This window comes from Rutilus rutilus (genome assembly GCF_951802725.1).
Source record: "Rutilus rutilus genome assembly, chromosome: 6".
Lineage (NCBI taxonomy): Eukaryota > Metazoa > Chordata > Actinopteri > Cypriniformes > Leuciscidae > Rutilus > Rutilus rutilus.
Window position 1 is genome coordinate 14097654 of NC_140214.1, and position 141061 is coordinate 14238714.

At 37.5% G+C, this 141061-nt stretch overlaps 13 protein-coding genes and 1 long non-coding RNA gene across 21 annotated transcripts in view; 7 read left to right on the forward strand and 7 right to left on the reverse strand.

Annotated features, from left to right (window-relative positions):
* tep1 (telomerase-associated protein 1) overlaps positions 1-30361 on the reverse strand; it is a 30536-nt gene extending 175 nt beyond the window's left edge. Inside the window, exons 1-55 of the mRNA XM_084412319.1 lie at positions 30258-30361; positions 26589-27125; positions 26050-26232; positions 25554-25703; positions 25286-25450; positions 24981-25118; positions 24534-24605; positions 24306-24427; positions 24030-24187; positions 23826-23935; positions 23661-23739; positions 22765-22957; positions 22442-22661; positions 22169-22321; positions 21654-21734; positions 21425-21546; positions 21179-21256; positions 19385-19531; positions 18892-19183; positions 16854-16975; positions 16546-16659; positions 16344-16461; positions 15480-15665; positions 15183-15367; positions 14956-15097; positions 14126-14305; positions 13933-14025; positions 13691-13823; positions 12896-13055; positions 12681-12814; positions 9654-9742; positions 9454-9568; positions 9314-9358; positions 8953-9160; positions 8564-8684; positions 8344-8468; positions 8149-8248; positions 7911-8066; positions 7612-7824; positions 7474-7530; positions 6744-6885; positions 6303-6533; positions 5851-6008; positions 5650-5757; positions 5450-5554; positions 5233-5362; positions 5042-5127; positions 4374-4509; positions 4037-4167; positions 3805-3926; positions 2058-2195; positions 1814-1913; positions 1359-1728; positions 804-886; positions 1-706 (exon numbers count right to left, since the gene is read on the reverse strand). The exon at positions 1-706 is cut by the window's left edge and continues 175 nt beyond it. Of these exons, the coding sequence (XP_084268445.1) occupies positions 365-706; positions 804-886; positions 1359-1728; positions 1814-1913; positions 2058-2195; positions 3805-3926; positions 4037-4167; positions 4374-4509; positions 5042-5127; positions 5233-5362; positions 5450-5554; positions 5650-5757; positions 5851-6008; positions 6303-6533; positions 6744-6885; positions 7474-7530; positions 7612-7824; positions 7911-8066; positions 8149-8248; positions 8344-8468; positions 8564-8684; positions 8953-9160; positions 9314-9358; positions 9454-9568; positions 9654-9742; positions 12681-12814; positions 12896-13055; positions 13691-13823; positions 13933-14025; positions 14126-14305; positions 14956-15097; positions 15183-15367; positions 15480-15665; positions 16344-16461; positions 16546-16659; positions 16854-16975; positions 18892-19183; positions 19385-19531; positions 21179-21256; positions 21425-21546; positions 21654-21734; positions 22169-22321; positions 22442-22661; positions 22765-22957; positions 23661-23739; positions 23826-23935; positions 24030-24187; positions 24306-24427; positions 24534-24605; positions 24981-25118; positions 25286-25450; positions 25554-25703; positions 26050-26232; positions 26589-27116 (8169 nt within the window). The 5' untranslated portion in view covers positions 27117-27125; positions 30258-30361 and the 3' untranslated portion in view covers positions 1-364. The remainder of the gene's footprint in view (positions 707-803; positions 887-1358; positions 1729-1813; positions 1914-2057; positions 2196-3804; positions 3927-4036; positions 4168-4373; positions 4510-5041; positions 5128-5232; positions 5363-5449; positions 5555-5649; positions 5758-5850; positions 6009-6302; positions 6534-6743; positions 6886-7473; positions 7531-7611; positions 7825-7910; positions 8067-8148; positions 8249-8343; positions 8469-8563; positions 8685-8952; positions 9161-9313; positions 9359-9453; positions 9569-9653; positions 9743-12680; positions 12815-12895; positions 13056-13690; positions 13824-13932; positions 14026-14125; positions 14306-14955; positions 15098-15182; positions 15368-15479; positions 15666-16343; positions 16462-16545; positions 16660-16853; positions 16976-18891; positions 19184-19384; positions 19532-21178; positions 21257-21424; positions 21547-21653; positions 21735-22168; positions 22322-22441; positions 22662-22764; positions 22958-23660; positions 23740-23825; positions 23936-24029; positions 24188-24305; positions 24428-24533; positions 24606-24980; positions 25119-25285; positions 25451-25553; positions 25704-26049; positions 26233-26588; positions 27126-30257) is intronic.
* Positions 30362-35570: 5209 nt separating this feature from the next.
* Positions 35571-38905, forward strand: LOC311292608 (mannose-binding protein A-like). The gene is made up of 4 exons (XM_084412321.1): positions 35571-35732; positions 36782-36986; positions 37081-37167; positions 37365-38905. Exons 1-4 carry the CDS (start codon positions 35730-35732, stop codon positions 37841-37843), a joined length of 774 nt encoding a protein of 257 aa, XP_084268447.1. The 5' UTR covers positions 35571-35729; the 3' UTR covers positions 37844-38905.
* Positions 38906-39673: 768 nt separating this feature from the next.
* On the forward strand, positions 39674-42031 carry hbl4 (hexose-binding lectin 4). 2 transcript variants are annotated; one of them, XM_084412323.1, is made up of 5 exons: positions 39674-40016; positions 40421-40617; positions 40778-40864; positions 41223-41306; positions 41423-42031. In XM_084412323.1, the coding sequence occupies exons 2-5, from the start codon at positions 40431-40433 to the stop codon at positions 41800-41802; spliced, it is 738 nt and encodes a 245-aa protein (XP_084268449.1). In that variant the 5' UTR covers positions 39674-40016; positions 40421-40430; the 3' UTR covers positions 41803-42031. The 2 variants fall into 2 exon arrangements, with proteins under 2 accessions (XP_084268449.1, XP_084268450.1); XM_084412324.1 differs by having other exon boundaries at positions 39736-40016; positions 40778-40855.
* A 102-nt stretch (positions 42032-42133) lies between these two features.
* Positions 42134-43262, reverse strand: cbln13 (cerebellin 13). The gene is made up of 4 exons (XM_084412325.1): positions 43050-43262; positions 42859-42921; positions 42622-42753; positions 42134-42518 (listed from the first exon to the last, which is right to left on the reverse strand). The coding sequence occupies exons 1-4, from the start codon at positions 43231-43233 to the stop codon at positions 42241-42243; spliced, it is 657 nt and encodes a 218-aa protein (XP_084268451.1). The 5' UTR covers positions 43234-43262; the 3' UTR covers positions 42134-42240.
* A 796-nt stretch (positions 43263-44058) lies between these two features.
* LOC311292609 (uncharacterized protein) lies at positions 44059-51735 on the forward strand. The gene is made up of 5 exons (XM_084412322.1): positions 44059-44837; positions 45800-45895; positions 45979-46084; positions 49280-49368; positions 49664-51735. The coding sequence occupies exons 1-4, from the start codon at positions 44333-44335 to the stop codon at positions 49335-49337; spliced, it is 765 nt and encodes a 254-aa protein (XP_084268448.1). The 5' UTR covers positions 44059-44332; the 3' UTR covers positions 49338-49368; positions 49664-51735.
* Positions 51736-52022: 287 nt separating this feature from the next.
* Positions 52023-59188, forward strand: LOC311292607 (protein lifeguard 1). Its single transcript, XM_084412320.1, has 7 exons — positions 52023-52384; positions 53489-53700; positions 53848-53927; positions 54025-54225; positions 56022-56150; positions 56631-56774; positions 56888-59188. Exons 2-7 carry the CDS (start codon positions 53490-53492, stop codon positions 57038-57040), a joined length of 918 nt encoding a protein of 305 aa, XP_084268446.1. The 5' UTR covers positions 52023-52384; position 53489; the 3' UTR covers positions 57041-59188.
* A 1296-nt stretch (positions 59189-60484) lies between these two features.
* On the reverse strand, positions 60485-69208 carry parp2 (poly (ADP-ribose) polymerase 2). Of its 4 annotated transcripts, XR_014627689.1 has the most exons (19): positions 69074-69208; positions 68708-68799; positions 68216-68416; positions 67965-68135; positions 67647-67717; positions 67115-67165; positions 66645-66741; positions 66470-66545; positions 66277-66379; positions 66026-66176; positions 65767-65905; positions 65203-65266; positions 64882-65016; positions 64609-64736; positions 63112-63211; positions 62902-63000; positions 60999-61123; positions 60697-60907; positions 60485-60581 (listed from the first exon to the last, which is right to left on the reverse strand). XR_014627689.1 is itself a non-coding variant. In XM_084411826.1 (18 exons), exons 2-18 carry the CDS (start codon positions 68781-68783, stop codon positions 60748-60750), a joined length of 1947 nt encoding a protein of 648 aa, XP_084267952.1. In that variant the 5' UTR covers positions 68784-68799; positions 69074-69208; the 3' UTR covers positions 60636-60747. The 4 variants fall into 4 exon arrangements, 2 of the variants coding, with proteins under 2 accessions (XP_084267952.1, XP_084267953.1); XR_014627690.1 differs by lacking the exon at positions 69074-69208 and having other exon boundaries at positions 68708-68929; XM_084411826.1 differs by lacking the exon at positions 60485-60581 and having other exon boundaries at positions 60636-60907.
* On the forward strand, positions 69174-74626 carry mettl17 (methyltransferase like 17). The gene is made up of 14 exons (XM_084411828.1): positions 69174-69379; positions 70484-70622; positions 70766-70915; positions 70989-71076; positions 71164-71245; positions 71322-71395; positions 71738-71832; positions 71914-71984; positions 72080-72187; positions 73450-73518; positions 73662-73712; positions 73813-73905; positions 74101-74300; positions 74442-74626. The coding sequence occupies exons 1-14, from the start codon at positions 69302-69304 to the stop codon at positions 74533-74535; spliced, it is 1392 nt and encodes a 463-aa protein (XP_084267954.1). The 5' UTR covers positions 69174-69301; the 3' UTR covers positions 74536-74626.
* A 2415-nt stretch (positions 74627-77041) lies between these two features.
* sdr39u1 (short chain dehydrogenase/reductase family 39U, member 1) lies at positions 77042-79843 on the reverse strand. The gene is made up of 6 exons (XM_084411252.1): positions 79705-79843; positions 79150-79256; positions 78565-78647; positions 78344-78465; positions 77960-78112; positions 77042-77559 (listed from the first exon to the last, which is right to left on the reverse strand). Exons 1-6 carry the CDS (start codon positions 79718-79720, stop codon positions 77132-77134), a joined length of 909 nt encoding a protein of 302 aa, XP_084267378.1. The 5' UTR covers positions 79721-79843; the 3' UTR covers positions 77042-77131.
* Positions 79844-80272: 429 nt separating this feature from the next.
* LOC311292009 lies at positions 80273-84230 on the forward strand. 2 transcript variants are annotated; one of them, XR_014627652.1, is made up of 7 exons: positions 80273-80580; positions 80928-80949; positions 81125-81168; positions 81344-81399; positions 83653-83673; positions 83847-83887; positions 83984-84230. It is a non-coding gene; the product is annotated as an uncharacterized lncRNA (long non-coding RNA). The 2 variants fall into 2 exon arrangements; XR_014627651.1 differs by having other exon boundaries at positions 83847-84230.
* On the reverse strand, positions 83953-88495 carry ltb4r2b (leukotriene B4 receptor 2b). Of its 3 annotated transcripts, none has more exons than XM_084411438.1 (6): positions 87837-88495; positions 87661-87732; positions 86095-86689; positions 85162-85362; positions 85026-85066; positions 83953-84948 (listed from the first exon to the last, which is right to left on the reverse strand). In XM_084411438.1, exons 3-6 carry the CDS (start codon positions 86668-86670, stop codon positions 84744-84746), a joined length of 1023 nt encoding a protein of 340 aa, XP_084267564.1. In that variant the 5' UTR covers positions 86671-86689; positions 87661-87732; positions 87837-88495; the 3' UTR covers positions 83953-84743. The 3 variants fall into 3 exon arrangements, with proteins under 3 accessions (XP_084267564.1, XP_084267562.1, XP_084267563.1); XM_084411436.1 differs by having other exon boundaries at positions 87602-87732; XM_084411437.1 differs by having other exon boundaries at positions 87560-87732.
* A 2028-nt stretch (positions 88496-90523) lies between these two features.
* Positions 90524-103223, forward strand: nfatc4 (nuclear factor of activated T cells 4). Its single transcript, XM_084411435.1, has 13 exons — positions 90524-91128; positions 93318-93478; positions 95046-95552; positions 95721-95896; positions 97173-97335; positions 97629-97729; positions 97819-97920; positions 98007-98194; positions 98509-98649; positions 100050-100105; positions 100206-100332; positions 101146-101832; positions 102888-103223. The coding sequence occupies exons 1-13, from the start codon at positions 90993-90995 to the stop codon at positions 102956-102958; spliced, it is 2616 nt and encodes an 871-aa protein (XP_084267561.1). The 5' UTR covers positions 90524-90992; the 3' UTR covers positions 102959-103223.
* A 9854-nt stretch (positions 103224-113077) lies between these two features.
* ftr66 (finTRIM family, member 66) lies at positions 113078-117467 on the reverse strand (the record flags this gene model as incomplete). Its single annotated transcript, XM_084412463.1, has 5 exons — positions 113078-113821; positions 114298-114357; positions 114972-115437; positions 115662-115757; positions 116892-117467. 5 exons carry the CDS (start codon positions 117465-117467, stop codon positions 113292-113294), a joined length of 1728 nt encoding a protein of 575 aa, XP_084268589.1. The 3' UTR covers positions 113078-113291.
* Positions 117468-120849: 3382 nt separating this feature from the next.
* myadmb (myeloid associated differentiation marker b) lies at positions 120850-125743 on the reverse strand. The gene is made up of 2 exons (XM_084411341.1): positions 125637-125743; positions 120850-122857 (listed from the first exon to the last, which is right to left on the reverse strand). Exon 2 carries the CDS (start codon positions 122770-122772, stop codon positions 121891-121893), a length of 882 nt encoding a protein of 293 aa, XP_084267467.1. The 5' UTR covers positions 122773-122857; positions 125637-125743; the 3' UTR covers positions 120850-121890.
* Between the last annotated feature and the right edge of the window lie 15318 nt (positions 125744-141061).

Genomic DNA, 141061 nt, shown 5'->3' on the forward strand with positions numbered 1-141061 from the left:
AATCTCTATCCTGGCCAATGGATTTTTGACAATGGAGAACACCATCACAGCACATTCAGTGGACATCTGCTTTTCCCCATGTGATCTTGCAGATAGTTTATTCACCCAAAAAGCTTTTCATACATAAAGGATGTACAATCCTTAAAAAAAAATAATAATTTTTACTGAATATAACTAAATATTAAATCAAGTGGTTGTCATTTTCACATAATAAAAACAAAGCAAATATTCTTCATATCATGACTTCGTTTAAGGCAATAGTATCATTAGTGCAAAATGCTCCATGCATGTGAAGTAAATGAAAATTAGCAGAATGCAACATTACAACTGATTAAAGATTACGAACGTACAGACTATGAGGATTTCAACCTTTCCAGGACAGGAAGTACAGTTGACCCTGCGTATCTCCGCAAACAAATTCCTTGGGGTCACGGGGGTTCACCTCCAGCACCTTGACAGGGCCTCCACACACAAACATGCCAACCTGTGAAAGGCAGAAAATGAGTGGGAAACAGAAATTAAATGGAATATACACTGGTGGAAGTGATTGCAAATCCACTCTTTCAATATAAGAAAAAAATAAAAGAAATAATAAAAATACCTGTTTCTTAGTGTGTTTGTCCCATAGTTTGACGGATCTGTCATAAGATGCTGAGATGATGAGGCTCTCTGTAAGCCGCAGTACGCTCACTTTGTCTGTGTGTGCCTATAGAGACCAGTCAACAGCCACCCAATTTATCAGCAACCCATGCCTTCATGACTTATGATCATTATATCTATCAGGAAAGCTAAAGGATACTTGCCGGTTTTCTTTCAGTCCAGGAGGAAATATTAGGAGGCTGGTTGAACCATATGTTCCCTTTATAATCACCACACACAATAAAGTCTGAAAAAAAAAAAACACGATTTGAAAACAACAAAATCAATCATCAAATCATTTATCAGTCATGAACAGTTCACATAATGACCACTAAAAAGGTCAATGGGTCATGGGCATGTAAGATTTTTTTTGTTGTTAAAATACATTCTCTTAACCCAGTTTATTGTTCATTAAGTACTATTTGTATGGCATTCATGGGTTTATTTTCCCCAAAATTGTAAACATTGAGCCTCCCTGGCACTATCAAAAAGATGAGCGCGGTCCGCTCAGATCTGTCAGTCTCTGTCTAGGTTATAATGTTTACTTTGATGTGTCCAGTGTAAACAACCTCAAACTGTTATGAATATGGTTAATAGTCATTTATTCTAACAATAAAAGAGAGAAATGGACTTGAACAGATAGCTCTCTTCACAGTTTACTGACTTTCTGACAAATTGATTCATTTGTGCTATATTTTAAAGTGTAAGAACAAGTGTACCATTTTGCATTGCTGCAGCTGTGATCCAGGAGCTAATCTGCCCAGCCTTCCGGTTTGCAATTCGCAGCTGTTCAATCTGTTCCTTGCTGGGTTTCTCCTGCTGCTGTTCCTCCTCCTGCTGCTGCTTCTCCTGCTGCTGTTCCTCCTCCTGCTGCTGCTTCTCCTGCTGCTGTTCCTCCTCCTGCTGCTGCTTCTCCTGCTGCTGTTCCTCCTCCTGCTGCTGTTCCTCCTCCTGCTCCTGCTGCTGCTGCTCCTCCTGTTGCTCCATACTCTCCCACATATTCTCCTCCTGCTCCAATTCATCAGGCGTCTTACCCACCGCGTCGTAACAAAACTTTAAGTCGTAAAGTCGATTTGGATTTACAGACAACTGAAAGACAGACCGTTTCAGATCATTTAGTTTTAAGACAGTGTTTACAATGTCGGTGTCACATGATAATGATAGATGAACTTACAAGCAATCCAATGTACAGTACACTCTTTTTCTGTCCCAACAGCCAAAAGCTCTTGTTATCATTTGGCACCATGCCAATAGGACGTACATCGTTTATCCAGCTACAACAAAACACGCACTTTTTATTATCCAATGAAGTAATGTTATCATTCACTGTGCATGTGCCACCTTGCACCGAAAAAAGGCTTAACAGAAGAGTGTAGGACATCTTTTCTATGTGTAAAAATGAAGTGGTGTTTATTTACGAATGAGTTTGTTTGGTCGATGAGCTAGTAGAGATCACATCGACGACTGATCCATTCCCACATACTCCAATCAGACTGCCACAGTAGAACAAAGAGCTCACAGGAATCTCCACTTTGTATGAAGACATCTTATCGAGTCTGGAAGAAAATAAAATGTTGGCCATGTGATCCATGTAATCATGTGATTCCTTATAACAAGATGACTCCTGCACTAAGCATTGTTAAATAGGCAATGAGAAAGGACATGTGACCGAAATGTTTGCCACTTTTTTCATTAATCTTGCAATTGTGTTTTAAAAAAAAAAAAAAATTGTTCGAGTGTGCAGGCTTTTTTGCAGTGCTTTCCTATTTACAAAATAAAATCCACACATAAAATTGTGTGAAATTGACAAACATTAATATAGCTACAGACACCCACTCAGGGGTGAAGCAATCATTATATCATCCTTTATAAGAGCTTGGTTTTCTTTAGCCACAGTGTGTTTTATGTTTATTGAACATAAAATGACACTGGCTGATATAATAACCAATAAAATCGCAGAAAATAAAATCTGTACTATTTAATAAATTAAAAACAAAACACTAAAATAGACAATATTATTATGAAATAACAAATATTATTATGCCTGTAATCACACTGCTGAATTCAAGAGCAAATTGCGTTTTTAAAGGGATACTCCACTTTTTTCGGAAATATGCTCATTTTACAACTCCCCCAGAGTTAAACAGTTGAGTTTTACCGTTTTAGAATCCATTCAGCCGAACTCCGGGTCTGACGGTACCACTTTTAGCATAGCTTAGCATAGATCATTGATTCAGACGAGTCCAGTAGCATTTCTTTCAAAATGACCAAAGAGTTTCAATATTTTTCCTATTTAAAACTTGACTCTTCTGTAGTTAAACCGTGTACTAAGTGTACCTCGACGGAAAATGAAAAGTTGCGATTTTCTAAGCCTATATGGCTAGGAACTACTCTCATTCCGGCGTAATAATCAAGGAACTGTGCGGCCGTACCATGGGTGCAGCAGGCGTAGTGATATGACGCAGCGCCTAAAAATAGTCCCCAGCTCGGTAACTTCTTCCAACGTGACCGGGACTAAGTTTGTCTAACCTATTAGACCTATTTTCAGGCGCTGCGTCATATCACTACGCCTGCTGCACCCATGGTACGGCCGCACAGTTCCTTGATTATTACGCCGGAATGAGAGTAGTTCCTAGCCATATAGGCTTAGAAAATCGCAACTTTTCATTTTCCGTCGGTCTTAGTACACGGTTTAACTACAGAAGAGTCAAGTTTTAAATAGGAAAAATATTGAAACTCTTTGGTCATTTTGAAAGAAATGCTACTGGACTCGTCTGAATCAATGATCTGTGCTAAGCTATGCTAAAAGTGGTACCGTCAGACCCGGAGTTCGGCTGAATGGATTCTAAAACGGTAAAACTCAACTGTTTAACTCTGGGGGAGTTGTAAAATGAGCATATTTCCGAAAAAAGTGGAGTATCCCTTTAAGACTGACATGAAGATGTATTTAGAGTAACCAATGCAAAAAATCTTCAGTGGTCTTACGTTGACAAATCTTTTGTCAAATTGTTTACCCTCTTCTCACCACCCCCTTGTAAAAACTGGCTTTGCCTGAATCACGTGATTGACATGTTCTTGGTTCAAAATGGCACATTTCTCTGAAAGGCAACAAGTTTGCAAAACTGAAATTGAAATATGAAAGTGAGGAGGAATAAAAGTTGATACCTCACAAAGCACTTCTTAGTGTCTCTCTCCAGTTTCCAGACAGATACAGAGCAGTCGCTGCAACCCACAGCTAGCTGATCCTCTGGCATACCGGTTACTGCACATAAGCCGCCATCACTGACCTTAGTGCAACACACACACAGCCGTTCATTCAGAAATTTCCAACCGAAAGAAGGTAAAGTTATTTTTACTAACTGATCAACAATAAATTCAGTTCCCAACCCATGATTACCTTCTTCCAGTAAACCACTGAATTCTGATGCCATATCTCCAATCTTCCTGTCTCATAACCACAGACCATGAGGTCATCAGTATCAAGGAAGCACACAGCTCTGACACTGCCTTTCTGGCAAGGAGGAGCGTCTGTGGATGATTGTATATAAAAAAAGTTATGTTATTAATGCCAATCAAATTATATATTTGGATGTACAGCTGTAGTTTTTTTGCAATTGCAATGTTGTTACCGCTTTTCACATCAGTTTAGATTCTGCTTTTGTTCACAAACAAAATGTTCTGAGGATTTGTGTGACAGTTTAGTCGAGTTAATTGGGAATGACCATTTTGCGTACCCATTGCCGTGGTGACACTCCATGACCTGAGGGAACGATCCACAGAGACAGTGAGAAACTCCGGCAGTCCTGCCTCTTTGCACACTAAAGCTTGGATTTCTGCACTATGACCATGCAGAGTATTATGATGATGTACCTATGAAAATGTAATTTTAGTGAATAAATTAGCAATGCACTGATATAAAAATCTGACCGATGCAGATAAGATGGGAGTTATTATCATTTTATGGCCAATAACAACAAATGGCCAATATTAAAATTGTATACCATTTTATCAAAACAAAGTAAAAATAAAACACTAAACTAAAACCAGTTGTTTTAAATACTAGAAGTTAATTTAGGCACCACACCATTATACATAATGAAAATGACTTTTTATTTTGAGATTTGCTAAAGATTACATTTATCATTGTTATTAAATTATTAAATTTGAGCGCTTTTAATAGCTGCAAAGATCTAAATTTACGTAAATATAGGGGAAATGATTTTATAATCAAATATACAGTATCAACTGATCAACAATACGGTAGCGATATATTATGCATTCCTAGAATTAATCTCTGGGAATTATTTAAAATATCTGATTTGCAATTCATTTTATTTAAATAAAATATAAATAAATGATTAATGAAAAATCATTACAGAATACAGAAGTGAGAGTTGGTTACCTGCAGTGGATGCCAGAGTTTAACAGTTCCATCTTCTGATGCTGAAGCTACCAATAAGTCTTCTGGTTTTAAACTCTCTCCCAGATCTGTATGCAACAAATGGTTTTTCTAAGAAGGTTTGCTTAAGCAAGATACACTATTTAGATATCAAGCTTCTGTTTGTGTGTAAATTTGTGTATTAGTCACAGTACCTGGCTGAGAGACAACAGTGCAGTGATTGAGACGGGACTTGTGGGCCTGGATCCTGGTTACTTGTATACCTGATTCCCACTTCCAAACCATCAGCAGTCCATCTGTAGAGCCTGCCATTACATGATCCTCCTAAAGTCATTGAAAATGACATAAATGTCAACAGGTTCCACTTATTGTGTATTTTTGTGACCTTGCTTTAAGGTGCAACTGCCTTACCCAACAGCACAATGTGCTCAAAGATGAACTAGACAGGATCTCTCTCAGCAAACTTCCAGTCTGGATATCCCACATCCGCAGCTTACAGTCACTGGAGCAGCTAAGCTGAGGTGTAAGAGAAGTTTTGCATTTGGTTACAGACACACAGAGTCAGATGTTATTGAAATGAACTAATTGCCCTTTTCAAATGGCTTTCTTACCACTGCAGTTGATGTCCAGGCACATCCCGTAATCCAGTCTCCATGGCAATGGGAAAAAGACTGGGAAAGAACTGGAGGGGAGGAGTTTACATTCCATATCATCAAAGCCTATTGGAAGAGATTATGATAAAATATCTTGTGAGAGAGATAGTGTATTTTCTTCCATTTTTTCCAGTGATAGATGTGGAGTGGACCAAGTACCTGATCTTTCCCTCCTGACAGCAACTCTTTCTCATTAGGACTGAAAGCAAGGCATGTGACCCCTCCATTGTGACCTCTCAGAATACACATCACCTTAGGGTCGATCCAGGGCTTAGAAGTCAATTCACTCTTCAACCACAGAGCAATAGTGAAGTCATCTAAAACAAAATTACATTTTTCAATAAAATAACATTTTAAAACATGAAATAAATAAAATGTAAATGTCTAAAAATGGCAACCTATAATGTGCAGTATGAAATGGATATTCATTCTGAGATTAACTAAAGACTACATTTTAGTGTTATTAAAATTATTAGTGCTTTTAAAGAATAACTTTAAATGAGTGTTAGAAAAGATAATCTAAATGTAAAAATAGGTTGAAACGAGCATGCAAAAATTAAATATCCAGTATGGACCAAAATCAATCGACAAAATGTTTTGTGTTTACTGACCAGATGCAGATGCCACACAAGTGGAGATTTGAGCCAAAGCGAGAATAGCTCCCTTTTGCACGCCAAAAGATCCTACTGACACAAGGCTTTCCGAATTTTCTCCTTGCCTTTCCCAGACTCTGAGACGATGGTCCATGCTCCCAGACAGCAGCAGCTCTGTTCCTCCTCCCTCCATCCACATGAGGCAGAGCATGGACACCTGCAGCTCCTCACTGGCCCAGACCTTCTCTCCTACAGCACAGAGCATTTTGGGATGGGTTCTACTTCTGGTTACTCACAGTCCTCTCCATTATTATTAAGTGTGGATTGTTTTTTGCACTTTATTTCGTTCATGTTATGACTTTTGAGAACAAGTGAGATTGAGAAGCAGTTTGAATATATGAGCTCCAAGTATTTCTGGATAAGTACGTTTGTAAATGCTGGATGCAAATGTTTATGTACCTGACTTCAAATTGAACATTTTGATACCATCTCCATGGTAACCTACAGAAGCGTACCCATTGGCCACAGCCACACACAGAGCATTAGCTTCATCTTCATTTCCACTTCTGGTGCGCTTTTGTTGCTGCTGCAATACTGTTACCTGCAAATGATGATTAATTAATATCATCCTTATAGGCACTCAAAAAAACATTTTCATTTCCTGAAGGAAATATCCATGCTTCCAATGCGGCAAATGAATAGTGTTGATGTTTCAGGAAAGCTTAAGCTCTGGTTCAGCATATATGAAACACATCAGAGCTGCTTCGCTGTGCATGAAAATCAAAGCCTTTGCAGTGTAAAGAGTGCTACAGTTGGTTTATTAGATGTGAAATACATATTATAAGTAGAAAATATAACCCAAAAACATGACATGATTAAGTTGATTACATTCATCAGTATTTGCACACACAAAAAAAATACAAAAAATAAAATAGTGTGATTTAATATTTGAATTATCTTCATAGGCCCCTAAATTAGAATATTAAATTCACACAAAATTAAAAAGTTAAATTAACAGGCCTAAACATCATTTAAACATTCAGGTATGCAAGGGCAGAAAAAGTTTGTTTGGAGTCTGTACATCAAGCAGTTCAGGCTGAATTCATTGCTGAATTTAATACCTATTATACTATTTATACTGCTTACACTACTTATAAGTAGCAATTCTAATTTAAGAACATGAAAGTACCTTTTTCTCTCCCAGTACAGCGACAGATCGCCCAAGACCACCGGACCACACATTAACCTGGACAACAAAAAATACCTCAATATGATGGAGTGTTTTAGGATGCCTGTTAGAGTGCAAAATATAGTCCATAGTCCTCACCACACTGTCATGTCCAGCGCTCAGCAAAAGGTTTCCTCCCTGCAGGAAGTTCAGTGACTGCGTGGAGCCGCGGTGAGCATGATAACTGCCCACACAAGCAGCTGCAGCCACTGACCAGAGCCGCACTTCTCCTGACAGACAGCCTGAGCACAATATGGAGGAGCAGGGAGAGAAAGACAGACTCCGCACTGAACTCTGATGACCTAACAGAGTCTGAAAAAGAGAAAGCATTGGGAGGGAAATTAAGTTAAGTTTTAATATATCAGGCATAGCAACATATCTTTGGAGTCGTTCCTCACCGTAACGTTTTTCTGTTCAAGCCAGTTCCACAAACGAACAGCTCCATCCCAGCAGCCCACTGCCAAGAGCTGGCCCTCAAGGTCAAAGTTCACACAGTTCAGGGGGGAGGGATTCATGAGAGAGGCCACCTCTGTGCTCTTCTGCGCTGACCACACCTGAGTACAGCCAAATAAATAATGATTATTTCAGAATAGTACACCTATTTCAGATTTTAAATGATTTTTTCCTTGGTTTTACCTTCAAGTTTAGGTCTAATGAAACGGTAGCAAAGAGTTTTCTGTCTGGACTGACATCACATCCTGTGATCTTGTTGGAGTGGGCATTCATGTGGGCAGTTCTTAAAGTGACAGCGAAAAAAAATAAACCGAAGATGACAAAGCTGTGCAAAATTTTCTATGTAAATTGTACATTTGAGCCAGAAAAACGAATTACCTGCAACCACTCGCAACATCCCACACCTCCACCTGCCCATCAAACGAGGTTGTTGCCAAAAGCTCCTCCCCAAGGAAAATACATCCAGAGATGCCATCACCACTGCTCATCAATGACTTCACTTCCTGTTTGAAAAAATAATTATAGTATTTTAAATACTTTAAAATTAAAATTTTAAAATTATAGTAGATGTATGTTTAAATACGTTTTGAACTAATACCTGTCCAGTCTCTGTATGCAGAAATTGAAGTGTTCCCTCTACGGTTCCCACTGCCACAAGTTTTCCATCAGGACTCACCACCACACAACTTGGCTCAGAGTGGAAGGTGGAAACCAGCTCACTGAGCAGAAGAAAAAATTAACATACATAGAAAAATTCTAGATAAACAACCTTTGCACATAGTGGTGTCCAGGAAGTCTGAAACAACATTATTAATTGAAATCTAATTCTAAATCTAAATTCTAAACCTGAAAACAAAAAAAAAGGTTTTAGGATTTTCTTGTGTGTATAACACTTATATATAAGTGTATAACTGTGGGTCAGCCAGAATTAATCTGAAATTCTGAATCTGAGAATAATATGCTATTAATCAGACACCATATTATTACCTGACTACTTTTTGTGCTGCATCTGTCAAGTTTAGCCATTTTACAGCATGCACCCCTCCATTTCTTGTCATGCTTTCAGCCCACAAGTGTGCAGAGCTGTCACATGGTTCATTAAGAGCTGTTTGTACGAAGAGAGCGGGCCATTGAGAGAGGAGGAGGCTGTGGCGCTTCAGAAAACTGAGACAGTCTTTAAAATCCTTCAGGTTATCTGAAAAAACACACAAATTTGGTATAGGTTTACCGCGAAAAATATAATTTATAGTTTCAGTACATATTAAGATCATGAATTCATTTTAAGATCTTTTTAAATGTCAGTGTTGTTGGGTTTTCATAAACATACAATAATATAAAAGTTAATTACCTGTTGATTTTTTGGATTGCAGATGATCGGTCCCATATTTTTGGTCTAAATGGATAAAATGAAAAACAATCAATATGAGAACCTGTGAACTAAACAGGAAAAAAGAAAAATACAGTACTGAAAAACATCAGGCACTTTACCGAACAAAATGTAGGTCTCCAGAAGTTGGTGAAGCAGTCCATACCGCACATTAGCATAGAGAAAGTAGTAACTCGATAGCAGAAAACGCAAAGGCTCACATTGATTACCACCCATCTGATCAGAGAGAGAGAATAGACATCTCTTATGAGTTTAGTAACTGAAGCTGAAAGGTTGAAGAAGAGAGTAGAGGGATACTGACCAGGTGGGCAGGGAGATGAGACAGAATATCAGCATCAGAGTGAAGAAATGTGTCCTTCCCCTCGGGATTTGACCGCACCCAAAGGTGAGCTGTGAAAAAAAAAGTTATTTAGAAATAAATATATAAAAACCCATTCACTACGGTTCAAAAGTCTGTTTCTGAAAGAAGTCTCTTATGGTCAACCAAGGCTGCACTTATTTGATCAAAAATACAGTAAAACAATAATATTGTGAAATATTATTACAATTTAAAAGAAATGCATTCTATTTTAATATATTTTAAAATAGCTGCTGTTCTCATTGCTTAACCGTTTCATTCCATGATATGGTTTCATTTTCCACTGTGGGGCTGATACAAAGCTCTTTGGAATGTAATACATAACTGTCATAGAGGATGATCAGATATTTCTTTTAATTGTATTATTAACTTGCATTAAATTCGCTCAAATAGTGTGCTTGCCCAGCTACAGAGAAAATGGCAACAGACAAGTGACCAATCCTGAGTGGCGACGTCACTACACACATTCTACCAGCACGGTTCAGGACGGTTAGCGAACCGTGCTGAGAATTCCAGGCCGAGAACGGTTTGTAATCGTGCCATGCCGAACCAAGCTCAACTGAAAATATAACTGGAACGGTTATAAAAAAAGCTAATGTAAATTATTCCTCTTATGGCAATTACTCCAGTCTTCAGTGTCACATGATCCTTCAGAAAAATCATTCTAATATGCTGATTTAGTGCTCAATTAAGATTTCTTTTTTCATTGCAAAAGTAGAAAACCGTTGTACTGCTCAATATTTTTGTGGAAAACATGATGCTTTATTTTTCATGATTCTTTAATGAATACAAAGTTGAAAAGAACACCATTTATGAAAATATAATCTATAAACAAAACAAAAAATCTTCTGCAACAACACAAGAGTCATTACTGTCACTTTAATTTAATGCATTCTTGCTGCATAAAATAATTAATTTCTTTTCAAAAAAACCTTACTGCTCCCAAACTGTAGTGTACGGTGGCCAAGAGAGCTCAACGTGCTGCAACTAAAGAAAACACATGCAAATAGAAAAACACCCGCAAATTAAGAAAACATCTTCACAACACATGTGTGCTTCAAATACTCACAACACAACCAAATACAGAAACGCACTGCAAATAGCACAGAACACAACAGAAATGTTTCCAGGGGACCCCGATAAGTGACGAACCCGTCTGGGACATGCATTCCTATGCCCTACTCCCTTCAAAGGGCAAAGCTCTTGAAATGGGGACTTTGGAGTGAGCAGGACACTTGTGTGCCATTATGTAGCCGTTTAGAACCCACTTGGTGAAGTGAAGTAACGAAAGACAACGTAATTACCTTATTATTTCCACCTGGGATGTTCCCATGACAACGCAGCACGGGTGTCCGTCAGCTGAATAGCTGTTATTATCAGAAATATCTTATTATTGCTGTTAACATAACTGTTGCAAATAAATATACATTTTATACAAAAAAAGGTTTTAAAATATGCGTTATACATCTGTGTGTGAGTGTCTCAACTTTAAAACATGCCTTCTCATCTTTGGACCCTGCATTACCTAACATTTCTTATGAAACATAAAATGTGTACAATGTAGCTGATGTATAGATTAATATCTTACCCTCGTGTTCTTTTTCTCTTTTTTTTCAACTCATTGTTAAAGCTGCATTCAGTAACTTTTTTGGGTTAAAAATGATCCCAAATAAATTTTTGAGCAAGTACATAACCAGCCAGTGTTCAAAACTATCGCTTGCCATAGCTCGATTCAAAGCGGTAAGCTTGTAATAATGTTTTTAATTCGGGTGGAACTGGTGGATTTCCATGGGAAATTCAAGCATGTCTTTGCGTCATTACGTCACATCTGTACACATAAAGAAGGAGCCTCGGCTAGTAGGCTATATTGCGAGTGAGGATGTTGGAGGCAGAGATTTATAGCCTTTTCTCACAGCACTTAATTAAACTTATTAATTTGATGGCAGATCCAGAAAGGTTCAAACGACAATCACCAGTGACAACTGGAGATTCACCCGTTGTAAAACGCGAAAGACTTCGGATTTCGGAGTGGCTACAGAAAAAAAGAGACTGCAACCGGGCCCATGCGAAAACAAGGATAAATATTGGAAGGGCATTAAATGTAGTCACGCAATGCTGATGTTGTTAACATTAACAATTTGAGAACAAAGTATAATTTGCACGATTTGCCATGATATGATAAGCGATCGTTAGATTTAATCAGCGCAATTTACTGCAATGCTTTTTTTCCCTTAGTTGGTCAGAACAAAAGTGGATGTTACTTGTTCAGACGACATTTTCCGGTGAAAATTCTTATGTTGGTCATACTTCCAAAAAGTAGAATCTGTGATTCCGAATGCCAGTATCCACACCGGCATTGTGACTGACAGCCGCACATTCTCCTCAAAACATTGGATTCATCCGTGCTGTGCCGTGCCGAGGCACAACCCACGTAAAGTTGATAATTCCGCGAATAACTGCAATTGCAAATTTCGAACGGAGATGGCGACAAAGAGGAAAAACTATGGACTGCAGCTTTAACTATTTTCTCATTTGTATTCTGATGACACTGAACATATTAATACATTTTGTAAATTGTATACAAAGTTATGTGTCATAAACATGTCATCTCTGTGTGTTTTGCAAAAAAAAATAAAAAAAAATAAAAAGTAGCCTTTGAGCTAGAAGCATGTCCCAGCCGGGTTCACCACTTATTGGGGTCCCCTGGAAACATGGTCTGTGCTATTTGCAGTGCGTTTCTGTATTTGGTTTTGTTGTGAACTTTTGCAGCGCATTTCTGTATTTGGTTGTGTTGTGAGTATTTGGAGCACACATGTGTTGTAAAACTAATGAAGAAGTTTTCTTAATTTTCGGGTGTTTTTTCTTTTTGCATGCGTTTTCTTCAGTTGCAGCGCATTGAGCTCTCTCGGCCACCGTAGTAGTATATAAAACACATCAAATGTATCACAATTTGCATGCATCCTGTTTTACCTGCAATTATCAGATGACTTCTGGTTCTACTCTCCTCAGTAGACAGGTACAGATGTTCAAATGCTGACCTCACCTCTGGATGGGTCAAAGTCAGGAGGTCATCTGACCCCTGACCGTGAGACTGTCCAATTATACTGGCGATACAACAAGAATAAATCATTCATTGTATAAAACAGAAGCTATTTCCTATGTCCACACATTTCACTGTGCTGTACCTGTGCAAAGATTGTGCCAGCTGAGAGAATATTGCCATGGGCACACGGCTCTGTGGATGCCTTGCTATATGGAGAATTTCCTGCCATGACACCAGCCCTCCTCTGGAGTTTAAGTCATTGCACATGTTCAGTATAGTGTAAAGATCACTCTCACGCATCCCTGTGGAAAAAAACAGATTAGTGATGAGAAATACTTATTTTCGATATATCTACATAAAAATGATAATGTTATTTAAATCATTAAACTATTTAAATTAATTAAAAAAAGAAACAACATACAATAAAACTTCTAACAACATTACAATAAAAACTATATAAGATCTTAATATGGGATACAGTTTAAAATTAAGCTTTAGCCTAATGTTTAATTTTTAATAGAATCTCTAAAATTGTGTGGTGCAATTTTAAAAAGGTGCAACCAATGACATTTTTTAATAAAACTGATACACGTCCAATTTGTGATATCAATTGGGCCACAGATCTTTGTTTGGAATAAAACAATAAGTAAAACCAGTACCATGGTATGACCCTGAATTTTTGGACAAGGCAATATCATGCTTTCTAGATATGTACCATGCAATGAGATATGAATCATTCAATGCCATATTAATATTACGATTTGATACTAATCACTGTACCATGTACAAGGGCTGGACAATTTAATTTGAGCTTGTCCCCTGTGGAGACAACCTTAAAGAAATAAAAATGTGTAAAACAAGGTTAAATTAAGATAACGTATAACAGTTCTTGCAGAAGTGCACTTCACTAAGTCAGCAATAAATAAATGTCTTGTACCGGTGGAGCTGACGGCAAGAGTGGCTAATGCCCATCCCAGTCCTGCTCTGCAATATTCAGTCTCCAGCCTCAGCAGACTGTGCTGCACCAGCTCACCAAGGGACTGAGGAAGAGACTGGAGGCTGTCCTTCATCTAAATGACAAATTTCATCATCAACATTACATTCAACTTTACATTTCTTAAGCGAAATAACATTATGTGGATCACTATAAAAATAAAAAATTTTTTTACAATAATTCACCTTCTCAAAGGAGGCATAATTCCTGAGCTCCTCACAGGCCAAATGGAGGTAGAGTGGACTCACAGACCCTTTCTTCATCAGCAGTGTCTGAAGCTACAGGGGGACACAACAATAAAGTCACTAGTTAAGCAAAAACAGTTCTCAATATTTCCTTATAGTACTCCAACAGCCAGAGAGCAAAAGGGAAGTTCACCTGGTTATTGAAAGCAGAATCGCTCAGTTTCTTTCCAAATCCAACAAGCTGCTTCTGCACAATCTCCTTCCTGTCAGGTAAAGATAACTGCCCCAGTGGAAATGACACGGCACCTTTCCTTTTGCTAATAGTGTTTTGTAGGGATGATTCTGAAGTAACACTCAGGACCAAACAGACACCCTGAGAGGACAGTGAACACAGTAATTGGTTGATGAGAAGGTTCCATCATTTTTTTTTAAATACACTTATTTAAAGTGTTAGTTCCCCCCAAAATCAAAATTCGGTTTTCATTTACTCACCCTCATGTTGTTCCAAACCCCTAAGACTTTTGTTCATCTTCGAGACACGAATGAAGATATTTTTAATGAAATCTGAGAGATTTCTCTCCCTCCACTGAAAGTCCATTCAGTCTAAAGAATTCTTTGAAATTCTCCATTCTTTGAAAGTTTATTCACATATAAACATTGACTGGCAAGCATGCTTGAGCTTCCGTTTATCATATTTGCGTGCTCTATGTACATCCGCTGATCAATGTTTATATGTGAATAAAAGCCTAAATTAAATGTTCATCATATAAAGCAATTGTGTGTTTTTGAAGACATGGATTAAACTGCTCGATTTATACGGACTTGTTTTATGATCTCTTTATTATCGTTTTAAAGCATCAGAGTTTTGGGTGAACAAACTTTCAATGGAGGGACAGAAATCTCTCAGATTTCATAAAAAATATCTTCACCTTTGTTTTGAAGATGAACGAAAGTCTTATAGGTTTGGAACAACATTTTTTGGGGCAAACTACCCCTTCAAGTGTGAACGTTTCTCTCTCTTACCTTAGGGATGTGTTGCGGTATCCATTCTGACACCCTTTGACCACGACCGTCATGGACACGGTCCGCCCCATCAACAAGCAAGGCCAGTGGCTTCTCTTTGTTCAGGTCCTTCAAGTTCAACTGGAACTCAGACAACAAGTCCCTGTAATGCAACGAGAGAATAATTATGAAATGAGTTTGCTTGTGTTTGCATATAACAATGCATGTTACATCAGATCCTTCCTTACTTATAAGATGTGTTTGGAGGCAACTCCACATCATCTTTTCTTTTCCTCAGCCACTGAACAAGACAGCGCAGAAGCTGCTCAACACTGCAAGCAGACTGGCTAGCATCTGTGGAGTAGGATATGACATCACAAAGAGGGGCTTTCTTGTTTTTGACAGAGGTTTTGAGCGCCTGGGCCAGGGCAGCCTTAATAAAACAGAAGATACAGAGAGATATTCAGATGTAGTTCTAGTAATTCATCATACATTGGGCATTAATACATGAAGATTCAGATGTATTATTGTACAAATGTAGTTACCATAAACACAGTTTTGCCCTCTCCAGGTTTTCCCTCAACCATCAGAACTCCTCCTTTTTGCTGACATTCTTGAACTTTCTCTGTTGCCATAGAAATAAGCTTTGCCCTGCCGTGAAACTGCCGCTGTTGGGAATCCTGATGGACTTCCTGTTCTTTAATCTCTGAGATCAAATCTTCATCTGTCTCCTACAAAAAAAAAAAGGAGATAAAAAAAATTCCTGAAAATCACTCCACTAATTAATAAATGTAAAATAAGCACTGGGATGTACTGGGATTGATATGTCAAGAAAAAAAAAAAATAATCAAATAAATTATGAAATGTGTAAACAAAAATATAGAGATATGAATAGAATGATCAATTTGATAATACAAAAATAATCTAATAAAAACATTGATAAATAATCAAATAGAAAATAAATTTTACCAAATTGATATTATAGAAATAATGACATGTGACTATGAGGTGATTGTTAATTGAATATTTGCATTTTCTAATATCTACTATTATCAAAGAGGTTGGGACCTAATAAACAAATTTTGGCAATTCTATTCATTAGCAAATAATGTAGATAACCCCAATATGTAGACTGCCGAATATCCCAATCCCAATATTTATATATATACAAGTAGAATACACTAAATATAGGTGAGTACTGAATTAAAATGAATATTGCATTTTCAATTTACTCATCTAAGATTAAATTATTTTAGTGATCATTGCAGACTTGTATCTATTTATCCTCAACATCCTTATTCATCGTTTAATTGATTTATCTTTCAATTGTTGTTTCAAACTGTGAGTGGCTCTCATAAAGTAGAGCATATGAAAACAATTCTTTTAATTCATTTTAATGAGACTCTGACCTCCACAAAGAGCTGCTGCACTGCTTCCCAGATATCCTCCAGCGCTGCTCTCCCAAAGTCCTCCAGTCCTTTCACATAGGGCTTTCCATCCACCACCCCACCCCATTCACAGGGATAACTAAGAGAATATGAAGCAGGGCACAAATAATAAATGCAATGTCATTCCTCATTGTGCAAGGCAAAACAAATGTACAGAACTCACTTTTCTGTCACTTTAAACTCATTGGTCTGGATCCATGTTTTTAGGCTGTTCATTTTAGCTTCAGCTTCTTTGGATTCTGCCACAAAGTCTGTTCTCCATGCCACTGGCACTGAACTAAACATACAAACACACAAAATGTAGATGATATGACATACTGTACTTAAATCACATAGCCTCAGAAACATTAGCTGGCAGCTGTAATTGTTTTTCATCCATTATTTCATTTCATTACATCAAAACTGACAGAGAACAGCCTGCAGAAACAAAAATGAATCAGATCAGCTGACAAATGATAAATGAATGTATACCTGGTGAGATGGGGTGATCTGAAGTAGAAGAACATGCGGCTCTGGGCAGAGTCTGGATACAGCGCTTGAAACTGTCGAATCTCCATTTCAGTAATGGATAACCCATCAGGCGCAGAGTTCAGCTGACAGAGTGAAGCATGAAAGCAATTCATGAAACTTCAGGACAAGGGGCCCAAACCAGTATACAATGTCGTTTTATATTGCTTTGGCTACATATTAGTAATTTAGGGATGAACCAATATTAAAATTCTGATTGATACCCAATAATGTTATGGGTGATAATGTTATGGCTAATAACCAATAAATGGCGATACTAAAATCTATGCTTTGTCTAAATAAATTAAATTCTATACTATTGTGTCAAAATAAATTTTAAAGTAAAAGTTAAATATAAAAAACTAAAATCATTTTTTAAAACTACAAGAGAATTTAGGCATCACAGCATTATAATGTACAGTAAAAAAATTATATTCATTTTGAGATTTGCTAAACATTACATTAAACGGTGTTATTAAATTATATATATATATTTTTTTTTTTGATTTTCTTTAAGTGAGCGTTAGATTACGGCAAAAGTAATATACATGATTTAATTCTCTTCTGCATTTATTTGATCAAAAATACAGTAAAAACTGTAATATTACAATTTAACATAGGCTATCTGTTTGCTATGTCATACTAAACTGTAATTTATTCAAGTGATCAAAGCTGAATTTTCGGCATCATTACTCCAGTCATGATGATAATTCATTTTAATATGCTGATTTACAGCTCAGGAAACATTTCTTATTATTATCAATGTTGAAAACAGTTTCATATTTTTTGTGGAAACCATGATACATTTTATGCAGAATTATTTGATGAACAAAGTAGAAAGAACAGCATTTATATGTAGATATAAGTAGATTTTTAACAGTGAAAAACCCTTGACTGTCACTTTTGATCAATTTAATGCATCGATCCTTGTTGAATAAAAAATATTAATTTCATTAAAAAAATCTTACTGATGTCAACATTTTGAACCGTTATATACACTTTTGTTTTGTTTATTGCAAAATAACTCCTGATTGTTTCTCTGTCATCTAAGCATTGTAAGCAAGGCTTCGTTTCCCAAACGCACTGGGCCTGTGAGCTCAGCGAAGCACCAGCATCGAACTGTGATTGATTGGTTTCGTCTTGTATCCAGATGACTAGGAGAAAAAGTTCTATCCTACACAATTATCTGCTAACATTCGCTTATTTTTCCACTTAGAAGCTTATTTTACGCACTGAATTGCGTGCTAAATTAATAAAAATTACTGGTAAAAAAAACCTCACACATTTGGATCGATATTTTTATGTGAGGATCGACCCTTTTCGATACACGTCAGTATCGATAGTATCGATACTTCAGGATCGATCCGCCCACCTCTAGTGGATGTCTCTGTCATAGCTGAAGCAAAGAAAAATAAATCTTCACAAAAAATAAAGTGAAGATGATGAACGAATGACAAGGAAGAGCAATAAATTAACATAGTACACAGGAGTATATACACAAGCAAAAGTTCATTGTTAGTTGCTAGCAGCACACTAGCGCCAGACAACAATGACACACAAAACTGTCCTGTTACTATAGGTAACATTACAGAAGCAGCATAACCAACGTCACTCACATATGGAGCAGAAACAATGCAACCTTGGCGTCCGTTTTCAAGCCTTCTCACTTAGGTCTCTCTAGCACTAGTGTATTCATATTCCTATGACCCTTTCTCTTTTGTAATGTCTCTCAGTCATCTCTCTTACTATAGTCTTTCTTCAAATCTCCCTCTTGCTCACTCTCTCTCCTCCCCCATCATGAGTGTATAAATCCCCTACTGCTGAATGGCTACAAGTGTGTTGTGATGCTCGGTCCAATCCACTTTGAACAGAATTTCTCAGAAATCGCTTACTGCACATTTAAACTTGAAGTTGTACACTTTTAGAAGTGCAGCACATGACTAATCACCTGTATCACAATTTTGATAAAAGTATCTATCAGATAAATAAATGAAATTATTACCCAGTTGTTTTGAGGAAGTTCATGTAGTGTGGGGTGGGGCGGCACTAGGCCATATCTCTCCCCCAGAATCCCCAGCAGCAGCTGGCTGCGACAGACCTCCGATAGACAGAGCTCCACAGCACGGTTAGACTCCTCCTCCGTAACGCCCCAACGCAGCTCCACTTCCTGCAGGTACAGATAGTGTGCCGCTGCCCGCCTTCTGAGCTCTGGAAACACACTACGCACAAGAACATCCCTCTCTGCATGCATGTCCCTGAACGTAGAAGAGATGAACACTCGCACACCTTTCCATCTATAAATAATGAAAAGAAAATTGACAAGGACAAAATTTTGTTTAGCATTTCATTTCCAATGTACGTATATCTAGTGTGGTCTACATTGCAATATATTCTGGACCACAACCACCCAATTTAGACTTAAAGTGATTGACATACATTTTGTTTAATACAAGGAATTTATGGATATTTGAGCTTTGGTGGTTACTGGAACTTACCTGAACTTTGGTGTTGCTGGAAGTGCGATGACATCGGCAGCTCTCTCAGGTTCAGTTTTGCGCCCCTGTGGTGGAGGGATTTTATAGACTCTGTCCATGTGCTCCACGTGCTGCAGCATCCTTGAGGAGCCTCTCTCGGAGACAAACCTACGATCACAAAACAGATCTGAATGAACATCTGAAACTACTCCATTATCGCCATTATCTCTGATAATAGATTCAAGAGTTGTAGAATGCTTAATGCAAAAAGCAAAATACATTGTTGTTTACAAATCAAACACAAGTAAGAATGTTTATAACTTCTATTTATATGCAAACAGTCAAAATGTGAGATGGGGGCTTCTATAAACATTTTTGTGAATATGGCAGAGTTTAAAACGATTAATTGAAACGGATAGTTTGAATTTAATTGAACTTACAAACTCTAATGTTTAAGCACCTGAAGTTTAAAATAATTACACAACCTTTAAGAGACAAATAAACAAAAAACATATTAAGATCACTGCAATATTCAAAAGTTTGGGGTCAGTACGTTTTTTTAATTATTTTTTTTATGAAATGAACGCTTATATAGCAAGTATGCATTAAACTGATCAAAAGTGTGTTACGACCTGCACTACTTGTATTTTTGTTGTTGCGCTGGGTTCTTTCTCTCTAGCGCTTTTCTTTCTTGTTCTGTCTTTGATTTCTGATAGATTGTCTGAGGATGGGTACAACAGTCATTGGCTGGTCTTTATAAGGACGCTGCTGGTACTCGACGGAGAGCTCATTTCTGGTTGTGATCGTGATCGGGTTGAGAGCTCCTGGATCCCTCCCCCAGCCGATGATCAAACTCGTGAAGTTCACTCTGATTCACACACGTGGATCATGTTCAATTATGTTAAAAATATGTTAAAAGATCTCAGAGCGTATGAGGTGTCCTGCCTCTTTTTTTTAACCTGTTTGTGCTTTGTTTTTTATATGGATTTAGGTAAGCCAACTGTATTTTATTTTGCTATTTGATTAGGTTATTTAATTTTTTTTGTGTGAAGAAGAAGAAGAAGATTTCTGAAGGATCATGTGACACTGAAGACTGGAGTAATGGCTGCTGAAAATTCAGCTTTGCATCCCAGGAATAAATTAAATGAAAATGAATAAATTATTTTAAGTTTTTTAATTGTTTTGACTGTATTTAAAAAAAATAAAAATAAATGCAGCCTTTGTAAACAAAGACTTCTTTCAAAAGCATAAAAAACTTTTGAACAGTAGTGTATATTGTTGTTACATCCCTGCCCTTGTTTTTTTTTTTCTCTTATCTTTTGTGAGTTCTAGGTTTGACTCCTCCTTGGTGGGCGGGGTTGCTCTAATGAAGACCAGCTGCACCTGTGGCAAACTATTTAAGGAGCTCCTGGATTTTGCCTAGCTCTCTCTCATTTGTTTTGTGACTTTGTTTGAAGAGTGGGTTCTTGAGTTTGTGTTCCCATATGATTTCCACAACTCTACCAACCTCATTTCCAACTGTTTATTGATTTGATTTTGTGTTGATATTTACTATAATTATCTTGTGTTTGAACCCTAGACATTATTTGGTTTAACCTTAAATAAATTTACAATTTCTTTATTTGAATTCATCTTGTCAGTTGTCCTCTTTATGTTATGACTTTGAGCCGGGTCGTAACAATTGTGAATATTAGATCCTACACTAGCTCTTACTGCCAATTACATTTTTTGTTTTTCAAAAGAAAATCATCTTAAATCTTTTCACAAGAGAGAATATATATTGAGTACAACATAGAAATGAACTAAAGATCTTACTTCAGGATCTGCTCGCTAAACCCACAAAGTTGTACTGTGCTGGATTCATGTCTGTATTGAATATCATCTAGTGGAGACCTGTTAAAAAACAAACAATACAAGATTTATTTGTAGCTATTTTTGTAAGCATTTATGATCCAAACAGCAGATGCTTCAAGGAAACATAAGCAGTTGCTCTTATAAAAGTAACATATCAGACTCAATTTCAATTTTGGAAATTGGAGATAGAAGTTTCACAAAACGTACGTTTTTCGGAGCAGCACCTCTATCACAACAGCATCAGGGTTAGTATCTTGCCGATAGTTATTGATATCTGCCATTAAACCCCAGTTGGAGTAGCAACTTTCAAACACAACTATACGATCCAGCTGTGGGGAGAGAGGTTTTAACAGACATGCCACTTATTTTAACCCATGTGCAGAAATTTGTGCAAAACGCACCCTGGTATAACCATAAATTAAAAAGGGACTCACACCTTTGTCTTTTCTTCAGTCAGCTTTGCAAAGAATCTAGACGAAGTTATGAATTCAGATTCTACGTTGCAATCATTCATATCCTAAGAGAGAGAGGGAAAGAGAGACGAAGAGGATAAAACACAACAAAGGTATGACACAATCCAAAAATATTATTAAAAGTTTTTGTTATTATACAATATTAGATATTTAATTGTGCATGCTTATCAACTGTTTTTACATTTAAAAACACTAATAATTTAATAACGCCGTTAAAAGTCATCTTCAGCCAATCTCAAATTGAATATCCATTTTTCAAACTGTACATTATAATGTTGTAATGCCCAACTTCACTTAGAGCATTTAAAATAAGTGATTTTATTTTCTAATGTTTTATTTATGTAAATAAATCGCATCCATTTTTTTTTATTTTTTTTTTTATCTTATTTCAGTGTTTTGTTTTTATTTAAATGTTATTTAAAGCAGGAGCCTGTTTGATTCTAAAGTTATATACACAATAAAAGGGAACATTCCTTACATTCAATTGCTTCATTGCTTGTCTCACATTATCCAGAAGGACGTCAGACTTCAACTTTAACTCCTGGCAGTCTTGGAATCCATGCAGTAGGACTTGGGAATCTTCACTGCAGTAGTTAATCATCATGCATAAAAGCAGCGCAGCTTCCTGCACCTGCAGAAGCAAAAGAAATATACTTCACAATACGTTTCATTTTGACACAACAAACTATAGTAGGCTAATCATTTATAACACAAAAATATAAATCCACAGTCACAGATGTTCATATCTGACCGATGCTGAGAGTTTATCGCTGTCAATGTTATCGGTGCTTTCAGGGGGCAAGCAGAAATCATCAGCGTCTCTCCAGTCTTGATCGTCTGAAGAATAAGAAGTACAGATCACAAGAGTGCGTCCAGGGAGAGGGGGGATGTTGTACTTGCAGGAGATCTGCACAGCTTTCTCCAAAGCACAGCAGTACTTCTTCAGAAGCTCCTGAGTGTACAGTCTCTGACTAACAAATTAAAACAAACAACAACGTCAGTTTAGGCGTAAAAAAAAACCTCGATCATACAACTTATACAATGTAATAGTTTTCTTTAATAATAAATACACACTTTGCTTTTCTCAGGAGATTGCGTTTGACGTTGAATATGCGGTATACGAAGGGCACTCGCATTGTAACTCTCAGTCTCTTGCGCGCTGTTGTGTCCCAGTTGTGTCGGTGGAATCGTTTGCTCTTCGGCAATTTCTTCAGAATGTCTCGTAGGATCACCTTGGAGCTTGGCACCTCGACCGCAGGCCCACCAGCTGAAAGGGGAGAACATGTCACTTAAACTTCCTCAAGAACACGTCAATAAAAGACATTTGCATTATTAATTTGTGATTCTTTTCTTGATGAAATTGTTTTTGAAAAACTTGGTTTGTAGATTTAAACACTACAAATCCCTAAAGCACCATAAACAAATTTTTGATAATGACTGAATTAGCTATACACTACTGTTCAAAAGTTTGCATTCGGTAAGATTTTACGGTTATTGGGAACATTTTAATTAATGAGCATTATGAAATTAATGAATGATGAATGAATTCTGATCCTTCAGAAATCAGTGTAACATGCTGATTTTCTATGAATATTGAAAACTGCTGCTTAATATTTTTGAAGAAACCGTGATACATATTTTTCAGGATTCTTTGATGAATACAAAGATTAAAAGAACAGCATAAATTTAAAATAGAAAAGTTTTGTAACATTATAATTGTCTATACTGTCCCTTTTGACCAATTTCATATATATAAAATTGTTGTTACATAAAAGTAATCATTTTAACAATTGTGCCGAGCAGGACCAGTTTTTGGATCAGTATATTTTCCTTGATAAACAAAAACTAAATTTTAATAACCTCTAAAATCAGATGGAAATGATAGCTTGAGAATGTTTCTGAAGCCCCAACATCAGCTGAAAACCTAACCCTAAAATCAGGAACACAATCACACTGCTACTCCAACTTACCAAATTTACAGAGCTCCAAAACAACTTTATAAGCAGACAGGAAACGGAAGGGAAACTGTCTGCTCTTGATTACAGCGTTCTGTAAGATTAATTTAAATCTGTTAACGAATTGATCATCTTATATACGTTCCAGTAAGCGAAAATCTGAATTTAAGAAATGCTCACCTTCGAGGTCAGTCTGTCGAGGATCACAGAATGATGTTTCTCACTGATACCCGTAGAAATCATATTCCTCAGGTTCCTCAGCATTGCCATAAAAGGAAGAGACTTCCCATCTGAAATCACAAAACAACATATACTTAAGTATGAGAAGATGTTCAAGAATTAAGTACATTATGGACCCAGTGCATCTTGGACCCTAATTCACACCGATGAGTTTCTCCCATGTGGCAGCTTTGTTTCCCTCCTGACTTAGTTTGCACTCCCATGTGTCGGGTTGCTTAAGTTTCATCCGTTTTCCAGCTCGCTCTCTCTCCCAGACCCCACTAAGACCACTGCGAGAGAAGGCCTTCAGATCACTCGGGTATCTGCAAGCAAAAACAGGTAACAAACAGTCACTCATGGCTGAAAGTTACACTGGACTAAGCAATCAGTTCACCAACATTAAACAGATTTGATTAAAACATGCCAGTTTGTAGGACTAACTTCTTTCCCAGAATGGCCATGACATGTTCTGCAGGATCTTTGATGTGAAGGCGCTTTATCATCTTCTTGAAGTTGAATTCACTCTGTTTTTTATCCTTTGTAACACGATTCTGGCTCTCCAACTATATAATAACATACAGAACTGAATTAAAAGATGTTCAGAAGACATTTTGATGTGCAATAATCATGCGCAATCAAACAGATGAAACTAAATATGGCAAAGTTTACATATTGTTTGAGAATTGAATCGTCCACTCTGATGAGGTCACCCCACATTTTAAACTGTGCAGCAGAGATTTTCTGAAAGAAGAGGGTAGAAAACAAAAGCATTTTAAAAGTTATGTAGAAAGAAAAAATCTGAAAGAAATAATGTGTTCATTATTGTATGTTGGTAGAATGTGTGCTTTTCTAAAGATGTAAGATACAAACGTATTAGACAACATTTAAAAAATAAAGGATTCAAAATATCTTTTAAAAAAATGAAACCTGGAAATAAACATAAATTAAAGACTTTAAAACTATATTAAAACAATAAATGGAACAATTACATTTTTTTATTATTTAAAAAAATTAAATAAAATAAAAACATTTTCAAAGAACCATGTTCAGTGAACCCCACTGTATGTGTTTTGATCTGTAATATAAAATATTAAGTGTTTTTTTTGGACATATTACCTCTCCTTTCTTTCGTTTCTTATTGTGTTTGCAGCGATGCTTCCGTGTATTGTATTTGGCCAGCTGATATTCAGTGAACTGCTTAAATTTATCCACTAGAGCTTTTTTCAGGCAGGAGGGTAAAGATTTACTGAAACACTGCACAAAAACATTTTAAAAAGCATGAAAAAAACAAGAATTATAGGAATAATACAGTAAATCCTTATTTGTACATCCACCATAATATTCTTTATAGTACAATATAAAGGTATATGAATATGGTGATAAATTTAGGACAGCAAGATATTTACTATATTAACACTTACCATGCTATAGATTCTTGTCAACTCCAGCCAATCAGATGGAAGCTGCACAGCAGCACAAAAGTACCTTCTCAAGTGTGGCTTAGAAGCAGGCAGATGGGCCGCCAGCGCTAGCAAGAAGTTGGCTGTGATTCGAATGTTTAGTTCCTGCCTAGTATAGACTGCAACCTAAAACCAACGCAAATATGCAAAACCACACACGTTGACAACATAACCACCTGACAACATAACCCACATGCACTCACAGTCTCACACATGCAAAATCACCAACCTTAAGGAGAAACTCTGGGTCTTCTGTGGTAATCTCTGTGGCCAGGTTCTTAATAATGCTCCACACACTCGTCTTCTTATCCCAGTCCTTCTGGCCCGGGGTACAGCTCTTATTAACCAGGGAGCAGCACACCATATTCAGCAGGTTGTTCTGAAGGACAAACAAAAGAACTGTTGACGTAGAAATGTTGTTTGACTTCACATTCACCACTCTGTAAATCCATTATGTGGTGTAAGAATGATTACAAATAAGTTTGGTCAGTAAGATTTTTATGAATGATCATGTAACACTGAATAGCTGCTGAAAATTCAGCTTACCCATCACAGGAATAAATTACATTTTAAAATATATTATAAATATGTGATATGTAAAGCGCATTCATATTAAAATAGAAAACAGAAATAGGATTATTGTTTTCACTATAGTAGTTTTGATCAAATAAATGCAACCTTGGTGATCATTATTCAAACCCCAGAACTGTGACCATTTGGCTCACCTTTCGGACCCTCAGTTCCACAAGTTTTTCATCCTCACTTGCTTCAATCTCCCCAAATTCCTCATGAGGAGCAAAAGTCTGCTCCCCCTCTCTATCTATATCCATATCCAAAACAGGGATCTCAGAGGACAGCATCTGGTCTTCCTCTTCTAAGCTTTCCTTGGAAGGCATCCTGATGGCATCCTGTTAAGATACAATATAAAAGACAATATAATTAACTACATTTGTATTTCCTGAAGAAAATACCAGTCAGATATCTGTACGTTTAAGCAGAACCAAAGAGAAGTCTTTGTTCTTCAGAGTTGCCTTACCCGTAATGTGCTTTCTTAATGTTTTTCAAAGTGGTTATAGTTGGATAAACAGATGTACGACCTACAGATGCTATGCTTAGTGGTTGAGTTGAATTAGTAGCAATGATTGTGTTATTTTAATTAAATATGAATACAAATTTGTGGAGAATTAAAGAATACAAAAAATAATTATGCTACATTAATTCACATGCAATTTTACAAAGCATTACAGAGGAAATCACTCTATACCTGTCTGGGCTCCTCACTATATCCCAGCAGGCCTTCAGGTGAGAAAAGCATGTCTTCCACTTCTCTCTTTTCATTTGTGCCCGCTTTATTCTCCTTTGAAGGTGACAGATAGGGGCAGAGTGTTGGGATGGCACTGGCAGTGGAATTTTGGGAGCAAGAGAGTAAAGGATTATGGGAATAGGTGTAGGTTAGAGAGGATGAGACTGGAGGGTGGAGTGGAGGCTCCATTAGGAGGGTATTCCTGGTGCTCAGCAGAGAGGAATTAGAGGAGATTGAGCTCATCATTGTGGATGACAGAAGAGATGAGGTGGCCATGGTGGAGGACAGGCTGGTTGGCTGGAGTGCTGGACATGATGAGAAGGTGGAGGTCTGATTGACCCAGGATGGAGATGTGTACTGACGGTGAGACAATGCTGAGGGCGCTTGAGCCAGAAACCGGTTTTCCAGCCTTGGAGTGCTATAGTTTAGCTGTAGTCTGGCATCCATATTCACCTTCAGATCAGACTGAAGAGGAACCGGAGCCTTCATGTCTGCTTGCTTGAAGAAAGGAGAAACATAAATTGTGTTTTTGTCCAAAGACATTGCAAATGCTAAAAATACAATTCTAATCACTAATTCTTGAGATATTGAACAAAATATGCAACACAACTTTACCTGCAAATTAGATTTTAAATAAGAAACTTGAATCAGAGATGATCACAATAAAGTTCTCTTACAGTTTTTTACGATTGCTATGACAGATTTTTCAATACATTTAACAATTTTCCAAAACTCTTAACACAGTTAGCACTACATCCGCCTGCGTAAGCTATACTATTAACACATTTCTTGTTGCTTTAACACAAAATGCATACAATTAACACACATTTAAAATGCTTGAACTTCTTTTACACACAAGCTCAAACAAGAACAAAACAATGGATTTTTACTGCCAAATTTACCAATGCTTTAACACTGTATGTCAGAACAGATAACACCATGTTCTAAACCTAACCTTACAGGCTAAAGTCAAGGTAAACCGCTGTTTATATTGTGAACTGAAACACAAATATATCCCCTGTATTTTATTCTATTCTTACTGAGAAACAGCTGATTGAATTATGCAAATAATTAGAAGATCTTTTTTTTTTTTTTTTTTTATTCTTCTGGTGCTTTTTCTGTTCGTATATTTTGTATTTTCACATTATTCCATTGCTAGTGAGAAACAGCTGATTGAAGTTATGCAAATATGGGACAATGTGGCATTCCACCATTCCCGTGCAGTCACAGCCTGGTTTGACGCCCATCAGAGGATGATGTCCATTTTCCTTGCCCCTTACTCCCCTTTCCTCAACCCCATTGAGGAGTTTTCTCAGCCTGGAGATGAAAGGTTTTTGACCATAGTCCACAGGACCAAATGTCCCTCCTGTATGCAAAAGATGCTGTATACAAGACATCACAGCTGAACACTGCCAGGGGTGGATAAGGCATTTTACTGTAAAAGATTCTTCCCAAGATGCCTTGCCAGGGAAGATATCAGGTGTGATGTGGATGAGAACATGTGGACAAATGCAGAAGACCGGGCAGATTAGAAGATGGCCTTTTCTGTTTGTATATTTTGTATTTTCACATACAGTAATACTGTAAATGGCAGCTATAAATGTCCTGTTGCAAATAAAGCCGTTACAGCAGTAATTCTGTCTCTGTCTTCTTTTTTCATAAACCATACATTCTATAAAGCTACTCTAAGAAGGGTCATTTATTTTGTTGTATTGAATTTCTGCTGCAAAAAAAACAACAACAAAAAGGCATTTACATTACAAACAAAACAAAAATGTAGAGAGACTTCAAAAGAAACTGCAGTGCAAAACACAATCTATGATCAATACAATGTCTATAGATATAATAGATATAGTATAATATATCTATAGAATAATATGTCTGTTGTATAAGGGCAGACCTGACACATATAAAAATAATGCAGTTTCTGTAATTCCATCTGATGTTAGTGTTTTTTATGACATTGTGCTATGATTGACTAAATGTTCCTGTTGGAAGAGAACATGTGTTAATGTTTTGGTAGACATGGTGTACTGTGTTAGTGTATTATTGTATTTTGAAAATTAGTTTTGCAGTTTAGTTTACAATGTGTGATTTTGAGCATGAAATTAACCGTTTTGCCAATTGTGTGTTTTAGGTGTGTTGGTGCGTTAAGAGTTTAGGAAACTTGTTAAATGTATTGAAAAATCTGTCATAGCGATTGTAAAAAACTGTAACATAAAAGGATTTAAAAAAATAAAAATAAAAAACATTGCCAAAGTCAGTCTTAATCCTCTTAATCCTAAAAGTCCTCTCTCCATATTTTTATGAGTTCAACAAGACCATGCAGGCTCTGGTGAGTATTATGTTTCTGTAGATAATCTTAAAGGGATAGTTCACCCAAAAAATGAAAATTCTGTCACTATTTACTAACCCTCAAGTTGTTCCAAACCTGTGTGAATTTCTTTCTTTTGCTGAACACAGACGATGATATTTTGAATAATATGGGTAACCAAACAGTTGATGGACCCCATTGACATCCATAGCATGGGGTGGAAAGAATATGGTCAAAATAGCTTATTTTGTGTTTTGCAGAAGAAATTCATACAGGTTTGAAACAACTTGAGGGTGGTGAGTAATTTTATTTAAATTTTTGGGTGAATTATCCCTTTTTAGTAATTGTACTACTAACTGTCACTGCTATATGGAGAGGGGACACAATTTTTCAATGCCAGCTGCCCTGCCATGGAAAGATGTCACCTCTATTGGCTATATGTAACCCTGTCACAAATTGTAAAGAAATAGGTTGTTATTTTAAATCATTTGCCTCATTATAACTAGGCTCTAGTAGCTATAAGGCAAAAAAAAAAAAAAAAGGTGATAATAGCCCTAATAATAATAATAATATGGTTATTTTGTCAACCATAAACTTATAGAGATTTTCTGTCTGAAGGTAATGCGATTCAGAATCACTAGCATTGGCAAGCATGGGTGTGTCTTATGCAAACAACAAACGTAATGTAGACACACCAGAAAAACCAAACAATAGCTTTCTCCACTCCTTTTCACCCTTTCACCTTGTTTATTTAAACTTAAAGCACTAGCAAGTAGCTATATTTCCTTATACACTGCATATGAAATAATGTGATATTCCCTTATTCATGCTGATACTGCTGTTAGCTGTGTCTTTCGAACTGGACATGTACAGGTACAGCTACGCTCCCGTCGGATTAGAAACGCTCTTCAAGATTTCGGAATACGCTATAAAGTCCAATTCGCAGGGCACTTACTGTCGATTGGAGTGCGGGTCAAAGAGCATCCTCTATCTCAAGCTGATAACGAATGAACAACAATAAAAATGTGTTTTCTCAATGTCGATTCCTTATTGACACGCAAAGACGACAAATTCATCACCACTCCCTCACTTAATGTTTCACGTGCATTTAAAAAAAAAAACTTCTAAATCTTGGTAAACGACATACACACATGAGCAGTAGGCTATGTCTGACACTGACTGCAGTCATTATAGACATGAAAGTTGACGAGACAGCCGAGTAGCACTAACCCTGTTGTAAACAAACTCATGCACTATATTTGGATTATTACGTGCGACACGGTTTGCTCAGTTGTGTCACTAAAAAATAAACTCACCCTCTAATGCTTCGTTACCAAGTGTTGGTGTAAAATGAAGTAAACCGGTGAGCTGCAGTGAAACTTGTTAACTTCCTCACCTGTCATGTCATGACTATGTCACTACCGTAATGAACCAAATAGATGCATTATAAAAGATGGGTGGAGGCGTCTCTCCATCTCCAGTCACATGTGATTTTAGTTTTGAAAGCTGTCGACATTTCAACAAGGCTCCTCCATTAAACTGGTATGTAAGTGAACGTTGTTTAAAAATAACAGTTGATGCAATGTATTTTAAAAGGAAACCAGGAACTATAGTAGCCTAGCCTATTCAATTTTTTTAGTAGGCTATTCAAATCCAGTGATCCACTTGTGCATAGATAGAGACATTACATATTTGCATTCAATGCTTACATTTTTACATTTTAATAGCTATATTTTAAAGGGGTCATGACATGAACTGTATTGTTTTATAATGTTTCCTGGGTTGAACTTAATAATGTTAGTATGATTTTTACATAAAAAATGGTCATAATTTAGAAATAAAAGGTGATTTTGCTACCCATTTTAGCCCTCTGATTTGAATGCTTTGGCTGCATCCAAAAAAAAAAAAAATGCTGCCTTCAGAGGACGCATTCCGAGTTATAAGGCACCTAGGATCATCTGAATCCAAAGTTAGCTTCCTGTCTCATGAGATGCGTTCATCATCTCATCGATTTTTGAAGGCAGCATAGATGTATCCTTCGCTGCCTTTGATATCCCACAATCCTGTGCTTTCCATTCTGTGACAGCTGAGCTAAAAAAGGAAGATGGCGTCTGAAAGTTGCGTCTGGTAGTTTGTGTGTAAACCACCAAAGCTCACGCTATTTTGCTGTAGATCATTAAACGCTGCCTGAGAGGTCTGTCCGAAATCAGTTTTGTGAGGTAAGTTACCTTCGTGCGCAAACACTAGACTTGTAGTCAAGACCGCCTAAACCGAGACCAAGACACTACCAAGACCAGAGGGTATCGAGACCAAGACAAGACCAAGACTAAGACCAAGACAGACCAAATCAAGACCAAGACCAAGTCGAGACCAAGACCGAGACCAAGTCGAGACCGGAGGGAAAAAAAACAGACTAGTGTTTAGGGGTGTAACGATACACAAAACTGACGGTTCGGTACGTCCCACGGTTTTGACGTCTCGGTTCGGTTCGGTTCATTTAGGTGGAGTGGGGAGTTTAGAAAGCTAAAATTGCTTGTTTTTTGTTAAACAGTGCTTTAATGAACAAATTGTGTCCTTCTCTTTAAATTAATTCAATTACAAGTAAATGTTTCGCAAGGATAAAAAAATAATCTGCTAATGCTGAACTATATAGGAGCCCTTACTTGCACATTACTATAACATTAAAGCTTAACAACAGAGCCTAGACTTTTAGCCTAAATTCAGTTGCTATTTATTTTTAGATATAATAATAATAATCAACACTCAAGTAACAAATTGTATGAAAACATGTAAACTGCACATAAGGCAGTTTTTACATTAACATTTGTACTCTAATTTATTATTGAAATATAATAATTTACACAGTTGCTGTCATTTTCATGACAGATATTTTAAACATACATTAAATAATCAAGATGTCATTAACAGGTTAAGTAAAATATAATATATAGGCTAATATAGTGCATTTATTTAGTGAAAGAGTTCATTTCCTTAGCAAACCAACAAGCTGTGGACACTGAATGACTTGCCTGAGGTAAAGAAAGCTATGTGAAAAACTAAGCGTTTTATTGACGTATTTCCGCTGTTGAAACACTGACTGAGCGATTACACGAGTTATGATGCCTTTCAGTAAGTACTGTATCTTTCAACATACCTTCAGGTGTCCATTCATGTTTATTCTGTAGCAACTGAGGAAGAGAATCGCGTTTACTCGCGCCCCGCGCTGCCCCTTTAAATGAGGAGTCACGCCACATCAAAGAGCGCCAAAACGACATTTAATGTTTGAATTTCGTGATCAAATAGACAGAATTTGAAAGATTACACCTGGCTTATTATCGAATGTAACAAAACACTGAGCTTATTGCGATTAAATGTGGTTAATGGTGGTTAGGCAACGCTGTATTCGTTGTGTACACATAAGACATCACAGCAGGGGGCGGGGCGGGCGTGTTCGGTACGCCATGAGAGTATCTCGATTCGTATCGTGGGTGGTGTATCGCGGTTTTTCGGTTCGGTTCGAATATCGTTACACCCCTACTAGTGTTGAAGCTAAGCAATAACTTGTATGAATTCAAGAACAGCAGCATACTAGGGTTCAGCCGCAGTTTACATTCAATACATATTAGACGGTACTTACTTACTTAAACTACACAGGCAGAACAATACAGAGACAGACCATGTCATGTGTGTGACTGTGAGCTCACTGTAAATGTTTTTGCAGACTGTCTAAAGAATGAGAAATATGTAACCAATTGAAATTATACTTAATGTGTAGATGAAATCGTAACATCAAATTAAAGATACACAATTATAAACTTGGATTAGGCCTAACGTTTAGTCAACACAACGGAGATATGCAGATGATATTTAAAAGACCATTTATTTAGTCTAACACCATCTTAAATACAATACTGTAATCAAACAACACACACACACACACACACAGATATCAAAGACACAAATTCATCTAAGCAAATGCCTGCCTATCTCTGCCGATTTCGGAGTCTCCAAATGAATCCATTCTGCAACTTTTAAATACATAATTAAATTTTTAAAAACGAAATTAAAGGCTTAAGTGCAGGATCCGAAAGTTGGTTGTTTTGTCGCTATGGTTACACACACACACACACACACACACACACACCGTTGGCGGTGCGCTCAAAGTCATCTGTCAGTTGTGCAGTTACCCAAAATCTCCTGAATGAAGTTAAAACCTATCATGTCACTGATATGCGTTTTTTAAATCAAGTGATCAAAGTGCTCATTGCCGCTGCGATCAGTGGCGCGGATAAAGTGTTTTCTCGTGTGGCTCGCGCACATGCCGCACTGTCTTCACTCGGACGCGCGCTTCAATCCGTTCCATTGCGGATAATAATGTTGCATTATCGAACGTTGTGTCGTCGTGGATATTGTAGTATTGTATTTCTAAATCCCCCGACCACTATGTCGGTCTAAGACAGCGAGACCTTGACAAGACTGAGAGGTCCGAGACCAAAACAAGACCAAGACCAAAGAACGTCAAGGCCGTGACAAGACCGAGACCACGTAAAAGTCCGGTCTTGACCGGTCTCGAGACATACATCACTAGCAAACACTGCTAGCAGTCATTGCCGTAATTACACAACAGTTTCACACGTGTTGGCCCTTTTGGCCTTCCATAGGGAACAAGTCAGCTGCCTACGTTTTCAGATGCAGCCGCTCTGTTTGAAGTCTCACTGCGTGTCTGCTGTGAGACTTCAGTGTAAACATCCACTGCTGTGATTTGCTAACTCGCAGTTAGCTTGCTAATTAAGCTTAATAGCTTAATTTCATCAGTCAAAATGTCTCTATCTGCATGTATCTTATATGTGGAACTCTCTCAAAAACTTTTTGCACGTTTTTACTATTACAGCTCTCAAGATTTAGATTGTGGCATCGTCTGGCATGAAAGGTTGCAGCGATGAGCATTGTAGCCGATCACACATGTTGAGCGCATGAATGCAATGATCTCCTCATTGCAACATGATTTCTGCACCTCATGAATGCTTTCATCATAACTAACAGTTCAAACACAATGTAAACAAGAGATTTGTTGATTATAACCAAAGTCTATAGATAAAAGGGACTTTGTTATAAAGGGAGTTTTGGTGATAGTCCCGTCACTATGATAAACTTGGCTGTTTGATTGACAGCTCCAGCAATTGTAAAGGGAGCGTTCTTTGATCGCTTTCTGTATATAATTTAATCAGTTTAAATAACAACTCTTGGTTATGGATGGATGAAACATGGATAATTGAACATCATCAGACAAATAATACAATATGATAGTTTTTAAGCATTTATTTTTTGATGGACAAACATTTCCTTAGCACATTAGGCAAAAAAGTAGCAGGATTGTTTTATTTAAAATTAATTTATACTCCTTAATATCAAGTTTGACAACTCTATGTCACTGACCTTTGGGTGGTCTTCACACAAGTTGCTACCTTTTTGATGATTGCTCCACCCTCATATATGATTGGACATTTCAGAGGTCATGTGATTTTGATCACATGACACCATAGCTTTGGCTAACCCATAGTTTTACTGGCATTCATGTATTTGTGGGGGACCTACAAGCACTAGACCTTAGGTGTCCCACATTAGGCCGTTCACCCTACGTTTACGCAACAACGATATGCTTAGTTGGTGGAACAATGGTTTTGCCAAAAACTGCTGCAGAAAACCAAGCATTATTGAAATTAGTATTATCCAGTGGTTCAAGGGGTAAGAAACCACATATAGGCGTCACAGACAGAGAAACAGAGGGACGGTTTGTGGACACTGAGGGAAAGCATTTGACTTTTACAAACTGGGGTCCTGGTCAGCCTGATGACTATAAGGGAGTACAAGACTGTGGTCTTATAGAGGACTCTGGCCTTTGGGATGATGTTGGTTGTAATGAAGTACACCCTGTTATATGTGAAATAGATAATGATATAATTCAATATTCCAGTATTCTATTAATTCAATTTTCAATTCACATTTATTTGTATAGCGCTTTTCACAATAGCCTACATATTGTTTAAAAGCAGCTTTACAGAAAATCCATGTCATTACAATTTAGAGTGATCTGTTATCAGAGGTGACAATGTCCAAGTAATGTATTTCAGAAATGTACATATACAAATTATGCAGTTGAGTTAGCTAACATAACGTATTAATTTTAGGCAGAAACAATGAGATCACTGAAGTCATTAATACAAGTTGTGAACATGATACATTTTATAGAAAATTTAGCATTGGTGCATGTTGATTCAGAGTTTGCATCATCTGAAGTCCTCACAGGAGTTGGAGTCATCGCATTAACAAAATATGTGATATTATGTGTATAAAATCCAGTTTAAATTTGATTGTGAAGCATTTTTTTTCCATATGTAACATGTTACATTATATTTAATATACACAAACAAATAATAAATCCATTCAAATTTGTATCCCAACAACAATGCATATAATTCATAATTGAAATATATACACTTAAATTCAATCATTTAGCATATGATTTTGAAGCAATAGTACAACACAACCAGTTTAGCAGGGTGCCAATTCATGAGAGATTAGGAGGGGCAAATCTCTCTAAAAGCACATTGCACATGCGCAGCATATCTAGAGAGGAAGAGCTGTATTTCAGAATATGAGATTTACAACAACAAGCCCCTCAGATTTAAAGCAAGAAGACCTTCCTCTCTTCAGTCACTTGTGCGATTTTAGTCTTGCGGACTTGTTGGGCAACAGACATTGGTTGTCACCTGGACTCTTCCATTAAAATGGTAAGTACCTGGATGTTATTTTAATATGAGAACCATTGCAGTAAGTTAATAAAAGAAAGAAAACACAGGAACTGTGAACCAAAAAAGTGGCTTGAACTTATCTAGTAAAGAGACATTAAATGGATGGCGATAACACAGTATGCTATTTTATTTGTTAGTGCAATAATAACTTCACATTTATCCAGATGACCCATGAATAAACTTTTAGAAATTAATGATAAATAATTATTTTAAATGATTGTGCGTTGTATAGTTATACAAGTGAATTAAATTAATTGATATCAAGATTTACAAACTGATCAGGGCAATTTTGTCTCAAAATCTCATTTGGGCAAGCTTTAAAATGTTGCTAATGAAAAGACTTTGTATGGGAACTTGTGTCTGTCCACCTGAAGCAAATATTTCCTGTTTACTCCGTACAAATCCTTTCCTCTATATTCTCACGAGACTTGGATTTGGATTTAAAGGATGTGTTTCTGTTTCCATGCTGACTTAGGGGGAAAATTGTGGGATCGAGTCACACATATAAGAAAAGTATGCAGCTTTTCAACATAACTGCATAGAGTCTGCTGTGGTTCATCGATGTTCATTCACAACATTTTGTAACTTTATCCTGCCACACAATTAAATATAGACTAATTTTCCTCCTATCTCATAAAAATGAATAAATTATAGATCTAAGTTAATAGTCTTCAGATTAAGATGCAATTCAGAATGCTCTCTGCTAATTATTAAGGGCTTTATGCAAACACAAATAATGACTTTTTAAAAAAGAAACATGGAATTCAATTCCAAAACCCAAATAAAATCCCAATACACATAACTCAAGATATATAATAATATACGCCTGTAAGTGATACATTTTCTAATGTATTTGATGAGTCATTACAAGGCAAATTGTAAAGAAAAATGCTATTCACTGCTAAATACTTGGAGCTTTTGTTTTGTTTTTGTTTTATTTCTGTAGGTTTAAGGCAAGACACTACAGGCAGAACTAAACAAATGTAATTCACAGTTTTCTCTGAAGGTTTCCCATTGTGTTCCACCAGATGGCGCTGTTGAGGATGTTCCTCAGGGCTTTTCTGCTCCTTCAGTTTGCAATGCAGCTTTTGGATGGAGTTGATCCTCAGAACCTGAACTGCCCTACTTATGGTGGCGTTCCAGGCACTCCTGGACACAACGGCCTGCCTGGGAGAGATGGGAGAGATGCCAAAGATGGAGCAATTGGACCCAAAGGAGAGAAAGGAGAGCCAGGTTTGTGTTTGTCTGTGAGAGAGTAAGTCAGTGGTTCACCTCCTTGTGTAAGGAAAAGAGATGTGGTTATGTTTTTCATACTTTACTGTCTCAGGAGTGAATGTGCAGGGAACGCCAGGTAAAGCAGGACCGTCTGGCCCGACTGGAGCCAAGGGTGAAAGGGGACCCCCAGGTCCACCAGGTATGAAACATTAAACCTTTTTATAAGTAATTTTGATATTTCAAAATTCCTCATGGTGAAATTACGTGTGTAAGTGTGGAAATGTTGATTTTTCTACCTCAGAAAAGTATTTTTTTGGTCCTGTTATTATTTATATTTAACACCCCAGGAGATTTCAACCCTGTACCTAATATCTAAGTGTATTATTCTGTTTTCAGGCTTGCCTGGACGTGAAAACACGGCTGACTCCCTGAAATCTGAGATCCAGCATCTTAATGCCAAGATTTCTATGATTGAGAAAGCTGTGAGTTTTAGTACATTCAGAAAAGTTGGACAGAAATACTACGTCACTGATGGTATTGAGGTCGCTTTTGATAATGGGATGCGGTACTGCAAGGACTTTGGTGGAGTAATAGTTTTGCCAAGTACTGCTTTAGAAAACCAGGCACTATTGAAAGTATTAGTATCCAGTGGTTTAAGTAATAAGAAGCCATATATTAGCACCACAGATAGAGAAACCGAGGGACAGTTTGTGGACACTGAGGGAAAACAGTTGACTTTTACAAACTGGAGTCCTGGTCAGCCTGATGACTATAAGGGAGTACAAGACTGTGGAACTATCACAGACTCTGGCCTTTGGGATGATGTCGGTTGTGGTGGTCACCATCCCATTATATGTGAAATAGAAATAAGATAGAATTTACACTATAAAACGACGAACCTATAGTCGACTCAATACAAACCAATTTGGGTCATTTCAACCCAAAGGCTGGGTAAATACAGAACACATGTTGGTTATTTTACCCAGCATACTGGGTTGATTCATTACTATAGTACTTTTTTCTTTTAATTCAGTCATGAATTAATGTTTAAGGATTTACTTAAATCCTCTAAACTTTTTTTTTTTTTTTAAATACACCTCACAACCATTGGTTTGCATTATAATTCCTTTATTTTCAATCATATTTTACAGCATAGCATATTTTTGAATACATATTGCAGACATTTAAGCTCGTTTAACAAATATTAGAACTAAAAATTCAACATTTAGAAGATAACGGCGCTGGATCTCATTTGAGTAATCTGAACTCTTGGTTATTATTTACTTTTATAATAGCTGTGACTAGCATATATTTGCAATGAATAAATAAGTACTTGTCACTGTACTGTAATTAGTACAGTTAAAGCTCATTGAGTGTAATCAACTTAATTCATGTAGCAACCCACAAGCACAAGCTCTACTCTTCAGCACAATGAAAACCTCAAAAACTTCAATATAACAGAAGCATAACGGAACATTAAACACTAACAGGTCTTTCCTTTTACTCAAAAACGTATAGCACCTAATTTCAACATTAACTCTCCTGATCCAACATACAAAGTATGCTGGGAACTAAAAATCCATAGCCAATTTTAATTTTTACTGCTTCAAAACGTATTCAGGTAGTTCCAACTCAAATAAAATTAAATAAACTTCAGTTTATTTATCAAAGTATTTTGGGCACAATTTAATTATGTTCAGTGACTGTGTTACTTTGTGTGTTACTTTGTGTAACTTTTAATGAAGTAAATTTAACAAGCAGCAAAAATAATTGTTTACAGTGATACAATATTAAGAAATATACAAATCTGTTAACAATGTCTTTAATATGCTCACAGCAGGCCTACATATGAAAGAATTTTATGAAATGTATGAAATAATAAATACAAATAGCCTAATATTGTTTCAAATGAATGAATAAAATATTTCTTATGATTATTTGTCATGTGTCATGTTTTTTTCCATTGCAAATCTGACATGAATTGTGTGTCTAACAAAACTTCAAACTAAAACTAATGAAATGTATTGGCTAGCATGCTGATTTTTGCACATAAAGCTGTTCATATCATTACAGGCACACTAAGTAAGTACTGTCTAGGAAAAAAACAAACTATATATAACATCCTGTCTACACCAGACATGAGCACTTTATTAATTGGTAGTAAAAAAATGCTCTGGTTCTGATGACTAACAGTCATAAGTTTAGCCTTTGCACTTCTGAATGAAATAAGCAAACCCATGACTTCAGTGCTGATTATCCTAAGAAAATTAATCATTAATATTTACACAAGAGTTGGATCTTGTTGTTTTATATAAAACTTAAAGCAGTGTCAAGTATTTGCTGTGTTATTTGGATTCATCAATGTAAACCTCTACTTTATGGTGCACATATTTTTCACAAACCAAGACAACAAGTGAGGCTATTGATCCAGCGATTTCTCAGCAGTTACATAATTATAGCCTAAATGTGGTATTTGAATGTCTAGTGGATAAAAAAACACAGACATTTTAGTAACTTTAAATAAGTAACCAATAGGCCTAATCAATAGCATTCAATCAGTCAGAAGTGAGTCCTAAGATTTACTTTAAGTGTGTACACCGAAAGTGACTATTTATGCAATTGTAACAGATAAATAGGTTAATGAGAAAAGTTTATCTTTGGAACTCAAGCATTTGATGTCCTAATGTTCTTTCAACTGTTCAAACACAGTGCATTTGCATTAGACAAACACTGAGCACCTATCGGGAAGCAAAACCTTGTTTCATCTGTTTATCCGTTTCAAGACTGAGTGACCTTGATCGTTTAGTCATAAATCACAGTGTCGCTTTTCATTACATTTCGCATATAGACTAAATTTACGGGAAAGAAAAACATAAGACTGATAGAACTATACAGATCTGACACCGGTATTTAAATAAACCTAACTTTTTTTATCTCTTTTTGTTTTGTCATCGAACGAACTCTGATCTAACTACGTCACTGAAATTTGGTGAAGGGTCTGCAAGCAGTTGTTCACATTTAGTGCGGATCGCCAGGCCTATTCTGTTGGTAAGATATAGCCTAGGCTCTTTTTTAGTAGCCTAAAAATGTCAGTAATGTGTATTGTTGTCCAGTTTTCGGTGAAAAGGATTTTATGATCACTGTTGGGCAAAATCGCTTTTAACATTCAATAGAGAACTGAAAAAAATATGAGACAAAAAGGACGTGTATTTCTCTAAATTTAGGCCTAGGCTACGTTCTTTTTACTTTAACCAAGTAAACTTGTTTGAAATCACTAAATATAGGCTACCTATATTAGCTATATCAAACCTACCTCGCTGTTATTAAATATCATTATATTGAGAGAGGAATGACATCTTTATAAAAATGGAAATTTGGAAAAGTGGAAATAATTGTATTATTTGACGGATGAACACAGCATTGCAGAAACCGAAATCTTGCCATTTCTACAGTGAACAGCAGATGGCGCTGTTAAAGCATCTCCTCGTTGCTGCGCTGTTCCTGGTGGAGTTTATGCTTCTACTTGCTGCATCTGAAAGTAACTGTCCAGCTTATGGTGGGGTGCCGGGCACACCTGGACACAACGGCAGCCCTGGCAGAGATGGAAGAGACGGGTTTCCTGGACCGAAAGGGGAAAAAGGAGATCCAGGTTCATGCCTTTTTTTCCCCCGGTTGTTGGTTTTATTGTGTTCAAAATTGATAAGTGGTAGAACCATTGTTCTAATGCTGAAAGATAAGGTGATGAAATGAGAGAAATGATCAGATCAGAGAAATTAGATTTAATCATCACACACTCTCTCTCTCTGCAGGAGTTGGTGCACAGGGACCCCCAGGGAAAATAGGACCCTTGGGTGTTGTTGGCTCTAAAGGAGACAAAGGAAATCCAGGTCTGTCAGGTAAAGTTAAAACACAGTAATGTTTGTGTGTGTGTGTGTGTGTGTGTGTGTGTGTGTGTGTGTGTGTGTGTGTGTGTGTGTGTAGTTAATGTAATTTTTTTTTATAAAACAGAAAAACTACATTAATTGAAACAAGTAAGGTGTCAATCTTTTTCTTGTCTGAAAACAGAATACAAAAGTCAGTCAATCAATCAAAAAATGAATGACGCTGAATGAAGATCTAGACTGTGATCAAGTATTTTTCTTCTAACCATATCTTAATTGAGTTTATAGTTACATAAAGTACAAGACAAAATCTGTAAAATATTCTTCTTCCACATACTCTGCTTCTGATTTTCACTCTGGTATTCTTTTACAGGTACTAGTGTTCAAAGTGCATTAGTACTACAACTTCAATCAGATGTCAAAGACCTAACTGGCAGACTCACTGCAGTAGAGAAAGGTAGAATACTCCTACATAAATAATGTTTACACCACATCTTTTGTTTATTCATGTAACAATATTTTTAAAAGATAATAGTACAATTCCTTTTTAGAAGGTGTTTTTTTTTTTTTTAGTCCTAGGATTTCAAATGTTCAGGAGAGTGGGACAGAAATATTATGTGTCCGATGGGCTAAAGGGAACTTTTGAAAAGGCACAGAAGTTCTGCTCTGACGCTGGCGCTAAAATTGTCCTGCCAAGAAGTGAAGATGAGAACAAAGTTCTAACATCATTGCAAGATGCCCTCAAGTCTACTTGCGTATATGTTGGTGCAACAGACAGAGAGAAAGAAGGGCATTTTGTAGATATGAATGGCCAACCTTTAAGTTTCACCAAATGGAAAACAAATGAGCCGAACGATCATAATGGGGCAGAGGACTGTACAGTTACTGACAAAACTGGTGTATGGAATGATATTAACTGTAATTCCGAGTGGCATGTGGTGTGCGAACTGTAAAACAGATTATGAATTGTTATTGCTCTGATGTTTGAATGATAAAGGAAAAAAGAAAATCATAAACATTCAGGTGATTATTTGCAGTCACATCTGGATTTGTATGATAAACGTATTTATACCATAATCAAGACTAGTAAAATAATGACACATTGACTGGCTTTTTGTGTGGTTGTTAAAAATACATACATTAATACATTAAAAAGGGCTGAAGAAAACTTGTCAACAAAAAGAATAAAGATACAATTTCTAAAATGTTTTCAAGTTTGATGTCATTAGAGAAGCTAATGATTATTTTTTTTTATGTTAAAAATTCAAGAGGAGTTCAGGATCATACAATGTTCTCTTCCTTTAATGTAAATATCACACTAATATGATTATTATGACACTAGTAAAAAAAAGAAAAAAAAAGGTCACATTCAATTCTGAATTAAGTGACACTCACAAAGGGAACAGCAGAAAACCGCTGAAACTGGTATAGCTGTTTTCATCATCATAAACCCAGCTGTTCTCCCACAGCTGTGTGTTCACTTTATCACCCTTTTCCAGTGAGAGAACAACAGCATTGCTGCCATTAGCATTGGTCTCAGGCTTCAGAAAAAACACAGAGCACTGGATTTGATCATTTTTATGGAGACTGACTGCCACTTGGTTAAAAGGGTGACCATGAGCATAAAATCTGAAGAAATAGATTCCTTTCACTGGTGCTGTGAAAGTACCTGTGAAACACATACACATATGAATTCAGAAATGGAAAAGAAATGCCTTTAAGTTGAATCCGCTATACTTTACAGCTAACAGAAATGTGAACAGGACAGGTACCAGTGTTGGAGTCATACGCATTTCCAGTGTTAATGAACATTTTTTGGTAGACCAGGGGTTTCCGAATATCAAAGGGTCCAGTTTGTTGGCCTCCAGATGACAAAAGTCCAGCTGAAAAGGCAACCCTTTTGGCTGTGAAAAGATAAGTGGACTTGGTTAGTTTTTTTGTTTTGTTTTGTCATATTCATTTACACTTGGTTTTAAATATAACATCATATAATAATTATTTCCATTTACCTTTATTCTCTGCCTGGATAGATTCAAGTGTATCACTTGAGGCTTTTGTGAAAATCCTTAAAGCTGTTCAGAATGAACATTTCATAATTTGGTTATAATGCCACATTGGTTTTTATAATGTGTTGAGCTGGAAATGATTCAGCAAATCAATTTGTCTTGAAAATAATAGATTTAGATAAAAAGCTTCATACCTTCATTCTCTCTCTTTAGTTCTTTCAGTGTTTCCTCTGTGGCTCGCAGCCTTTCCTCAATGTCCTTTAGCTGTGCTGATGTAGTTAAATCGTGTGCCAGTGAGACACCAACACAAAGCAATAAAAGCACATTTTGAGCTGCCAACATCTTCATAGCTTTGTATGGCCGATTTCTATGTTGCATGTTGAATTTTGCACAGTTTTGGGTTCATACCGAACCACATGATGCTGTAAAAGTAAACATGAACCTTGTATTGTTTGGACTTGCAACGCTGACTCAGAAAAGCTTTAGTTTAATGTGTATTTAAGTGAGAACGTCAAATGTCACAAATAATAACTTTTGCAGCAATACCTCAACTCTGCACACTATTCAGTTTTCTTTTGGGTATATTCTTTATAGGAAAATGCCTCAATGTATAATCCTGTGCAATGTGATGTGAGAGATTCCCAGCTTGAAATCAGTGGTTTGTTCAGAGACAAGAGATTTTTATTTTATTTCAATAGTTATTAATTAGTTTAGTATTGTATTAGTAATGTTTATAGTAGCCTATCGTTTATAAAACTATAATATAGCCTAAGTGATATGAATCTGAGCAGTACAAATATATTAAATGTAGGATATAAGTGTTCACTGCTGTCTCCCAAGATGGTATGAACATTAATTTAAAAAGTTAAATGTTAAGTCGTTTCTCACTTCACGTCAAATGTGACGTCCATGCTCTCTTTTTTTTTCAATGCCAAGGTAGCACAAAAAAACAAAAACAAAATGTGCATAGGCCTACTTATAGCTAAAATCATCAATAATAAAAATAAATGAATAAATAATATCTCAGGCTATGAAAAAGCAGCACAAATTTGTGACGTCGCGTAAAATAACTTGTTGCGGTTGACATCTAGCATAATATTTAATTCTCAATGTCTCACGAAATAATTCACACAGCCTACTTTTCAAACATTCATGCGCCTGCTCCTCTATTGGATAAAAAGTTAATTTAGAGCGTGAGGTCACACTGTCGGTTGAACGAAGAAGGAAAGAGGCCAACTTCCGGTATGGTGCGTTGCTGCCGTTGAACAGGGACCCCAGGACATAACTGCCAGGAAAATGCGGTAGGCAGTTGTCATAACTGAAAGCGAAATGAAACACTGCACATCTTAGTGTTATCATTACGACTTTAAAATAAATGTGGCAATTGGTTATATGGCCTAAGGGCTTTGAGACGAAAGCAATCGGGTTAGCTGATCAGTCATCGATCGATCGGTATTAGGGAGAGCGCGAGCTGAACATGGGGACGAGATCGAGCCGTTTACATGAGGAAGCTGCTTCGACACCTTTCGATAAAGATGGCATCAAGAGAGAATCCTGCCGACGAATCCGAAGCACCAGGCCCACTAGCCTCATGGTGGAGTTCTCCGGGAGTTTTGATCATGACTCCGAGACGAACCGCAGCCGGTCGGAGGAGGGTAGCGACTCGGATACCGGGCAGCAGGCGAGCAGCGAAGGCAGTCCCGCCGACCGCCACACATCCCCGTCGCTGAGCAGCCAGGCCTCGCCGACGGACGAGAACGGAGCCGACGAGAAACGCGAGGAAGACGACAGTCCTGGAGGCCCTGTGGGCGGAGAGGAAATAGGCCGTGCACCGCAGCGCACTTTCTCGGAGCGTTTGCCCAGCGGTCGCCATTCTTCCACCGGCGGCGTCACGGCGAGGTCCGCCCGGCTGAGAGGGACCCACGCACGGCCAGTCTCCGAGGCGTGGATCGGCCTCTACAGGCTCAACAACCGCCACGGTGGTAAGTTAAAGAGCAGATCGTTCGTTCCTTCGACAGTCATTTCAAACGTTATACCCATTTAAACCTGCACTGTTTACAGTGAGTGATATACAGTAAACACGGTTTGACCGGAGCTCAACATGTTAATATATTATGTATTAAACAAAATAAGCCTATATGTACTATAATGTACGTGTTACTCAAAAAGGATAGTTAACCCCAAAAAAATAAAAATAAATTGTCATTACTCATCTTACTCATGTTGTTTAAGATCTATTTTACTTAAAATATTGTAGGCAGAATGACAGCCCCAGTCACCGTTCATTTTCATTGAAAGAAAGTGACTGACTGCAGTTGCCAGTCTCTAATGTTCATCTAATTTTGTTTTTAACTAGTTAGCTAAATGAAAGTTTGGTGACACTTTGCATTTAAGGTTCCATTTGTTAGCATTACTCAACGGGAACTACCAATGAGTAATACTTATAAATCATTAATAAGTTAATGCTTTAATTTAAAGGACCTTATTGTAAAGTGTTACTGAAAGTTTATGTACATGATAAAATAGACAACAATCCCAGGTTGACTGGTATTTAAATTATTTTAATCTGTTTTAAAGCATAAAAAAAATATGGAAGGTGATTAAAATAGATTAATGTTTCTGCACGAGACAAATGAGCTTGTGGTGGAATTAGGCTTTGGGGACATTATAGACATTTCAGACATTCCTGACAGGATGATCCGTGATGGATTGAAACGAAAAGGCCAAAGGTAAATCCAGTTTACTAATGATGTCTGTGTAATTCCTTTTTTTTTTTTTTTACACTATATTGGTCAGATGGCCATTGTCCAGCCAGAGGGTTCAGAAAAGTGGGCCACATGGGTGGCAAACTCACCCGTCTATTACTCTGACAGGCCTGCTTGTCATGAAACGCTTTCTGTATCCATTTTGCATTGCTTAGTTTTAGTTTTTCTCTCCTTACCAGCTATTCGCTGCCCCTTCTGCACCAAGCCGTTCCCTGGAGGGCGGATCGAAGAACACCTTTTAAGTTGTCTAACTTCTCCACCTCTCCCTTATAACAGTAAGCATGCAATTAGTTTTTATCACCGGTTTTCTTTCATCTGCTAATATCTTAGTAATTGTTGTATCTTATTTGTCCAACAGCGGATGTGCTAGCTAAGGACAGTGGAGAGTGCTCTATCTGTCTCGAAGACCTTCTACAGGGAGAAACCATTGCTCGGCTGGCTTGCCTGTGCGTCTACCATAAGAGGTAATTGTAAATTACAATAAATAGGGATGTCAATTTACATACATTTCCATAATTGATCGTTGTTTAAATGAACAATCGATTAATTGTTAACCAACCTTAAGTCCGAAGCGGGTGGCGCTACTAAGTTATCACGTTACTTAACTGCTTGCTTAACCAACACAAAATAGGTGTCAATTTAAAGGGCACCTATTATGCCCCTTTTCACAAGATGTAAAATAGGTCTCTGATGTCCCCAGAGTGTGTATGTTAAGTTTTAGCTCAAAATACCCAACCGATCATTTTTTACAGCATGTTTCAATTGGCATTTTTTAGGGCTCAGAAAAACGCACCGTTTTAGTGTATCCCTTTAAATGCAAATTAACTGCTGCTGCACGGTCCAGGGGGCGGAGCCTCACGAGCTCACGCTCAGAGCCAGGACAATCTCATCTGATAATATCAAAACCGAAACTCTCAGTAGTGGTGTTCATTTCGACTCGGAGTCGGACAATAATGCCCACATAGCCAGAGAATATATGCTGTATGGAGATAGAACAGGAATAGTTTAGTTTAATTACGGTTGTCATCTGCTTTTATCCACTATTAATACAAGCCTGCTATAGCAGACCCCGTCCGAATGATGACCAAAATATACTGATGAGTTCAATTAAGTTTATTGTACCTCACACAAAAGATGAAGCCTTAGTTTTACTCCAGAAAATCACTGTAAGAGCCGAATAAACACAGTATATAAGTGCGCATTAAAGTCTTATCCATAAACTCGCTCTCTCCCTTTCATTATCATGGAACATACACAGCGAAATACACAAAACACTCGTTAGAACTAACAGTAAACAAATATATACACACCTTTTCAGTGAGTGCTTAATCAACTGGTAAACTGTATATCCACGACTGGATGAGCTGTCATAAAGTGCGCGCTCTCACTTTCATTTCTGCCGTGGTCAGTAACGTTAGACCTGTCGCTCCGGAGACTGTAAGCTGAATCAGGAACAGTACAGATCCATCCTCGAGTAACAACCAGAGTAAATGAAGACTGCGAAGTTCATTCTTACATCCAACAACAAAACACCTCAATCGCTTAGGAGACATTCTTGTCTGCAGTTGCTCCAGCGTGGAAACAATGGCGGACTGTGTCCAGCTCACTCAGGGCGGGTCTATGCTCAAACTGCAGTGTCAATCAACAGTCGTGGGAGGGGCCTGTGCAAAGTGACGTCACATTGCCCCGAATCTGAGAACAGCGCTTATGATTTATGGGCATTTTCAAAAAAGCACTTGGTGGATTTTTATCATTATAGGGTGGTTGTGTACACACACTGCCAACACACATTTATGTTCAAACACCATGTAAAAGTGAATTTTGCATAATAGGTGCCCTTTAAAGCCTAGAAGCTGAATATAGGGAATATGACCATCACTTAAAACGCTTTTAAATTTGCTGGCATATTAGAAGTGCTCTATTTTCATACTGTGAAAAAGTAGCTGGTTTACATGAAAATGTGATCTGTCAAATCATTGTACATAACAGATAAACTTGTCATAAAAATGTTCAATGGCCTCAACTAGCAGAATACAAGCATATTTGTCTTAGTTTGAGACCAAAATATACTAAGTATTTGTATAAAAAGCGCCGCTGACACACATGTAAATGTTATACACATGATGAGATGTGTTTTTGTTTGTAACTTGGCGAAACAATAGTAAACCATAGTGGTGGTGGTGGTCTCGAATGAGCCCAAAAACAACATCACGGAGTGACACGGCGTGCTGCTTGGCTAAAGCTATAGGATTTCCGGGATATTATCGCATCGCAATCATGACGTAGTGTCTTCCAGCGTCATTTTAAAGTTCAACTAACTGGATCTTGGGTTTTGTGGGTAGGGATGATGTGTATAGATCAATCGGACACCGTTTTACAGCTTGAGCGTGCTTGGATTGGTTTGATTGCTCAGATTGACAGGTCTTGATTTACCATGCACCATAGAATAGGAGCGCACAGCTGAAACAGTGCTAGAAGATCACTCATCCACCAGGATATTATTACTTGTTTATTCTTGGTACTTTTATTGTTGCGTTTACACAAGTAGTTCTTATGTTCGGTAAAATCACTTGTTTTGATTTATTTTGTTTGGACCCTTGGTTAATTATGTTTCGAAATAACCTAATCCATTGCATGAAGACATTAGATGTTTTCGATAGAGCCCGACTGATTTTTTTGGCTGATATGAGCCTGTCGCAGATATGGTGCCTATATGAAGTTGTTTTTTTTGTTTTTTTTTTACAGAACATATAACGCGGATAAAATACTTGTAAATTGTGTAACTACGTAGTTTGTCCTGCAGACTTATTTGAAATAGTATTTAAGTATAAGTACTGTACATATGTAATTAAACATGTTTTCACTTTTACTTTTACTTTATTAAAAAGATCTGAGTACTACCTCCACTGGTAGAAACTAGAGGAATTAAGACTAATAGTAGAAGATAAGGTTTTGCCAGTGACACTTTTGATATATTTATTGATATATTTATTGATACAAGTCGTTTTTTATATAACGTGAGTTACGTGACTAAATAAAAAAAGTAATTAGTGAAGATTATGAAACTATATTTAGAATATAATACAGAAATGAACATGCAATGCAAACTAGTTTGGTTACAGCTCAAATGTATCATTCTCATTCTATCATTCACCCTGCCTCCATTACATATCTTTGTCACACAAGTGTTTGATCACCACATTTGAGTGATTATTGCAACAAAAAAAAGTATATATTCTGTTTATGTATACTGTATTTTATATAAAGTACCAGTCAAAAGTTTGTACACACAAATGGGAAAGTGTGTCCAAACTTTTGACTGGTACTGTACTATAATATACACATGAATAATATCGGCATCGGCCCCCAAAAATCCATATCGGTCGGGCTCTAGTTTTTTTTTTCACTTTTAAGTTCCGCAGTGCAGGCCGATCGGTGTATGACATCAAAGTACCGTGAGAGTGAAAAGAGAGCAGACGGCATAACGATGCACTCCAGTGATGACCTTGCTTAATCGAACATCAATCATTTTTATTTATTAAATCATTATCAACAATTAATCGATTGTTAATTAATTCTTTTAAAAGAATTAAAAATCATAATTTTGCTGTACAAATGAATGCTTTCAAATATGTAATGGTGGATATTTCTCTAAATAGCTGCATTGACACTTGGAGCAAAGTGAAGCCATGCTGCCCTGAGCATCCTTTTGATTGATTCATGTTCACGTGCAATGACAATGACTCAGGTGAGCTTTTTTTTTGTTCAAGTAGATTTCTTTTTTAAAAAATGTATTAGTAAAATCCTTTCAAAATGTCATGATTTACTCTCCTTCATGTTGTTCAAGACATGTATGACTTTCCTCTGCATATATAAAGATATTTTCAGTAATCAGCATTAGACCTCAATGTTTGATTGTATGGACCACAATTGTGCAAAATATCTATTTTGTGTTCCAGAAAAAAATGTGTGAGTGAACTTAAACTTGATTTCATTTTTGTTTTTATCTTTCTTCTAACTTTTTATTTTTTGCTTCCTTTTAGGAGACTATACCCCCCTAGCAGGTGCATATATTTTCTGATGAGATGATTGAGAGAAAGACACAAAGAAACAAAAAACAAATAACAAGCATCAACACTTGTGGTCAGCTTAATCAGTCTGGCCTTGAGTGAGCCTGGCTTTAACTATCTGATGTGACTCTTGAGACTTGGCTTTTCTCTGCTCTACGGCACCTGTGCGAACGCCGGGTTTGCTCTGCTTGCCTTTTTATATTTAGCTCTTTAACTTTAAAACTCAAGAGTGAAACTGGTAAACTGAAAAGAACTTTGAAAAAGAATCGTATGTAAATATGGAGAGAAAAGTTACACATGGACCGCCTCTCGGCGTGGACGTGGGGTGGCGTTTGGGTTCTTTTACCATGGAAACTGGCGATCTGTCATTTATGCTGGGCTTAGCATTTGGTTTTGTGCAGCCTGCTGGGGTTGCTTTGGCTTGAATGAACTACTTGAGTCTGTTGGGCAGATCCCGAATGAACGCAAATGAGTTGTACATGCGTAAATATTGCACAGGATTACCTAAGAGGCATGACGTTTTATATTTCGAATGATACAAAATGTTTTTGGTATTAATCTATTTTGTTTACCCGTTTCCCTTTTTGTTACTATAGGAAAATTTCAGAGGCAGAGTGAAATTTCCAATAGATCAATTTGATTGAAACTACCATGAATAGTGACTTTTTTCCATCATTGAGGCGAAACTCTCTCGTTCCCACATTAAGCTCTTTAAAACCTCTTGATCTGATTGATTTAACTCAATTGAACTGTACATTTGTTAACAGATCAGAGCAATACTTCCACTAGATAGATTAATGGACGTGTTATTGGTTGCGGTGAAGTGTGCGTGTGTGTTTAAGTGTGTACTCAAATGCAGAAGATTTTGACTGATGACCTGACTGCGTGTACTACTCTTGGAGGGAAAGTTGTGCGCAGGAGCTTTTCTGCGTCTCGGACGTGGCCTGCCAAAGAAATCCAGTCACTTTACGCTCTTTACACCAGGCCTTCTCTGCATTGAATGAGGCCATCTGTGGTGTTGGAGATGTATGTCAGGCGCAGTAATGCCATATGGCGCATGCTTTGCCTGAAGACGGTGATTGAGAACAGATGAGGGGTAATTATTACGATGTCATCGACCTCCTTGGAATGAACAATGGAAAGGTAATTTCTTTGAACAGCCCTTCACAGAGATGCTTGTTAAATATTTTGAGGATTTTTCTTTTTCATGTTTTGAGGTTTATGGGGGTTATTTGATTGTGGATGGGTGTTATGTTCATTATTCTATTGTGTCTTGTAGCGGTCAGTTGGTCTGTTACCTTTTTGCCTTAGCTCAAGGATTCATATTTTGAGTGGTAAGACCTTTGAATGGTGTTTTCCTTGCCTCATAAGAGAGGTGACATCTTCTACCTTTGAAAGTATTGCAATTTGTTTCCCTTACATGACAGTCTAACGGTTCTTTCCAATTGAAAACACAAGAAATGCCAAGTGTGTCGGTGTGGGTCAAAGGCAAGAGTCATTTTTACAGTTAAACTTATGTTTTGTGTTGGTGTAGTGCATTGTGGAGTGGAGGAAGGTATTGTCAGAATATTCTGACAATCTTTTAAGCTCTTATGTGGTGCCATACCTCAATATCCATATTTACTAAACTAACCTGGGGCGTAGCTAACTCCAAAGGTGGTTTGATTCTTTTTCTTGAAATATTATATATATAAAAATATATACACCGTATAAATGCTATAGAAAGTTCTGTAATTATTCAGTGCTAAGGGTCTTTACCCACTTGATCCTGTGTTTTGACAGTTGTCGGTCAAATATGAATGAGTTGGGAATGTTCTTTTGGTCAATATGATTTGCAAATATTCTCATCCCCAAACACGGACAATCTGCCTTCATTCTGCTAAAGAACAATTGAGTATTTATTTATTAAAGTGTAAATACGTATCGCATTTCAAAATGGCTTTGTCTTTTGTTTGTCCATGATGCTGTTTCTATGCCTAAATCTTTTGTATGTCTGAAAATTTGTTTTTATATGTATTTTTTACAATAAATATGCTTAAGTGTGATTGTTGTTCTTTGGATCATCTTTTCTTATGTTTCCATGCTTCCTTTTTTTTTTTTCTTTTTTTTTTGATTGTAGACTCTAAATGGATTTTTTTATGCAGTTGCACATTCATTGCATCTTAGTTTTTATAGTAAACATTTTGAATTCTGTTAAAAAGGAAGATCTTGTGCTTGAGTTATGAAGTGTCAAAATCTTGAATAACCCACGTTTCAACAGCTCTTGTTGCACTTGCATTTTTGTGGTTGAATTTGTGAAACTAGTTAACCCTGTTCTGACACCCCCCACCACCACACACACAGACAAACAAACATCTACTTTACTTTTAATATACTTGTGTGTTAAAAAAAAAAATACAACTGCTAAAAGATTGCACATAAGAATTATTGTCATTTAACGGTGTACTCATAAAAATGAACAGAATGTGCTGAGAAAGGAAGCCAATGCAATGGTTTGAACTTTTATACATTAGCAACGTTTGGCCGATTGTGCGCAATCAACTTCTTCACAGCAGATTTTCCACACAGGGTTTTTTGTAAATGATGTAAGCAGAGGATGTGGAACCCACTTCAGCCCGTGTGAAAAAGGTGAAGCATTAAACCTCTGAGAGCTCGGAGTGCTTAGACCTCAAACAAGGCAACACCAAGGAGAAGGTAAGCTTTTTCCCCGTTTTTTCTAATATAATAATATAAAATATTTGAATTAGTTCATGTCCATGCAGAAATTGATTGTTCTAAAGAGAAAAAATAAATTTCTTATATGTAAAGTAAACCTGATCTAATTATAATCAGTAGACTCTTTAAAATAAAGTGATAACAACTAATACAAATGAGAACAAAAGCCAGCTTTTAACACTGAATATGCACTCAATGGCTCAAATGTCTCTAATCAACTTGTAGACAACAAATTGAGGATTTGGCCCATTTGTATCCACTCAGCATTTCCAATTCAAATGAACTGCAATACTACTGATTTAGGTGAAATCAGCATGCTAGAGTGATACAATGCAGTCTAAAGCATTCTCTGTGCAATCACGTAATGAAAAGGTTTTCGGAAAAAAACCCGGAATGAAGTGATTTTTTTTTTTAAAAAAATTCTTTCCTTAACTAAAAGAATTTAAAGAATATTAAAGAATAATTATATTAGTTTTTAGTGGAAATGCTAATATAGGCTATCATTTTGAAATTGTATAAGATTTATTACCGTATTTGTGCTGTGTGATTTTATTTTTCAACAGCTAAAAAAAAAAAAAAAAGTATAGTCTTTCTCAATATAAATATATTAATGATACATTTACTTTTTTTATAAAAGTATACTATTATTTATACTTTTTGGCAGACACAGGTTCTCAACTCTTGCCCTTCAATTTTCTAGTGTGCTAACAAATTTGGTGTAAAATTGTTGTAGTTAGTTGTGAAGGAAGTTATAAAAAAATTACTATTTCCTCTGTGTCCCCGATCTAAAAATAAAAGTGCCAAATTTCACATCTTATTCTATCTGTATACTTCTACACTGAAAAATAACCTGAGTCAATGTATTTCTAAATCTGCTGTTGGAATATCAAATAGAACTATAACGAACCACATAACAACAAACAGACACTGCAGACGCCACTATTTCCTGTACACTGATGCTTTTTCTTATCCCTCTATGGTTGCACGTAGACACTTCAAATTCACTTCAACCCCAATGTTAAAAACTCATTTCCTGTTTTGACAATCTGACAATACAATCCCATCTGACCACATCTTGTTTAGGATGACGGACGTAGAGAGCCAAAAAATTCAGAGTGACCCTAGCTGTGCAACGACAGCACCAATGTATCCTCCCCCTCCATACATGCCCCCTCCTTATCCCCCGGGCCCTGTCATGTACCCCCAACCTGGTCCTGCACAAATTGGCTTTATCCCACCTGATCTGCCACCGGAAGAGGCAGGCGTCAGCAAACCAGAAGACCCAAAACCAGCAGGTACTCCACTGTTTGCAATATTTAACATTTACTTTATTAAGACAAAATCAAACAATCTGAGCAACGTTTGAGATATTTTAGAGGACGATAGCCATCTAATGGCATGGAAGGTATCACAAGAATAATGTTTTTTCTTCTTTAATACAGATGTATTTCCAGCTGAGGAAAGTCAGCTGGTCTTGTCATCATTTGATAATGACACCATTCGGAAAGCGTTTATTAGAAAGGTGAGAATCTTGTCGTTTGCCAGCTACAATAAATGTAATGATTGCTCTGAACAGTGGTCCTCATTGTCATTTCCAATCTCTCTTTCCACCCACACAGGTGTTCAGTGTGGTAACGATTCAGTTACTAGTCACGTTCACTGTAGTCTGTGTGTTCACCTTCTCAAAAACAGTCAAGACTGCAGTTCAGGCAAACCTCTGGGTGTACCTCAGTTCATACATTATCTTTGCAGTGGTGGCCATATGTCTTTCCGTGTGCTCCACATTCAGTCGCACGCATCCCTGGAACCTGTTGGGACTGGTGAGTGTCTGTGTGTCGGTTGCACTTTATTTTACAGTACGTGTACTTACAGTGTACTTACCTAAGAAAGTACTGGGTAATATAAGGTAACTACATGGGTTAAGGTTAGGTTCAGGGTTAGAACCTAGTTATTACCCAGTGATTGCAATTACTCTAAGTACATATTGGGGAACAGGACTGTAAAATAAAGTGCTACCAATATGTCTTTATGCTTTGCATTACATGTAGAACATTACTGCAACCCAGAAAAGTAACCTACAGTTAAAAGATGAAGAACGGCATCAGAATAGAGTGCAACAGTCAGGTTCTGGAAGTAAAAATGGAAGTAAAAATTGATTTGGAACGGTAACTTGTAGACAGATCTACTGTGAGCAGTGACGTAGAGACAGTTTTATTTTGCAATAAATCTCAAATATATTGTTTCTATATAGCCTAATCAACATCTTCAAATCAATAGTTTAATATTTCTACAGTATTTTTAATTAAATTATGCCATTCTCAATGCTTCATGGGATTGTACTGTCTACCTTTGTTTTTTTGCCCGAGACTTTTTTGCTTCAAATCAAAGTTTGTAATGTTGTGATTCACCTTGTTCCTGGTTGGTTTGGTTCATGGCTTAAAACTATTAAATTATGTTTATTTTAAATTCCCTTTCCAGAACCAAGGAAGCTAAAAAAAAGTGAACAGGCACTGTTGCACTCCACGCTTCTTGATTCTTCTCCATATTCTGTGTGAAGGATTAGTTTGAAAACTGGCTGTGGATTTGAACTCTCTTTGAAAGGCAGCATTTCAGTTAACTATTAACTAAGTTGGTTCCTCCTCTTGGTTCCTCTTGGATCTTCCCCAGAATTAAGTAGGCTACTTAATAACATTCTATAATATAGGTTTGCCCAGGACAAAACCACCTTCCCTCAAGTCAACCATTAGTTATTTTCACTCTGACAAAATGGTACAGCCTGTGCAACTTCCTCTGTATCAAGTTCAGTAGGCTACATTTAGGCTATAAAAAGTTTATGTGAGCAATGAGCAGTTATGTAGTAATGCCAGTCATTCTCAAAATAAACGGTGAAGAGGGTTATTTTTGTTATAATGGCAGAGTGTACATTATCTTGCTTATTACACCTGCTTGCCAAATGAACATACATGGATATCATGTATATTTCCGCCAGATTCACAACAGTTGTATTTGCTCTCACTTTCGTTCTAATTGATCCGGTTAATACATCACGATTATTGTAAATGAGAGAGCGCGTAGTATGCTTAAACACTCGTATATCATGTCCAATTGGCCATGTAAGGACTTTCTTAAAAGTTATTCCTTCTCGCGCGATTTCTCGCCCACGCGCTTGCCCTTGAGCGCATGCGCAACAAAATATTCAAACAAAAAAATCAAGTGCGCCATTCTCAAAAAATCACACACACACACACACACACACACACACACACACACACACACACACACACACACACAACGTTTTTAAATGACCCATTTAAATCCCCATGTTTAAAATCGTGTTTCGCACCTCTAATTTATGCAAAGACCTATACAGGCTACATTTTTGCCATGACATCATTTTTAATTGGTAGCCTACTTAGTTTTTCGTGTGGTTTCAGTTGGTTGTGCAATGTGCAATGTGTAATAAACAATAAATTAATAAAGAAAATAAATTAAAGAATAAATGAGACCCATTGGCCTCCCTTCAATATAGTCATTATACACATGGTTCTTGAACAGAAATCAGAGTGCAGTCAATACTTTAATAATTTCACCTTATTCATCCTTGTATTGCCTGCAGTCAGTGGTCACTCTGAGTCTGTCCTACATGGTGGGAACTGTAGCCTCATTTCACAACACAGAAGCTGTGGTGATCGCTTTAGGATCAACTCTGGTCATCTCATTCGCCATCATCATCTTTTCTGCCCAGGTATGTTCAGTTTCTCTATAAATCAGGGGTTTTCAAACTGGGGTCCTCAAGGGGGTCCGTTGAAAAGTTTAATGAAAAACATGTCAAGAATGTAAATGCATAAATGATTACATATATATATACATATATATATACATATATATACATATATATATATATATATATATATATTTATATATATTTATTTATTTATTTATTTATTTATTTAAATGATTTGAGTAAATGAATATGTACTAATGTAACAATAGAAACTAAATCAAAAAAGTATCTTTTCACTAAATAAATTGTCTTTATGAAAATATAGTTGCCTTTTAAATTTTAGAATTATTATTTTTTGGGTATTATATTTTGAGTTTATAGAAAACCCTGTAAAAAACGAGTCTAATTCAGAAAAGCTTGACCTGAGCTTATATAGTTGCTCTGCCAGTTCTTTTCTTCATTTGCTGCTGATGTCATTCTGATTTGCTGTGATTCTTTCAGACTCGTTTGGACTTCACCATTTGTAACGGCATTCTGCTTATACTGGCCGTCAACTTCCTCATGTTTGGATTCTTCTGCATCTTTTTCTACTCCCGTGTTCTGCAAGTTCTCTACGGATGTCTGGGAGCCCTTCTTTACGCTGCGGTAAAGCATAATCAATATTCCGTAATACTAATAACAAATCTAAAACTACATGTAAGTGCTTAAGAATGACATAATTTCCTTCTTACTGTTGTTTCTCTTTCCCTCTCCTGTAGTTCCTGGCAGTGGACTGTCAGTTGGTGATGGGGAGGCAAAAATACAGCCTTAATCCTGAAGAGTATGTCTTCGCTGCCTTAATTATCTACCTGGATATCATTATGATATTCCTCTACATACTTATAATTTTGGGCGGGGGCTCCAAAAATTAAACCCACACATGCACAGCTTGTGGCACTCTAAGTCTGCAAATGCCTGGATGATATTCAACCTTTCGACCTCAAATATTCTCACGTCACATGTCCGCTTTGCCCCCTTTACTGTTCGTTGATCTTGCTGCTTGTATCTGGTTGTTTCTATTTGTTCTTTTTTAGCAGATAATCGTGTTGTTTCCATTTGTTGATCACAATAACATTTTTTAAGTCTGCTAAATAACTTGAATCTTAAAGACTTCTACTATGGTGACAAATACCCTAATGATGTGAATCATGAAATGTATATACATTTATACGCCCCTGTAATACTGCTTACTTATGTATACTTTTAATGAAATCAATAAAGTGTGTTTTGTCAAAAAAAAAAAAGTTTAACATGCAGGTTTAAAGGACAATATACCCAATTTTTTTAGCCTACACGTTGCATATAAATCGAATACATGTTCATTTGATTATCAATAATAATATACTAGGCCTATTCCTCTTACATTAACAGACAGTCGAAATAAATGAACAATTTCACAAATTTTTTCTAATCAGTCTAATGAATTTAAAAGCTACATTTACACTGTCTGCGTATGAAATCACATACTCTCGAGTAGGTATTTTGAATAAGTAATTACTTCACAACCGCTAAAAAAATATGTACTACATTCACCATGCTGTCATTATCATGTGACCTACCAGCGTCAGTTACGTTGCAGCACTGCCATTCCCAGATCCTCTTCTGTGGCCTCATGGGATAGTAAAGTGTCCATTGTATGCACGCTTAAGAATCTCGACGGAAGTAGTAGGTCATCCGGGTACTTTTGCCCACTCTTTTATGAGTACTCTGAATTCAGACATACTTCTTTGGTCACATACTGTTTTTTGCCGACTATATAGTAGTGAAGTATGCGATTTCTGATGCAGCCACTGATGATCCAAAACGTTATGACCAGTCACAGGTGAAGAGAAGGTCTCCTGACAAGGTCATACATTAAGGTCTGGGTAAATTAGATGGTAAGCAAACAATCATTTCTCATAATGTTGAAATCAGGAGAAATGGGCAGGAATAAAGATCTGAGCGACTTTGACAAGGGCCAAATTGTTATGGCAAGGTATCTCTGATACGGCAATGCGATTGGGTTGCTCCCGGTCAGCAGTGGTCCGAGGAGGGACAAACCCCAAACTGGCGACAGTTAGTTGGACAAGCCGGTGGAGGGAGTGTGATGCTCTGCGTCCGGCCATTCATGTGGACGTAAATTTGACATCTACCACCTACCTAATCATTGTTGCAGACCCAGGTACACCCCTTCATGACAATGGTGTTCCCTGGTGGAAGTGGCCTCTTTCAGCAGGATAATGCACTCTGCCTCACTGCACACATTGTTCAGGTATGGTTTGAGGAACATCTTGAAGAGTTCAATGTGTTGCCCTGCCCTCCAGAATCCCCAGATCTCAATCCAGTTGAGCATCTGTGGGATGTGCTGGACCAACTAGTTCAATCCACGGCAACTCCACCTCGCAAACTGCAGGATTCGAAGCATCTGCTGCTAATGTCTGGGTGCCAGATACCACGGGACACCTTCAGCGTTCTTGTAGAGTCCATGCACTGTTTTGGCAGCACGTAGAGGACCAACAGCATTTTAGGATGGTCATAATGTTTTGGCTCATCTGTGTATGTATTAAGTCCTTGACATACACGAACTGTATCTTTGTTTTACATTCAAAACCATTCATGAGTTGAATGTAAAGAATTAGACTCTCTGCCTTGCCATAGTGTGAAGAAGATAACATGAAACTAAGAAGTGGTTTTGCATTAAGAAGTGCAACGTGTCTTTGCTGTTGCGGGCCCTAAACTCTAGAACAGGTTACCAGTTCACAATAAATTTGCTCCTACATTACAGATTTTTAAATCTTTGCTTAAAACTCATCATTTTCCCATTGCTTTTAATGTTCCTTGATTGATTATTTTTGTATTTGACTTCTGTTAGTATTTTGATTTTCTTTTGCAATTTAGTTTGAAAATTGTCTCTGATTTGATTTGTGAAATTAGTTTTCTACTGCTTTTGCTTGTATTTCTTTTATCCGATGTTGTAAAGCACATTGGGCAGCTGCTGCTGTTTTAATGGTGCTATATAAATAAACCAAACTTGAAACTTGGTTGGGCAGGTTAGACATGCTATTCATTGTAGTAGAGGGTGTAGCCACCTTTTCCTCATGTCATTCAAAATCTTTCTGCTTTTATTTCTTCCACGGAACACAAAAGAAAGATTCTAAAGAATCTTCACACGATCTGCCATACAGTGACAGTTTGCAGTTCCATGTGTGTCAAGTTCCAAACAAGACAACAGAGAAGGGAAGATAGGGAGATTTTCAGCAAAATAACTTAAATTTTAGTCTGTTCCTCACAAAAAGCCGTCATATGACTTGAAATTTAGCGCACAAATCAGATGGACTAATACTTCCATGGTGATTTTATGGTGTTTTTGTCCTTTTTGGAGCTTGAAAGAGGAGTTGTATAAAAAAAAATTGCTTCTAAACAAGTCTACTACACCTGGAGAAAGTTATAAGTTAGCATTATCATTCATTTCAATGTCCAGCTCAGTCAGATATGAAACTACCGGTATCTAAAGCCTGTGTAAAACAAAGGTGAGGCTTTAAACATTAATACATTAAAAATATTTAGATGTGTTCACTTGTTCATCTAATAATTAATCAGTGAACGCTATAAACACTGTGATAACCCTCATCTGCAATATTAATGGACCGCATTAATGGTTTCCGCAGTTATCAACATCGCAAATCTAGTTGTTTTTTATATATATATTTTTTTTTTTTTGCACGCTATATACTTTGTTTTATATTAACTTGCCAGTTAAAATGAACACTGCCGCAAGAGTGTTTCTAATACAGTGGCGAATGGAGTAATGGCAAATTTCACAAAATTCTCTTTTCTGGCTGCTGTAATCAATCTCACGATATTTTTCTCTCTTTTGGAATGTCGTGAAAACATTATCATCTATTTTTTCTTTTGCTATTGTAGCAAATGGGAACTTCTGCTTCTGAGAACCCTGGAAATGTGATAAGGGTCCATTAGACCAAGAGCCAGTTTTTCCACATTAAACATTGCATTCTGGTGCTAAAATGTCCAAGCAACAAATTCTTGACATTTGCTTCATTGTAATAATTTCTAGTTAAATAAATACTGCTCTTTTCTAATCATCTGACTCTCTATTCAAAAAATCCTGTGTCAATTGCTCATACAACCATTCTTATGTGATATTTACATAAGAAATATCAGTTTACAGATTCAGTACCCATGAAGGAGGCCCACTCAACGCCATTTCAAATCTGCACACACAAAGCATGATATTTAAAGACTTACAATGTAAATACTACATTTATGATAATCTTTCTTTTCTTACACTAATCAAAAATAAAATCACAATACTATATCAGTAGAAAATATATTTAATTATTATTTATTTCGATTAATAATTGCAATATTCCATTTATGTTAATAGAAATGACCCATATCAGCTTCAGGTTGCAACTGGAGATAAAACAGACATTAACAGAACAATATGCCATTTTTTCAAAAAAAAAATTCTATTCAAATTCATGAAACATGAGCTACATACTGTATAACTATAGGGTAACTCCCTCACCTCAGACTGTAAAGAATGTCAGTGTGCTTAATGTAAAGAATTCCCTCCGCCTCACCACAGTGAAGAGAAGTTAAACTGAACTCGGAGGAGGTACCTCATCTGTACCTGAGCAGGGTTATAAACAATGTACTCATTATAAAGGAGAGAGTAACCTCCTTTCTGCCCCACCCCAGTCTTCACTGAGGGCCCCATGGGTACGCTCACACCATCCCTGAGAGAGAACGAGAAAAAAAATATTCAGTACAGCAATTATGACTCAAACATTTAAAATATAAAATGGAAAAATTGAAATGTCATCTCACAATGCAACATAGTTATTTGGGTCGGGTGCAGTCTGCCCCAGGCCTTTTATGCTATGTTTCCCAGAAAGCAGTTGGTCAGCACTGTAATCTGCATCCAAAAGTTCTTTACTATCCCCAAGGGCAACCTGTGGTGGGGAAAAGTGAACAAAATAATGTATCTCTGAAATTAATTAATCATTTTTAGCTTTTACATCTTTAAAAAAATTGTAAATAATCACTTTTTTTAAACTAGTATTACTTACTCAAATAAACATCCCAAATAAATGCTGTTCTTTTCTATTCATGAAGCACCACAACACACTGACTCAAACACATTTCCGATATTTCAATATACATTACAACGTTTACATGCAACCAAATAATCTGTTGTTAGTAATCGGATTGACGGCTCAATCAGAATGAAAAGCCTTCATGCAAACACTGTGTGTCGATCCGATTGAGCTCGGTCTGAATTAAATTTCGATCGGATTGAAAGGGGTGTGCACAGTGAGGCTCTGTGACTAGGGACTCTTATTTTGTAAAATGACTCTTATTATGACACTGGACTGAGAACATACATGCATGCATACACTTTTCATTCTAACATCATAACACATTATCTGTTTTGCACAAATTTTAACACCAGTTAACACAGATATGTGTGTATCCCTGATTGTGTATAGTTTAAAGTTGTTCACCATGTCCTTTTTCTTTAGTTTAACATTTAGTGAGTCATTAATTTCACTATGTTGATTTATATATTGTGATGTGTTAAGAAGTCAAACAAGACCGGTAACCATGTTAAATGTTTATTGTTTTCAGTTAATCACTTACATAATATAAATAGTCATACTTAAAGGTGCTCCAAGCGATGTTGGGTGACGTCACTTCTTGTTAACGTTCAAAGTATTGTCAAACAAAACGGATACTTTTTACTGCGTGATGAATATAAGCATATATTTTTTTAACATCTATGCTTGTGACATAAACGTGCAACCTGATCACTTGTTTAATGTTCATGTGAACACTACATTCAGATTCCGATTGAAACAAAAGTTGTGCATGTAAACTTAGCCACAGTGTCACTGCCCCAGCAACATGTGTTTATGTTGTTGATCACCTATTTTTCCTGTTATCTGCAGGAACTCAGCACTTTTCATATTCTTTATCCTGGCCGAAGCACTTTTGTTTCAATCTATAAGAATAATATAATTAGCCAATGTTACAGTTTCAAGTTATAGAAATTAATATTAATACGTTGAGAGTCTTATGTTTATTTGACAATGATTTTACATTTCTTGTTTGGATGAAGGCTAAATACAAATAAAAGGTGAACATTAATTTACTTGTACCGTTTTTATTTCTAAAATATATTATTTTATAGGAGGAGGTTTCATTGACTTGGCAAATACATTTTTCAGAAGTTTCTAAGTACAGACATCTGTTGTGGGCGTTCTTGGCAGTTTTTCTGAGGCTTTTATATTGTTCATATCGATATCGGAATTATATCGAATCGACTGAAATTAAGAAATATATTGTGATATGACTTTTGGCAACGTTTAGAAATTGCACATGGTCACATTGCGATTTCTGTTAAGCGCACAGCCATAGTCTGGAGCTGGTGCGCTGCTGGCGACTAACAACAAATATATATGTATAAACTCTTGTGTACTGTATGTTAATTTTTTGTTCTTCCTTGTCGTTCGCCATCTTCGCAGTATTTTGCTTTGCTTCATCTATGATAAAGAGCCATCCACTCTTGCATTGCGTGTTTGTGCGTTTTGGGGTCGGAGCAATGAAGGGAGGGGTGTGTTTGTTTGGGTTGATTTCAAATATCAGCAGTGTTTCTTAGAAATCACTTACTTCACCTTTAAGCAAATGGGAGCAGATTTTTTTTAATGTTTAGATACAAAAAAAAACCAACCTCGCTCAGCAACAAGAGTCCCTGGTTGTTCTTCTGATTGGCAAAGCAGTAATTGGCACTTTTAGATGACATGTCAGCAAAATAGATCCCCTTACCAAACTAGAAGAGGAGGAAAAGTAAAAAAGAAAAGAAAAATAGATTGGTTACAGAGACTGATTTAGAATTCTTCTATTGATAATATTTGTGTGATTCAGTATCTGTTCGTCTCACCATGTATCCGGTCACAGGAGCCTCTGGAGGGGCCACTCGCAGCCCCTGACTCAGGATCCCCACCCAGTTCGTCAGACGAGAGCCATGCCACAGGAGCATCCTGTATCCACACACAAAAACAACTTCTACTATCTGAAACACAAGGTAAAATTGCCTTAATCTATTCAAACGGGATGAGGCACACACTAGACCAGAATCTAAGGGACCGCTTGTTTACATATGGCACTTTTCCACTGCATGGTACGGTACGGCTCGGTTCGTTACGGCTCACTTATGGCGCATTTCCACTGCATGGTACGGTACGGCTCGCTTTAAAGGGTTAGTTCACCCAAAAATGAAAATTCTGTCAGTAATTACTCACCCTCATGTTGTTCCAACCCCGTAAGACCTTCGTTCATCTTCGTAACACAAATTAGGATATTTTTTATGAAATCTGAGCGCTGGATCACTCCTCCATAGGCTTCTAGGAGACCGAAACTTGCTGGCCCAGAAAAGTTATTAAAGAGATCGTTAATATAGTCCAAGTGACTACAGTGGCTCAATCTTAAGTATAAAAGTGCGCAAAAAACAACAAAAATAACGACTTTATTCCACTATTCATTTCCTTCTCTCTGGACCTCGAGTGAGTTCACGTAGTGTTTTTGCGCAGCGCGTGTTTGTTTTTGCGCACAAAAAGTATTCTCGTCGCTTGATATACTTAAGATTGAGCCACTGTAGTCACTTGGACTATATTAACGATCTCTTTAATACATTTTCTGGGTCAGCAAGTTTCGGTCTCCTAGAAGCCTATGGAGGAGTGATCCAGCGCTCAGATTTCATAAAAAGTATCTTAATTTGTGTTCCGAAGATGAACGAAGGTCTTACGGGGTTGGAACAACATGAGGGTGAGTAATTACTGACAGAATTTTCATTTTTGGGTGAACTAACCCTTTAAATGGTACCACCTCTGTTGAGGTTCCAAGAGTACCGTACCGATACTAAAATGTGACGTGAAAACACTGCAGATCACTGATTGGTGTCGTCAAACCGAGTGATGTCGTCATCTGCGCTTCGTTGTAAGAGTTCCCAGACTCTTTTGTTATTTTTTTAGCAGTATTTTGTTTTGCTGCCATCAGCCTCATTTTAAACACATTTCTCCGCCTTGCAGTTAAAAACATCCACATGCCGAGAATCAAGAACACCATCCCCTCGATAGGCTCCATTGTTCCTGTGTTGTGCGTTTGAAATGTGCCGCGTTTACGATGATGTCATGGCAGTAGAGGCGGCAACTATAACGATCAGTCCCACCCACTTTGAAGCGGTACTAACTGCAGTGGAAAAGCAACCGAGCTAAAGCGAACTGCACCGTGCGGCCGAGTGGAGTCGTACCACGCAGTGGAAAAGCAAAGCGAGCCGAACCGTTCCGAGTCGAGTCGAACCGTACCGAGCCGTACCATGCAGCGGAAAAGCGCCAATAGAGCATTACATAAGTGATAATTGAGGAAGGTGGTTTGGTACTTGTTTTCCAGCTCAGAGTTGAAGTTGTCCTTCTCGCCCTCTCTCTCCACAGCAAAAACGTCCAGAATAGTCATTGTGTAGTCAGTATGGGTGGATGCATGAGTGGACTGAAGATACTTCTCTATAACCTACACAAAGACAGACAGTTTGTGTTTTGGGATGTGCAAAATTACATATTTTAAAATCAACTAGACAAGTTAACATCCACCATGCAATATATTACTATTAAGACTCTATTTTAACCATAAAAGTGGTAAGTCCCATGTACTGTACCTTGTATTCATTGCAGTGAGAATCCAGTGGCTCCAGACGACACTGTAGAGAGCGATAATGTCTGTCCAAAGGATGCTCATCAGTCTGAACACTAGACTGAACCATTTTCACTGCTATCTGAATGTCACTTAGAGCCTAAAAGACAGAAAACAATGACACATTTTTTTTGTTGTGTGTGAATTATTCCTTATTGTCTGTAAAATTTGACTATAAACAGAATTATATGAGAATGCAGTGAAATCTAAATTGTCAAATCACTTCTACCCATTCAGCATCAACAATGCTTTCCCTATAAGGTGAGCGGCGATTACAATGTCACACCTCAAGCAAAGTGATTTTCTCCTTTAACTCATCCTCTGTGCGTATTATGGGTGGTGTCTTCAACCTAAATGAGGATCGAGCAGACACACACACACACACACACACACACACACACACACACACACACAGGTAAATGTAAAATCTGAGTCATTAAAGCCATGTAATTATTTATTTATTTTAATTAGTCTCGTATGCTCACCAAGGCTGCATTTATTTGATTAAAAATACAGCAAACAGTAAAACTGTGGAATATTAGTACAATTTAAAAGAACTGTTTTCTATATTTTAAATGTATTCCTATGATGGCAAAGCTGAATTAATATTTGTGGAAATCGTGATAAAAAAGAAAAGAAAAAAAAAGTCAGGATTCTCAGAATAGAAAGTTCAAAAGAACAGCATTTTTCAGCATTTTTTTCTCTTTTGTATCTGAAATAGAAAACTCTTGTAACATTATAAAGTACTTGCTGTCACTTTTGATCAAATTAATGCATCCTTGCTGAATAAAAGTATTAACAAAATTTGTAATCGTACTGACCCCAAACTTTTGAACGTAGTGAAACTTACCCAAAGTCATGAGGGATACGAGTGTAAAACTGGTTGCATGCGTCCAAGAGTTCTTTATTACTCTTCTTCCTCTTTAAACATTCTTCAATTTTCTTCAAGGAGGCGTAGCCAGCTCTTATTTGCTCTGTAGTTAGTTTTCCTTTAGGGAAAATTAAAAACAATTATTTAATTTGTTTCATTTGCAATCTTCATCATGAAGAATGTGCTAAATTATTTTCATCAGTTTGGTACACAAATGCACACACACACACACACACACCAAGCGGGGCTTTTTTGGTGTCAAACTTCATCTCAAGCACATACTCCTCCATGGCTTTGAGGTCACATATAAGCTCTAGTAGAGACTGGACCTTGCTGTTCAGTTGGCAGGGCTTTTGAAGTGGGGAGGATACCACAGCCTTGTCCTTCTCCTGGTGAAAGGAAAAATTAGGTCTTAATATGACTATAAAAAAAGAATGAAACATAAATGCAATGTAGAAAAATGGATTGGGCACAAAATTGTCTTTTTACCTTGTCTTCAGTGCTGTAGTCTACAAACAGCATGTCATATTTTCCTGCAACTTTCTCAAAATGTGCTCGATGCTCCCACTCATTTTTGGTCTTGTCAAAGAATCTGAATATAAGCAGATAATATGCCGATGCATCCACTCATATCGTATATGAGGAAATAACATTGATGATATAAAGTAAAAGATAAACTTACTTCTTTTTGAAGGTGTCTTTGGCCTGAGCTAGATTCCCCCTACAGTTAACTAAGCTGTTCTGTCCTACTTTACCAACTGAAGAGAAAAACAACAAGAACATGGATAATAATAATAAAACATCATGATAACAAAGGTCAGCCTGGTAAAGACCATCTGAGGTGTTTCTGCACATACCTCGTCCCCACCGCATCCAAACACTGTAGGCTTTTGCACTGTCATCCTGAAGAAGCTGGATCAGGTAATATTTGTTATTGTTGAACTGAAGATTAGTCTGTAACGCAAGAGTAAAATTAAAATATGTCATACAATGTAAAAAAAAATATATATATATCATGGTTCCCACAAAAATATTAAGTAGAACAACTTTTTTCCAAAACAGCATATTAGAATGATTTCTGGAGGACACTGAAGATTAAAGTAATGATGCTGAAAATTCAGCTTTGCAGGAACAGGAATAAATTACATTTTAAAATATATCAAAATAGAAAGCAGTTCTTTTAAATTGTAATAATATTTCATAATATTACAGTTTTTACTGTATTTTTGATTAAATAAATGTAGCCTTGGTTAGTATAAGAGACTTCTTTCAAAAACACTAAAAAATCTAAACTTTTGAACAGTAATGTAACGTCTTCAATATTCACCTGATTCAGCATGACGTCATATACATCGGCGCCCTCGTTGTAGACGTGGGCCTGTGAATAACCAAAGAAAAGAAATCTAATCAGAAGAATGCATGCAGGAAAAGGGAAGATTTTAAAGGCGATTACGCAACAGTTTGTCAAATACTATACAGCAATTTCATTTTGCGTGACCCTACAGATCTTATGCGCCAGAGAAACAAGTGCGCAGCCATATTTAGAATTATTTGATTGAACTTTCGTCTTTGCGGTAGCGCTGTATATTTCTTTGGCGTCGCTGTCTAAGAGTAATTAGCTGGTGAAGTGAATTTACTTATTGTAGAGTTAACTAAAGTTATCATGAGCATTCATTGTAATGTTTAAAGCAGATGTCATAACAAATGTCAGTAGCCCGGGAAGATTTTAAAACGATTGGTTCATTCATTCCGTAAGATCTTACCTTCATGCTATGAAAATACAAACCGGAAGCCAGAACACAACGAGCGCAGCGCTGAAAAGGGGCTACATAAGGTCTCTTACAATATAAGGAAATTACCGTTCCAATTTTAGCCTTGCATTCCGGATCAACTGGGGCTTTTCCCTTCATAACCACCGTCTTTACAACCTCTTAAAAACAGGAGGGGAAAAAACAACAGTTAAAATCAATCTGAAAAGTCAATTATGTAACATAATGTGATGCATTTGTGTGAATTTTTTTTTTTTAGGACAGGACATATTTTATTTTAATTGAAAGAGCTGTGGAGGGTGTCTTAATTTGAAAGGAGACTGAAGGATAGTGGTTGAAAATAAATGAGAGGAACTCGGGTATCATCAGACAAAGTCGAGGGAAGTTCATTTATTAGGGAAGCATCACCTTCACATTCCTCTTTTACAACAGGCTTGGCTTTGTTCACCCTTTGACTCCTCCCTTCTTTGCGTCTCTTGGAAACGGGTTGCTCCTCTTCCTCCTCTTTCTCTTCTTTAATCGGAAGAACAGCTGCAGCTCCATCATTACCATTCAAAGCATCCCCTTCATTCAGATCTTCTGCAATACAACAAATACTGCTATTAGTTTTCTGTGCCAGACACTGATGCATAATCAGATGCTAATACACACAGGCGTACCTGACTTCACTTTCTGAAGGCGTATTTTTCGTTTGTACTTAGTGACAGTGTTAGTTTGAGTCATTTTCACAAGATCCACTTCATAACCAGGTCCAAGTGCCAGTGACACCGACTTTTCTCCAGCCTGCTTTGCTGTATCCAGCTGGACACAGACAGCTGGAGGATACGGTTCCCACTCATCGTCCCCCTTCCACTGCCAAACTGGAAAGAATAAAAACTTGTATTCAGATAATCACTCTTATGTGAAATATGAAAATATAAACCTAAACCAGCGTCACACCTATACAGATAAAGTCATTTATAGATTAATGTGATTAATTTCAATCAAATTGGTGCGGCTATGCTACGTACTTTTATACATTTATTTAGAAAAGCATTTAGTGTGAATGGGCAATGTTTGTTACTTCAGTGCGTGACTCACTGACTTTAACTGCTGCTTGTGAAACTTTGAGCTGTTTTAGCATGTTCACTGAAAGTGAAATCATAACTTACCTGTCTTCTTCGTCTCTGACGCTTCACTGCCTGAATCGGCCACAGACTTGCCCCGGCTACTCCTTGTTCGTCGCATGCTTTTAATAAAACTGCTAAAATGAAAGAACCCGTTTCTCGTAAATGTCAGCAATGGTTCACGTATCAGTATGAGGTAAACTCAATCATTCAGATAGCCAGGAGGTGGTGTAATATATGAGTCTGTAATGTATTCACTCCCTTGTCATCTACGTTAACGTTACATGGGACACGACACAGCCATGGATATGGCGCCAAAACAAACGTTTGAACAAAACATACGTTAAAGTCACAATTTTCTCTTGCTAAAATGTAAATAATCACAAGATTTAAATGGTTTTCAACACCAACCTGAGAGCTTTTGATTGCCGCCAAAAGTATTATACCTCGGACCTGTTGTCTAGGAACGAATTGTTCACAGTTTCTTTCTACACGGATTTATTTTGAAGTCGTGTTGCAGACGACCACATGAGCACGCGACCGTACACACTGACCGATGTTAACACACAGTGACTGTAAACGGCGTAAAATTAATGCAGTATCTAATTTGTTGTTAAGTGTAGTAATTGTGAATAAAACATGTTTTTACTGGGCAGCCGAATGTATGTTAAATGTTCAAGATGCCATTTTGCTTTATGTTTGAGGGAAGCGCAACGGGTGAGTTAATCCGTCATAGATCTTAATGATGAATACATACAGAATTATTAAGAATAAAATATATTAATCAGCAAAAGAGCGGAGAGAGAGTAGTCTGAGTTGAGTTGAGTTCTTTGCTGTAATTTGCGCATATATCAATGTCTCGTGCGAGAATACCGCGCCGTGACCCGTATTTTCTGTGCGCTCGCTCATCCATTAAGATGATGTCCTGCGAGGACAGTGTTTGGCTCTTGTCTCAGACCTTCCCCGAGGTGATTGGACGAGGGACGAGTGACGAGCACTCCGCATGTAACTTCTACAGCGAGCTTCCTGCCGCTGCGATTTTAAAGGCTATGTGTGTGCTCCCATATATATCATCCGACTATAGCTATTCGTTTTCTCAAGCTCGGTCCTGGAGGGCCACTCTCCTGCACAGTTTAGCTCCAACCCTAATCAAACACACCTAGCTGTGAGTTTCTAGTGATCCTGAAGACATTGATTAGCTTGCTCAGGTGTGTTTGATCAGGGTTGGAGCTAAACTGTGCAGGGTAGTGGCCCTCCAGGACCGAGTTTGAGAAACCCTGGTTTAAATAATGGTAAGGGGTGTCATCATTTTAAAATAATTTTTTCTTGTCTAAAATAGTTTCTTGAGAAAAGTTATTTTTTGTTGGCGAAAAGTTTAGTTTGAATAAGTAAATCTCAGTAAAAGAATAAAAGATTGAGAATATGTTAATTGCTGCGCAGTGATTGGTTAAACTTGTGAGTGGTCCTGAAAGTGCCTTGGAGTATTTCATCTTTATAATTTGATGTTTACCTCCAGTTTATCCAGTGAGCACCAGTGGCTATGTAAAGACACCCTTGTAGCACTCTCTGTTTTTGTTGTTTCGTAAAAACGCAAAAGTATTTTATTACAGCAAGTTTCATTTTCATCATTTTCATTTAGTTTAACTCAATGTACTAAAAATTACTAAAACTGAAACTATATGGACATTTAGGAATTCTGTAGAAAAAAAAAAAAAAAACGAATAGTATCTCAGTGATACCAAAATACTGCCTTCCCCTCCAACCAGCTGCTATGTACTTGTATGTCCATAGCATTTACATTCTTTATTCCTTTTTTTTAAGTGTCAGTGTTCTGCAGCACCTCTGGAACAGGCCGACTTCTTGAAAGGTGCTCCTCATCGAAAGCACCCCGGTGTGACAAACCTCAAAACAGTGCGCCTACCGGAGCAACTGCAGGTAGCAGCACAATCCGTCTTACAAAGTAAGTAAGCATTGATCTACCAGTCTATATTTTTTAGCATCTTGAGCATTCAAATCAGTCTGTGTTCTGAAATGCACATATCAATCACATGTCGCTAGAGTTGTGTGTGTAATTGCTCTTATATGCCTTTATTTGATATTTAGAGGCAGATGTAAAAAGTCTGACTGAAAGGGCACATAAGCTGTCCAACTTCCTTTGGAGCAGGAAGCGAGCGATAGAAACCTCACAACTCAGGGAGAAAGCCACCCTTCTTGAGAAGACATTTTTGGAGCAAGAGGGGGATATCCATAAAGGTGAGTTATAGATGTGATAGACCGTACACTGAAGACTGTAAATAAAACTGTTATTATTAAATATTTCCTTCAGATGGCGATGACCACAAACTAGCGGCTCGAATAAAAAACAGAGTATTATCTGAACTGAGAAGAACAACATACCACAGGACTCCCCTAAGGTACAAATACATAACCTGTATTAAACATTTGTCATGGGACTGTGAGGTTCTGTTTGTTTTATTGGATAACTCTGGATTTATTTCAAGGTACAATGAAGATCTTGGGTTGGTGTATATGGCTGCTAGACTAGCAGGTGGTTATGCTGCTGTCCTCAGAGCATTAAATGAGGTATTTAATGCACATTGTAACAGTATGTCCATTGCATTTTTTCTGTCATAAACAGTCTTTCTGATATACATCTTAGATAAAGAAGAGAGAGCCTTTATTTGTACCATATTCTCTAATGGACTTTGGATCAGGACTCGGAACAGGTACATGGTGAGTATGATTTATATATTAATATTTTAATATTCTAAAGTGAAAAGAACATTGGGGGCATATAAGTAGGATTGATTTATTGTGGTATTTATTAACTTGCTTTGAAAGATGCATTTTTTTAGTTGTGTATCAATTAGTGAATTGATATAATATTTTATTCGGTAGATACTATGTACATGTAAATACTATGTCTTTATTATAGCAATTACAATAACTGGTTTATAATTAGGTATTAACCCTGAACCTACCCCTTAAATTAACCTTAACCCATGTAGTTACATTATTTTACCAGTAAGTACACATACTGTAAAATAAAGTGTAACTTTTTATTCTTTCACTTAGGGCATCACACTCACTCTGGGGAGACTCTCTGAAGGAGTATGTTTGTGTAGACAGCTCTGGAGACATGAACACCTTGGCAGAACAACTTCTTAGAGGTAAGGTCATTCATTCAAACTTTTAAGCACAGTGTTATATAAACAGATCTACAGAAAAAAGTGTTGGTTTGTACCAAACAGGGGGCAGTGAGATGGATAACCCAGTAATCCAGCAAGTATATTTCCGCCAGTTCCTCCCTGTTTCTCCTAAGGTATCTTCAGCTGACATCCTTAATTGAATTTATTTGCTCAAATGATACATTGCTTTTACACAACTGAATAAAACGAATGTATTTCCTTTCCACAGGTGCAGTTTGATCTTGTGGTAGCCGCTTTCTCTTTGTCAGAACTGGCCAATCTGAATGAGCGACTAAATGTTATTTTCACACTTTGGAGAAAAACCAACTCCTACCTTGTGAGTGATGATGCTTGAGTTATTCTTATTGATTAAACTAATTTAATAAATTATGGAACTGTGAATTTTTTTTTTTTTTTTTTTTTTTTTAAACTGTCTTGCAGTGTTGTTACTAAAACTACTAAAAATATTTTTGTTAATCGAAATAAAGTTGAAATCAAATCAAATAATACAATTTGGAAGTGTAGTTTAAGTTGAAGAACTGAAATGACTGAAACTAAAACTGAAATAAAAATAAATCAAAGCTAGATAAAAAAAATGACAAAAACACTTAACAAAATTTACATACGGAAGAGGATTAGGGCCAAGCAATAATAAAAAACTAAGTCGAAATACAATCTTGAGAATAAACTCATAAAATATCGAGAATAAAGTCGTTGTGTTTCGAGAAAAAAATCGTTAAATTTCAAGAAAAAAGTCGAAATACAATCTTGAGAATAAACTCATTACATTTCGAGAATAAAGTCGTTGTTTCGAGAAAAAACTCGTTACATTTCGAGAAAAAACACTCGAAATACAAGCTTGAGAATAAACTCGTTAAATTTCGAGAAAAAAGTCAAAATAATTGTGAGAATAAACTCATTCAATTTCGAGAATATAGTCTGTGTTTCGAGAGAAAAAGTCGAAATGAAATGTAGAGAATAACGCATTCGATCAGTGTTCATTGCATAGCTACGGAAGAGGATTAGGGCCAAGCAATAATAAAAAAATAAAACCATCTCGAGATTAAAGTCACTATAATGCGAGATTAAACTCGTTAAATTTCGAGAAAAAAGTCTAAATACAATCTTGAGAATAAACTCATTACATTTCGAGAATAAAGTCGTTGTGTTTCGAGAAAAAAATCGTAAAATTTCGAGAAAAAAGTCGAAATACAATCTTGAGAATAAACTCATTACATTTCGAGAATAAAGTCGTTGTGTTTCGAGACAAAACTCGTTAAATTTCGAGAGAAAAAATCTCGAAATACAATCTTGAGAATAAACTCATTACATTTCGAGAATAGAGTCGTTGTGTTTTGAGAAAAAAAAGTCTAAATGAAATGTAGAGAATAACGCATTCGATCAGTGTTCATTGCATTTTTTATTATTGCTTGGCCCTAATCCTCTTCCGTAAAAATTACTAGAATTAAAATGAAAACTGAAAATATAAAAATAAGAGCTAATTCAAAATATTAATAAATACTTTAAATAAATATTGCTAAAATAACACTGCTAACCAGAATTACGTTTCCCTAATGCAGTTCTTGATACTTTGTACAGGTATTGGTGGAGAATGGAACCAAGGATGGCCATCAAATCTTAATGGAGGCCAGAGACGCTTTACTTAACGTATGATCTAAGTTTTTTGCTGTATGTCAAATTGCTAAAATATGTCTTTCTGTTTGAAGTGGTGGTGATAGAACTGCATCTTTCAGAAATCTTCAGAAAGTGTCTGATGTAATTTCTCTCAAACTTTTGCTGTATAACTATAGACAGAAGAGGAGGTACAGCTTGACTTGAGGAGACCATCTATATTTGCTCCTGTAGGTTGAAATATCATTGAAACCATCATTATTTGTTCCATTAATATGATATACTGATATGTGGCTGACAAAATCTACTGCTGGGTTTCATTTTGAACAGTGCACTCATGAGCTGCCTTGTCCCAAGATGATCAAGCGACCTGTAGTACCTTGTAACTTCACTCAGTTCTACTATTCTCTGCCCTTATCTCGGGTAAGTTCAAAACTTGTGTTCGAGCAGTTGACTTTCGAATTGTGACATTCGTCTTGAATAACTGAATTTTTGTTCTGTAGGTTTCATAAGATGTCAACATTTTGGCTATTTATAAAGTAGTTATGGATGATTGTATAATCCAATATATTATATATTTTTTCTCCCCCATCTCTCTATATGAATCAATCATTACAGAGCCAAGAGAGGCAGCAGGAGAAGTTCAGTTTCCTGATTATATCCAGGTCCGATGGAGAGAAGGCTCAGGAGACTGAGCACTGGGACATGGCCAGACTGATCGCACAAGTCCGTCGCCGACCCAGACATGTTCAGTGTCAGCTGTGCTGCGCCAATGGAGAACTCAAACAACTCGCTGTTACGGCCCGTCATCATGGAAAGTATGTTATGCTTTCATTTAATAGATCTCTTCTTGCATTTTCAGTGAATGACCTCCTCCTATAATACTACCTCTATTATGTTATGCAGGTGGAGATCATACAGGTTGTTTTAACAATGATTTTTGTTGTCCATTTTAACAGGGACATGTACAGATGTGCTCGTAGCAGTGACTGGGGAGATCTGCTGCCAATATTTCATGCAGAAGATTCCACTGAAAATGACGAGACTCAATGAGGCTACTACGATAATATGTTAATGCAGTGTTTGTGGATTACAGTTGGATTTTTGTAATGTTTCTTTCCAAATACACTAGTTGATCAATGCATCCTGATTGTGATTTGCTAATGCACGGAACCCAATGCTCACTATTCACCAGTATCAAAGCCCAAAATCCAAATTAAAGTCATCATAATTGAAGCTGCAATAGTTCTTCCCTACTGTGACATATATTGGAGTTAAACAGCTTCTGAACAAGAAGGGCGGGACTTGGTTTTGTCCATCGGGAATTGAATTGATGGTTGCGTTTGCTAATGCGGTGATCTCATGACAGGTTGTCCCGCCCTCGCACCAGTAAACACGTCATCAGAGAAAATAAAAATTATGAGGGCACATAAATGAAATATATAAAAAATTATCTGCATATTGTGCTCGGATAAATCATTTATAACAAATACTGCAATATTCCATAAAAATGAAGAAGATGTCCATTTTGATTTCATGATCGATAAAGTTATACATAATAATGCATAATCCCCTCAAGGCAGCACTAATAGCAGTATAATATAGTTCTAAATATGAATTGTTTTTATTATTTAATAATAAGGACACTTAATAAACCCTGGTTTCACAGACAGGGCTTGGATTAAACCAGGATTAGGCCTTAGTTGAATTAGGACATTTATGTAGCTTTTATAAACATGCCTTAGGGAAAAAACATTACTGGTGTGCATTCTGAGACAAAATAATGTCACTGACATATTTTAAGATATGTCAGTGCAAGTTGCTTAAACATGCATTTTTTTACGGGGCTAGTCTATGAAACCGGGAAATAATGAATAATGCATAATCATTTCTAAAAGAGCGGAGGGAGAGTAGTCTGAATTAGGTTCTAGCAGCGTGTGCTAGCTCACACATTGAACTCATTCGCTAGCCGCGAGTGTTTCCAAGTCAGCGGGGAATCGCATCAGTTGATGTGCTGTAATTTGCGCATATATCAACATCTCGTGCGAGAATACCGCGCCGTGACCCGTATTTTCTGTGCGCTCGCTCATCCATTCAGATGATGTCCTGCGAGGACAGCGTTTGGCTCTTGTCTCAGACCTTCCCCGAGGTGATTGGACGAGTGACGAGCACTCAGTATGTAACCTCTACAGTGAGCTTCCTTCCGCTCTGAATCATGACGTAGATTGCGAGACGCTTTATAAGCTCGCTACTGAACAATACTTTACATAGATGGTGAGTCATTTACGTAATAGGAAGTAACACATTTATAAAACGTATATAAACAAAAGTTATAAAACATTTCAGTTACTCATTTTCCCAGATAAGTGTCATTTCGTTTGTTATAATATAGTACACGAAACTCGGTAGAACATTCAAGGTGGTGTTTATGTAAATTGTTTCGCAGTGATTGGGTAGTTGAGGCATGACGTATCCTTAGACCTTTTTCATATATATTTTTGGAATGTAAAAAGTAATACATAATGTAATTGTGTATTTTATTAGGAAAATAACATTTACACAAACCAAATTTCTTACATTTTACATATTTTAAATTATTCATAAACCTTTTGGAACCAATACATTCAAAACCTGTAATGTTTTAAAAGCATTAAAATAAAAGCAACTGATTTTTTTTTTTTCAGGCTGCAATTGTAAATAATTTGACTGCTGTAATACCTCTTGTTCTCGTGGCACTGAATAAAAACATTATTGGATAAGGGAAGTAGTATATTTAAAATTTCACAATTTTTGCCTTTGCTAGTCTTTATTTTAAATTTCTGCATGCTTAATAAAATAAAAAAAAGTGAAATTCTGTTTAAAATAGTTTTGCATGGAGTATACCAAGATACAACACTAGAAATGTCAACTTCTAAAAATATTTAATGAGTATTTTCATATGTGCAATTTTGGATAGTTAAGGTAGCCTACCTAAACTTTCCACTATCAGTTCCACAAAATTTTACCTTCGTACTGTATCTCAACATAATTCATCTTGAGGTTAACAAGTTTTTATTATTACTATTGGTCGTATTTTTAGTTTTATAGGAAGCAGTAACATGATAAATTCCTTAGAAGCATGTTGTGCTCATCTAAGTGAACCTAAGATTAAAAGCTGGTGTATGTTAATTGTGTCCACATAGATCTTTTTGTTGATGTGCTTTTGTTCCAATGGAAGTTTTTGAAGAAAAATATGTAAACGGTCCATCTATTCTAGAGGATGACCTTATGGATCAGACAGATCAAATATAGCCACTCAAAGTCATGAGAGACATAACATCTGCTATTATCATCTAATGATGGAATATACTCAGAGATACCACAGCTGGACTCAAAACATTTCATGTAGACATTTATTTACAAATGCAGTGCTCATTTTGTACACAGACAACTATAACTTCTTACAAGTGACAGACAATCAAAAGAAAGTTAAACCATTGTTTCTCTCAGAGTATCTACATTAAATCAAATTATTTAAATGTATTTGTCATTTTTGTACAAGCAAGCTTTATTTTGTATATGCATAATTCAATTCAAAAAATGTATCTTATAACTGCACTAGTATGCATAAAAGAATCTCTTCATGTCTCTTCTCTGTTTCAACTGATCACTAAGATCCAACAATTTCTTTTATAGCAGAAGTAAGATCTGGGTATTGAAACTCAAAGCCTGATTCAAGAGTTCTCTTGGGCACTACTTTCTGGCCTTGTGTGAGGATAACAGCTCTTTCAGAACCGAGGACGACATCCAAGAAAAAGCCAGGCACAGGGAAGATGGTAGGTCTTTTTAGAGCACTGCCCAACTCTTTAGTGAATTCAAAATTTGTATTCAATGCAGGCGCAACTCCGTTAAATACATCTGGCTCTGTGGATGGTGGTTCTTCATGGGGCTCCAAGGTATGGGCAATGATGCCAGCCAGGTCTGAAACATGGATCCAAGGGAAGGGCTGACGTCCCGAGCCAAGCGTCCCACCAAGGCCAAGCCAAAAGGGAATCATCATCTGTTTCATGGCGCCACCGTCACGCCCTAACACTGCACCTGAAAGTGAGTGGAAGAAAGTACATAATTGCACTACCATTCAGAAGTTAAGATTCAGCAAGACTTGTTTTTGATGCTTACCAAGGCTGCATTTATTTCAGCAAAAATACTGTCAAAACAGTAATATTGTAAAAAAAATCTTACTATTAAAAACCACTGTGTTCTATTTTGATATATTTTCAAATGTATGATGGTGAAGCTGAATTTTACTCCAGTCTTCAGTGTCACATGATCCTTCAGAAATCATTCTAATATGCTGATTTGCTGAAAACAGTTGAGCTGCTTAATATTTTTGTGGAAACCATGATATATTCAGAATTATTTAATGGATAGAAACTTCAAAAGAACAGCATTTATTTGAAATAGAAAACTTTTATGTTATGAATGTCTTTGCATTCACCTGGTCTGATGATCACTTGTCTTGTTTTCTTAGCACAGTTTTCAGGAAGTTGTCCTGCCCCCTCCCACTCTTTCACCAGGCGAGACAGGAAGTCAAACGGTGTCCAGTTGTTCTCTTCAGTGTACTGGTTTTGAAGACTAGGTTTATAACACGCTGAAGACAAAATCAGAGAAAAAATGCAAAAAAGTCTACTTTATAAAATTACAATTCATTCACAATTAAAAAGAACAACATTATTCTGACTTTTTAATCCTTTAAATGATCAAATCAGTATAGAGGAGACAAGACTATAGACGAACAGAGAAGTGAATGAGATTATTCTGTCAAGTTATTCTGTATTATTTGATAAAAAAAAGTCATATTTTGTCTAGCTTGCTTATTTACCTACTCCTGTAACAAGCACCCATGAATGTGGTGGAGTAGGTGATGCAGCAATAGCTTGGGCAAGGATTTTGGTTGTGTTTATTCGGCTGGAGAACAGATCATTTTTGTAATTTTCATTCCACCTAGAGTGTCAAAAACAACACATATTAAAAATAATATTACAAAACCATATTAAAGGGAAGATAATTATTTATATACACTGAGAGGAAAAAAGTCCTCACCATCTCATAGGGTTCATAATATTCTCCCCTGCTAGATTCACAGCGCCCTCACATGGCGGGAGGCCCCCTGATTCTACATCAGCCTGTGAGAAGTAAACATAGGTCAGGGACTCAGGAGTCCAAAACTCATTTCCTGGAGGGCCACAGACATGCAGTGTTTAGTTCCAACCCTGCTCCAACACACATACCTGAAGTTTTCAAATAGTCCCGAAGGACTTGATTAGCTGGATCAGTTGCATTTAATTAGGGTTGAAGCTAAACTCTGCAGGGCTGTGGCCCTTCAGTTACTGAGTTTTGCACCCCTGACATAGGTCAAAGTGGCCTCATCATCAACATTTACATGTAACTCTACATTTAAGAGGTATTTACGCATCACACATTTAGTGAAAAACTCTGAACTGAGCCAGGCCTTACAAGGAAATTCATTATTATTTCTATGATACTGAATAATATCATAGCATGCCTGGTATTACTTTTGGTTTGTAAAGTTATTCACCACTGACATATTTACAGATACCAAAAATCACAAGTAAAGGTGGATTTTGATGCATATCAATATAGTCTTTAATGTAAGTTACATCATACCCATGTTATTTGTCCTGGACCAGGCTGCCTGGATATGATTGTGATTTCATGGCCTTTGGTTTTTAGCAAACGTATCAGCTCACGACCCACAAACCCTGAGCCTCCGCCTGATGAGAGTGGAAAAAAGTGAGAAAGCTAAAGCTTTATACATTTTACAATCAAATAGAGAATATAAGGTACAACAATTTATCCGTATAAAATAAGATTATATATATATATATATATATAGCATTTGACATTTGCAGCCCAATAATAATAGTAGCCATCTCGCGCACGTGTACACGCGCATGCGCTGTTACAGCACTTACGAAACACATCACCTTAAGAAAAATCAACTGTCATTTAAATATCCAGTGACTGATAAATGAACCTAGCCATATCATAATAACACAATCAAATACAATCAAAGAAGGTTCCAGGATATTTTAATACATTAATAAGTTTGAATGTTTCTATCAAAAATAGCTCTCAGCGTTACAAATCAGTACACACAATGAGCTATTTTTGTTACGCTATCATGCACGGATAACGAAAAAACTGATAAATGTGATATACCTATTACAACTCTCATTATGCTTGTAAAGTAGAGTCCGTTTATCCTGACAACTTGCAGAAATCCACTTCTTTCACATCTTTCTGCCTGCTACTACTGTGCCTAAATGCCTACGAAGGTCGTATGAACCACGTGATCCACACAAATTGGAGCGAAACTGCAGCCATGTTGATAAGGACAGTTTACCTTCCTTTAACTGAAAACTATCAACATTGTACTTAACTATGCAACAATGATATCCCATACCAATATGTAATGTGATATTTAAAATATGTTATTATAAATAATAGTTAGTTTTAGTAAAACTAATCTTTGGAATTGTTGTGCATTCTCAATGATGCCCACAACTTCTGTTTTAAATGCATCATACTATGTCTGCTGATAATTCCTATAACATAAAAATTAATCAACGCTTTTCAATACATAAGTCACGTCATGTTGGGCCGCCTGAATTTAATGATATTACTCTGATATTAATATTAATCCAGTTTATAATTAATGGGGGTGGGGTGCCGACCGCAACCGGAAGTGCTTTTTTTCTGTAAACACGTGGTTGGTTAGGAGATAAATTCGGCCTCATGCCATAGTAACATCCTTTCTGCTTGTAATTCTCAATGGTGTTGTAACGATTGTGTGCAGTCATCGAAATATTTGTTTTGAATTCCAGTTTAGTTGTATTAATACCTAGCACCAGTTTTGTTGCTGTTTATATTGTTTTTATATAAAATATATATTTTATTTATTTTTGGCTTTAGACGAAAAGTGGATCGTTCTCGGTCTACATGCTCTGACCGTTTTAGGAAATATACATAACTACAGGTCAAAAGGATGCGTTTTCATAACCATACCGGTGTAATGGACCCATTGGAGCGTATTCTGTGAGTTTAACCTTTGATTCATATTTTAGAGCAATACTGAAAGCCAACAAGTCACGTGTTTTCAATGACAAGTTTTGTTGGTTGCTGAATGGCAGGTGCATCTGCTTTAACTACATCCAGATGCCGCATGTTAAACCCGGCTGTATCATTGCTGTAATGTTCTTTTGCCTGAACCAAGTGCGCAGCTTCTCAACCCAGACATGATGATCTTGCAGTCCGTGTTTCACCTGAATCTAATGATTACAAACCTACTGCACTGACTGGTTAAAGCTGCGGAATAAAGCTATGAGATGTTATGGTTTCCCTCAGAATACATTCTAATGTGCGATCATTTGTTTATTTTACAGGGACCCGCCTTAAATGGAAATGGTGAGTCCAAACCTCATGTTTCTCATGCTAATGTGTTGCACAAAGTTGATGAACTGCATGCGTCCGTGTTTATGAAATTCAGTGATTTATTGACATGCTCTGAAAAAGTGCTCCTTGGTGAAAACGAATTTAAGTTTAGTCTGAATGCTCTAACATCATACCTAATATTCTGCAGGAACCTCAACTTATAAAACCGTAAGCAGGGAGGTGTTCAAAAAGGTAGGTTTTTCTTTCATTCTGACATTTGAGTAAATGCGTCTTTAAAGATTAGTCTGAGATGTCAATATAGTCTTCAATGTAAGTTGCATAATATTCATGCCATGTTGTTGTTTTTTCTAGACCAGGCTGCCTGTGCCTGGATATGATTGTGATTTTCTTTGCCTTTGCTTTTCAGCGAACGCTTCAGCTCACGACCCACAAACCCTGAGCCTCTGCCTGAGAAGAAAAAAAGTGAGATTTTAAATTTTACAATCAAACAGAAAAAGAAAACTCAACATAATTGGGGGGTGGGGTGGGGATATTTATCCGTATGAAAGTAGATTATATTTATAGTATGACATTCACATGTTTGCAGCCAATTAATAACAATAATAGCCATCCTGCGCGTGTACGCACATGCGCTGTTACGGCACTTACAAAACAATCACCTCAAGAAAAATCTAAATAATTTTTCCAGTGATTGGTAAATGATCCCAGCCGTGTCATAACGCGGTCACATACAAAGAAGGTTTCAAGATATTTTAGGACATAAGTTTAATATAGCAGAGCAATGTTTCTATCCAAAGATGCTCTGTGTTGCAAACAGCAAACAAAATGTGCAATTTGTTGCGCTATCATGCAGTGATAATGCAAAAATGGATATAGGTGACTTCTCTGTTACAACTCATGCTAGTAGAGTCAGTTTCTGACAACTTGCAGAAATCCACTTTCCTATCTTTCGCCTACGAAGGCTGTATGTTTACCACTTGATCCACGCAAATTTGCAACGTAACTGCAGCCACGTTAAGGGCAGCAAGTTAGCTTTTAACTGAACTACTACCAGCATTGTGCAGTACTGAACCATGTGACAATATTTCATGCCAATTAGTAATGATATTTTTAATATTAAGTAAAATACAATAATAGCACACCGTACCAATTCCCTTTTAGTATAACAGATTTATTCATTATGCCTACAACTATGGTTTTTAATGTATGAATTGTCAGCAGACATAATGATACAACACAAATTAATCAAAGGTATCTTATACAAGTCACAAGTCGGCCTGCCTGAATTTAATGAGTTTTCTCTGGGGAATTTACAGTCAAAGAACCAAGGACTAGATATAATGAATGAAGACCCGGAGTCAGAAGTGCAGTCAATTGAAAATTTTTACTGAAGAATAGTTTGCAGTTTCATGAGCAGAAATCCGCTTCAATACTCACAAGGACTTTGCAGGCTGCTCTCCCATACATTCACATTTTCACAGCAATAATACCTTATACAAGTCTCTAAACTACGTCATTACTGCAGGTTGAATGGTTCTGATTGGCTAAGACATGGATAAACTTAGGAAAGAGCCGTATAATTGGAGATGTGCTTCTGCCTATCAGTCCATGTGTGGATGATACCAGGACCCTGGTTTTAGGCACTAGGTGACCTTCCTAGGTCACAAATATACGTTTCTGGGCGCCAGCTTCTCAAGAACCAGTCGTATATATCTCCCCAGGGTGCCAGTTGTTCACCTCACCAATACTGATCTGTAACAAAGAATACCTACACGGATACACCGCTTCAAGGCTGAAATTGGTTGAGCTCTGGCTCTAACAGGATACTTGCCCAAAACATGCTAATGACATGTTTTTCTCACAGTTAGAGGTACAAACACTCTAGTGATTGAATTTAGAAAAGGAAATGCTTTAAGAATTCGTCATGTAAGTGACAGGATGAAGTTACCTCAGATGTTTTGGTCCGCTAGAAGATTAAATTGCTTAGAACGTATGCCTCTCTCAAAAATATGGACAGGGCACAATCCAGTAAACAAACAGCTAATTATATGATTAAGTATAATCTCATAAGCTTGAAACGGATATTAAAATCATTTAATGTAGAAGGATCAATATTGATTTAATACCTTGCTTTTAAATCACTGATTCGATATACATTGTAGCAGCAGTGGCTTCGGAGTCCAACCCTTGAACTAGGATTCAGTTCATAATTTGTGGGGGTGGCGCAACCAAAAGGTGTTTTTTTTTTTTTTCTTCTCTGTAGAAACTTGGTTGGTTAGGAAATAAATTCGGCCTCATGCCATAGTAACATCTTTCTGCTGGCAATTCTCAATGGTGTTGTAACGTTTGTGTGCAGGCTGTCATCAATGTTTTGAAATCCGTTTTAGTTGTATTTGTACCTTAGCACTAATTTTGTTGCTTTTTATATATGGGTTTAAGAGATGTTAGACTAAAAGGAAGTGGACCGTTCTCTATGGCCTACATACTCTGACCGTTCTAGAAGGGATAGATATTTATTTATTTATTTATTTATTGCCTGAACCAAGTGCGCAGCTTCTCAACCCAGACATGATGATCTTGCAGTCCGTGTTTCACCTGAATCTAATGATTACAAACCTACTGCACTGACTGGTTAAAGCTGCGGAATAAAGCTATGAGATGTTATGGTTTCCCTCAGAATACATTCTAATGTGCGATCATTTGTTTATTTTACAGGGACCCGCCTTAATGGAAATGGTGAGTCCAAACCTCATGTTTCTCATGCTAATGTGTTGCACAAAGTTGATGAACTGCATGCGTCCGTGTTTATGAAATTCAGTGATTTATTGACATGCTCTGAAAAAGTGCTCCTTGGTGAAAACGAATCTGTTTAGTCTGAATGCTGTAACATCATTGCTAATATTCTGCAGGAACCTCAATTTATAATGCAAGCAGGGAGGTGTTCAATAAGGTAGGTTTTTCTTTCATTCTGACATTAAGTGCATCCTTAAAGAACAGTGAGATCTTTTTATTCTAAGTCTGTGTATTTAGTTTTTTCTTTGTTTAGGTATTTACTTCATGTGACCTGGCTTTCTACGATGGAGTTGATTGAGGTTTAATTTCTCTTTACATAGGCCTGCTAGAGACAAAAACAATTATATGCTACCTAACATAAGAATATATAACTGTGACTTGTAGATTTGTTCTTTTTGAGTTGGATGCCGTCTTATTTTGAAAGGTGACCGCAATGTATGCTGTCAGTGATGTAAAGACTTGAAACTGCTACAATAAATTCTCATTTATATCTGGCTTAATTCATGGTGTGAATTTAATGCATATTCCTATGAAATTGGGTTTCAAACTATTTGTCTTTGACCATTCAAACCGAGTCCTGAAGAGTTTGCTTTCTGCAGCTGAGTTTGTACTAAGCACAAAGCACAAAGTATAATTCTAAAGTGCATGTTCTCATGATCATGTTATTTCATAATCCCACTCCTGTAAACGTACACACTGGTGTGAGTATAAGTACTCTTTAATGTGTATTATTTGCATGGGAATACAAGTTTTTTTTTTTTTGTAATTTATGCAAAACCACTCCAAGTTTACCAGGATTGTTCCAGTGTATAACAGCATTGCAACAATGTAAACTGCTTGAAAACTTGAACGGGAATTTAATATGAAGGTGAATTGGCTCACTTATATCAATGGAGTTAAATAAATGCATTTTAAAAGGCTGCTTTATGAATTTGTCCTGGTGATTATTCCCTCCAGTGTCAATAAAATGTACTGTCCTAGATTCTTTTATATGGTTCTCCACTCCATGAGGTTTAAAGTCTGATAACCTCTTTGGCTTGGCTTCTTCGGGCACCATAGTCCAGGACTGTGCCCTCAAAGAGTCGGGCCATGAATGCCAGGCCGTCGGCTTTGATGTAGGAGCGTCCAGCAAAAGCGTAGAGGATGGGATTGGCACAACTACTGATAAAAGCCAGAGCGGATGTAACCGCACGGCTGGACTGCCAGATGTTATCCAATCTGGGGATAGACAGAGAAGGTGGTGGTTGACTTTTGATGAAATATCTGTACTTTAAAATCTTTAGCACACCACTTACCTTTTTTGTGTTGGTCCCTTTTGTATAAGTGCTGCCACCACCTGACCAGAAGACAAATGATAATTCATTCATACACTTGTTACAATAATTCCTAGGATTTGAGAAGATTAACAGATTTAAATAAAAAAATACTTACTTGCACTACATTAATAATGTGATAAGGAAGCCAAAAAATGCAGAACGTCACAATGATGGCTTGAATAAGATTCTCGCATCGTATCCTTCTCTTGAACTTGGTCTGTCTGAGGCGGCGAAGGATACACACATAACTGCTGACTATGATCACATACGGTACCAGGAAGCCCACCACCGTCTCAAGTGTGTACTGCAATACCACCTGTTCATAATGACATTTATGGATTACATTTTGTAAGGATAATGCACAGTCTGCAGATCATTATTGAAAAATAAACATGGATCACCCGGAGTAGTTTATATTATATTAATTCTACCGTATATTATAGTACAGTAATATTAAATACTGACGTTTTCTGAGGTAAGTTTCAATATGATTAATAACTGAAATAAAAGATTGCACCAGTTGTATTTATATCAGTGGATCTCAACCTTTTTGACTGGAAGGCCCCCAATTGTCCAACAAAATGTTCAAAGGCTCATCATAAATTACAATCATTTCTCTGGTATACATTTATCTGGTATTACACTTATTTATACATTAAGCAGCTTGTTTTCAAATACATATAAATGTATTCAGAAGTTTCTAGAACTGTATTTTCTTTAATAATTCTTTTAAGAACTTTTCAAATAAATATTTTAAAATATATATTGTTTACACCTTGATGTGTTTTTTATTATTATTATATTATTGCAGTTTAATTTAACTTAATTTAAATAATATGAATTAATCCCAGAGCCCTGTTAGAAGTTAGACGCCCTGGGCCCATTGGTTGAGAATCACTAATATGAAACGAGAGCAAGTCTGCAGCGTGATATGAGAGACATGAAATACAATACTAAGCAGTTTGATATACAGCATTGCTATGGACGATGGATAGACCAATCATAATCAAGTATTCAAGCATCACTGGAGCAAAGAGAAACCACTCACATTTTGTGAATGGTGGTGATGAGTTGCACATATTACGCGTTTCTTTCCATGGTTATTCGTTGTTTTTTCTTCTCTGAATATTAAAGCAGGAAGTGCCAAAAGAAATACAACAATCCACATGCCCCCGAGCACAAGTAATACCATCCGCCTACGAGTACAAGCAGTCAAGTATGTGGGCCACACCACTGCCACTAGTCTGTGTAGACTCATCAGCGTAATGATCATAATAGAAGCGTACATGTTTGTATTGCACAAGTAGAAAAGCAGCTTGCACATGGCACCTCCAAATATCCACTTCTGCTTGGCTAGGTAAATGATAAAGAAAAGCGTCAGACACATCAGGCAACCGTCTGCACACGCCAGGTTGAGGATGAACAGGGTAGTGACGGAGCGTTTGCGGGCACGTGCCAGGATGCTCCAGATAATGAAGAGGTTTCCAGGAACACCCAGGAGGAAGACGATGCTGAGGATGAAGGCCCCAAAGGTAACAGAAATATTGTTACCCACAGTGTCCTCACTCTCAGAATCGTTTGTTGTCGTGTTATCCATGGAGGTGGTCCCATTTTCTGATCCCATTAGGAAGGCGTCAGAAGAACTGATGGAATCAGAAAGCAATGTTATTTGAAGCTGGAAATTGTTTCATTACCATATAAACCTGCTAAAAATGTTTTTAAAAAAGTGTTTAAAATCCCTGTAAAATTCAACAGACTATCCTGACAACAAGACCAGCAAACTATAGATATATTGTTTATGTATTTACTTATTTGTCAGCTGTTGTACTTTTTTATAAACCGAAAAAATGGTGTAGGATTTACTTTCAAACTGTTTTCACTTTGCTTGTAAATTTCACAAATAGTTAATAAGAAATGACAAGTAACACATTGAACCAAACATGACATTTTGATGTAGCCTATGCGAAATTGTAACATACTTCACTAATCTTGAAAAATATTTGAAAAAAATAACTAAACTTAACATTGGTCTTTTATTTTCTAGACTAACTTGAAATTATTATTAGCACATAATCAGATGGGGTAAAAAACAAACAAATTTTGACCATGTTATCTAATTCAGATTATGAATTATTGAGTATTTTTTTCTTTACTAATGTTGGGGTATGAGTCAGCATCAAGGATGGGCTCTCACCAACCATGTAATTATTGAAATTCAGCCAGTAATCTCCCAGCAATGGAAAAAAAAATGCATGGAAACAACATGCTAAAACTTGCTGTGATCTTGCGCTCAACTAAAGCCACTCAGATGCTGTATTATCTGTTGATCAGAGGATCAGGTTCTCACCCTCATCCCAAAAGTTCTCTTCCGCTATCTAAAAGTACTAATGTCTTCTTCTTTTTTTTTTTTTTTTACAGCAATTGTCAAGAAAAGAATACCTCATTTAAAGTCAAGTTAAAAGAACACAGGTAAAGCAAGGCATTTAAAGAAAAAGCATTGGGAGGATATTCACAAATTGAACTGTGGTGAACCCATTCAGTATTGTAATCCCTACAGTGTGAAAAGATACGATTGTCCAGTCGGCAATGTCATCAGTCGGTTCTGATTACGCACGTTGTTGACCTCAGAACGGCGAAGATGAGTGAAATTGAGAAATTGGACAGAGTTGCGTCAACAGAAAGTGGCCTGAAAGGACAAAGATGGAGATGGAAAAATACAGGCAGATTATGAATAATAAGACTGTAATGTATTTCCACTTTGAAAATCAAATAAGGTTTCTTGTAACTCACCAATACACTTGATTAGATCCGAATGGCTGAAATGTATTTTCCCTGAAGTGACCAGATGGACCTGGTTAGGTTGTGTGGTCTCTGAGTTGGTCTCTCTATTTCTTTCCCCTGTCTCTCAGATAAACTTTCACATCTTATTCTAAATTTCTTAACTTTATATTGTTTTTCAGTGATCTCACTCGATCAAATTTTAAATAAGCTATTTAATAATCAAGCACACTTATACTTATTAATGCCCTACTGCTTCTTTCTGTTACTAAACTGCTAGTCTTCTGATATATCGTGTTCAAATTTACTCCGCCCCACCATCCTCTTTCTCCTCCCTATGTTTCAACACACCAATTTCCATGTCTTTTTTTTTTTTTTTTTAATGAAAGTACAATGTTCTAACCTGCAGGCAACAGCATTCCAGAAGAATGTGAAAAGGAGTAAATGAGGTGTATCACACAGTTACATGCATTGGCATGTTTCTTCTACCTGTTCTTACCTGCTTTGACTTTTCTGATAGTTCTTTACCACTTTTTTCCTGACACATAAATATCTTGATTTTAAATCCACAACCCACCCAATATTCACCAAATATGAATACTGGCATCAAGCACTCACCATCATGTTTCATACTGTCTATCTTTTCTCTGTGGAACACAAAAGGAGACATTGTGAAGAGTGGCCACTCATTCTAATGAAAATCACTAGAGAAAGGTGATGTTGAGCTCCGAAAAAAAGAAGACGAAGAAGCATAAAATATCATAAAAGTGGTTCATACAACTCATCTTCTATATTCAAATGTCTTTTGAAGCCATACTTATTAGCAAGGTATTATTACTCAGAAGAGTATTATAGAAGAGCAGAGAAGAACACAAGAAAATGTGTGCCATATAGCACTTTTAGCACTTGGTAAAAATTGGCAACTCTCTACACCCTTAAAAATAAAAGTTTTGGCATTATAGTTCAATGAAGAACATTCTTCACACTTTTAAAGTCAACAGAAGTGACAACTTCAATATTGTGAAATAAGTGAAACAGTTTCTCGAACAAGATTTTTTTTTTGGCCAGGACTTGATTTTGTCCATCAGGAATTGATTGGATGGTTGCATGATTTGCTATTGCTGTGATCTTTGGGAAACCCAAAATGATTCTTTTTACAAGAAAAAGGATGTCAGTGAATAGGGAATTGGTTTTTCACACACACACACACACACACACACACACACACACACACACACACACACACACACACACACACACACACACACACACACACACACACACACACACTCACTGCATGAGGTATTCAGTGACTATTATTGAAAATATGGCACTGCATTCCCTAAACGGGAAACTACTAATATATGTGAGAAATGTGTGTGTGTGTGTGTAAGAGAGAGAGAGAGAGAGAGAGGGAGAACTTAGCGAGAAAATACACTTCCTTATTTCTGACCTCTGGGTCATTATTCAGTGACCTGTTTCCCATGAGTAACATAAGCTTCTCCAAACTCTCATGGGTTCAGTGGAGCACCGAAGTGAGCAGCTTAATCATTGCTTTGCTTGAAGTTTACAGTTACTCAAATTTGCATATATGTCATTGTGACGTGATTGGAGGCTGTGTGGGAACTAAACATAATAGCTATCTTTGTTGTCCACATGATGGCAACATTCTCCCATAAAAATGCTTTTGGTCTAGTGGTGGATGGTATATATAGTTGAAGCCAGCACAGATTGCTGCTGATGAGAAGCTCATGCATAACTCTGATATTTATATAACTAGATGAAATGGGCCACCTCACAATCAAGCCCTGTGCTTAAGACCATAGGATCCCATTTCAAAAAAGGCTTTATATGCTCTATTCTCTCCCAGAATTATGGCTGTTCCCATCACTAAATTAAGTGGGAATGTAATTCCAGTACTGATGAATCCCAGCCAGATGCCTCTGTACATCAACTTATCAAGCAACAGATGCCATGGAAAGCTCACTCCTAAGCATCGAACTTGAGACAAGCTTTAAAATAAGACAAAAGATAATTATTGTGAGAATTGTCAGAAAGCAGAAAGAGGGAGAGAGAGAACATGTTTATTTAAGTTTTTCATCTCCCGTCTCAGACAGAGTGCAGACTACAGAGGATAATGAGAAACAGATCTTACAGGGGGAGGGAAAGGAGGGAGAACTGGGATAAAGAGTTGGGGAAAAGGAAGGGGAGGGACATTGAAGGGGGAAAGTATGGGGGGGAGAGAGAGAGAGAGAGAGAGAGAGAGAATGACTGTAGTTATGGCGTCATAGATGGACAAACTTTCAGCATCAGGATCTTGTCTAAAACAAAAATAGCCACTATGTTTAAGCATGTGGAAAAGGAATATGAAATATGTTTGTCTCAGAACCTGTTTGCCAGAAAAGACTTTCGCTGGTGTCTGTCCAGGGAATTCTCTATTAGACAATGTGTTTCTGCTTTTAAAAATGTGTGTTGGAATAGATTCTTGTGGGTATCATAAAGTTATACTTCATAGTTCACCCTAAAATATGTAGTTGTACTCACTGACCAATCAACACACTATGCAGCAAAAGCGGGCATGTAAAGTTAAGGTCTGTTGATTGACAGGTCAAATAGCCAATTGGGAGAGAGTAACGGTACCGAAGAACCCGCCCAAAGGCAATTAAGGGTAAAGAACGAAAAAGAACTACATATAACTTTTTTGTTCTATGCTGGCGGAGGAGTGATGGTATGAATGTAAATTCTTCGGATATTTGTTATTGAACGTGAACGTATGTGGGACTTGAGGCTGTGAATATGGACTGTTCTGGACGATGGAAGTTCGTGAGATGAAGTTATAATAACCGACTGTCACGGAAATCGCAAGCGAATCTACAGGGAAGAAAAAGTTAGATAAAGAGATGTGCAACTGTTAAACAGCATGAGCGATGCGGAAATAAGAAAATGGTCAATGCAAATGTGATACTTCAACTTGAGGATAACTTTTAATTCTTTAATGTAGCCTAATACAAGGAAGGCGCACGAAGGAGAAAGTGGATCGCGCACAGTGACTTTCTGGAAAAGCTGTATGGCTCCCATTAGTTTTAGACGGAGCCGATATTGAGAAGTGAGAGAGGGTCAGTGATTTCTCTGTCGCCGGTCTCGGTCGTACTTTTCTCGGAGTCAGAGATGGGGGCCGCGCCGGGCTCGGGATGGGAGGAGGGAGAGTTCGAGTTCAAGCTCGTGTTCGAGGAGGATCCGCCGCGCCAGAGCCGCTGCGGCCCAGAGGAGACCGAGAGCGGCCAGACGCATCATGAGCCAGCCGGTATGTGTGAAAGATGGAAGGGTGGCGAACCAATATTGGGATGGTGCATATGAGTGGTTATAGATCTGGGCTGGTAACCGATGTTTTAGGTGCAAAAACCGTAAATCATAATCTAGTATATAAAATGACAACTGTTGTCCCCTTAAACAGTCAATACATTTATAATAGGTTGCTTTAAGTGCGGCGTATTTACAAGTAGCTTTGGATAAAATATACTGTTTCAGTCATTATATCAGAATCCTACAGAATATGCACAATATATATATATATATATATATATATATATATATTATGGCTGTTCCCATCACTAAATTAAATGGGAATGTAATTCCAGTACTGATGAATCCCAGCCAGATGCCTCTGTACATCAATCAAGCAACAGATGCCATGGAAAGCTCACTTCTAAGCATCAAACTTGAGACAAGCTCCCCCTAATGAACCTAATGGCCTAATGAACATATTTTTATTTTCTGAATTAAAAGTATTTCTGTTATAGTTGTCAAAAATGTCTTGGTGTTGTAACTGGCCGAACAACTCATAATACCTCAAAAAACCATCCACCCATAAAAAGTAGTTTTACTCATTATTATTATTATTATTATTATTAGTTAAATGTGCTGTGAAACGATTTTGCATTAAAATATTATGAACATTTTGAAGAAGAAAAAAAAGTTTATCTGGCAATTCATTTTGTTGTCAGGTGACAAGAAAATCATAAACAGCGAAGACCTTCATGGTTGTGTCTTGTGTCCAAAACAATTTTTCACCTTTTATGAAAGGGAACACTTAGTTCAGGTCATAATATAGAATCAAGGCTCAAACATTTATATGTATACAATATTTTTTTGCACTGACATGTTTAAAACGTTTTAAAAAATAACGATAAGTTGTGGACACTAGTTAATTATAGGTGGAAGGAAAATATGAGTTTTTTACATGATGATGGTTAGACCAGTTGACATTTTTATATATAGTCATTACTTCAATATGTTTTGTGGAAAAATGTTTAATATTTTTTAAAATACATGAACTTGATTCTTATTTGTCATTGACCCATTGGCAGTACACTTTTTGTGCATATTTTAGGAGACTTTTTGAATGTCTTGACTTTAAAACATGGAAACATTTCTCTAAAGAATTCTTATATGTTCATGTAGTCTGACTCACTGCCCATGTAACTAAGTTTTATCCGCTGAAGTGTGCGTGTGTTTATGGGTAAGTGTGGAGCACAGCGCAATGTGTTTTTAATCAGCTGTGCGTGTGAGCAGAGTTAACAGCTGCCATCTGGACCCGAACCCTCAATCTCTGTTTACTGAGCATGCATTTAGATACCTCCCTCCAATATTCCCTCCTTTTCTCTGCCCTGTTTCCCCCTCCTGGCACACATTCTGTTGTACACCCATCCTCCGCCTTCATATTGGCATGAAGTCGTAGAAACATGCACCTCAGGTTTCCGTCCGCACACACCGCATCACTTTGCTGCCTTTTACCGCAAGTGCTTTCTTCAGATGTTTACTATGTTCTTAAGCGTTGCCTTGCCATATATAATTATTTATTTACTTGTGCCCTACATCATATTAACAACTTTAAGGATTAGAACTTGCTGAGTAGGTTCTAAATTTTGTACTTTAGAATTGCCCCTACAAACATTTAATTTGTTAATCATAGTTTACCACAACAATAGAGCAGTGACTGCAAATGAGGGCTTTTACGAGTGCGATAAGTTGATTTTAAAGTAGCTTTTATAATATCTGAAACATTCTATCAGACAAATGTGTTTTAAGTGTTAATTTAAGCTAAATTAACCTAAATTATTAAGCTGAATTATTGTGAAGCACAAGGGTGGGAACAAAAAAGCACCCTTAAGACAAAGAAACTAAAGAAACTGTGGCATTTTTGTGTAAACTGTCATTGCTATGCTAATGATTTGGTGTGGCAGATTGTAGTTTTGAGAGTTGAGAGATTTCAGAAATCACCCCATTTGGAAAACCTTATGGATGTGTTCTGAGGTAAACAAGTCTGTGTGTACTTGTGGAAATAATAAATGACGTTTCCACAAAGGCTTCCCTGTGTTTGTTATGATTTTCTATTGAGTGGCCTCGTGTCTCATGTTTCAGCAATTGTTTATCCCATATGCACATACTTGTGGCTCAAAAAGCTATACAATAATCTTTTTTTTTTGCCACCAGATACCCACTTGACTTCCACACAGGCTGGCCAGCCCATGGGTATCCCCTTGCCTCCGCAGTCAGCCGGCCGCAGAGCTGGGATGCATTCGCCACCCCCCAGGCGGGCATTAGTCAGGGAGTTCAGTGGCACTTACGAGAGTCTGCCAGCAAGATCTATACAGGTGGGAAGCACATTTGCCTGAATTGTAGATTTCTAGAACATCCTGATACTAGGGTAATGTTACACGATTAATTATGGCAAAATAAATCCAGATGTCTGGTTTTAATTTCAGGAGTTCATTTTTGTTGCCCAGTAATGTTTATTGTGAACAGAATCAGTTGCCAGGACCTGACCTGCATTTTTTTTATTTTGGCACATAAGGTCTGTAGATAAATGTCAGAGTTCATTGTAGCATTTAAAATCAACACAAAACCAGAATCGACCCTACATGTTTCTGGCCATATTGTATGTCATTCATCTGCAAATTATTATCCAAAACAAAACATGTTTGTCTTTGTAATCTTGTTCTGATGGATAAAATCAAGACCTTTTTCTTTGAAACTCAAAAACATGTAATAAACAGGGTTGCAAATAGGATGTAGAGTAAAAAAAAACCTGGTCACGCTTCTGATTTCTCATAACAATTCTGCTTCCTTAATAGTTCCATTAATGATTCTTTTAGTACTTTTTCTGGAAAAAAAGACATTTAGAAAAAGGAAAAAAAATGCAATTCCATTGTCAAATTATGAGAAAAGTTATAATTATTATTTATTTATTTTATCTTATTTGTCCAGATAATAAGTACATTTAAAAACAGTTATTGCAAAAGATGTGTGACTTTTTAATTGACTTGGCATAAATGCAGTTCCATATTAGCCTTTTACTATACAACAATATTAAACAAACAATCAGGTAACACATTTTATTCAATAATATTTCATTTAAAAATTAAAAACTTCATAATGGGTGAAAACACATTATCATATTAACATTGCTGTTATTGTTAACTAAAACTTGGAACTAATTGAAATAAAGCTGAAAGAAAACAAAATATAAATATTAGATGAAAAGTTTAAACTTTAACTTTAAAAAACTTTAACCAGAAGCACCAGCGATTTCAAAGCGTGTTTTAGAGACTGTGTTTGGTTCACTGCAGTTTTAAGGAGAAAATACTCAGCAATGGTGTTGACTTATGAATTTACACATGGTTTGTCTTAAAACATTAAAAACACCACGTAGATAAGCAATATTAAAAGCTTGATTTTCACCGCAGGGAGACTTTAAGAAAAGAAAGAAAGAAAATTTGTTGTCTGGGCCATTTACTGAAGCTGAAGTACTAAAAATAATTTTTTTGAAAAATGAATGGAAAGGACAACACAATTATTCAAATTTAAACTAAAACTAAAATGAACTAAATAATATTTAAATAAAAGCTAGTTCCAAAAAATAATAAATGCTATAATGGTATATAAATAATACAAAATAACACTGCATAGTCAGTAACTACACTGATTTAAAACTAGGTAGTTGTGAACTGTATGTGTTTGATTTACTAAAAGTAACATGCATAAAAGTCACATAGTTCGGGAATCCGAACACTCATTGTGCTGTATGTTTTTGATTCACTAAAAAGAACTGCATTCATTCATTAAAAGGACAACATTGCTGTCTGTTTTGGTCATGCTGTAGATTCATCAGTTGTGTTGCAGCGCTGTTGTGGTAGTTCAATAATATCACAATTATTTTAGGTATCAGATTCTAGAGTGCTTGAGTGCCCTAGTATCCAGATCACCACTATCTCCCCTGAAGATGACTCAGGCCCAGCGGGGGGAAATTACTGGGACAGTGGGGGTGGCTGGGACAGGGAGCGTCTATACCTGCCCCTGCTGGATTCCTACCGTGATGTCATGACAGGGGCAGGTTCCCTCAGCCCCAGCCCCAGCCCTGCTTCCAGTTCCTCATCTCGTGGATGGCTGAGTCCAGCTTCCAGCTGTGATTCTCTCCTGGTGGAGGAGGAGGAGCTGAGTGAAGCTGCTGCCCACTTCTGCCTGTCGCCCTCCTCGCGCCCTACGTCTCCTGGGGGCAAAAAGCGCAGGAACTCCCCAATGGCCTCCCCCAGCACCTCCCGCAGAAGCAGCTACTCTGAGGATCTCTCTTCCTTCCCAGACGCGGGAGAAACCTCGGCTCAGTCTCAGGCTCCAGCGAGCTGTGAGCTCAGCATCCCACAGAAGACCAGGAAAACCTCCCTGGAACAGGTGATCCTCTTGAAATCCTTAAACTCACTGATGGTCCATTCTTGTGGTCATTCACTGATGGTCCATTCTAATCAAACAAAGAAATTAGTGTGTTATTTGAAGAATTATCTCTGTCACATGACCATCTTGGTGTGTTTCTGGGTGTTCACAATATGTGTGCCAATCCAGGTGTCATCAAGAGATATCGAACCAGAGCTGACCCCCATTCAGAACTCTACCTGCCCCCTCCCAGAGGTCACTCAGCTGAGAAGGGATGCCCCCACACTAGGGATGGACTACCTGTCTGTGCCTCCTGCTCTGGGCTGGGGCAGAACCAGGGCCTGCGCTCACAGTCCTCTCTTTAGGTTAGCACACATCTCTTATGTTTCATTTTCAATTTTTATGTTAAGGAGTTGTTTAGAACAGAATACTGCCTAATATTTTAAATAGTATTTGTAACAGTATGCAAACATTTCAACTGCAGTACGCTACATTGATATGATATCACATGACCTCATCAGGTTGTATTTTCAAATTAAAGTTTAAAGATAGGGCAGGGTAGGCAGTTTTTGGTAACACTTTACAATAAGGTTTCATTTGTTTACATTAGTTAATGTATTAACTAACATGATCTAACCATGAGCAATAGATTTGTTACGGTAGTTGTTCATCTTAGTTAATGTTAGTTAATAAAATTCCAGCTGTTCATTGTTTGTTCATGTTATTTCACAGTGCATTAACTAATGTTAACAAATACAACTTTTGATTTAATAATGTATTTGTAAATGTTGAAATTAACATTAACAACGATTAATAAATGCTGTAGAAGTGCAGTTAACTAATGAAACCTTATTGTAAAGTGTTAAACAATTATTTTTCTATTTTTTATTCTATTTTCTATTTTTCTATAATTTTTCTTATTTTTCGTTCCGAATGCAATCATACGATGTCCTACCTGCCTGTCAACATATGTATGTCCATAAACCCTGCTCGCGCAGACATCACACGTCATCAGCCTTAATGCTATGCAGAGTCTCCTATCTATCTATCTATCTATCTATCTATCTATCTATCTATCTATCTATCTATCTATCTATCTATCTATCTATCTATCTATCTATCTATCTATCTATCTATCATCTATAAATTGATTATTTAAAAAAAAATCATTTTAGGATTCCATGCAATAAGCTCTTTTGTATACTGAGCATTCTGCCAAATGTAGTAGGTCATTCGGGTATTCAGTGAATACAGAATTTTATGCACAGTAGTATACATATTGTATACTGCAGAAATGCTAAAAGTAAAAAAAAAAAAGTACATTGGAATACTGTAGAATATTGTATCCCACAATGTAATGCACACAATTTGACATTTCATTTCCAGTGTGATGGATAAAATAGAAGCAATATCAATGATGTTATGATCCACTTTCTTAATTGATTATTTAATCAGTTATGACATTTTTACACAAAATTGCCAAGATTATAAAGTTATACAATTTTCTGAATTAAACTGATAAATTGATAAAAATGTAGCATACTAAACCTACTGTTTTGCTCACTACTTTAGATTTACATTCTGATAGAAATCAGAATAATGTCTTAGGTAATCAACTCTGCTTCCTTATTACTTCCACAGGTCTAATGCACTGCCGCCACTTGACTGGCCACTTCCTTCACAGTTTGACCAGTATGAACTGCGTATAGAGGTACAACCCAGACCACACCATCGCGCTCATTATGAAACTGAAGGAAGTCGAGGAGCAGTAAAGGCATCACCTGGAGGCCATCCAGTGGTGAAGGTTAGTAACGCTCATAAGCTATAATTAATGTACAATCCTGTACAGTATGTACCGTTACTTCATAGGTGTGTGACTTGCTTAGTAAGTGTGTGGCATTTTACTATTCAAGAAAGAAAAACTATTGTATTTCAGTATTATTAACAAAGTGTTATTGTGTGTATATATATGTGTGTGTACTTTTCTGTTGCATTACTGTACTTAGATAATAGATAATTAGATATAGAGTATAGATAATTTATTCGAAATAATTGAATTTATATAAATTTTTTTGCTCTTTTCTCTCTGGCATCCAGCTCGTAGGTTACACTGAGAGACAGCCGCTCTCCTTACAGGTGTTTGTAGGAACTGCCGATGACAGATCAATACGTCCTCATCCTTTTTATCAAATACATAGGTAAAACTCTATGATATTGCACAGTATTGAACAAAAGTGTTTTTGGTTGATCCATGGCTTGACATGTGATATACTTGTCTCTCACACAGAGTAACAGGGAAGATGGTAGGCACAGCTAGTCAGGAGAGTGTCCAGGCTGGCACCAAACTCCTGGACATCCCACTCAACCCGGAGAACAACATGACTGCCCTGTGAGAAAGAGACATTTGACCTCTGATTAAATGTCATAAACACCTCAGTAAGTGCTCATACATGAATTCCTGTGATTGCCTCTCAGCATTGACTGTGCAGGTATTCTAAAGCTGAGGAACTCCGACATTGAACTCCGGAAGGGAGAGACGGATGTAGGAAGAAAGAACACTCGAGTGCGCTTGGTGTTCCGCACACACCTCCCGCTGTCTCCGCCCATCGTCCCCCCAGGACGAGTCTTAGCCCTTCAGGTCGCCTCTTTACCCATTGAATGCTGTGAGTGAAGCAAATCACAATTATGCATGTTTAACTGCAACTCCTATGCGTAAGTTACCTCTTTCACTTTTTAATTTTGTCCTATACACTTTTTAAAAGTGCATTTTGATGAGCATACATAATACTGTTTCAAACATCAAGTCAATTAAATGCTTTGTATCTTTTTCTTTTTTTTATTAAACGTCTTTTTATAAATTAAGCACAATTTTCTCTAAATACCAGCATCATTTAGTCACTCTTTGTACACACTGAACAATCTTCATTTGATGTTCACTCAAATTTAAGCTTAAATGTATGCTTGTTCCTGCCTGCAGCACAGCGCTCTGCACAGGAGCTTCCTGTAGTGGAGTCTGTCAGTCTTACTTCCTGTTCAACAGAGGGAGGGGAGGAACTGCTTCTTGGTGGGACTAACTTTCTACCCACCTCCAGAGTCTTCTTTATGGAGAGAGGATCAGGTATTCGAGTAGCCCAACAATAATGCACATTTTCATGCAGAAAAAAAAATGAAAGCTGTTTTTCTTTACACCTACTTTACACTTACTTTACACCTACTACACCTTTTTATACTAAAACCGGAATATTTTTCAATTACACGACAACAGCAGTTTGGGGGATGAAAACGCAAACTTTTGAAAACGAGTTTCAAGTTTTTGTCATCACAAGCCACCGCACTATTTCACCGCAGGAACTATGAACTTTGGGGTGGTACTCCAGGGTCTAAATTAAGTTCCGGGTAAATATTTCCCCCTCCGAAAGTCCCTGCTCGCGAGGTAGTACTTTTTCAAAGTTCAGGAACTTTCAGGGGTGGGACTTGGGTGCTGAACATGCTGATTGGTTGAGTTCATGCCGCATTTTGATTGGTTGACTCCACGCAGCATTTTATTCAACCACCATCTGTTGCGGTGCGTGCAGTAACAGCCGTCTGCTATTCGAATCAACAATGAGAGTTTAAAAAATACGACCGATGGACTGACGACGAGGTTCAGGCTTTATTAAGCTTAATTTCAGAGGATGAAATCCAGTAGGAACTGTAAAGTTCCAGTCCTACGTCACCGGACTATTTGCCTAATCTTCACGGTACTTTAGACCGCGGTGGAAACGCGGCTAGCAACAGGTCTACGGTTCTAGGTCTAGTAAAAAAGTTCCTGGGACAAATTGTTCCGAGTAATTTCAGTGGAAACGCAGCTATGTAAACTACAAAAACGAGAATTTGTGAAATGGTGACGTCATGTGCATGGGTATTACGTGTTCAGTCAATGTGACATCGCCAACTACTGGCCTGGCATGCATAATACAGCGTTTGTATTCGTTTTCGCGGATCCGTGTGAACGGGGATCATTTTAACAACTTTGTCTTCTGTAGTCTGTTTTTTTTGTAATCCATTTTTATTACATTGTCGTTTAAATGTACCCTAATACTTTTTTTTAGCCAGGATGTATTAAATTTAAGAGTGACACTTAAGACTTTTACATTGTTACAAAAAATTATATTTCAAATAGTTGCTGTTCTTTTGAACTTTCTGTTCTCAAAAGAATCCTGAATACATATATTATGGTTTCCACAAAATTAAGCAGTGCAACTAATTAATAATAAAACAAATTTAGCACCAAATCAGCATATTAGAATGATTTCTGAAGGATCATGTGACTCTAAAGACTGGAGTAAATGTATATTTTTCTTCACAGGAATAAATTACTTTACATTTTAAAATGTATTAAAATAGAAAAGCATAAGAGACCCCAAACTTTTTAACGATAGGGTACATTATAGCTTACATGAGCGCATAAGGAAGAAAACACCACAATATCATAAAATCAATGATGTTGTTGTATTTATTTTTATTATTTATTTCTAGATGGCAAAGTCCAGTGGGAGGAGGAGGCACATGTGGACAGGGACAAAAGCAATGAGGTACATCGACCATATACTTAACTATGACTCTGTGAGTTAGACTCTGTGTAGAACTTGAAAGGAATTGGACTAATTCTGTCTATATTTACTTATGGTCCAGAATTTGCTGTGTGTACGAGTGCCAGCCTATAATGATCTTTCACTGAACCACCCAGTATCTGTCTGCCTGTACGTGTCCAATGGGAAGAGGAAGAGGAGCAGCACACACTGCTTTAAATATCTGCCCAGTGAGTGTTACACAGGCAGCAGTTAGCTGTGTTTTTACATGGTAGAATCCCTCTGCGCATGGTATTAATCGGTGCTGTTGACAAGAAATGCAAAATATGTCTTTTGCATGCCATGTGTAATAAAGAACCTGTTCTCTTTCATAATCTAAAAGCATGTTCAACTCAAGTGCTGCTTTGATCTCCAATAAAGTGTTCCAGATAGCATCACAGAAGAGCAATATTAATGTCTTTCTCTAATTTTTTTTAAGAAATTTATATTTCAAATAATACTTTTTTTTCCAGTAAGGATGCATTAAATTGATCAAAAGTGATAGTAAAACATTTCTAATGTTACAGAAGGTTTCAGCTGTTCTAAAATACACTTTGTTCATTAAAGAATCCTGAAAAAAATGTATCACAAAAATCGACAAAAATATTTAAAAAACTAAAAACTGTTTTTAGCATTGATAATAAGTGTTTCCTGAGCACCACATCAGCATATTAGAATGATTTCTGAAGGATCATGTGACACTGAAGACTGGAGTAATGATGGTGAAAACTCAGCTTTGCCATCACAGGAATAAATTACATTATTTAATATTACATATCAAATTTGCTGAATGTCATGGTACATCTTTAATGTTGTGTTATACAACTCTATGTAAATAGATAAACAAAATATATTTTCTAATGCAAAACCAGCTGAACCAATGTTGTGAATTCGGGGGAGGGGAAATATGTTTGGCTGACCAATGGTAGATGGCGAGTGCACAGGAAAGTCACTAAATGTCATAATATGTCCATCTTGACTTGTGTGTTTTCCTCATTTTCTAGTCATGTTTAAAGAGGAGGATCCACTCCTATCCCGTCCCTCCATCTTGCCCCTGGAAGGGGTGACGCTTTGCCCTATGGAGAGCGGCAGTTCTGTCGACATGAGGTCAGACCTATCCGTAGATGACAGAAGCATGTCTTTCCACCTCCCTCCATATCCCAGTGAGTACTCTTACTCCTTGCACGGCTACCAGGAGGACTACTGCCGGAAACCAGAGGTTATCGAGGATGGTGGAGGTCGCGGTGCCCTGACCGAAAGACATCCTAGCTTTGAGAGCCTGGAGCTGGGTTTCACAGAGCTTCTTCCTCCTATGTACCCAAGAGCCTCACAACCTCTTTCCCCCTCCCCGTCTCCGTGGCTCGACTCTCCCTATCTATCCTCTTCACCTTCTCCCTCACACTCTTGTTCTCTGAGCCCGTTCCCTGCCAGCAGTCCGATCTCCACCTCGCCTCTTCCTCCGCTCTCTCACTCCCCATACCCACACTGTCCTTGCCCCCAAGAGATGTGCTCCTCGCCTCCGTCAAATACTAGCCACTATCAGGACCTGTGTCCACCTCCATACGGCCAATACGAGAGCTGGGAGCACCAGATGCGTCCCGCTGAAAGAGACACCGCTTCTAGCCTGAAGTTGGAGGGACCCCCGGACTTTACGGGCCCTTCACCGATGCAACATATCACATTAGAGGAAGGTGGGTATGATTGATTTTATGTGTGATGCTAGGGATGCACTGATATTAAAATTCAGACTGATACTGATTAGCCAATAATTATTTTAATGTTATGGTCAATAACCAGTAAATGGCTCGTATTCAAATTATATACTAATATTTATTTGTACCTAAAAAAAATTAAAAGATGCTTCTTCGCAAACATCATGTGCTGCTCTGACCTCTAATAAAGTGTTGCAGATAGTATCACAGAAGAGTTTTTTCTCTTATTTCTTTAAAGAAATACATTTTTTATTCTGCAAGAACGCTTATACATTCAAATAAATGCTGTTCTTTTTAACTTTTAAAACAAATCTTGAAAAAAAGTTTCACTGTTTTAATTAAATTATTAAGCAACACAACTGTTTTCAACATTGATAATAATAAGAAATGTTTCTTGAGCACCAAATCAGCATATTTGAATAATTTCTGAAGTGTCATGTGACACTGAGTAATGATGCTGAAAATTCAGATTCGCCATCACAGGAATAAATAACATTTTCAAATATATTCAGATAGAAAACAGTTATTTTAAACTGTAACAATATTTCACAATATTACTGTTTTACAGTATTTTTGATTATATACATATATACATATACATTATATACATCCAAACTTTTGAATGGTAGTGTAATCATATAAAATAATAATGTATTATTCTATAATTATGTAGATAATGGTAAATTATTTTGTATTAAACATTTTTGAATGTAAAACATTTTATTATTGTAATATATAATGATACTGAATGTCATGATGTAGATACCAGTAAGCCAATAGTTATATTTCATGTTATGACCAATAACCAATAAAAGGCTTATATTAAAATTCTATGCTGTTTTGTCAAAAAAGGTTTTTGAAATAAAACACTAAAAACTAAATTCAGTCATTTGAAATGCTACAAGTGAATTTAGGCATCACAACATTGTTATTTACAGTTTGAAATATGAGATTTGCTAAGTAGAACCAGAGTCTCATGATAGATCTGTATCAATCAATTAAATGATTTCTACCATAATTTCTCATCCCTGCAGTGACTGAATTCATCGGAGAGGATATCAGATCCTTTCAGATGGAGTCACACATGGACAGTCGACCTGGATGACAACATCCTCTCAGCTGTAGTTCAATGATAATCAGTGTATAGATAATATCATATCAACATTTTCTGTATAATTTTTTTTATGGTATATTGCTAAAATATGGCAATAATAATAAAGACTGCGTTACTTCAGTGGGGAATCTGTGGTAAAACAGAAGGCAGGCATACAGTTGTAAGTATGTAACTGTTACTGCTTCCTGACTGCATATTTGAATGGAACTAATGTTTTTAATCTGTATGCAAAATAAATTATCATTATATTATTATGTTTTGATCCTCTAAAAGGTCCATTTATGGGGGTAATTAATTTAACGATCAGGTAATGTAAAACAAAACCTTAATATGTTCCCCATTCCCTTTTTTTTTATCTGGGAAACTGCCTTCATTTTTGCTGTCTATTTGTGGGATCACTGAACTTGTCCTTTGTACACAGTGTCTTGGTAGTTTAAATGTGACTTCTTCACCCCTGCCCCCACACAGGAAATATTACAACCCTCAAACATCTAAATATTTGTAAAGGGAGAATATCAAATGTATAATCATTGAATTCATAGTCACTGAATTGTAAGATGACAATGTGTACTTGTGATTTGTGACTAGTGTCTGTCATGGTTGACAGTATAAATGAAGTGGAATATTTGTCTATTTGGACGACAAGAGGGACTCTGCCCCCTAGTGGAAGTCTGTCTATGTTTTCGCGTAACATTTTTAAATTCATATTTTTGATTCATAAATGACAACAACAATACTTATTAGATGGTGCTTGTTCCATTTAAACTATTCAAAAAAGTATCCTACCGTGGAAGCACGGTGAACATGATTTCTCGTGCAGCATCTGATTCCTTACAACCAGGATTAGGTTAGGGTTTAATCTATTTCCTTGATTTTAGGGATAACTTATGGTATAGGCAGGGCCGGCTCTAGCCCTTTGGTTGCCCTAGGCAAGATTGAGTTTTTGCGCCCCCCCCCCCCCCCCCCCCCCCCTACAAAAAAATGCTACAAAGAATGTTCATTGATGAACAAACAAAAATGCTCTAATAGTCACTCCAACACTTCAACAAGCAAATTATGACTTGAAGAATCAACTGTAAATTGTTTATACACAAATTCTACAAAGAATGATCAAGGATATTTACCAAATTGGATTAATTTAAGCAAATTATGACCATTAAACTGGTTTAACTATACCTTCTACAAACAAATGTGCTATTATGGATAATGTATGTACCACTACAAAATTTAAATATTTAAGTTCTTTTAGTTCTATCTCAAATAATAAAATATTAACAGTTGTTTCTGCCATTTCTATTCACCTTCAAAGTAACTATAGCTAGCAAACTATAGCTTAGTGACAGCAAACGTCCAATATTAGGTGATGTAGGCTACAATACTAAGTAAATTTATTTCATTGGACACCTTAATAGCTAAGATGAGAAGACTTACTCTATACTGAGCTTTATTTTTTATCTTCTTCCTTTCTCCGTTTTCGTCCCTGTGCACCAGAGGTTTAGACCGCTTCATTTTCGATCAACGCGCCAGCAGCTGAGCACTTCCCTAACGTAACGTAACGCAACCCTCCCGCCCCCCGCCAATCCAGAAATGGTCGACAAAAATCATAAATTCAATCTAATAATCAGGTTGACAAGTAATTAAACGTGTGGTTGAGGGGGCGCCCTTTGCCCTTTGATCATGTTTAATAAACATGTTTTATTTCTCGTTTCGTTCTAATTTTATGATTAATATGGGAAGTAGATAGGGCGACACTAGAGTGCGTCCGCGCCCCCAACACATTTGTCGCCCTAGGCAACCGCCTAGTTCGCCTATAGCAATCGCCGGCCCTGGGTATAGGGTTAGGTTTACATTTTCGGACAGGAACGTTGTTCCAGGATCAAAAAAATGTGTTGATCCAGGAACATGCCTTACTTGGCAAAATCACGGTGACCGCGGAAGCACCATGATACAATGATTGAGGGGGTAAGTACAAGAATGTTCTCGAAATTTAGCATATGATTGTCATATTTAGGCCCAGGACATCTTATTACGCAATTTAGATGTGTCCCAATTTTAGTTTGAATGTTTCAGTAATAGATGGCAATGGGTGAAAGGGTAAAGCAGGAACACTAGAAATGTCAGTAGTTCTGAAGACCATGGCGTTCATTCAGCTTCAGAGCTTCAGTAAAACGAGCTTCGCACAGTCCAGATGACAGAGATAAACAAAAGATTTTAGCTAAAATAAGGCATTTAATGCAATATGACCTTTAAAAATGCTGGATTTAATATAACCTGAAGTTGTAGAGCTGATAAGCGAATAGTTTAATCTCAGTTGTAAATCAGTGTAATTAATCTGAATCACCTCAGTAAATATGTGAAAATCTGTCTTGTGGGAATGTTGTGTTGTTCCAAAATAAGCAGGGCTGCATCTTGGTGGACTGCCAAATAGCAGCATATTTTCAGCCCGAAACTGGCGCTGGTAAACTATCATGGTCTGAAACCACATCGGTGAGGTTGTGAATGGGCCCGGATCTATTCCTCAGTTCCTTACACTTGTATATTCCAAACATCATTCAGCCAGTCTGTCAGTGCACTCACATGAGCTGAGATAAACTAGCAGGCTACATTACATTTACATGTTCACTGTAAATAATTTATTACCAAAGCACTTATTATCACTATAAACCCGCAACTTTGGATTTCCAAAGTAGACTTCACCCTCATCCAGACTTCTATCGAGTCGATCTCTGAGAAATGTTGCCTATGTTCTTGGCACTCTAACGCAAAATGATAGTGAATGTATTATAGTCATTTTAAAGTCTAGTTTATAGTTCACAAATAATTTTTTTAATAATCTGATACTTAAATACGTTTTTCTCTAGTAGTTTTTCACGTGCTTTTCCTCTGAAGGCTTGGTTTTAACCCATTTGGCCACCAGATGTCGTTGTTTCTGTTGTTTTGTCTATAAAGCTTTGGTTGCTGTTCAAGTGTTGTGCTCCAATGGCAAGCGCAAGCCGTTTTTACATTTTATATTTAATACGTGCAGTATCTATTTTCATGCTACTTATTTTTTAGCTACTAGTATCTATTTCATTAAGTAAGTACTTATTCAGTAGCCACTAGCGCTTATTCTTTAGGTAGGCCTACTAATGCTATACGTATTCATAGGCTACTAGCCTGTTACATTGGGACTAGTAGCCTAGTTATTTATTAGATAGTAGCCTACTTATTCATTAGATACTGGTACATATAAATATATACTACGTATTAGATAGTATACTAGTACTTATTCCAATAGCGACTAGTAACTATCTATTGTTACTAGAAATACAGTTTTGCCATTGACTTCTGTCATTCAGATATAGGGTTGCCAACCGTTCCGTATAATACGGAATCGTTCCGTATTTGACACATAAAAGTCTTGTTCCGTATTGAACTGATACGGAACGCACTTTGTTCCGTATTTTTGAGAATCAATTCAGTGCAAATCCATGACAGACACATATAGCTTCTAATATATGTCAGACTATGAACGAAGACATTTGTAGGCTATGATAAGAAAAAAAAAAAAAAACCCGACGGTGCGGTAGATACTAATTTCTCCCCCTGTTTGTCTATGATCAGCGTGGCGTTTTTAACATCTTGGAACATCATCAGAGAATGCCCTTTTAATTGGTCGTTTCAGTCATTGTGAGTCACGTATCGTAGCAACGATGACGACAAGTAACAACAGCGGGAAATGTAAAAATGACTACCTCCGAGCAGCCGGCGAAAAAGAAAAGAGCACAAAAATATAGAATTGAATGGGAAAATGACTACCAACTATGCTACCAACCCGTGGTTGGAATGCGTGAGGGACAGTGAATACACGGCCGAGCGATGTCAAGGTTCCTTGTCCGTCAGACGCATACTGTCTATGGTCAGACGTCTCCAGAGGCTGATATGGTAGCCTATGTAATCATGTGGATTTTTAAAACTCAAATATAGTTCATAAGAAAGTGATTATATTAAAAGAGATAGTAACTTACAGGTTTAGCCTAACATTGTAAAGAAATCAAAAAAAGTACACATGGAAAAAATAGCTGCACAATGTGCTTAGTCTGGAGGTTTATTTATTTCTGTGAGATTTTCCATGTGCATACAGGTGTTGTATTGCTTGAATGCAGTATTTGAGTGCAATATTTTAGATTTTCTTTATTAGCTGTTTTTTTTTATTTATGTTTTTTATATTATTGTTTTGCACTGGAAAGAAAGTTAACTATATTGGAAGAAGTATAATTATATAAATATATTTGCACTACACCTCCTTAAAATGTTGTCTAATTAAATTAAAAATATATTTTTTTGCACTGGAAAGAACATTCTAGAAGTCTAATTCTATTGAATAAGTTTGCACAAGGCTACAGAAAACTGTTGTTTATTTTTCTTCAAATGCAGTCTAAGCCGATAAGTTTTGAATGTTATATGTTGTAGCCTATTTGTTTAAGTTAAAAATCAAACGTATTATAAACTAAACAAATCCATGGTTCATTGTTGGCAAAATGATCATGATAGGCTTTATATTTCACATCTAACTTATGTGGTTCAGTCTTGTATATTGATTAGGCCTACTTTGCTATTCTATAAATATAGGCCTAATAAGTTGTATTATAATATGCTACAATGTATTAAATATATTAAATATATTTATCTAAATATATCAATTAGTTTCCACAATATTCACCAGAAGTCATCATTTCAGGAGTTATTTTTCATTTTTTTTTTTTAAATTTTCTTCCTTTGGGGGGCGTGTCACACCCCTGATATATATTCAGATATATATTTAAACTGGCTATTATTAAACCGCTTGTAAAAAAAAAAAAAAAAACTTGATCCTACAGAATTAGTCAATTACAGGCCGATCTCGAATCTACCTTTTCTGTCAAAGATACTAGAAAAGGCAGTATCCTCACAACTATGTTCATTTTTTAGAAAGAAATGATATCTGTGAGGATTTTCAGTCAGGATTTAGACTGTACCATATTACTGAGACAGCTCTCATATGATTTGCACTTATCATCCAATCATGGTTGCATCTTTCTATTAGTGTTACTCGATCTTAGTGCTGCATTTGATACTATTGACCACAGCATTCTTTTAAATAGACTCGAAAATTATGTTGGCATTAGTGGAATTACATTAGCATGGTTTAAATCATACTTATCTGACCGTTATCAGTTTGTAGCAGTAAATAAAGAGATGTCTTATCGATCAAAAGTTCAGTATGGCGTACCACAAGGCTCAGTGCTAGGACTTTTACTGTTCACTCTGTACATGCTACCCTTAGGAGATATCATTAGGAAGCATGGCATTAGTATTCACTGTTATACTGATGATACTCAGCTCTATATTTCTTTGCGCCCCGACAAAACGCACCAATTCACAAAATTAACGGAATGCATAGCTGATATAAAAAACTGGATGACTAGTAATTTCTTACTACTTAATTCTGAAAAAAACAAAGATTTTAATTATTGGACAAAAAACTTCCTCACGTAATAACCTAGAATACTGTCTAACACTTGATGGCTGCTCTGTTAAGTCTTCATCATCGGTTAGGAACCTGGGTGTGCTCTTTGATACCAATCTTTCATTTGAAAGTCACGTGTCTAGTATCTGTAAAACCGCATTTTTAATTTTCGTCATATGCTCTCAATGACAAATGCGGAACAATTAGTTCATGCATTCATGACATCAAGGCTAGATTATTGTAATGATATTATGGGTGGTTGCCCTGCACGCTTAATAAACAAACTACAGCTGGTCCAAAATGCAGCAGCTAGAGTTCTTACAAGAAGTATGACCATATCAGCCCGGTTCTGTCAACACTGCATTGGCTCCATATTAAACATTGTATACATTTTTAAATATTGCTGATTACTTACAAAGCACTAAATGTTTTAGCTCCCCAGTACTTGAGCGAGCTCTTAACGCATTATAGTCCTTCACGTCTATTGCGATCTCAAAATTTCCGGCCGCAGTTCATTGATAATACCTAGAATATCAAAATCGACTGCTGGCGGTAGATCCTTTTCCTATTTAGCACCAAAAATTTGGAACAGTCTTCCTAACATTGTTCAAAATTCAAATCTAGACTAAAAACACATCTCTTTGACCTAGCATACACATAACACATTATAGACTTCTATAATTCAATGTTAGGCTGCATAGATTAGGTCAGCCGGAACCAGGAACACTTCCCATAAATCCTGATGTACTTGTTACATCATAAGAAGGATGGCATCTACGCTAATATTAGTCTCTCTGTTTATCCCAAGGTTTACCGCAGTCCGCCGGATCCAGGCCGTATCCAGATCTGATGAAGGACCTGCGCCTGGACACGACCACAACGCAGTCCTGAAATGTCAACTAGTCTCTCCCCTATGAAGGCCTCCTTCCCTTTACCTATGTATATATAAAACGTTGTTGGGATAATTCTGGTTCACGTGGCTACGTGGAAGCGATAAATAATTCTGTATTATACATTTTTAAGGCCAGTCAAGTAGTTTGAGGGTTGGTTTGTAAAGAAGGACTACACGCCTGCGCTCATATATATTCAAACGCGCGTACCTATAGGCTAAACACGTGATGCGCATGTGCATGCCATTGGCGTTTTCGAGGGTTTGTGTTTTTGAGGTTTGCGCAGAGATAACCTTTTTTTTATTTCAGGGTTTGCGTTCTCGAGCCACCAGGCATTGCTTTGTGCGGATGAGCGGGCCGGAGCGCGTTGAGTGTTTTTTGTTAGAACGGTGTTGTGTTAGCGGCCCCTAAGTTAATAACTAATGATCTTTGCAACGGAAGTGAATCAATCAATCAAAACTAACTTTAGCTGGACAATAACTTTATCCTAGATCTGCTGTAAAGCCATAACAGTCTCTGTCACTGTAATTTCCTATTATCACTGTAAAGCTGCTTTGAGACAATCTATTTTGTTAAAAGCACTATATAAATGAAGATGACTTGACTTGACTAGTAAGATAAGGTTTGTGAATTAATATTTATGAGTATGGCCTTTGATAATAATAATAAAAAAAATCTTGCCCTTATAATGTTAATTAATTAAGTCGTTCTTTCACTTGTACATTAACTGTTTTCGGCACTGTTTCTTACATTTTACATTTACATTTATTCATTTAGCTGACGCTTTTATCCAAAGCGACTTACAATTGCCATATATGTCAGAGGTCGCACGCCTCTGGAGCAACTAGGGGTTAAGTGTCTTGCTCAGGGACACATTGGTGTCTCACAGTGGATTCGAACCCGGGTCTCTCACACCAAAGGCATGTGTCTTATCCATTTGCGCGCCCCTGCCCCTGCCCCTGCCCCTGCCCCTGCCCCTGCCCCTGCCCCTGCCCCTGCCCCTGCCCCTGCCCCTGCCCCTGCCCCTGCCCCTTCTTAAAGGGATACTCCACTTTTTTCGGAAATATGCTCATTTTACAACTCCCCCAGAGTTAAACAGATGAGTTTTACCGTTTTAGAATCCATTCAGCCGAACTCCGGGTCTGACGGTACCACTTTTAGCATAGCTTAGCATAGATCATTGATTCAGACGAGTCCAGTAGCATTTCTTTCAAAATGACCAAAGAGTTTCAATATTTTTCCTATTTAAAACTTGACTCGAACGGAGTCACGGAAAATGAAAAGTTGCGATTTTCTAAGCCTATATGGCTAGGAACTACTCTCATTCCGGCGTAATAATCAAGGAACTGTGCGGCCGTACCATGGGTGCAGCAGGCGTAGTGATATGACGCAGCGCCTAAAAATAGGCCCCAGCTCGGTAACTTCTTCCAACGTGACCGGGACTAAGTTTGTCTAACCTATTAGACCTATTTTCAGGCGCTGCGTCATATCACTACGCCTGCTGCACCCATGGTACGGCCGCACAGTTCCTTGATTATTACGCCGGAATGAGAGTAGTTCCTAGCCATATAGGCTTAGAAAATCGCAACTTTTCATTTTCCGTCGATCTTAGTACACGGTTTAACTACAGAAGAGTCAAGTTTTAAATAGGAAAAATATTGAAACTCTTTGGTCATTTTGAAAGAAATGCTACTGGACCCGTCTGAATCAATGATCTATGCTAAGCTATGCTAAAAGTGGTACCGTCAGACCCGGAGTTCGGCTGAATGGATTCTAAAACGGTAAAACTCAACTGTTTAACTCTGGGGGAGTTGTAAAATGAGCATATTTCCGAAAAAAGTGGAGTAACGTTATCCCTTTAAGTAAGGGATAATCCACGGCTAGCCATGCATTAAAGGATTTTAATGCACGACGTAGAGCTTGCCTCTACGAAGGCATATCCCGCTTATACCTTGGTTATTTGCCAAATTGAAAATAAGTTAAAGCTGTAACTGATGTTTACAGTGTAATTTTTTAACAGACGTGTAAAAATGACGGTTATTTCTTAAGTTAAGGCTCGTCAGTTCTTGCACTCCGTCCGCTTTAAATAAAGTAGAGCCATCGGATTGCTTTTATTTGAATGAATTCACATTTATTTAAATTCATTATTAAAAGAGAGAGACAGAGAACTGAAGAAGGAACAGAGAGAGAGAGAGAGAGAGATGCGTGCGCGAGTTACCTGTGTGCGTCGATCTCTTCTTTAAAGTCTAGCAGCTACAGTCCCCTCATTGCTTAAGCATATAAGTTAGCTAACTTAATGATTCTTTAATGGATTTATTACAATTATTTATGAATGACAGGCAACACTGATACAAATTAAACGATATTCAAAAAATAATCCATTTAGCCTACCTAAACGTTTTCATATGCGTCTCTCACTCTGCTTGCAAGTGTATCTGTGTTACTATGGTTACCAATGTAGCGGATTAATTTCGAACTGTAATCAAACTGACTGGAACTACCTGTGCATTAAACAGTTTTACTGCACACCTTCCAGCCAATCAGAATCGAGTATTTAAACAGCCCATGGTATAAGGGTCAGTAACTCTAATACAGCGAATTTGCCTGCTGACAATGGTGAACACTGGCACAACAATGCTAATGAATGAACAATAACATCAAAGAAACTTGAGAACTGCCAAACAATGAAACATAATGGCATAATGATGGAAAACAATAAATAAAAAATATTTAAATATATATAACTATACATACACACACACACATTTGATAAATATAAAATATGAATTCAATGGGTTTTTTTTTTTTATGAATTCATATCACCTCTAGTGCCATCTCTGTATTTCCTTTTATTTTATGTCTAATTTCTCTCTAATATGTTGTTGGTTCATTAATATTCAATGTATTATTATCATACTAAGCAGAAATTACAATTTTAAAAGTACTAGTCCCTATTAAGTTAAAAAATAAGTACTAGTTCAAATTTTTCTAAGCAAGTATAATGAAGTATAATTAAATACTAGACACTATTGGAATAAGTACTTGTCTAATAAATAAGCACTAGTATCTGAAGAATAGGCACTAGTACCTAAAGAATAAGCACTAGTACCTAAAGAATAAGTACTAGTGGCATAAAAATAGAGACTGGTACTTATTAAGGATTAAATGTTAAAGTGGCTTGCCATAGTACTCCATTTATTTGAGTGCTTGTACTGTTAAAACATACTAAATGCCATAAAATATCAAAGGAAGACTCTGTGATGTGAAAAATGAGGTTGACTCCGAAAGGCAAAGCAAATATAATGATTAACACAATGTATTTTATTTGGATTGTTACAGACGTTTTTAATCAGAACTGACAGAGAATGAAAGCGTAAAGGCATTCAGACAATATTAACCTCAAGGGACATTCCACGGACAGAAATAACAGCAATTCACTGTGTGTAGTATAAATGGAAAGACATTATCATAGACATAAATGTGTCACAAGGGTTTGGCTGGAAAAAAATATTTTGCATAATGTATGATTAGGAGTATAGAATATATAAGTACTATGTACGTAGCCTACCATTTGTCAACATTATATATATATATATATATATATATATATATATATATATACACGTTTCTAATTATATTACCACTGACATAATTTAATGCTCACTTAAACTTAATCTTTAAACATTTTATTACTGTTAAAAGTAATCATACTGAATTCATTTTTGATGCCTTAATTCGCTCAAAATTTTAAATGACTTATTTTAGCTTTTAGTACTTTATAATAAATACAATAATATAATTTATACAAAATATTACATTCTTTTTATGTTAGCCATTAGCTATCAGTTATTTACCATAACATGAAAATAATTATCAGCTTATGAGTCTCGGTCAAAAATATTGTGCAAGTAATAATTTGTGTTGATATTCAATGCCAAATTTGCCCTCACTCCAACTGACACAGCTTGATCGAGGCTCCACAGCTCATAAACTCAAAGCCAGGGTAAAGAGGTTGTGTGAATGTGGTCTGAACTCTGTGAAGGAGGGTCATTGATTCATCAATGCTGTAAAAATCTAGTGTCCCAGCCCTGTGATCGAGATAAACACCTATCTTTGACGAGCCAGGCTCTGAGATCTTACTGACAATCCTGTTGTGCCGAAAAGCGTAACCTCTCCTGCAGCAGAACAAACTCCAGGATTTGTCATTGTGACCGAAGTGAGCTTCATTGCTTTCCCCTTTCCTGGCAATGTTTTTGTATGCGACGGCAATGTTTACTCCCATCCCACTCCATTCCACCTCCCAGTAGCTGCAGCCTGTCAGGCCCTCAGTGCCCAGCACCTGGCACCAGTAATCAAAGCGCTCCGGGTGGTCGGGACAGGATTGCTCTTGGCTCTGAACAGCCGCTTCTCTGTTCCCATTGGACAAACTAAGGTCCTTGTGGGCTGTTAAAGAATTTAGTAGCAGCGGGCAGGAATCTGAGAAATGGATAGAGCATAACAGATCAAAAATGTTTATTCATGATGTATTATATTCAAATCATCCATAAATACATATCAGATGAGAAGAACACTAACATCTACACTACCGTTTAAAAGTTTGGGGTCAGTGAGATGTTGTTCTTTTAAAGAAATTAATACCTATATATATTAAATTGATCAGAAGTGACAGTAAAGCCTGTCTGCATTGTTACAAAACAATGTACAATGTTTTATTTCAAATAAATGCTTTCTAATCATCAAGCATCCTGACAAAATATACAAGCAGCACAACTGTTTTCAGCATTGGTAATAATCACAAATATTTCTTGAGCACCAAATGAGAATATCAGAATGATTTCTGAAGGATCATGTGACACTGAAGACTGGAGTAATGATGCTGCTTTAAATTGTAATAATTTTACAGTTTTTTTGAGCAAATGAATGCAGCTTTGGTGAGCATAAGACTGACTTACGGTGCAGGAACTCTGATCTAATTCTGGGCACTGTGCAGTGAAGGATCTTCATTGATCTAGCTGGAGAGAAAATGGAAAGCATATGCATTATGCACATCACAAGGAAACGAATTAACCAAAAGGGCTGAATTACATAACAATTTGCAAATCAGTTAAACAGGAACTGCTTAGTCAGAAAGATCAACTTAGAGTGTTTCCCCTTAGCCTGACTACGTCAGACTTCTTACTTCCGCTCAATTTCATTTCGCTTCTGTACTCAGTCTGAGACAGCGTAATAGCTTTCCGTTTTCCTCTGGCCTGAAAACAGCCGGCCAATCAACGAACAGAGGGCGGGCTGAGAGCCGTGACGTAGACACTAATTGTACCGTGGATGCATAGATTTACTTCACATAATCTGCAAAAGTCGTTCACAGCCATGTTCACTCCGGTATTTCGCTCGATGGTTTTGTTTTCGCATCATATTACATGTGTTTACAGTGGAAGTTAGATGCGGCTGAGCATGCGCATAACACACGCCATAACCAAACGTTATGTGATTGGCTTACGGGAACCAATGATTTTAAACTTCAGACAAGCGCCTCCCCGCGAGAAAGAAAACGCTTTTCAATTATGCCATGTCTACGAAGCAAAGCGAAGTAGCAGAGTTTGGTATTACCAGGCTAGTTTCCCCTCACCTGCTTGATAAATCCTGAGCCATTCCTTTTTAAAGACAACTTCAAGCTTCTTCTGTAGAGCAGATATTGCATCGTTCACCTTGCTAAAATCTGAGAGTGAAGCAACTGTGAAGGGTGGGTTAGGAAGGCCAGAAGAGAAGGAGAGACAGTTCTGTAAAGAGACAGAGAGAGAGAAGTATTTGTCAAATTGTTTCTGAGCAATTTTGTTGTATATATTTTCAGTCAGCACTGGGTTGAAGGTTGCCTGAAGAACATGAACGTGATCTTCAGACTTCAGAAGCATCTCAAGCTCATGGTCTCTCTGTTTGAGCTCCGTGATTTCTTGCTCCAGTGTTTGCAGCATGCTCTCCGCAGCTCTCTCTTGATCTCGGATCAGATCTCTGAATTTACACCTCTTCCTTTCAATAGACTGCTGCAAGTCATTGAAGATCTGTTCACCGTTTTCCATAGCAGCTTGTGCAGAGCTCTTTTAGGGCACAAAAACATTTATCCAGTGATTTTTATTATAAAAAAAAAATATATATATTATTTGATAATATTTATTTTAAAATAAACTATGATTATTATTAATACAAAGTAAATAGTTAATTGATATGATGAGAGATTAATTAATTTTCAGGTTAATTGTTTTTGGTTTAAAACATTTGAGGATTCATCTATTTTAATAAAGCAGTTCTGGAAATGTCTTACTTTCAGGGCATCCACAGCTTGTTTAAGCTCCAGCAGGTCATTTTCTTTAGTGTGGATTTTGAGCTTGTATTTCTGTCGTGTCGTGCCCAATTCTTTCTGTGAAGAAACAAGTCATTTTATTGTAATATTCATGCTTTTTAACTATAATTAGAATGGAGGAGTGATGTTACAGAATAGACATACTGCATTATTTGGGAATTTGTTAACGTCACTTAAGTATAACTTTATATTATATTTGATCTTTTAATATGTGTTACTCTTATACTCATTTGTCACAAACAAAATAGTGAAAACACTTTATATGTACACTGTTAGAAAAATCTGTAGAAATTACAGTATTACTGGCAGCTACTTGCCAGTAACTTACTGTAGATTTAAATTTATGTTATTTACTGGCAACAATTTGTTCAAAATTAAATGAACATTAAACATTAACAAGTCTTTATCTTTACAGAATAAAACTAAAATAACAGCCTCATGCAAAGCATTCTGGGAACCAAAATCTGAAGGAAAAAAAAAAAAACAGAAAAAGGTTGATGAAGATTTCTGGTTCCCAGAATGCTTTGCATTAGATTGTTATTTTATAATTTTATTCTGTAAAGACAAAGACTTGTTAATGTTTAATGTTCATTTAACTTTGACCAAACTGTTGCCAGTAAATAACATACATTTAAATCTACAGTAAGTTACTGGCAAACAGCTGCATAACTACAGCAAATTTTTTACAGTGTAAGGACATATATCTAGAGTATTCAAAGTAGCTGACCAAGCCAACAGATCATAATCTCTGATTTGTTAACAGGAAGTTCTGCTAGGGCTATGTTTGCATAGAAGGTTGAAATTGAAATGTGAAGCAGGAAGTTATTTTTGTTATAATATAAAACCTTATAACATTACACTTATTTGCAGGTACTTTATTGTTTTGAGCTGGAAACCTGAACTCAAGGGACAGCCTCAAAAACAACAGTTCTATGCCTCCTTTCTCTCACATTTTGTCCCTGTTACTCTGTTGCATGAGCTTTTCTGTACAATGAAAGCTGTTCATATTGAGCTGGAGTGCACTTTGGAAAATGTGCATTGCCTCAGTGGAAAATGATTTTGGCTTCTAAAGACTTCTGAGTATACGGTAATTTACTGTGTCTTCCATAGAGTTAAGAACCATGAAAAAGTATCTTGTTAAATACTTACACACTGAAAGAAAATCAAGAAAGATGATTGTTTTTTATTTACCTGTTTCTTTGTGCTTTCCACAGCTGTTGGTACTGTGTTATGACCTTTGTGGTCCTCCATCACACACAAAGGACATAAGCACTGTTGATCAGTTCGACAGTATATCTCCAAATATTTGCCATGATGAGGACAGATCTGGATGAGGTTCACAGAGGCTTCAATCAGCTTGTGTTGCTTCAAGGCAGGAGATTTGTTGTGTGCTTCAAGGTGATTTTGGCAGTAAGATGCCAAACATACCAAACAAGACTTCACAGCCTTTTGTTTGATACTTGTACAGAAATCACAGGTTACATCACCTTGCATGTAATTGCTACAAATCTCAGAGTTGCCTGGAAGTTCCAGTTTCTTCGGCTTGTCCACCATATCTGCCAGTATGGTATCGTTCAGAATAGGCCTGGGGCTAAATGTCTGTGCGCACTGGGGACAGCTGAAGACTCCCAAATTATCTTTTTTGTTCCAAAAATCATTAATGCATTCTATGCAGTACCTGTGCCCACATGGTATAGCCACTGGGTCTTTCAGCACATCCAGGCATATCGAACAGCGAAACTCTTCTGTATCCCGGAGCTCTTCCATTTTGTTGTCTACTGTAGGGAAATGTTTGAAATGAAAAAGGGTCCGTCACTGAGAAGCAGTTTGCAGTTTTGCACGGATGTTCCTGGGCCACACCCATTAGTTCTTCCTATTTAGATGACAGATAGGTAAATGTGTGTGCCTATTGCACTGTAATTGTAATGAAAATGATGCACTGTGTAAACTTTAAAGAAAAAATATCAAATAAAATAAAGATACTTGAAGCACCATTTACTGTAGGGTTCCTTAGATTGCCACACTGGATAAACCCCCTGAACAAACTCTAAACAAGTGTTTCTCCACCAGGGGCCTCAAGAGGACTTAAAGGGATAGTTCGGCCAAAAATGATATTTAACCCATGATTTACTCACCCTCAAGCCGTTCGAGATGCATATGTCAATCTTTTTTCAGACGAACACATTTTCAGTTATTTTAGAAAATGTCTTCGATCTTTCAGTGTGAAGCTATGGGGTCCACCTCCTCCAAGTCCCAAAATGTGCATGCATCCTTCACAAAAGTAATCCATCCGGCTCCAGGGGGATAAACGAAGGCCTTCTGAGGGTAATCCGTGCGGTTTTGTCGTAAAAATATACATATTTAAAACTTTATAAATGAAAATAACTGGCTTCCGGTAGCGGTCGACGCGTGTTCACGACGCTTCCTACGCTACATCCTACGTCATACGCCAGCATCCATCTCCGTGAACGCGCGTCGACCGCTACCGAAATGTGTTCGTCTGAAAAAAGATTGACATATGCATCTCGAACGGCTTGAGGGTGAGTAAATCATGGGTTAAATATCATTTTTGGCCGAACTATCCCTTTAAAATGATTCAAAATATGACAAAGCAAGCTTTAAAATGAGATAAGCCAAAACATCAAAATATCAAGATATTTCTTCTTTTAATTCACCCCCTTAACATTTTTCTTCTTTGCAAAACCAGGATTCATATGGCCTTGGAAAACTTGGGATGTCTAGACCTGGAGAAGTAAATGAATAAAATATTTAAATGTTTTGTTCGTTTGTTTTCCCCCCCCCAAAAAATGTCTAGTTATTCCAAGCTTTCAAATACCTACTGGGTATACAGATTAACATATATTTAAAAAAAAAAGTCAAATATTCAAGTAAAAAAAGTGTAATGGGTGAAGTGGCTGCAATAAAGACAAAGGATTAAACAACAACAGTCTTCAATAATAATCCAACTAGAACAAGCAGGATATTTCAAGAGTAATAGTTTAACAACCACATGAAGACGTAAACCAGACCGAACAAAGAATGAAATGAAGGCTTAAATACACAGACTGAGTAATCAATGGAAAACAGAACAGGTGCGTAAATTAGGAACTATGGAAACTAATCTACATTCACACACTGTCGGTCCAAATCCGATTATTTGCGTATCGGTTTGGAATCTGATCTAAAATTATTGACGTCCACGTTGTGAACGCAACTGTTCAGATCCGATTTGTCTATGCCACTTTTTTGTGTTCAGAAATACAGCGGGGGAAATAAGTATTGAACACGTCATCATTTTTCTCAGTAAATATATTTCCAAAGGTGCTATTGACATAAAATTTTCACCAGATGATGGTAACAACCCAAGTAAGCCATACATACAAAGAAACAAACAAAAATAAGTTCAGAAATTAAGTTATGTGTAATAATGTGAAATGACACAGGGAAAAAGTATTGAACACATGAAGAAAGGGAGGCGCAAAAAGGCATGATTGTTCTTCTGATTATTCTTTTCACTCCTCTATCAGAAATCTTGCGAGGAGCACTGGTCGAGGCAAATTTATGGTGAAATTATTGTCTTTCCACTTCCATATTATGGCCCCAAAAGTGCTCACTGGACCATTCAGAAGCTTAGAATGGCACCTATAACCAATGCCATCATTATGTTTTGCAACAATTAGGTTGCGAAGGTCTTGAGACAGCTCTTCGCTTTTACCCATCATGAGATGTGTCTTGTGTGACACCTTGGCAATGAGACCTTTTTGTAGGCCATCATTTGCGACTGAACCAGCTGTTATTAATTTCCACTGACGGGGTTGGATTGCTTTTTAATTACTGTAAGTTTTCAGCAGTTGTCTACACATAACTTAATTTCTGAACTTATTTTTGTTTGTTTCTTTGTATGTATGGCTTACTTGGGTTGTTACCAACATCTGGTGAAAATTTCATGTCAATAGCACCTTTGGAAATATATTTACTGAGAAAAATGATGACGTGTTCAATACTTATTTCCCCCCGCTGTATTTGCATTGGTTTCTATGGCAACAATGTTACATTGGTAGGCATAAGCCAAACAACAACAACAACCACAACATGGAGGGGTTGCAATAGGAGGCGGGTATGAGCGACTTTATTCTGTGCTGTCGTCTCCACCAGTTTCAAAACATGTCTCCGTTATATTGTCATTTTCTGCTGTACAACAACACATCCTTGTTTCTGCAGAGACTTTCAGCATGTTTCCTAACAACGTCTGACGTTTATGTTTTATGTGGCGTGAGAAAGTCACATAAACCATGCAAAATCCGATCAGAGCAGACAGACTGAAACTGATTTCCAGAAATGCGATTTGAATAAGATTTCAAACCACATATGAATGTAGCTCGAAATGTGAAATGTGTGCATTTCATGTGATTTTTTGCCGTTCAAACAAAAATCAGATTTGGACTGACAGTCTGAACGTAGCCTAATAAGCACAGGGAACTCAGGCAAACCATAACAGGGAAAGCAGAACCAGAACACAATGAAACAAAACAGACATAGAACTACACATAACAAAAAGGTTGAGAAAACTAGATCTTTATTGCAGTGATTAGGTGGTGTCAAGTGACTCATTATAAGAGATTTATTGAATCATTCATTGATTTGATTAATTCAAAATAGCTCATTCATTTACGAACAAAATAAGTCTTTATGAGTAAGTCACTGAATCAAGTCACTGAGTCCAAAAATTATGATTCATTTAGGAACCTGAAACACCTCACTGGAGACAGAGGCCTATGAAATCAAATTTTTCCATTGAATATTCTATACTTTTTCTGTATATCAACAATTGTTTGATTTTTATTTCTCCTAATCTTTAATTTTAGGAGAAACACATCTGGCAAAGGTGATTCATACATTGAACATAACTGAACAATCCAATCCAAGTCTCCTGAGCTGAGAAAAAAGCGACCTCTGAGCAATTAAATGTTCCTCTGGGTGAATGCACTGTACGCGAATGTTCTAGAATGTGATTCATTAGTTCAGGGATGGAGAGTCAACAGATGTTCTGTATCTTTTCACACATGCATAACTTTAAACAAAGAATGAGTAAATGGTTGGTAAGTCTAAATCACTGTATACAATAGTAAATGAGGCAAGAGCGCAGATGCACAGAGATTACACTTGTTTCTTTATCATGGCTTTTATTCAGAGCTTGATTACACATTCACACAATGCTGCGGTGTGTGCTGTTCTCCTCTCAGCACAGAGAGAGACACAGTGCTGCATGTGCTCTCTCACTTTTTTATAATACAATGAAAACATTCTCATTCAAGCGTCGAGGACTGCGTAACAGTCTGTGACAGGCACATGCAGATCCCAGAGACTTACAGCAGAGCAAACATTTCATTATCGTGAGGTGTCTGTGTAACTGATACTGTCTGCTGGTGTACAAAAAAAAAAAAAAACAGCAATGGCTTCTATAGAGATTTGACAAGAAAAATATTTGTAGCATTTGCATACTTCGCAAATCCATATGCACATATATAGCAATAATATCCTGTAAATATGAATCCAGTACAACATGTATATAAGAATAACAATATATTCAAGATGTCCTCAAAGTTTAATGATATGTCCAAATATACATTTATATTTCCCTTCATCGTCAATGTGTCGAAGTTACGTTTTAGGAATCCATTATGTACGGTTCATTACACCATATGGACTTGACACATATACAACAAAGAGCAGTGTAATGTACTGAAACATATCAAGTATTACATAACAGACATTAAGTGCAAACTGATTAACCTGAACGAGCTGAAGGCTGAAGGTTATATTGTGGTGATTGGCGATTTTACAGTCACTCATACAAACTCACAAAGCTAATAAAAGAATCCTTCATGCAAAGCAACTTAAAGCACAAAGAAACAAAAATAATAAAAATAGAATTAAATGTAACATATATATATATATATATATATATATATATATATACATATTCATTAATTTGTTCATGTTACATTTTGAAAAGTCCAACTTTTTTTGCCTACTGTACACATGATTGCTAAACAGGCATGACAAAAAATATAGCTAACAGTGAATATAGTTTGACCTTTCATTTCAACATCATTACTCTCCAACCCACTTCCCCCTTTTTGCCTTTTAACTCTTTGCCGTCTTCTTGTATTATTTCGAGCTTAACCCCTTAAACATTAACAAAAACCAGCCTGGCTGAGTAGATGAGATCAGCCAGATAAAGAATGAAGTTGAGAGCGCTGAGCACCGAGATGGCCAGCAGCTTGTCCCACCGGCACAGGCCGCTGCTGGAGCCACAGCTGCTGGGTCTGTGGCTTTGGCCTCCATGATTATTGTCAAACTTATATATGGGCCAGATGATGGTGGCGGACAGATACAAGCCCACAGCCAGGAGGGCATATGAAGACAGGAAGCGGGCGAAGGAGAAGGGCAGCCAACCTGTGCACTCTCCTACACACATCACGATGATGGCTGCCGAAAAGATGAAGCAGATGCAGTACACAGCCAGGCACCACTTGGTCGCCGCATTCTGGTCATACGATATCGGCTCGCTGATGAAGACGAATATAATGCAGGCGACGAAGGTCTCGCAGACCTTTAGCAGCCCTGGTGCTGTGGCCATGTAGCCAGCCACCTCTCCCGGACGAGCCTTACTGAGACTCACCTCGCTTAAGTACGCGATGGTGGCGAGGCAAGAGAATACGGTAGATGCAATGCGGCAGTTGATCATCTCACTGCGACCAGCAAAGCCTTTCAGGAAGTAAAGGGGGAATATAATCGAAGCGGAGAGGCAGAGGAGGGAGGCGTAGCAGGCGAACGTGATCGGAAAGTTCTTCCATGAGAGAGGGGCGCGGGTCTGGAGGCCAAACATTTCCACTAAGATTATCAGAAGAGTTCCAACGAAACTGAAACCCCAGCAGAACACACACCAGTCACCCGTGCCGTGGGTTACACCCGCTCCATAAAGAGCTACACTGAATGCTACACAGGCGAAAACCATGGCAGCCACACGGGTCCACAGGAGAGGTGAGGAACGCAACACCACCGGCATGATGGGCTCACAAAAAGACGATTTACAGGCCAATTAATGTCAACTGTGAGTAACAGGAAACAGGATTCTGTCTCTTCTTGGTTGTCTAGGAGAAATGAAGAAAAAGTAATCAGTCAGTCGTAAGAAAAAAACACACAATATGAACCAAACATCTAATAGATTTCTCACAGATTAAAGGGAGAGTTCACACAAAAATCTCTGCAACTCATGTCATTGCAAACCTGCTTTTTCTTCTTTGGAAAGATATTTTGACTAATTCTATCCAGTCGGAATATTTCATATGTTGAGCTGGTTCTTGAACATTTATGCATTTAGCAAAAATATCCCAAAAGAAGCTCAAAATCGAAATATCAAATGTTTAATTTTAGAAAGCATATGAAGAGTTCAGATGCAAAAGCCTCTAAGTGCCATCTGAAATTTTCTTCTAGAATGATCATTTTTATAAAGCTTGCATATTTAAGTTCAATAATTTCACTTAAATGACAATTAATAGTGAAATTATTGAACTTAAATATACGAGCTTGATAAAAATGATCATTCTAGAAGAAAATTTCAGATGGCACTTAGAGGCTTTTGCATCTGAACTCTTCATATTGTTTTTGTTTGTCATGCGTCTCCAATAGCAACCAGGCGCATATTTCTGTGTGGTTTTGTGTATGATGCCAAGTTTGATGCCAAGTGTTTTAAAATCTGTTCAGATTATAAAAATCATGTGTTGTGTTCCTCATTCGGGTTTGCAACAACATGAGTTGGATGAGTTGAATTTTTGGATAACTTAGCATTTTAATATCAAGGCTGAGTGAGGTTGTTTACGAAGGATAATCAGAAGTTAATCTGTGATTACAATCATTTCATTTTGGTCACATGTTAAAATTCCCCACAATGTAAAACTTGTAGAATAATAAGCCATGTATTCATGCAAATTAAATGGTCACATACTGAATAAATTTGGTGCTCTACAACAAAACGTCTCTGAGACTCTTTCGGGATTCCAGTCAGTGAAATTATCTCTGTAATGTATTCGAGCTATTTAGACAAACTCTGCACAAGGGAGACCTTTACTCAACCCTACAGTCCATCTGTCATCAACCTTGTGGGAGGAGCCAGATAGGCTAACAATCGGAGCATTGAGGCCCCTTCCCAGCCCTCCTACACAGTTCTGTAACAGACAGGAATACCTCCTTCATCTTGTCGGAGAGGTTCAAGTAAACAATAGAGGCATGCGTGTTTACATTTTCAGGGTTAAGTGGACAGAGGAGAACATAGTTAGGAATAAGGGACAAAAAGTGATAAAGACGTTGTAAAAAAAAAAAGCATAAAGCCATGCAGATGCATTCAGAGCCACATATGGACAGCCAGCCGATGGGTTTGAAAAAGCATGCCCTTTCACCTCACAACGACTCATATTTTAAACACAGGCGGGAATAGCTTAGCTGTGAGTCATTTATCCCTTGCTCCCTCCTTTTTTTCCCTCTCTGCCTCTCTTACACTCTTTCTCTGCCTAGTGTCAAATTTTCCAACTTGCTGATCAATTCCAGATGCTCTGCATCCCATCAAACGGCAAAATGAGAGGGATGTACCTGGTGTTTTCCACTCATTTCCCCCCAACTTCTCTTTCCTTACTTGCAGTTCTACCACACACACCCACCCTTCAGACCTTTTTCTCTTTTTATACTCTTTTCGTTCCCTTTCAGAATTGGTTACTACAGAAATAGAATAGTGAAAGGAGAGTTTCTCCTTGCTTTAAACCTTCTCCTTCTCCTTCTCCTCAAAACCCTCTCCTTTGTCATCCACTCATGGCTATTTAACATGATGAGATGGAATATGCTGCTGAATTCAATGCAATACACAATTATTCATGTTCTCCGTCAGCTGCAGAAATTGCCTATAGATGTTTTAGGAAAAAGAAATCTGTAAACAGATCCAAGGAAACACATATGAGAAAACAGGACATGACATGGCTTGGAGAGCTTGACACAGACCTAGACGAGGGCACGCTGATGTCTGAGACATGCTAAATCAATTTTCTCTCTTAATCTGGTTACAGTGCTGTTATTTGTCTGTACAAAAAAAAAAAAAAAAAAAAAAAAAAAAACTCTCTACAGCCGTATTTTCCTACCTGGTGCAGAAAGAAGGAAAAAATAATAATGTGCCAGCTGTATTGACTGCCAAAATGTTTTTTTTTCAGTGGAAAAATTCACTTTTATGTATTAGAAACCGTTTGGTCTAATGTAAAAGACCAGAATGGAAGGACAAGTATTAGACTAAGCTCAAATGGAAACCATAAAATTAAATGAATTTTATATTGGCTACTATGGAAGCAGTAAATCAAAACAAATTGTATCAATTTAAAATGGCAAAAAGTGACAGGACATTAAAATGACATTTAGCTAGAAATGAGATCACCATCCTGCCAGACACGACAAGTGGGCGCGCCTCCCCACGTGCCGCACCCATTCATACAGCATACATGCATTTTACTTTAAAACTTTTAAAAGTCAGAATGTCAAGTTAGCAAATATAGAAACGTACATTTCTGTCTCCGTCATCAAGATTTCCACATGCGAGCGCAACACGTGACGGGTGCTCGAGGTAACAGCCTAATGGATTTTACATTTTATTTAATTTTATCTGACCAATTGATCGGCAAAATGCCACAATACGCCACAATCAAAGTCTGAAGGAATAAAATAATGTATAATATAAAGCATTTTTATCGCCATCATCAGAATCCAGAACGCAAGTAATTAAACACTCTCTAGTTATGTCAGTAGCCAATACATAAGTAAACATAACGGTGCTGGCTGCTCGAAACGTCTGCTTTTAAAAAGATGAAAGTAAACTATTCTCTGCCTCTTTCTTACCCGTGTCCCGTTATCGTTCTCTCGAAAAAGTGCTCAGTCTGAAACAAGTAGGCGCGGTCCTGCATCTGACTTTTCAATCAGTGAGGACACTTTAAAACATGTTTATGAGGGATACCCCTCCACCCACCCCCAATCCGCCCATTACAAGCCAAATTAGGTAAGATGTTCTCTCTTTCTCGCTCTCTCTCACTCTCTTCTGCTCTTTCTTCAACCCTTAAATAAACTGCAAATGCTCCTCAAAAAATTTCTGAGCATGAGCAGACGATTTACTTTCTCATTCATGCAGTAACTCAACTGAATTCAGCCAAAGAAAAATACTGTATTCAGTATTTCCAGAGTATAGTCTTTTCTTGTTTTATTGACTAAACTTAACTGAACTAAACTTCACCACCATCTTTCGTATTCTATTAGTCTGGAGGATAACAAGAAATCTGACCTGTCTGCTTTCAGTCATCTTGTCAGGCAAAACATGTACTAACTCTATTACAGAGGTCTTCAACCCTGCTCCGACCTGGAGACGCATTGTCCTTCAATGTTTGTTTCCAACCAGCTTCCACACATCTATGACTTTTAAGCAATCCTGAAGACCATGATTAGCTGGTTCAGGTCAGGTCTGGCATACAGTGGGTCTCCAGCAGCTGGGATACAATGAATGTTGTCATGCATACCTATCAGGATCTGCTGCCTCCGTGACTAGTATGCATGTGAGACCGGACTAACTCACACCACAAAACATTAAAACCTAACGAATGTGTGTATATAGATTAGATAAGGTGAATAAGAGTTAGGTCATTAAAGCATATTTTACCTCCCATAAATTAAACTACAGTGCAAACTAACATAAAAAGCCGGTGAATAAACTCTAAATGGCCATATCCGGCCTCTTGGTTGTGTAACTATTGTTATTCTACATCATCAAGCACTGTACAAGTATCTTGAGTGGATGCTGGTCAGGAATGTTAGTTTTTTTTGTTTGTTTTTTAGGTGTTGCAATGTCACTTAAAGGGATAGTTCACCCAAAAATGAAAAGTCTGCCATTATTTACTCACCCTCAAGTTCTTTTAAAACTGAACCATGATGTTCTTTCTTGTGTTGAACACAAAAAAAGATATCTTGAAGAAAGTTGGCAACCAAACAGTTGCTGGTCCCCATTGACATCTAAAGAATAGAAGAAGAAGAAAAAATACTGTGGAGGTCAATAGGGACCAGAAACTGTTCGCTTATCAACATTCTTCAAAATATCTTCTTTTGTGTTCAACACAAGAAAGAAACGAATATAGCTTTGGAACAACCAAACTCTTGAGGGTGAGTAAATGGTGACAGAATTTTCATTTTTGGGTGAACTATTCCTTTAACTGCAAGTTATTGAACTATGGCCCCTGTATTTTATATTGTCTTTAATGCATGTCATTTGTCACCCATGTTAAAGAAAGATTTGTCAGGACACATGTAATTTAGTGGGTTTATCCATGCATATTGAGGATAAATATCACATTCTCAATTACAAATACTTTACCAACAAATGCCATAAACCAAATAATTGTCCCAATAGGGTTTAAGGAGGGTGACAATAGTGAAAAGAAGTGGTGTAAGTAGTATTAACATATACTTTGTGTCACTTTTGGTTGATTTATGACCCCATTTGATTGATTTATGACCCTAGTGTCACTAGTGATTGACAGGGAATCCATGTGTGTGAGGAAATAATAGGAGGATGCAAGATGCAAGTAAAACTCAGTTTATTGTTGGTGGTCAGATGTAAAGACACAGGTCGGGGACAAACACTCAGGTGGCTGTTGAAGCAGGGACGAGATGGCGATCCGGTGGTGGTGCAGTGGTAAGCGTGCTCGAGTGAAACCCAGGAACCGTGGAACATCCAGACGACACGAGGAACTGACGAAATCCAGACGACACGAAGAACTGACGAAATCCAGACGAGGAACCTTGTAGACGAGGCACGAGCACAGGACACACACCGGGAAACAACCACAACGATCTGACAACATGAGAGTGAAGTTACTGGGCATATAAAGGAACCTGGGATTGATGACAGCTGGTGACACTAATTAACACAACGAGTAACCACACCCACACAATTACACTCACGCAGACACATCAGTGAGAGACAGCCGATTCATGAACCGTGACAGTACCCCCCTCCCTAGGAACGCCTCCTGGCGTTCCCAGACAACCTTACCTGTCGATTGTAATCATCGATAAGGGAGTGATCCAGAATGTCTCTAGCAGGTACCCAACTTCTCTCCTCCGGACCGTAACCCTCCCAGTCCACCAAGTACTGAAATCCGCGTCCCCTCCGTCTCGAGTCCAGAATACGGTGTACCAAATACGTAGGTTCCCCATCTACGAGTCGCGGCGGGGGGGGAACCGGGGCAGGCGGATTAAAGTGAGAATAAAACACGGGCTTGACTCTAGACACATGGAAGGCGGGGTGAATTCTCCTGTACGCAGGAGGGAGTTTGAGTCGGACTGTCACCGGACTAATAATCTTGGTGACAGGAAACGGGCCAATGAATTTGGGAGCTAACTTGTTAGACACGGAGCGGAGCGGAATATTCTTGGTAGAAAGCCACACTTTTTGACCCACGACGTAGACGGGAGGCTTTGACCGGTGGCGATCGGCCTTGGCCTTCATGCGCCCCCCTGCTTGGAGTAGAGTCTCACGGGCTCTAGTCCAAGTACGGCGGCACCTCTGGACGAATGCGTGAGCGGAGGGGACCGCGACCTCGGATTCCAGACTCGGAAAAATTGGTGGCTGGTAACCTAAACTACACTTAAATGGCGAAAGGCCCGTGGATGACACTGGTAATGAATTGTGGGCGTACTCCACCATAGAAAGCTGTTGGCTCCAGGACGACGGATTCTTGGCAACCAAACATCGCAACATTCTCTCGAGGTCCTGGTTGGCTCGTTCAGACTGACCATTGCTCTGGGGATGATAGCCCGAGGACAGACTGACCGTGGCCCCCAGTAACTTACAAAATTCTCGCCAAAATTTGGATACGAATTGGGAACCTCTGTCAGAGACCACGTCCATCGGGAGGCCATGTAACCGAAAGACGTGATCTATGACTGTGACCGCTGTCTCCTTGGCTGAAGGTATTTTGGGCAAGGGGATGAAATGTGCCGCCTTCGAGAACCGGTCCACTACGGTTAAAACAACCGCCATGCCTTTGGAGGGCGGGAGGGCGGTGACAAAATCTAGAGCGATATGGGACCAGGGTCTCGAAGGGACAGGCAGCGGTCGAAGTAACCCGTCTGGGGGTTGGTTAGATGTCTTACCAGTGGCACAGACTGAGCAAGCCAAAACAAAATCGTGAATGTCGCGAGCCATTAATGGCCACCAGAATCGTTGCTTAACTAGAAAACTCGTGCGAGTCACTCCTGGATGACACGCCACGTTGGAGCAATGACCCCATCGAATAACGTCGGACCGTAACCCCTCCGGAACAAACAAACGACTCGGTGGGCAACCAGGCGGAGGCGTTACCCCTTCTAGGGCTGTCTTGACCCTCGATTCGACCTCCCATACCAGAGTGGAGATGACAACCTTCTCAGGTAAAATACACTCGGGAGTCACCGGGCGTTCGGATGGATCAAAAATACGAGATAAAGAGTCGGGTTTGATGTTCTTGGAACCCGGGCGGTACGAGATAACAAAATCAAAACGTCCGAAAAAAAGAGCCCACCGAGCTTGCCTGGAGTTGAGTCTTTTAGCAGATCTGATGTATTCAAGATTCTTGTGATCGGTCCAAACGATAAAGGGTACCCCCGAACCCTCTAACCAATGACGCCACTCCTCCAACGTTAACTTGACTGCCAACAACTCTCTGTTACCAATGTCATAATTACATTCGGCAGGCGATAGTCGATGAGAAAAAAACGCGCAGGGATGCATCTTGTCGTCTGAGGAAGCGCGTTGTGAAAGCACTGCTCCTACTCCCACCTCTGACGCGTCGACCTCCACCACGAACTGACGTGTGGGATCAGGGGTGACAAGAATTGGAGCCGAAACGAAGCGACTCTTGAGGTTGGTGAACACTGCCTCGGCAGTGTTCGACCACCTGAACGTCGTTCGGGGGGAGGTCAAGGCAGTCAGAGGTGCGACTAGTTGGCTGAAATTGCGAATGAAACGCCGGTAAAAATTGGCGAACCCCAGAAACCGCTGTAGGGCCTTACGGGAATCTGGACTTGGCCAATCAACCACAGCCTTAACCTTGTCAGGATCCATGCGCACTCCCTCAGAAGAGATGATGTACCCTAGGAAGGGAACAGACTGTGCATGAAACGCGCATTTCTCCGCCTTGACAAAAAGCCCATTCTCTAACAGTCTCTGGAGCACTCGTCTGACGTGTTGAACGTGTTCCTGGAGAGATGAAGAAAAAATCAATATGTCATCCAGGTAAACATATATGAATTGATCTACCATGTCTCTCAACACGTCATTCACGAGTGCCTGGAAAACCGCTGGGCTGTTGGAAAGCCCGAAAGGCATAACCAAATATTCAAAGTGCCCCCTGGGGGTATTAAAAGCGGTTTTCCATTCATCCCCCTTCCTGATGCGAACCAAATGATATGCATTGCGTAAGTCCAGTTTCGTGAAAATGGATGCTCCCTGCAACCTCTCGAAAGCTGAAGACATCAACGGCAAAGGATAAGAATTCTTTACCGTGATGTTGTTCAGCTCTCGGTAATCAATGCAAGGTCGCAGAGAACCATCCTTCTTCCCAACGAAAAAGAACCCCGCCCCCGCAGGAGAAGAGGAAGGCTGGATGAATCCAGAGGCCAGAGAATCAGAAATATATTTCTCCATGGCCTCCCTCTCGGGAACAGAAAGAGAGTAAAGTTTGCCCTTAGGCGGAGATTTACCTGGCAGTAGATCTATCGCACAGTCATAGGAACGATGCGGAGGGAGAGAAGCAGCACGAGACTTACTGAACACTTCCTTCAGATCGAGGTACTCCGCGGGCACGTTAGACAAATCCGCTGCCTCACCCTGAAACACAGAACCAGACACAGAGGGACAGGCAGACACTAAACAGGACTCATGACAGTGGTTACTCCATGTGGAAACAGTATTAGTGCACCAGTCGACACGGGGGTTGTGTCTTGAAAGCCACGGGTGTCCCAAAACCACTGGTGCAAGTGGTGAGTCCATGAGTAAAAATGAGATGAGTTCTGTGTGATTGCCAGAAGTGATGAGGGTGATGTTTTCAGTAGAATGCGTAATCCGGGGAAGTTCCTGTCCATTGAGTGCGTTGACGATAATCTGGTGCGGGAGGGGAGTGACGGGAATCTGAAGTTTAAGTGCAAGTTTGGAGTCCATGAAATTACCCTCCGCTCCCGAATCCAGTAGTGCATTGGTGCAGTGCGTCGACGTTCGCCATCTCAGTCTTACCGGGAGGAGGGTCGATGATGGTGATGAGGTCTTTTCGGCGGAGATCCCACCCGATAGTAGCCTCATACTTACTACCGGGCTTGCTTCTTTTGCCGGGCAGGAGTGGATGAAATGGCCCGCCCGGCCACAGTATAGGCAGAGTCCTTGGGATCTCCGCCTTTCCCTCTCCTCCCGGGAAAGCCGAGCTCTCCCCACCTGCATGGGCTCGTGGTCGAATGCGGGGCTGACCGCGCTCACACCACCGGGCTGGTGGTCCCCCGTGTAGGGCTGTGGACGGCTGGGATGCGTCAATCTGGTCACACGATTCAGTCGAGCGTCCACTCTCAGAGCAAGATCCACCAGTCCGTTCAATGACTCAGGTAAGTCCAAAGTATATATCTCCTTTTGAACGCGGTCAGCCAGCCCATGCAGGAACATATCCCACTGCGCCTCCTCGTTCCAACGGCACTCTGCGGCCAGGGTGCGGAACTGAATGGAATAGTCCGCCACCGACCCTTCCCCCTGTCGCAGTTCGGCGAGTAATCTGGCCGCCTCCTTACCCGCCACTGCACGGTCGAACACTCTCCTCATCTCCTCGGAGAGTGCCTGGAACGAGGTGCAGCAGTTGTTTCCGTTCTCCCACACCGCCGTTCCCCAAAGCGCTGCTTGCCCTGACAGCAGGGTCAATACAAATGCCACCTTTGCATGTTCACTCTGGAAAGTGCGTGGCTGTAAGGCAAAATGCATGGAACATCTCGTGAGGAATGCTCTGCAATATTCAGGCTCACCGGAATACCCCTCAGGTGTAGGTAGGCGTGGCTCCGGTCCTTCCGCTGCTGCGGGCGCTGGTGGTGGGGGAACGGGCGGTGTGGGGGGCGCAGTGGGAATCCGTAGCTGTTGTATCTGTTGGGAGAGCTCGGACACCTGCTTCACGAGTGCTTGTACCGCACGACCTGTGCCCGAGACGTTCTCCTCTTGTTGGTCCATACGTGTGATGCAGTGAGCGATGAAATCGTTGAGTTGAGTTGTGCTTGCTGCGTCCATGATTGGTCAGATCGTTCTGTGAGGAAATAATAGGAGGATGCAAGATGCAAGTAAAACTCAGTTTATTGTTGGTGGTCAGATGTAAAGACACAGGTCGGGGACAAACACTCAGGTGGCTGTTGAAGCAGGGACGAGATGGCGATCCGGTGGTGGTGCAGTGGTAAGCGTGCTCGAGTGAAACCCAGGAACCGTGGAACATCCAGACGACACGAGGAACTGACGAAATCCAGACGACACGAAGAACTGACGAAATCCAGACGAGGAACCTTGTAGACGAGGCACGAGCACAGGACACACACCGGGAAACAACCACAACGATCTGACAACATGAGAGTGAAGTTACTGGGCATATAAAGGAACCTGGGATTGATGACAGCTGGTGACACTAATTAACACAACGAGTAACCACACCCACACAATTACACTCACGCAGACACATCAGTGAGAGACAGCCGATTCATGAACCGTGACAATGTGTCACTCAAACTGACTGGTCAGTGGGTGTCAGATGTTTTTACAGGGGGGAACGTCTGTATGGATGAAACTGTTGCTGGTGGTATTCCTTTGATTGTTGGGGGTGAAATTCACCCAAGCAGGTATTACGTAATGTTGACACCCTGAGTGTCAAAATCGTTGTTGTTTGATCAATAGGGTAGCCTATATGTTAACTGAGTCATAGTATTTGAGTCAAGAAATTCAGGAATACCATTACCCCTACACCACACTGGCTATATTCATTTAAATAACATGTCTGGGGATGTTCTTTTAAGTCAAGTCAAGTCATCTTCATTTATATAGCGCTTTTAACAATGTAGATTGTTTCAAAGCAGCTTTACAGAGATAAACGTATAATTTAAGGTAACAGAGAATGTTTTGGCTGGATAGCGGTTCTTTAATAAAGTTATTTTCCAGCTAAAGTTAGTTTTGATTGATTCGCTTCCGTCGCAACGATCATTTGTTATTAAATTAGGGGCCGCTAAGACGACACCATTCTCTCTACACAGACTTTAAACGCGAACCTGTGAGAAACACTGATGGAGTTCACATGTGCATTAAGAATTGGTTCTATAGTTATGTGTGTTTGAATATATATGCACAGGTTTGTAATTCCCTACAAACCAAGCCTAAATAAAGTACTGGTCTTTCCTTATAGATTTTGATACAGAATTTTTTTTTATATTTTGTCACTTCGGGGTAGGTACACGAAACGAATTTTCCTGACAACGCCTTATCTGTAGAGTGGTAAATGTTCTTTTAAGAACAACTGTGTGTGTGTGGTGTGTGTGTGTGTGTGTGTGTGTGTGTGTGTGTGTACCTCAGTAGGATCAGTAGTACCTGAACTTTAGGTTTTATGTTAATGCCTAAGACAAAGAATCAGACACGTTCATCAAGCCAAAGAGTCCTAATTACCCACACATCCCGTGCTATATTCTTCTCAACAAGAAAAGGTGTCGTTTTTTCTAGAACATCTGTATCTGTTTCCCGACGCCAATAGGATCAGTGTTAAAAAGACAAAGAATCAAAACATTTATCTAACTCACAGTGACGGTGTTTGCGAGTGGAACTGGCGGGGGAAGAGTGCATCCTAAATGGGTTTGTTAATGGTTTTAGGACAGTTGCTTAGGCTAGCCTAGATGTTTAAAGAATGACACTTCATCAAAAGCTTTCTGGTGATTCTCTGGGCTCGCACACAAAAACATCTTTTTAGTGTATATAAATTTGGTTGTTACTTTTGTTATTTTAGTATTTTTTAAAGAAAATGTTTTAGTTTTTAACCCAACCCATAGTGTGTGTGTGTGTGTGTGTGTGTGTGTGTGTGTGTTGTAAAACAACAAATTTACATATTTTACTACAAAATTCTGAGTAAAATAAGACACACAGGGATTTTAAACTTTCAAACATTTTATACATTTGTTTGCCATACAAAAAGCAAGAAAAGTCTATTTCCTTTAAATAAAACTTTTACTTTATTTTATTCTTTAAAACAGACTGATGACCAGCATCTTTTATTAGTACTGTAGCCGAGCAGTTTCCTCACATGAGTAAAACACAATTTTCACTTAGAAAACTTTTTAAATGTATGCATGTACCTTTTTTTCTTTTGACAAACATACATTTCAAATTATACCTGTGTGTGTGTGTGTGTGTGTGTGTGTGTGTGTGTGTGTGTGTGTGTGTGTGTGTGTGTGTGTGTACATGTTTTTCTACACCGGTGGGGACTTAAACCTGAATGCACACAGACTCATGGGGACTCGTGTCACCGTGGGGACCTAAATTGAGGTCCCCATGGGTACAAAAGCTTATAAATCATACAGAATTAGTTTTTTTGAAAATGTAAAAATGCAGAATGTCTCCTGTGATGGGTAGGGTTAGGGATAGGGGCAGTGTAAGGGGATAGAATATACAGTTTGTACAGTATAAAAACCATTACGTCTATGGAGAGTCCTCACAAAGATAGTGCACCAGTGTGTGTGTGTGTGTGTGTGTGTGTGTGTGTGTGTGTGTGTGTGTGTGTGTAACAACCACAAGGGATACATGTTGACGCCTAAGTTTCGGGTACAGGGCAAACATGCAATACTCAAGAAATCTAATCTTAGTGTAATCTTCGTGTGGTCAGAACACAAAACTTTGTGTTGAGTGATCCAGAAAAAGCTTCATGCTAGAAAATGGAAGTCACTAGCCCTTCAACATCCAGCACAAAATTAAAGAGATGAGCTTAGGATGTTTCGACTATTACCATCTTCCTTGACCCCCAAAAATGGGTGATATCAAGGTTCTATCAAAGCGACACAATATATAGTTAGATATTTGTGTGTGTGTGTGTGTGTGTGTGTGTGTGTGTGTATAGTTGTGCTAAACTCTTTGTGTGTATTTTTACACGCCGACATATTCTGTCAGGGGTGTGTCACACCACTCTGATGCAAAGTGTTCACACTCTTGAATAACTTTCAAACATAATATTTATACAGGAGTTACTGTATGTGTGTCCAAAACACCTGTAAATTTCAAAAGACCAAATCAGTAAGAAAAGAGGGCACAGCATACATTGAAAAGTAACATTTATAATAAATGCACAAAATCCATTCGTGAGCAATGAGCAATGTTTGTTAATTTTGTCTTGTAAGTGTTTTATCACTCTACTATAGTGTCCATTTTATTCAGATAGCACTATTTTGTTTGTTGGACTCTACTTTGAGAACTGTCAACATTCGGTGTTTATAGGAATAAATGCAAATTAAGAATTTGAGTGATAGTCTTTCTGCTTGAGAGTGTTTGACTAAGTTGATATTTTTTAGTGCAACTTTACAGCTATCTATGAGGTGGGGTCACATGAAGCATCAGCACGAAAAGTAAGTTATTCTGTTTTACACTTAATCTGTTACAACTGAAGCACATCTGACTATTGCACTGAGAGCTGCACATTCATTAACGTTTGAGGCTGGTAAACAAAGTGCCATACTCTGGTAAAACCTGCAGATCAAATAAAAATATGATGTGTGAAGAAATCACCATGTAAAATTAAGACCCCAAATCACTAAGAAAATAAGTTAGGCCATACAAAAATTGTTTATGATGCATACAGAATATAGATAACTCAAATGATGAGCGATTTGTAAGTTTGTTACACGTTTGTAAGTATGGTTTTGCAAATGACTTTTTATTACACCACTAGATTAGTCATCTTGTTGAGATGACACAGTTCACATTTCTTTGTTTGTTGGTCTGTGTTTTGTTTTAGGTGAAGACAAACCGATGTAAGTTCATGCTATTCTGCACATGGGAAAACGTGTGTGATGAACGCAGGCCTTTCATTTAAGAGGCGTTTTAAATATATGACTGAACTTTCTCTTTTTGACAAACCAGTATTTCATATTATATTACATTATACTTAATATTATATTAAGTTGTTTAACGTCCACAGAATTGCTTAACATTAAAGATTATAGTTTGTTTTCAATTGGTATCACCATCTTCTTTGACTCAAATAAAGGTACTATATGTGCTTAAAATCTTTGTACATTTTTTGCTCTTCTGTCAGATTTGTTAGAGGAACTATGCCACACAGGTGTAATGCAAACTCATTAAGAACTATAAAGTTGCATGTCCTTGTAAAGACTATGAATAAAATTCAAACATATTCGTTATACAGGATTTATGTGTGCACAAAAGTAAATTCAAGAGGTCAATTTATTAAGAAAGAGTGTAAGGCATATAGGAAAAGAGACAATTAGCCATAAAGAATACAGAAATCCTCTCTCCTTGTCTATTATGAAAGTTTATGTCGATACAGTATGTAAAATGATATTTTTCCACTATTCGATGACCTGCTTTACATTTAGTTTCTTTGTTTTGTACAGTTTGTAAAGACTACTCTCTGAGCGTGGTCAAACATGTTCATAGGAATAATGAAAACATGAACAAATACCGCATTTTGAGAATTAAATGTCATTCCTTCTACATGACACTGCTTGAGACTAAACAAATGAAATTTATTTTAGGACATCTTTCTGGTCTGTCTACGCTGTGGGATCGCAAGACACAATGACCCAACATGAAAAGTGAGTTATGCCCTTTATCTGTTACCTATTCAACCATTACACTTCAAACTTTTCGAACTATTACACTTAAAACTCAGCATTTCACCGCACAGTCATAGATACACAGTTCTTTTGTGTTTGTCTCGAAACAACTGTAAATAAACTATACAGTTGATAAGTAGTAATTTTAAGTGAAAGGTGCAATGTTTCTGTCCATGCCAATACTTTGACACCAGTGTTTTAGGCGTCTGTCTTTTAGGTTTGATCCAGAAAACAGACGGTGTGTTTTATGTCTTAATATTTTGTTCTCCTTTTTTTTTATGAAAACATGCAGTTTTTGTTCACATCAGCAGAGTACCAAAATGTTTTAGTATATCGTAAATTTCAATAGTTAGCTAGCAAATGCATGTGAACTGTTTATTACTGTGATAATTTACAGTTATATGTGAAACAAGCTCAGTCCCATCAGAGTTGAATTGGAACAGTTATTGTCACGCATGTTTATCAGTGCTAGTGTTCTTGGCCTCATCAAAGTTCACACAAGGCACAACGTTTTCACTGTGGTGCGTTTCATTCTTCCAAAGTTCCATTGCTTCAAACTTTAATTGTAGCATGTAACAGTTTGGAGACTCTTTTTAAAAATTATTATTATTTTTATGGTACTTTGATTTTGTGTGCACTTTTCCTGAAACAAACTGTTTTAGAAACTGTTAACCGTGTGTGTGTGTGTGTGTGTGTGTGTGTGTGTGTGTGTGTCTTCCTTACACTTTGAAAAACAACTGTTTCCTCTAATCTGCTGTAATTTTAGTGAGCTCTATGTGTTCTCGGCTTCTCTTTGTTCAAATAAGACAATGCTCCCATGAATTTTGGGGTGGTATGTGGATATAGAATGCTGCACAAGGAACTCTTAAATATTTAATCTAATAAAACATCTATGTAGTGTTTTTAAAAACACCGTAACACAAAGGTATGAAGACATCTTTCTATCAGAGACCTTCACAATCTATTTGTAAAACAAAATGCAGTGCATCAGATTCCAACGATTTACCAGCAAATTACTGTAATCACTTTTGTTTGAAGAAAAAAACTGGTTAATCTCACTAAGTGTGGTGTTTTATGACTACTGAAGTTGTCACATCCTTAGAGCATTACAACCCTGGATGTTTCTCACCTAGCCCAGCCTCCTGAATTTGGTATTTAAATAAGATTTAGGATAGTAAGTAAAACTCTAGTGTTACAATGGCTACTCCAAAAACTCCTGAAAACATCTAGAGTGATGTGTGTAACACTGACAAGAACACCAACAGATGAACAGTTAACAAGCTTAAACAGATGAAGACCTTCACTATCCACTCCAGAAAATTAGTTTGACAAAGTTTCTACGTGAAGATGAAGATTTTGTGAAACAGGACTTTCTGATGTCTGATGATCGTGTAGGAAGATTTGTGTTTGACAAGGGGTCACACACACAGTCAAACTCTACGCTATGGAACCTTATGAAGATTATACATCGAATGTGGTTATCTGCTTTTGACTGCCATAGACTTGCCATTTTACTACACCAAAAAAAAAAAAAAATTATTGGTATTAGCGAAAAAGTAAAAATAAAATTGGTACTTTTTTCAACTGGGATGACACCACACCCGATGTGTGGTACGTGTCAAAGCAGCGTTAATTCTGACTCTGGTCACGTTCATACACACTAGAATGCTGCAAAATGAGTCTATATTTTCAGTGGAGCGACAGTTTTCTCAACAATAGACAAAGCTGTTAAAGTTGAGTTTCATTTATTTTGAGCATTGCTAAATGATAGACTATTGTAAATTTTACAGTCTTACTGGCAACCAAAGTTGCCAGTAAGTTACTGTAAATTTTACAGTACAATTGTAGTTAATGATTTACAGGACTCTTGTAAATTTTACAGTCTTACTGGCAACCAAAGTTGCCAGTAAGTTGCTGTAAATTTTACAGTAAATTTTTTACAGTGTAGTCTATCATTTAGCAATGCTCAAAATAAATGAAACTCAACTTTAACAGCTTTGTCTATTGTTGAGAAAACTGTCGCTCCACTGAAAATATAGACTCATTTTGCAGCATTCTAGTGTGTATGAACGTGACCAGAGTCAGAATTAACGCTGCTTTGACACGTACCACACATCGGGTGTGGTGTCATCCCAGTTGAAAAAAGTACCAATTTTATTTTTACTTTTTCGCTAATACCAATAATTTTTTTTTTTTTTTGGTGTAGTAAAATGGCAAGTCTATGGCAGTCAAAAGCAGATAACCACATTCGATGTATAATCTTCATAAGGTTCCATAGCGTAGAGTTTGACTGTGTGTGTGACCCCTTGTCAAACACAAATCTTCCTACACGATCATCAGACATCAGAAAGTCCTGTTTCACAAAATCTTCATCTTCACGTAGAAACTTTGTCAAACTAATTTTCTGGAGTGGATAGTGAAGGTCTTCATCTGTTTAAGCTTGTTAACTGTTCATCTGTTGGTGTTCTTGTCAGTGTTACACACATCACTCTAGATGTTTTCAGGAGTTTTTGGAGTAGCCATTGTAACACTAGAGTTTTACTTACTATCCTAAATCTTATTTAAATACCAAATTCAGGAGGCTGGGCTAGGTGAGAAACATCCAGGGTTGTAATGCTCTAAGGATGTGACAACTTCAGTAGTCATAAAACACCACACTTAGTGAGATTAACCAGTTTTTTTCTTCAAACAAAAGTGATTACAGTAATTTGCTGGTAAATCGTTGGAATCTGATGCACTGCATTTTGTTTTACAAATAGATTGTGAAGGTCTCTGATAGAAAGATGTCTTCATACCTTTGTGTTACGGTGTTTTTAAAAACACTACATAGATGTTTTATTAGATTAAATATTTAAGAGTTCCTTGTGCAGCATTCTATATCCACATACCACCCAAAAATTCATGGGAGCATTGTCTTATTTGAACAAAGAGAAGCCGAGAACACATAGAGCTCACTAAAATTACAGCAGATTAGAGGAAACAGTTGTTTTTCAAAGTGTAAGGAAGACACACACACACACACACACACACACACACACACACACACACACACGGTTAACAGTTTCTAAAACAGTTTGTTTCAGGAAAAGTGCACACAAAATCAAAGTACCATAAAAATAATAATAATTTTTAAAAAGAGTCTCCAAACTGTTACATGCTACAATTAAAGTTTGAAGCAATGGAACTTTGGAAGAATGAAACGCACCACAGTGAAAACGTTGTGCCTTGTGTGAACTTTGATGAGGCCAAGAACACTAGCACTGATAAACATGCGTGACAATAACTGTTCCAATTCAACTCTGATGGGACTGAGCTTGTTTCACATATAACTGTAAATTATCACAGTAATAAACAGTTCACATGCATTTGCTAGCTAACTATTGAAATTTACGATATACTAAAACATTTTGGTACTCTGCTGATGTGAACAAAAACTGCATGTTTTCATAAAAAAAAAGGAGAACAAAATATTAAGACATAAAACACACCGTCTGTTTTCTGGATCAAACCTAAAAGACAGACGCCTAAAACACTGGTGTCAAAGTATTGGCATGGACAGAAACATTGCACCTTTCACTTAAAATTACTACTTATCAACTGTATAGTTTATTTACAGTTGTTTCGAGACAAACACAAAAGAACTGTGTATCTATGACTGTGCGGTGAAATGCTGAGTTTTAAGTGTAATAGTTCGAAAAGTTTGAAGTGTAATGGTTGAATAGGTAACAGATAAAGGGCATAACTCACTTTTCATGTTGGGTCATTGTGTCTTGCGATCCCACAGCGTAGACAGACCAGAAAGATGTCCTAAAATAAATTTCATTTGTTTAGTCTCAAGCAGTGTCATGTAGAAGGAATGACATTTAATTCTCAAAATGCGGTATTTGTTCATGTTTTCATTATTCCTATGAACATGTTTGACCACGCTCAGAGAGTAGTCTTTACAAACTAAATGTAAAGCAGGTCATCGAATAGTGGAAAAATATCATTTTACATACTGTATCGACATAAACTTTCATAATAGACAAGGAGAGAGGATTTCTGTATTCTTTATGGCTAATTGTCTCTTTTCCTATATGCCTTACACTCTTTCTTAATAAATTGACCTCTTGAATTTACTTTTGTGCACACATAAATCCTGTATAACGAATATGTTTGAATTTTATTCATAGTCTTTACAAGGACATGCAACTTTATAGTTCTTAATGAGTTTGCATTACACCTGTGTGGCATAGTTCCTCTAACAAATCTGACAGAAGAGCAAAAAATGTACAAAGATTTTAAGCACATATAGTACCTTTATTTGAGTCAAAGAAGATGGTGATACCAATTGAAAACAAACTATAATCTTTAATGTTAAGCAATTCTGTGGATGTTAAACAACTTAATATAATATTAAGTATAAT

Bases quoted from the DNA above. Each gene is read 5' to 3' on its own strand.
- LOC311292609 (XM_084412322.1), top strand. From the start codon at position 44,333: ATGGGGACGAGATCGAGCCGTTTACATGAGGAAGCTGCTTCGACACCT. The intron at 44,838-45,799 runs GTAAGTTAAAGA...TCTCCTTACCAG, and splicing joins GCTCAACAACCGCCACGGTG to CTATTCGCTGCCCCTTCTGC. The intron at 45,896-45,978 runs GTAAGCATGCAA...TTTGTCCAACAG, and splicing joins TCCACCTCTCCCTTATAACA to CGGATGTGCTAGCTAAGGAC.
- mettl17 (XM_084411828.1), top strand. From the start codon at position 69,302: ATGTTTTTACTGGGCAGCCGAATGTATGTTAAATGTTCAAGATGCCAT. The intron at 70,623-70,765 runs GTAAGTAAGCAT...TTTGATATTTAG, and splicing joins AGCACAATCCGTCTTACAAA to AGGCAGATGTAAAAAGTCTG. The intron at 71,246-71,321 runs GTATTTAATGCA...TATACATCTTAG, and splicing joins TCCTCAGAGCATTAAATGAG to ATAAAGAAGAGAGAGCCTTT.
- parp2 (XM_084411826.1), bottom strand. From the start codon at position 68,783: ATGCGACGAACAAGGAGTAGCCGGGGCAAGTCTGTGGCCGATTCAGGC. The intron at 65,017-65,202 runs GTGTGACATTGT...TCTGTCTTTTAG, and splicing joins AGAAAATCACTTTGCTTGAG to GCTCTAAGTGACATTCAGAT. The intron at 61,124-62,901 runs GTTGGTTTTTTT...TCCCCACCACAG, and splicing joins GACTCTTGTTGCTGAGCGAG to GTTGCCCTTGGGGATAGTAA.
- sdr39u1 (XM_084411252.1), bottom strand. The intron at 78,648-79,149 runs GTATGATGTAAC...TACTTCTCACAG, and splicing joins GTCCAGGACAAATAACATGG to GCTGATGTAGAATCAGGGGG. The intron at 77,560-77,959 runs GTGAATGCAAAG...ACTCACTTTCAG, and splicing joins ACAAGTGATCATCAGACCAG to GTGCAGTGTTAGGGCGTGAC.
- myadmb (XM_084411341.1), bottom strand. From the start codon at position 122,772: ATGCCGGTGGTGTTGCGTTCCTCACCTCTCCTGTGGACCCGTGTGGCT.
- ltb4r2b (XM_084411436.1), bottom strand. From the start codon at position 87,639: ATGACATTGCCGACTGGACAATCGTATCTTTTCACACT. The intron at 86,690-87,601 runs GTAGGGATTACA...TGATTCCATCAG, and splicing joins CAATCGTATCTTTTCACACT to TTCTTCTGACGCCTTCCTAA. The intron at 85,067-85,161 runs GTAAGTATTTTT...TCTTCTGGTCAG, and splicing joins ACATTATTAATGTAGTGCAA to GTGGTGGCAGCACTTATACA.
- LOC311292608 (XM_084412321.1), top strand. The intron at 36,987-37,080 runs GTTTGTGTTTGT...TTACTGTCTCAG, and splicing joins AGGAGAGAAAGGAGAGCCAG to GAGTGAATGTGCAGGGAACG. The intron at 37,168-37,364 runs GTATGAAACATT...TTCTGTTTTCAG, and splicing joins GGGACCCCCAGGTCCACCAG to GCTTGCCTGGACGTGAAAAC.
- LOC311292607 (XM_084412320.1), top strand. From the start codon at position 53,490: ATGACGGACGTAGAGAGCCAAAAAATTCAGAGTGACCCTAGCTGTGCA. The intron at 54,226-56,021 runs GTGAGTGTCTGT...TATTGCCTGCAG, and splicing joins CCTGGAACCTGTTGGGACTG to TCAGTGGTCACTCTGAGTCT. The intron at 56,151-56,630 runs GTATGTTCAGTT...TGATTCTTTCAG, and splicing joins TCATCATCTTTTCTGCCCAG to ACTCGTTTGGACTTCACCAT.
- hbl4 (XM_084412323.1), top strand. From the start codon at position 40,431: ATGGCGCTGTTAAAGCATCTCCTCGTTGCTGCGCTGTTCCTGGTGGAG. The intron at 40,618-40,777 runs GTTCATGCCTTT...CTCTCTCTGCAG, and splicing joins AGGGGAAAAAGGAGATCCAG to GAGTTGGTGCACAGGGACCC. The intron at 40,865-41,222 runs GTAAAGTTAAAA...ATTCTTTTACAG, and splicing joins AGGAAATCCAGGTCTGTCAG to GTACTAGTGTTCAAAGTGCA.
- nfatc4 (XM_084411435.1), top strand. From the start codon at position 90,993: ATGGGGGCCGCGCCGGGCTCGGGATGGGAGGAGGGAGAGTTCGAGTTC. The intron at 97,730-97,818 runs GTAAAACTCTAT...TCTCTCACACAG, and splicing joins CCTTTTTATCAAATACATAG to AGTAACAGGGAAGATGGTAG. The intron at 100,106-100,205 runs GTACATCGACCA...CTTATGGTCCAG, and splicing joins ACAGGGACAAAAGCAATGAG to AATTTGCTGTGTGTACGAGT.
- cbln13 (XM_084412325.1), bottom strand. From the start codon at position 43,233: ATGCAACATAGAAATCGGCCATACAAAGCTATGAAGATGTTGGCAGCT. The intron at 42,922-43,049 runs GTATGAAGCTTT...CATTCTGAACAG, and splicing joins ACTAAAGAGAGAGAATGAAG to CTTTAAGGATTTTCACAAAA. The intron at 42,754-42,858 runs GTAAATGGAAAT...ATCTTTTCACAG, and splicing joins TATCCAGGCAGAGAATAAAG to CCAAAAGGGTTGCCTTTTCA.